We start from the raw sequence: 144,179 nt of genomic DNA, 5'->3' as shown, positions 1-144,179 counted from the left end.
ACATGCTAATGGCTGAAGTCGGTAAAAGGCTCGCTGTTACGAAGGCTTTCACGTTCATAGAGCTCCATTATATGGAGACAACCTATACAGTAGTAGAAACCTCATATATGGATAGGATATGCACGCCTGGCATCGTCATGGTGATATATATGTACTCAGTTGGCTGGCATTGTCATCACGACAGGCATAGTGAACCATATACTGTATAAGAAGAATCCGAAGAGGTTTAGGGGCTGGCAGCATTTGCTACGCTCCTCGCGAGAGACTCCATTGCCTCTCGTACGAGACAGGATATTTGACCAGGGACACCCATAAGAGAAGATGTTTACGGCTCTAGCAGTGATTCTCAGCCATTTTAATTTCATGGAAGTTCTCATTTGGTTCCTTACGATCTATCGAGTATCTGGGGACCCCCTGGAACTCTCAAGGACCCCTAGGGGTCCCTGGACCCCACTTTGAGAATCAATCCACTAGAAAAGCAGGCAAAACTACTGTAATAATCACAGTTTTGACAGTAACTTGTTCTGTGTGTGTTGTTATTAACAGGCGAGGATGCTGTGTCATAGGGGATCTGTAGTAGTCAGGTTGACTCTCAGAAGAAGTTTCGGCTCTGCTGCTGCTGCTGCTCTCACCTCCAACCCGCTGACACTACTACAACCCCTCCAACCGAAACCCCTGGGCTGCGAACCTGTCGGCATCACAGCTGGATGCTGCATCAGCGCAGGGAAGATCTTCTCCAGTTTACGTCACGCAGACAAACAGAGATTCCATCTGTCCAGGCGCTTCTCCAGCAGCGGTGGTGGTGGAGGTGGAGGTGGAGGCGGAGGTGTGGGAGTGGGAGCCGGAGGCTGGTACGAGAGTTTAGCAGCCTCCACCCCTGTCCAGCTGACGGAGGAGTTGTTGTTTGGTGTTCAGCAGGCCAGCGGTCTGCCCTGGTGGCTCAGCATTGTCTGCTCCACCATGGCTCTCCGTAGCACCATCACCCTGCCGCTAGCAGCTTACCAAATGATCATCATCGCCAAGGTGTGTGCTCCAAAAAAATACATTTTGTAGTGCTGCACAAGAATTGAGATCACGATTCTCATGTTTTCCATGAAAATATGTATTGTCTTTAGTCTGTAGTTGCTGAGTGAACATAACTACATTCAAAATGTTGCACTGCACCTGGAGCCTTAAACCTCTCTTAAAGTCTCTTGTAGCAAAGAAGAGTAACTCAAATGAATTGGACAGCCAACTAGTGCTGCACTATTGGTGTCTGAATCTAGATCTCAATCTTTTTAGATTAATTGTGCAGCACTAATTACGTCAATATTGTCGCATTTTCCTCTAAACGTCCTCAGTCAAGCAACTATTGTAATGTATGGCAATATTTAATTTGACGTTGCTTGCTGAAATCAGACTTGTGAATAACAAGATAAAGGCGAAGCAGTCGGTCTGAGAGGTGATTTTGTATTTTACAATGAGTTGAAATGAAAATGGCATTATCAGAATGTCAATTTAAAAATGTTCATAGTGTGCATTAAATATACCGGTATTCATGTGTGTGAGAACTTGTATTACTCACAGAGGCATAATATACAATATTACAGTCATATTATTTCCAAGTGCAGTGAAATAATTAAGGCTTAGACGCTTAGGTAAGCAACCTGAACATTGTGAATCACTATAGTGTAGTGTAGATACTGGACACACCATGCAAATGTATACACAAAATTCTTTAGATCTGACCCAGCAGAATGAAACTGTCATACCAGTTTTGATCACAAGAGGGAAATGTTGTGCTTCAGAAACCTGAATACATATTATTTTTGTTTAAGACAAAATTATATGACATGCATTTTTTAAAACTCTACTCAGAAAGTACTGTTTAGTGCGGTACTGATTGTTGCATCGTTGTGAGTCTAGCCTTAACACAGTGATGTATATCGGGCATCTTTAACCACCAACACAAAATGGCACGAATAATAATTTAAATAAAAATATATTATTCAATAGTTGCATCATTACTAATACAACTACCATATATACTGTATAGGTTAACTACAGTTTGTGTTATATTATTCAGATTCCATGTGACTTGATTAGACTGATTCAATTTATACTGATTCCAATGTGGCACAGATCAGGCTGGATTTGGCTGCCAGTGTGAAATCAGTCTGAACACACAGATCTGTGACAGATCCGATCTGGTCACTTGCAAATGCTGTGTGACAGGCCAAAAGATCAGATTTGAGAAATAAGTCAGATTTGGCTGGATTTGACTGCAGTCTAAATGGGGCCTCAATAGTTCTGCTGTAATAAAAGTTTAAAATGCCTTTTAATTTATCATGGATTTATGGTTGACAGACACCTGTGCATTTTGACTGGACTCACAACAACAAACAACAAAGTGCCATGGATGTTTCTTCTCTTTGCTCGTCTTTCAACAATGACTAGGATAATCATTTGATGAAATCAACTCCTCTCATCCAGCAGTGAATAGTGATAGTAGTACTGCACATATTTGTTGTTTGTTAATTTTCTATTCAAGGCCTCAGATGTCTCAGAAAATCTTGCAGAGGAAATCAAAACAATCTTTGCTCTCTCAATAACTAATGACATTCAGGTGGAGAGGCTACAGACGGAGATAGCTGAGCTAGCGAAAAGGCTACGGTTCGAGGTGTCAATGCGAGCCAGAGAGAGAAACTGGACAGATGCAAACTGCAGGTAAATAAACTAAATTACATGAATTCTTAATACAGTATGTGTGTGATTTGGTGGGGGGGGGGGGGGTCATAGCTGCTACTTCATATGAGTACTATTATCATCAACGGGTATCAATTTAAAGGTCCGCTGACATGCCCCGAAATTAATATGGGTGGTACAGCACATCACGTGGTCTGACTGAAAACAGTTTGAAACAGTTTGAAACGGGGCTACGGCGCTAGCAACAAGTGGCTATAGGTCAGGCTAGCGTTTTTGACGGTACATTTAGCGTCATATTGGCTATAAATGTAATTGAAAAAAAATATTTTTTCGCCAGAAATGCTTAGTTTGAATGCAATTGAGGTTGGCGTGGGGTTTTTTAGGGGAACTGCAGCACAAGCGCAAATTTTGGACTGGAGTCCCATGTTCCCCCGGTCGCCAACACCCCTGTCTGCCCGCTCTGAGACCTCTCAGCCCCGCAGCGCGACAGTCGCGACTACGGACGGTCTGCTGTTGTCTGGCCGCTGTGAGAGCAGCGCGACTACTGTTCTTTTCCCCTCTCAGCCGCAGGCTGACATGTACACCCTCGCTCTCACTCTGTAATACCGTAGTTAGTTACCACAACATTGTTCAAGTGAACTATAGTGTGTTTATGTTTGTATTCATTGTAATAATAAATATCGCTATGCCGAGGCATAGTCTTGCGGACGAGATCATGAGCCTCTACGGGGGACTGGGCATGTGTGTACACACACAGCATAGCAACTTATGCTACTATTTTGGTGTCACATTTAGCTTGAATACTGGGTGAAAGTCTCATTCAAAAAATTAATTTTTCGCAACATTGTTCAGGTGAACTGTGTGTTTATGCTTGTTCATTGTAATAATCAATATCGCTATGATTATTTTATTTATCGCCGCGTCGCTCCGCATGACAACATACAGTCTAGCCCGTCTCAGATGCAGGCTGCACACACACGGACGGACGGACGGATGTATAGTCTCTGGTCAGGTCCCCGCATTGAACTGGGCATGTGTGTACGCACACACACACACACACACACACACACGCAATGGCACGGAATCTGCCTCGGGCGTCTGTAGCTCTCTTCCCCGCTGTCATGCACTATAGCCGTGTGTGCCCAGTTCAATGCGGGGACCTGACCAGAGACTATACGTCCGTCCGTCCGTGTGTGTGCAGCCTGCATCTGAGACGGGCTAGACTGTATGTTGTCATGCGGAGCGACGCGGCGATAAATAAAATAATCATAGCGATATTGATTATTACAATGAACAAGCATAAACACACAGTTCACCTGAACAATGTTGCGAAAAATTAATTTTTTGAATGAGACTTTCACCCAGTATTCAAGCTAAATGTGACACCAAAATAGTAGCATAAGTTGCTATGCTACCACGGCCACCAAGCCCGGCGAGCCCGCATAGAAGTCGTTGGGGAAAGCTTTCGCCACTCTGACGTCAGAATCATGATAGCATTGTTTGATAGCAGTTATTAGCTCCCGAGGGGCGTGTCAGTTCTCCTTTAAGAAGAATCTGTCAAGACAACTGTCACCCGTTTAAAGCATCCATGTTAATCTGGGTTCAAGTTCCTCTCTGGATCAGTGTCTCTCTGGCTCTACGGAAATACTAGTCTAAATACTGGTAAATACACACTCAAAGCACTCTTAGTATTACCGATGCAAGATCACAACAGTGCCAGAATAGAGACAACAGTTATGCAGAAGTAGATGGACGCCTGGATTGAGAGAGATAGTGTGATGTAAAATTTCTATTATGGTCATCTTTTGCTGTGTTCAATTTGCTTATGCAGACGGAAGCCTTTATTTAGTTTGTTCTTTCTTATCCTGTGGCCACAGCATTCCATTCTGTTCCATTGTGGCTCTGCAGCCATGGTTACGATTAAGAATATGCCTCATATGGTTGGAGAAGGATGTTGCGCTTCAACAATGGGATTCTCAGTGTCTCAGTGACACTTGGTGGTGAACAAGCACTATTTCCGTGCTCGGACACAGCCAGGGACACAGCCACACACAGCTGTCTATAGGAGTGGTTGCACCACTCAAAAATATGGAAGAGGTAGCACATCTGACATCTCAGGTCAAGGAGGACAAAATGATCACATTTCACTAGAAAAACGCATGCTTTGGCACCATGGAGCCTTCTTCAGAGCTCTGGGGATGGATCTGTGCCCAAGTGAAATCTGAATATTTTGTTCTCCTTGACCTTAGATTTGAGATGTGCTACATTTTTGTAATAAGCCATATGTGGCGTTACGTTATTATGCTGGTGAAACCAGATGTTTGTGAAGAAAATAAATGTGAAGCCTCTCTATAAACAACTTGAACTTCCCAATGTACGTGTCTACTGAGACGCTCTTCCGAGACACATAGGCAATGATTTTAGGGACATTGCACACACTTGACTACACAGCTGCTTCCAATTCATCACCATCCAGCCGGTTTGGAAGTGTGGGTCAAGTTGTGTCATTGGATGTACTGTAAAATGTGCTACTCATGGTTTTATGATGTGGGTCCCCTCTCTAGTACCTTTGATTGGGAAGGTGCCAAGCAGAGGAGGAGGTAGCTCTGGTCCATAGCTCTAATGTGTTTCATTTATAGCTATGTTACTCTCAACTTCCGCCGCTCGCATGAACGCAGACCAGCCTCTCCTCTTTAGCGTAAATAAAAATAACGTTTTTGCTACTCACCAAAACAAAGGCGAGTTGTGTCATTAGAAAGCCTACTTTCCTTAGTGGACACCAGAAAGGGATTTTTTCACCGGAGGAAAAATATTCTCTATGAGGCAATTCTCTGGGCAATATTGGTAGAGGGCAGCGGAGTAACTAAAAGTATTTTTTTCCCGGTGGAAACAAAATCCCCTTTTGGCCAAAAAGTACAGTTTATACGTGTGGTGGGGGGCTCAGAGTGCGTCCACTAAGGAAAGTAGGCTTTCTAATGACACAACTCGCCTTTGTTTTGGTGAGTAGCAAAAAAACGTTATTTTTATGCCTGGTGTTAGCTTATGGTGAGTTAATTGAATTGCCAGTTGCAGTGTTCTGTGTTTTGGGTGTGTCTCACTCCCTATAAAAGGGAGCCTGGCTGCAGGTGATGAGAGTCAGTAAGACTTGGGTTGACGCATAGTAACATATAAATTCCATTAAATGGTATGGGGGTCCGTGGACCAATTCATGTCAAATTAGCCCTAACAGTAACCTCACAAAAACAAGTAATCCGTGGTTGTTGGGAAAACATCAGAGGGGTTTGTAGTATTGTACCCATGGAATTATAGACTACAGATTCAAAGCCTCAATGACTAGTCCATTAGACCAGTGGTTCCCAAAGTGGGGTCCGGGGACCCCCAGGGGTACCTGAGGGAGTTCCAGGGGGGACCCATCTATTTTGTTCATGTTCATAAAGTGCTAAAGTGTTTAAAGCAGTGGTTCCCAAACTTTTTCATGTCAAGGACCCCCAAATTGACACTACTTAGTAGGGGTGCAACGGTTCAGTTAGACCACGGTTCGGTTCGAACCTCGGTATGGGGGCCACGGTTTCGGTTCGGTTTCGGTACAGTAAAAAAAAATACCCCCTTGTGAAGTGATCCCCAGGAACGCGCCCTACTGTACCCTCTACTGTACTGTACTGGCACACACGAAATCATCATATATACAGTTAATAATGTGCGTGTGTGTTAGGTTGTGCACAGGTAATGAAAAACAACCACGCTGTTTTCATGCTCATACCCAGCCAGCCAGCCAGGCAGTGGCTTGCACCACTCAAAAAAGTTTATTTATAGCATTTTCTTTTCTTCTCTTTTTTTAGCATATATTATTTTATTAGGCATTTCTGCCTTTTCATTATTTTAAAGGGGGAAAAAAACCTTATATTGCTATTTTAATGTGCCTCATCATTATTTTTAAGGGGAAATAAATGCACCTATGCGCTCACACGGGGCACATGCAGGAAAGAGGAGAGGAGAGTGTCTCCTGGGAGGGGAGTCATTCACAGTGAATGCGTCGTGTCTCAGAAAAATAGCCTACAAAAGTTTACAATAAGTCTACATGAGGATTTAAGGATATTATGCTTATATTATTAGAAGAAGGGCTTCTATCTACAGTCATGGATTGGACATGGGAGTATTTTGTTGGTACTTTTCTGACGGAATGAATGTCCTGCTGCGGGTTGTTTTTGCTCTCACTCTCCCTCTTAATTAGCACTCAAACAGCGAGTGCAGATGCAGAATCAGATCTGAACAAACTTACAACGACCGTGCTTAGAAGCCTGTTGGCGCGAGGTTACTCCGCTGTGTGTGTCTCTGTGTATGACGATCAATAATTATTCCAAGAACGACGTTTAAAGACGAGTGCTGGATTCTCCTCATCATGCCGTCTCTCTCTGTGTGTGTGTGTGTGTGTGTGTAGGGGGTGGGCCGACAGAGTGCTACACTTCTGTGACCGAAAGAGTGCTAGACTTCTTAGTAGGACGGTGTGTGACCGATAGAGTGCTAGACTTCTAAGTAGGCCAGTGTGTGACCGAGAAATACATTCTTCGCAGCTGTAATAAATTAATTAATGCAAACCGAAATAGCGCGGTTCATTAGAGCGCATTGAACCGTGTATGTGGAACCGAACGGTTCGGTTTTCGGTTGAAAACCGTTGCACCCCTACTACTTAGCCTGTGGACCCCCATTTGAAAAGATATGCCAGGGACCCCCATAAGAGAAGACGTACACATTTAGACGTCTACATTTAGACGTACACATTTAGCGTCTACATTTAGACGTCTACATTTAGACTAGGGGTGCAACGGTTCAGTTAGACCACGGTTCGGTTCGAACCTCGGTATGGGGGCCACGGTTTCGGTTCGGTTTCGGTACAGTAAAAAAAAATACCCCCTTGTGAAGTGATCCCCAGGAACGCGCCCTACTGTACCCTCTACTGTACTGTACTGTACTAGTGTCACTGTACTGGCACACACGAAATCATCATATATACAGTTAATAATGTGCGTGTGTGTTAGGTTGTGCACAGGTGGTGAAAAACAACCACGCTGTTTTCATGCTCATACCCAGCCAGCCAGCCAGGCAGTGGCTTGCACCACTCAAAAAAGTTTATTTATAGCATTTTCTTTTCTTCTCTTTTTTTAGCATATATTATTTTATTAGGCATTTCTGCCTTTTCATTATTTTAAAGGGGGAAAAAAACCTTATATTGCTATTTTAATGTGCCTCATCATTATTTTTAAGGGGAAATAAATGCACCTATGCGCTCACACGGGGCATTAAGCACATGCAGGAAAGAGGAGAGGAGAGTGTCTCCTGGGAGGGGAGTCATTCACAGTGAATGCGTCGTGTCTCAGAAAAATAGCCTACAAAAGTTTACAATAAGTCTACATGAGGATTTAAGGATATTATGCTTATATTATTAGAAGAAGGGCTTCTATCTACAGTCATGGATTGGACATGGGAGTATTTTGTTGGTACTTTTCTGACGGAATGAATGTCCTGCTGCGGGTTGTTTTTGCTCTCACCCTCTTAATTAGCACTCAAACAGCGAGTGCAGATGCAGAATCAGATCTGAACAAACTTACAACGACCGTGCTTAGAAGCCTGTTGGCGCGAGGTTACTCCGCTGTGTGTGTCTCTGTGTATGACGATCAATAATTATTCCAAGAACGACGTTTAAAGACGAGTGCTGGATTCTCCTCATCATGCCGTCTCTCTCTCTCTGTGTGTGTGTGTGTGTGTGTGTGTAGGGGGTGGGCCGACAGAGTGCTACACTTCTGTGACCGAAAGAGTGCTAGACTTCTTAGTAGGACGGTGTGTGACCGATAGAGTGCTAGACTTCTAAGTAGGCCAGTGTGTGACCGAGAAATACATTCTTCGCAGCTGTAATAAATTAATTAATGCAAACCGAAATAGCGCGGTTCATTAGAGCGCATTGAACCGTGTATGTGGAACCGAACGGTTCGGTTTTCGGTTGAAAACCGTTGCACCCCTAATTTAGACGTCTACATTTAGACGTCTGTATACATTTAGACGTCTACATTTAAACCGTATACATTTATTTGTTATCCGTGTTGCTAAAGCCCATATCGTACGGCATACTATGGCACGCCGTTTTTCATCATTTTTGAGGATTTGAAAAAAATGAAAAAATCGATGGTTATAGCCCATGTTTTTTGAAATTTTGAAAAAAAAAGTTAGCCTCGTTTCTCATCATTTTGGACCGTGGGCTATAGCCCATATCGTGCGGCATACTATGGCACGCCGTTTTTCATCATGTTTGAGGATTTGAAAAAAATAAAAAAATAAAAAAAACAATGGGTTATAGCCCATGTTTTTTGAAATTTTGAAAAAAAAAGTTAGCCTAGTTTCTCATCATTTTGGACCGTGGGCTATAGCCCATATCGTACGGCATACTATAGCGCGCCGTTTTTCATCATTTTTGATGATTTGACAAAAATGAAAAAATGAAAAAAAAACGATGGGTTATAGCCCATGTTTTTTGAAATTTTGAAAAAAAAAGTTAGCCTCGTTTCTCATCATTTTGGACCATGGGCTATAGCCCATATCGTACGGCATACTATAGCGCGCCGTTTTTCATCATTTTTGATGATTTGACAAAAATGAAAAAATGAAAAAAACGATGGGTTATAGCCCATGTTTTTTGAAATTTTGAAAAAAAAAGTTAGCCTCGTTTCTCATCATTTTGGACCGTGGGCTATAGCCCATATCGTACGGCATACTATAGCGCGCCGTTTTTCATCATTTTTGAGGATTTGAAAAAAATGACGAAATGACAAAAACGATGGGTTATAGCCCATGTTTTTTGAAATTTTGAAAAAAAAAGTTAGCCTCGTTTCTCATCATTTTGGACCGTGGGCTATAGCCCATATCGTACGGCATACTATAGCGCGCAGTTTTTCATCATTTTTGATGATTTGACAAAAATGAAAAAATGAAAAAAACGATGGGTTATAGCCCATGTTTTTTTAAATTTTGAAAAAAAAAGTTAGCCTCGTTTCTCATCATTTTGGACCATGGGCTATAGCCCATATCGTACGGCATACTATAGCGCGCAGTTTTTCATCATTTTTGATGATTTGACAAAAATGAAAAAAACGATGGGTTATAGCCCATGTTTTTTGAAATTTTGAAAAAAAAAAGTTAGCCTCGTTTCTCATCATTTTGGACCGTGGGCTATAGCCCATATCGTACGGCATACTATAGCGCGCAGTTTTTCATCATTTTTGATGATTTGACAAAAATGAAAAAAACGATGGGTTATAGCCCATGTTTTTTGAAATTTTGAAAAAAAAAGTTAGCCTCGTTTCTCATCATTTTGGACCGTGGGCTATAGCCCATATCGTACGGCATACTATAGCGCGCAGTTTTTCATCATTTTTGATGATTTGACAAAAATGAAAAAAACGATGGGTTATAGCCCATGTTTTTTGAAATTTTGAAAAAAAAAGTTAGCCTCGTTTCTCATCATTTTGGACCATGGGCTATAGCCTATATCGTACGGCATACTATAGCGCGCCGTTTTTCATCATTTTTGATGATTTCACAAAAATGAAAAAAAAAAAAAAACGATGGGTTATAGCCCATGTTTTTTGAAATTTTGAAAAAAAAAGTTAGCCTCGTTTCTCATCATTTTGGACCATGGGCTATAGCCCATATCGTACGGCATACTATAGCGCGCCGTTTTTCATCATTTTTGAGGATTTGAAAAAAATGACGAAATGACAAAAACGATGGGTTATAGCCCATGTTTTTTGAAATTTTGAAAAAAAAAGTTAGCCTCGTTTCTCATCATTTGGGACCATGGGCTATAGCCCATATCGTACGGCATACTATAGCGCGCCGTTTTTCATCATTTTTGAGGATTTGAAAAAAATGACGAAATGACAAAAACGATGGGTTATAGCCCATGTTTTTTGAAATTTTGAAAAAAAAAGTTAGCCTCGTTTCTCATCATTTGGGACCATGGGCTATAGCCCATATCGTACGGCATACTATAGCGCGCCGTTTTTCATCATTTTTGAGGATTTGAAAAAAATGACGAAATGACAAAAACGATGGGTTATAGCCCATGTTTTTTGAAATTTTGAAAAAAAAAGTTAGCCTCGTTTCTCATCATTTTGGACCATGGGCTATAGCCCATATCGTACGGCATACTATAGCGCACCGTTTTTCATCATTTTTGAGGATTTGAAAAAAATGACGAAATGACAAAAACGATGGGTTATAGCCCATGTTTTTTGAAATTTTGAAAAAAAAAGTTAGCCTCGTTTCTCATCATTTTGGACCATGGGCTATAGCCCATATCGTACGGCATACTATAGCGCGCCGTTTTTCATCATTTTTGAGGATTTGAAAAAAATGACGAAATGACAAAAACGATGGGTTATAGCCCATGTTTTTTGAAATTTTGAAAAAAAAAGTTAGCCTCGTTTCTCATCATTTTGGACCATGGGCTATAGCCCATATCGTACGGCATACTATAGCGCGCCGTTTTTCATCATTTTTGAGGATTTGAAAAAAATGACGAAATGACAAAAACGATGGGTTATAGCCCATGTTTTTTGAAATTTTGAAAAAAAAAGTTAGCCTCGTTTCTCATCATTTGGGACCATGGGCTATAGCCCATATCGTACGGCATACTATAGCGCGCCGTTTTTCATCATTTTTGAGGATTTGAAAAAAATGACGAAATGACAAAAACGATGGGTTATAGCCCATGTTTTTTGAAATTTTGAAAAAAAAAGTTAGCCTCGTTTCTCATCATTTTGGACCATGGGCTATAGCCCATATCGTACGGCATACTATAGCGCACCGTTTTTCATCATTTTTGAGGATTTGAAAAAAATGACGAAATGACAAAAACGATGGGTTATAGCCCATGTTTTTTGAAATTTTGAAAAAAAAAGTTAGCCTCGTTTCTCATCATTTTGGACCGTGGGCTATAGCCCATATCGTACGGCATACTATAGCGCGCCGTTTTTCATCATTTTTGAGGATTTGAAAAAAATGACGAAATGACAAAAACGATGGGTTATAGCCCATGTTTTTTGAAATTTTGAAAAAAAAAGTTAGCCTCGTTTCTCATCATTTTGGATCGTGGGCTATAGCCCATATCGTACGGCATACTATAGCGCGCAGTTTTTCATCATTTTTGATGATTTGACAAAAATGAAAAAAACGATGAGTTATAGCCCATGTTTTTTGAAATTTTGAAAAAAAAAAGTTAGCCTCGTTTCTCATCATTTTGGACCGTGGGCTATAGCCCATATCGTACGGCATACTATAGCGCGCAGTTTTTCATCATTTTTGATGATTTGACAAAAATGAAAAAATAAAAAAAACGATGGGTTATAGCCCATGTTTTTTGAAATTTTGAAAAAAAAAGTTAGCCTCGTTTCTCATCATTTTGGACCATGGGCTATAGCCCATATCGTACGGCATACTATAGCGCGCCGTTTTTCATCATTTTTGAGGATTTGAAAAAAATGACGAAATGACAAAAACGATGGGTTATAGCCCATGTTTTTTGAAATTTTGAAAAAAAAAGTTAGCCTCGTTTCTCATCATTTTGGACCGTGGGCTATAGCCCATATCGTACGGCATACTATAGCGCGCAGTTTTTCATCATTTTTGATGATTTGACAAAAATGAAAAAATGAAAAAAACGATGGGTTATAGCCCATGTTTTTTGAAATTTTGAAAAAAAAGTTAGCCTCGTTTCTCATCATTTTGGACCATGGGCTATAGCCTATATCGTACGGCATACTATAGCGCGCCGTTTTTCATCATTTTTGATGATTTCACAAAAATGAATAAATAAAAAAAACGATGGCTTATAGCCCATGTTTTTTGAAATTTTGAAAAAAAAAGTTAGCCTCTTTTCTCATCATTTTGGACCATGGGCTATAGCCCATATCGTACGGCATACTATAGCGCGCCGTTTTTCATCATTTTTGAGGATTTGAAAAAAATGACGAAATGACAAAAACGATGGGTTATAGCCCATGTTTTTTGAAATTTTGAAAAAAAAAGTTAGCCTCGTTTCTCATCATTTTGGACCGTGGGCTATAGCCCATATCGTACGGCATACTATAGCGCGCAGTTTTTCATCATTTTTGATGATTTGACAAAAATGAAAAAATGAAAAAAACGATGGGTTATAGCCCATGTTTTTTGAAATTTTGAAAAAAAAAGTTAGCCTCGTTTCTCATCATTTTGGACCGTGGGCTATAGCCCATATCGTACGGCATACTATAGCGCGCCGTTTTTCATCATTTTTGAGGATTTGAAAAAAATGACGAAATGACAAAAACGATGGGTTATAGCCCATGTTTTTTGAAATTTTGAAAAAAAAAGTTAGCCTCGTTTCTCATCATTTTGGACCATGGGCTATAGCCCATATCGTACGGCATACTATAGCGCAGTGATACTCAACGTCCGGCCCGCGGGCCACATCAGGCCCGCGGGACCATTATGACTGGCCCACCAATAAAAATCTAAAAAAAAAAAAAAAAAAGAAAAAGATCTGGAAAATTAAATAAAAATAAATAAATCTGAATGAAGTTATCTTTAATTTAGGCCTGTCAAAGTTAACGCGTTATTAACTAGTTAATTTACAATCCTCTTAAGTCTTAACGGCACTATTTTTTTTTGACGCGCGATTAACGCACTGTGAAGTTTGACAGAATGGTTGAGAATGTGAATGCAGGCAGTCAGTGAGCCCCGCCTCTCTCCCCCCCTCTCTCTCTCTCTCTCTGTCTCTCTCTCTCTCTCTCTCTCTCCCGTCAGCCTGTGCGCACTGAGGGAGTTGAGCTGTGAGCAGAGCAGTGCACTCGTCAGTCGTCAGCTAGGCTGAATGCCTCCTTTGGACTCGTTATTAATTAATTTGCTCCACAATGTGTTAGATCAGAATTGGGCAAAAGCAAAACTCTGGCCGTTTTGGTTGATAAATATAGCAGTCAGTTGTAAAAGCCTGATGCTACACAGACCATGCTAATGCTTAACAAGCTAATGTTGACTGTCAACATTAGCTTTAGCATTAGCATGGTCTGTGTGGCAAACTGACATAGCATGACTGCGTGCGTGCTTGCAGGAGAGAGAGAGAGGCAGGGAAGGGGGCCACTCGTCTGGAAGTGTGTGTGTGTGTGTGTGTGTGTGTGTGTGTGTGTGTGTGTGTGTGTGAGAGATACTGTGTGTGTGTTGAGTTGAGTTTATGATTTCGTTTCTCTCTTCCATGGCATTTGCAATAAAGCAAGCATTCTCCCATATTGATAAGAGTATTTGAAAACTTGAAAAGCAGTGGTGCGGGGACCACCAGTGGTCCCTGAGTGGGTTCCAGGTGGCCCCCAGCTAAATGATGAGAGTTGGTAACCAAATGAACCCTTGTAAATCTTTAACTCTTGAGTGTAAAATGAAGAGACAGGCAGTGCCTGTCTATGAGTAGCTGTCTGCCTGCCTGGCAGACAGTAAGACAGCTACTCATAGACAGGCACTGCCTGTCTATGAGTAGCTGTCTGCCTGCCTGCCTGTCCAATTCTCCATGAGTAGCTGTCTGTCTGCCTGGCAGACAGTAAGACAGCTACTCATTGACAGACAGACAAATAACTACTCATGGACAGACAGACAGACAGGCAGGCAGGCAAAGAGCTACTCATGTTATGTTATTATGTTATCACAGCTACTCATGTTATGTGCAATAATTTGTGCAGTTATGGAAACAGCTCTTTGTGTTTATGCAAGAAAATGTAACACATTTATTTATTTACATATTGTGTGCATGCACACAATATGTGTGCACGCGTGTGCACGCGAAAATAAAGCAATTGAAAGAGAGAAGTTATCAAGTATCATTAATGTCGTAATTTTATCTACTGGCCCCTGGCCCCTTGCCATTTTTGTAATGCGGCCCACCGGTAAATCTACTTGAGTATCCCTGCTATAGCGCACCGTTTTTCATCATTTTTGAGGATTTGAAAAAAATGACGAAATGACAAAAACGATGGGTTATAGCCCATGTTTTTTGAAATTTTGAAAAAAAAAGTTAGCCTCGTTTCTCATCATTTTGGACCGTGGGCTATAGCCCATATCGTACGGCATACTATAGCGCGCCGTTTTTCATCATTTTTGAGGATTTGAAAAAAATGACGAAATGACAAAAACGATGGGTTATAGCCCATGTTTTTTGAAATTTTGAAAAAAAAAGTTAGCCTCGTTTCTCATCATTTTGGATCGTGGGCTATAGCCCATATCGTACGGCATACTATAGCGCGCAGTTTTTCATCATTTTTGATGATTTGACAAAAATGAAAAAAACGATGAGTTATAGCCCATGTTTTTTGAAATTTTGAAAAAAAAAAGTTAGCCTCGTTTCTCATCATTTTGGACCGTGGGCTATAGCCCATATCGTACGGCATACTATAGCGCGCCGTTTTTCATCATTTTTGAGGATTTGACAAAAATGAAAAAATGAAAAAAACGATGGGTTATAGCCCATGTTTTTTGAAATTTGGAAAAAAAAAGTTAGCCTCGTTTCTCATCATTTTGGACCGTGGGCTATAGCCCATATCGTACGGCATACTATGGCACGCCGTTTTTCATCATTTTTGAGGATTAAAAAAAAACAAAAAACGATGGGTTATAGCCCATGTTTTTTGAAAAAAAAAAAAAAAGTTAGCCTCGTTTCTCATCATTTTGGACCATGGGCTATAGCCCATATCGTACGGCATACCATAGCGCGCCGTTTTTCATCATTTTTGAGGATTTGAAAAAAATGACGAAATGACAAAAACGATGGGTTATAGCCCATGTTTTTTTTAATTTTGAAAAAAAAGTTATCCTCGTTTCTCATCATTTTGGACCATGGGCTATAGCCCATATCGTACGGCATACTATAGCGCGCCGTTTTTCATCATTTTTGAGGATTTGAAAAAAATGACGAAATGACAAAAACGATGGGTTATAGCCCATGTTTTTTGAAATTTTGAAAAAAAAGTTATCCTCGTTTCTCATCATTTTGGACCGTGGGCTATAGCCCATATCGTACGTCATACTATAGAGCGCTGTTTTTCATCATTTTTGAGGATTTGAAAAAAATGACGAAATGACAAAAACGATGGGTTATAGCCCATGTTTTTTGAAATTTTGAAAAAAAAAGTTAGCCTCGTTTCTCATCATTTTGGACCGTGGGCTATAGCCCATATCGTACGGCATACTATAGCGCGCCGTTTTTCATCATTTTTGAGGATTTGAAAAAAATGACGAAATGACAAAAACGATGGGTTATAGCCCATGTTTTTTGAAATTTTGAAAAAAAAAGTTAGCCTCGTTTCTCATCATTTTGGACCGTGGGCTATAGCCCATATCGTACGGCATACTATAGCGCGCAGTTTTTCATCATTTTTGATGATTTGACAAAAATGAAAAAATGAAAAAAACGATGGGTTATAGCCCATGTTTTTTGAAAAAAAAAAAAAAGTTAGCCTCGTTTCTCATCATTTTGGACCATGGGCTATAGCCCATATCGTACGGCATACTATAGCGCGCCGTTTTTCATCATTTTTGAGGATTTGAAAAAAATTACGAAATGACAAAAACGATGGGTTATAGCCCATGTTTTTTTAAATTTTGAAAAAAAAGTTATCCTCGTTTCTCATCATTTTGGACCATGGGCTATAGCCCATATCGTACGGCATACTATAGCGCGCCGTTTTTCATCATTTTTGAGGATTTGAAAAAAATGACGAAATGACAAAAACGATGGGTTATAGCCCATGTTTTTTGAAATTTGGAAAAAAAAAGTTAGCCTCGTTTCTCATCATTTTGGACCGTGGGCTATAGCCCATATCGTACAGCATACTATGGCACGCAGTTTTTCATCATTTTTGAGGATTAAAAAAAAACAAAAAACGATGGGTTATAGCCCATGTTTTTTGAAAAAAAAAAAAAAAGTTAGCCTCGTTTCTCATCATTTTGGACCATGGGCTATAGCCCATATCGTACGGCATACTATAGCGCGCCGTTTTTCATCATTTTTGAGGATTTGAAAAAAATGACGAAATGACAAAAACGATGGGTTATAGCCCATGTTTTTTTAAATTTTGAAAAAAAAGGTTATCCTCGTTTCTCATCATTTTGGACCATGGGCTATAGCCCATATCGTACGGCATACTATAGCGCGCCGTTTTTCATCATTTTTGAGGATTTGAAAAAAATGACGAAATGACAAAAACGATGGGTTATAGCCCATGTTTTTTGAAATTTTGAAAAAAAAAGTTAGCCTCGTTTCTCATCATTTTGGACCGTGGGCTATAGCCCATATCGTACGGCATACTATAGCGCGCCGTTTTTCATCATTTTTGAGGATTTGAAAAAAATGACGAAATGACAAAAACGATGGGTTATAGCCCATGTTTTTTGAAATTTTGAAAAAAAAAGTTAGCCTCGTTTCTCATCATTTTGGATCGTGGGCTATAGCCCATATCGTACGGCATACTATAGCGCGCAGTTTTTCATCATTTTTGATGATTTGACAAAAATGAAAAAAACGATGAGTTATAGCCCATGTTTTTTGAAATTTTGAAAAAAAAAAGTTAGCCTCGTTTCTCATCATTTTGGACCGTGGGCTATAGCCCATATCGTACGGCATACTATAGCGCGCAGTTTTTCATCATTTTTGATGATTTGACAAAAATGAAAAAATGAAAAAAACGATGGGTTATAGCCCATGTTTTTTGAAATTTTGAAAAAAAAAGTTAGCCTCGTTTCTCATCATTTTGGACCATGGTGTTACAAAACCAGATGTCTAGGGGTAAAAGGTAATGTAAGATAGGTAGGAGAAACGGAAACCAAGGCCTTAATGCAAGTATTTATTCAGTAGTATAGTGAATAAATATAATAATTAACAATAGTACAAAATAAATGGCTCTTCAACTTCAAATTAATACAAACCGGATCACAAAACAAAACTAAAGTTATTCCTTTCCGAAGGGAAAACTTATCTAAACAAACAAAGGTTCAACTTCACAAATTAAAGAACAAAACGAAAACAGTTGGCGACAGTAGTACGACGGATGGGGGAAAGACCTTAGAAGTGTTTCCCCAGCGCTGGGCTGGGCATGAATGGGCTATGTAGTGAGAGAGCCGCGGCCGCTAGCTCGCTCACGTGACCGTCAGCCAATCAGGGAGGTTGATCAGACCTCCATGGTCATGGCCAACAGGGTTACCCCAGACACACAGCTGATGACAATCAGTCTGTCTGAAGACCCATTAGTATACTCTGCATGGGAGGAGAGTTAGTCTAATACAGGTTCATAACAACTGCTGCACAGATATAGATATATATATATATATTAGAAGACATCTAGGCCTAAGATAATCCACATACATATATATATACTATAACAATATACCACCATATAAATATATATATACTATTAGCAATAAACATATATATATATTTATAATCCAAAATAACACTCATAAATCATAACACTCATAATTAATCATAACCACACACGACCATAGTCGTGACACATGGGCTATAGCCCATATCGTACGGCATACTATAGCGCGCCGTTTTTCATCATTTTTGAGGATTTGAAAAAAATGACGAAATGACAAAAACGATGGGTTATAGCCCATGTTTTTTGAAATTTTGAAAAAAAAAGTTAGCCTCGTTTCTCATCATTTTGGACCGTGGGCTATAGCCCATATCGTACGGCATACTATAGCGCGCCGTTTTTCATCATTTTTGATGATTTCACAAAAATGAATAAATAAAAAAAACGATGGCTTATAGCCCATGTTTTTTGAAATTTTGAAAAAAAAAGTTAGCCTCGTTTCTCATCATTTTGGACCATGGGCTATAGCCCATATCGTACGGCATACTATAGCGCGCCGTTTTTCATCATTTTTGAGGATTTGAAAAAAATGACGAAATGACAAAAACGATGGGTTATAGCCCATGTTTTTTTTAATTTTGAAAAAAAAAGTTAGCCTCGTTTCTCATCATTTTGGACCGTGGGCTATAGCCCATATCGTACGGCATACTATAGCGCGCAGTTTTTCATCATTTTTGAGGATTTGAAAAAAATGACGAAATGACAAAAACGATGGGTTATAGCCCATGTTTTTTGAAATTTGGAAAAAAAGTTAGCCTCGTTTCTCATCATTTTGGACCGTGGGCTATAGCCCATATCGTACGGCATACTATGGCACGCCGTTTTTCATCATTTTTGAGGATTAAGAAAAAACAAAAAACGATGGGTTATAGCCCATGTTTTTTGAAAAAAAAAAAAAAAAGTTATCCTCGTTTCTCATCATTTTGGACCATGGGCTATAGCCCATATCGTACGGCATACTATAGCGCGCCGTTTTTCATCATTTTTGAGGATTTGAAAAAAATGACGAAATGACAAAAACGATGGGTTATAGCCCATGTTTTTTGAAATTTTGAAAAAAAAGTTATCCTCGTTTCTCATCATTTTGGACCGTGGGCTATAGCCCATATCGTACGTCATACTATAGAGCGCTGTTTTTCATCATTTTTGAGGATTTGAAAAAAATGACGAAATGACAAAAACGATGGGTTATAGCCCATGTTTTTTGAAATTTTGAAAAAAAAAGTTAGCCTCGTTTCTCATCATTTTGGACCGTGGGCTATAGCCCATATCGTACGGCATACTATAGCGCGCCGTTTTTCATCATTTTTGAGGATTTGAAAAAAATGACGAAATGACAAAAACGATGGGTTATAGCCCATGTTTTTTGAAATTTTGAAAAAAAAGTTATCCTCGTTTCTCATCATTTTGGACCGTGGGCTATAGCCCATATCGTACGTCATACTATAGCGCGCTGTTTTTCATCATTTTTGAGGATTTGAAAAAAATGACGAAATGACAAAAACGATGGGTTATAGCCCATGTTTTTTGAAATTTTGAAAAAAAAAGTTAGCCTCGTTTCTCATCATTTTGGACCGTGGGCTATAGCCCATATCGTACGGCATACTATAGCGCGCAGTTTTTCATCATTTTTGATGATTTGACAAAAATGAAAAAATGAAAAAAACGATGGGTTATAGCCCATGTTTTTTGGAAAAAAAAAAAAAGTTAGCCTCGTTTCTCATCATTTTGGACCATGGGCTATAGCCCATATCGTACGGCATACTATAGCGCGCCGTTTTTCATCATTTTTGAGGATTTGAAAAAAATGACGAAATGACAAAAACGATGGGTTATAGCCCATGTTTCTTTAAATTTTGAAAAAAAAGTTATCCTCGTTTCTCATCATTTTGGACCATGGGCTATAGCCCATATCGTACGGCATACTATAGCGCGCCGTTTTTCATCATTTTTGAGGATTTGAAAAAAATGACGAAATGACAAAAACGATGGGTTATAGCCCATGTTTTTTGAAATTTGGAAAAAAAAAGTTAGCCTCGTTTCTCATCATTTTGGACCGTGGGCTATAGCCCATATCGTACGGCATACTATGGCACGCCGTTTTTCATCATTTTTGAGGATTAAAAAAAAACTAAAAACGATGGGTTATAGCCCATGTTTTTTGAGAAAAAAAAAAAAAAGTTAGCCTCGTTTCTCATCATTTTGGACCATGGGCTATAGCCCATATCGTACGGCATACCATAGCGCGCCGTTTTTCATCATTTTTGAGGATTTGAAAAAAATGACGAAATGACAAAAACGATGGGTTATAGCCCATGTTTTTTTTAATTTTGAAAAAAAAGTTATCCTCGTTTCTCATCATTTTGGACCATGGGCTATAGCCCATATCGTACGGCATACTATAGCGCGCCGTTTTTCATCATTTTTGAGGATTTGAAAAAAATGACGAAATGACAAAAACGATGGGTTATAGCCCATGTTTTTTGAAATTTTGAAAAAAAAGTTATCCTCGTTTCTCATCATTTTGGACCGTGGGCTATAGCCCATATCGTACGTCATACTATAGAGCGCTGTTTTTCATCATTTTTGAGGATTTGAAAAAAATGACGAAATGACAAAAACGATGGGTTATAGCCCATGTTTTTTGAAATTTTGAAAAAAAAAGTTAGCATCGTTTCTCATCATTTTGGACCGTGGGCTATAGCCCATATCGTACGGCATACTATAGCGCGCCGTTTTTCATCATTTTTGAGGATTTGAAAAAAATGACGAAATGACAAAAACGATGGGTTATAGCCCATGTTTTTTGATATTTTGAAAAAAAAGTTATCCTCGTTTCTCATCATTTTGGACCGTGGGCTATAGCCCATATCGTACGTCATACTATAGCGCGCTGTTTTTCATCATTTTTGAGGATTTGAAAAAAATGACGAAATGACAAAAACGATGGGTTATAGCCCATGTTTTTTTAAATTTTGAAAAAAAAAGTTAGCCTCGTTTCTCATCATTTTGGACCGTGGGCTATAGCCCATATCGTACGGCATACTATAGCGCGCAGTTTTTCATCATTTTTGATGATTTGACAAAAATGAAAAAATGAAAAAAACGATGGGTTATAGCCCATGTTTTTTGAAAAAAAAAAAAAAGTTAGCCTCGTTTCTCATCATTTTGGACCATGGGCTATAGCCCATATCGTACGGCATACTATAGCGCGCCGTTTTTCATCATTTTTGAGGATTTGAAAAAAATGACGAAATGACAAAAACGATGGGTTATAGCCCATGTTTTTTTAAATTTTGAAAAAAAAGTTATCCTCGTTTCTCATCATTTTGGACCATGGGCTATAGCCCATATCGTACGGCATACTATAGCGCGCCGTTTTTCATCATTTTTGAGGATTTGAAAAAAATGACGAAATGACAAAAACGATGGGTTATAGCCCATGTTTTTTGAAATTTGGAAAAAAAAAGTTAGCCTCGTTTCTCATCATTTTGGACCGTGGGCTATAGCCCATATCGTACGGCATACTATGGCACGCCGTTTTTCATCATTTTTGAGGATTTAAAAAAAACAAAAAACGATGGGTTATAGCCCATGTTTTTTGAAAAAAAAAAAAAAAGTTAGCCTCGTTTCTCATCATTTTGGACCATGGGCTATAGCCCATATCGTACGGCATACCATAGCGCGCCGTTTTTCATCATTTTTGAGGATTTGAAAAAAATGACGAAATGACAAAAACGATGGGTTATAGCCCATGTTTTTTTTAATTTTGAAAAAAAAGTTATCCTCGTTTCTCATCATTTTGGACCATGGGCTATAGCCCATATCGTACGGCATACTATAGCGCGCCGTTTTTCATCATTTTTGAGGATTTGAAAAAAATGACGAAATGACAAAAACGATGGGTTATAGCCCATGTTTTTTGAAATTTTGAAAAAAAAGTTATCCTCGTTTCTCATCATTTTGGACCGTGGGCTATAGCCCATATCGTACGTCATACTATAGAGCGCTGTTTTTCATCATTTTTGAGGATTTGAAAAAAATGACGAAATGACAAAAACGATGGGTTATAGCCCATGTTTTTTGAAATTTTGAAAAAAAAAGTTAGCCTCGTTTCTCATCATTTTGGACCGTGGGCTATAGCCCATATCGTACGGCATACTATAGCGCGCCGTTTTTCATCATTTTTGAGGATTTGAAAAAAATGACGAAATGACAAAAACGATGGGTTATAGCCCATGTTTTTTGAAATTTTGAAAAAAAAAGTTAGCCTCGTTTCTCATCATTTTGGACCGTGGGCTATAGCCCATATCGTACGGCATACTATAGCGCGCAGTTTTTCATCATTTTTGATGATTTGACAAAAATGAAAAAATGAAAAAAACGATGGGTTATAGCCCATGTTTTTTGAAAAAAAAAAAAAAGTTAGCCTCGTTTCTCATCATTTTGGACCATGGGCTATAGCCCATATCGTACGGCATACTATAGCGCGCCGTTTTTCATCATTTTTGAGGATTTGAAAAAAATGACGAAATGACAAAAACGATGGGTTATAGCCCATGTTTTTTTAAATTTTGAAAAAAAAGTTATCCTCGTTTCTCATCATTTTGGACCATGGGCTATAGCCCATATCGTACGGCATACTATAGCGCGCCGTTTTTCATCATTTTTGAGGATTTGAAAAAAATGACGAAATGACAAAAACGATGGGTTATAGCCCATGTTTTTTGAAATTTGGAAAAAAAAAGTTAGCCTCGTTTCTCATCATTTTGGACCGTGGGCTATAGCCCATATCGTACACTCGTACAGCATACTATGGCACGCAGTTTTTCATCATTTTTGAGGATTAAAAAAAAACAAAAAACGATGGGTTATAGCCCATGTTTTTTGAAAAAAAAAAAAAAAGTTAGCCTCGTTTCTCATCATTTTGGACCATGGGCTATAGCCCATATCGTACGGCATACTATAGCGCGCCGTTTTTCATCATTTTTGAGGATTTGAAAAAAATGACGAAATGACAAAAACGATGGGTTATAGCCCATGTTTTTTTAAATTTTGAAAAAAAAGGTTATCCTCGTTTCTCATCATTTTGGACCATGGGCTATAGCCCATATCGTACGGCATACTATAGCGCGCCGTTTTTCATCATTTTTGAGGATTTGAAAAAAATGACGAAATGACAAAAACGATGGGTTATAGCCCATGTTTTTTGAAATTTTGAAAAAAAAGTTATCCTCGTTTCTCATCATTTTGGACCGTGGGCTATAGCCCATATCGTACGTCATACTATAGCGCGCCGTTTTTCATCATTTTTGAGGATTTGAAAAAAATGACGAAATGACAAACGATGGGTTATAGCCCATGTTTTTTGAAATTTGGAAAAAAAAGGTTAGCCTCGTTTCTCATCATTTTGGACCGTGGGCTATAGCCCATATCGTACGGCATACTATGGCACGCCGTTTTTCATCATTTTTGAGGATAAAAAAAAAAAAAAAAAAACGATGGGTTATAGCCTATGTTTTTTTTAATAAAAAAAAAAAAGTTAGCCTCGTTTCTCATCATTTTGGACCATGGGCTATAGCTCATATCGTACGGCATACTATAGCGCGCCGTTTTTCATCATTTTTGAGGATTTGAAAAAAATGACGAAATGAAAAAAACGATGGGTTATAGCCCATGTTTTTTAAAATTTTGAAAAAAAAGTTATCCTCGTTTCTCATCATTTTGGACCATGGGCTATAGCCCATACCGTACGTCATACTATAGCGCGTCGTTTTTCATCATTTTTGAGGATTTGAAAAAATTACGAAATGACAAAAACGATGGGTTATATCCCATGTTTTTTGAAATTTGGAAAAAAAAAGTTAGCCTCGTTTCTCATCATTTTGGACCGTGGGCTATAGCCCATATCGTACGGCATACTATAGCGCGCCGTTTTTCATCATTTTTGAGGATTTGAAAAAAATGACGAAATGACAAAAACGATGGGTTATAGCCCATGTTTTTTTAAATTTTGAAAAAAAAGTTATCCTCGTTTCTCATCATTTTGGACCATGGGCTATAGCCCATATCGTACGTCATACTATAGCGCGCCGTTTTTCATCACTTTTGAGGATTTGAAAAAAATGACGAATTGACAAAAACGATGGGTTATAGCCCATGTTTTTTGAAATTTGGAAAAAAAAAGTTAGCCTCGTTTCTCATCATTTTGGACCGTGGGCTATAGCCCATATCGTACGGCATACTATAGCGCGCCGTTTTTCATCATTTTTGAGGATTTGAAAAAAATGACGAAATGACAAAAACGATGGGTTATAGCCCATGTTTTTTAAAATTTTGAAAAAAAAGTTATCCTCGTTTCTCATCATTTTGGACCATGGGCTATAGCCCATATCGTACGTCATACTATAGCGCGCCGTTTTTCATCATTTTTGAGGATTTGAAAAAAATGACGAAATGACAAAAACGATGGGTTATAGCCCATGTTTTTTGAAATTTGGAAAAAAAAAAGTTAGCCTCGTTTCTCATCATTTTGGACCGTGGGCTATAGCCCATATCGTAGGCCATACTATAGCGCGCCGTTTTTCATCATTTTTGAGGATTTGAAAAAAATGACGAAATGACAAAAACGATGGGTTATAGCCCATGTTTTTTTTAATTTTGAAAAAAAAGTTATCCTCGTTTCTCATCATTTTGGACCATGGGCTATAGCCCATATCGTACGTCATACTATAGCGCGCCGTTTTTCATCATTTTTGAGGATTTGAAAAAAATGACGAAATGACAAAAACGATGGGTTATAGCCCATGTTTTTTGAAATTTGGAAAAAAAAAGTTAGCCTCGTTTCTCATCATTTTGGACCGTGGGCTATAGCCCATATCGTACGGCATACTATAGTGCGCCGTTTTTCATCATTTTTGAGGATTTGAAAAAAATGACGAAATGACAAAAACGATGGGTTATAGCCCATGTTTTTTTTAATTTTGAAAAAAAAGTTATCCTCGTTTCTCATCATTTTGGACCATGGGCTATAGCCCATATCGTACGTCATACTATAGCGCGCCGTTTTTCATCATTTTTGAGGATTTGAAAAAAATGACGAAATGACAAAAACGATGGGTTATAGCCCATGTTTTTTGAAATTTGGAAAAAAAATGTTAGCCTCGTTTCTCATCATTTTGGATCGTGGGCTATAGCCCATATCGTACGTCATACTATAGCGCGCCGTTTTTCATCATTTTTGAGGATTTGAAAAAAATGACGAAATGACAAAAACGATGGGTTATATCCCATGTTTTTTGAAATTTGGAAAAAAAAAGTTAGCCTCGTTTCTCATCATTTTGGACCGTGGGCTATAGCCCATATCGCACGGCATACTATGGCACGCAGTTTTTCATCATTTTTGAGGATTAAAAAAAATGACGAAATGACAAAAACGATGGGTTATAGCCCATGTTTTTTTTAATTTTGAAAAAAAAGTTAGCCTCGTTTCTCATCATTTTGGACCATGGGCTATAGCCCATATCGTACGTCATACTATAGCGCGCCGTTTTTCATCATTTTTGAGGATTTGAAAAAAATGACGAAATGACAAAAACGATGGGTTATAGCCCATGTTTTTTGAAATTTGGAAAAAAAAAGTTAGCCTCATTTCTCATCATTTTGGACCGTGGGCTATAGCCCATATCGTACGTCATACTATAGCGCGCCGTTTTTCATCATTTTTGAGGATTTGAATAAAATGACGAAATGACAAAAACGATGGGTTATAGCCCATGTTTTTTGAAATTTGGAAAAAAAAAGTTAGCCTCGTTTCTCATCATTTTGGACCGTGGGCTATAGCCCATATCGTACGGCATACTATGGCACGCCGTTTTTCATCATTTTTGACGATTAAAAAAAAAAAAAAAAAAAAAACGATGGGTTATAGCCCATGTATAAAAAAAAATAAATAAAAAAAAAGTTAGCCTCGTTTCTCATCATTTTGGACAGTGGGCTATAGCCCATATCGTACGTCATACTATAGCGCGCCGTTTTTTAACATTTTTGAGGATTTGAAAAAAATGACGAAATGACAAAAACGATGGGTTATAGCCCATGTTTTTTGAAATTTTGAAAAAAAAGTTATCCTCGTTTCTCATCATTTTGGACCATGGGCTATAGCCCATATCGTACGTCATACTATAGCGCGCCGTTTTTCATCATTTTTGAGGATTTGAAAAAAATGACGAAATGACAAAAACGATGGGTTATAGCCCATGTTTTTTGAAATTTGGAAAAAAAAAGTTAGCCTCGTTTCTCATCATTTTGGACCGTGGGCTATAGCCCATATCGTACGTCATACTATAGCGCGCCGTTTTTCATCATTTTTGAGGATTTGAAAAAAATGACGAAATGACAAAAACGATGGGTTATAGCCCATGTTTTTTGAAATTTTGAAAAAAAAGTTATCCTCGTTTCTCATCATTTTGGACCATGGGCTATAGCCCATATCGTACGTCATACTATAGCGCGCCGTTTTTCATCATTTTTGAGGATTTGAAAAAAATGACGAAATGACAAAAACGATGGGTTATAGCCCATGTTTTTTGAAATTTGGAAAAAAAAAGTTAGCCTCGTTTCTCATCATTTTGGACCGTGGGCTATAGCCCATATCGTACGTCATACTATAGCGCGCCGTTTTTCATCATTTTTGAGGATTTGAAAAAAATGACGAAATGACAAAAACGATGGGTTATAGCCCATGTTTTTTGAAATTTGGAAAAAAAAAGTTAGCCTCGTTTCTCATCATTTTGGACCGTGGGCTATAGCCCATATCGTACGGCATACTATGGCACGCTGTTTTTCATCATTTTTGAGGATTAAAAAAAATGACGAAATGACAAAAACGATGGGTTATAGCCCATGTTTTTTTAAATTTTGAAAAAAAAGTTATCCTCGTTTCGCATCATTTTGGACCATGGGCTATAGCCCATATCGTACGTCATACTATAGCGCGCCGTTTTTCATCATTTTTGAGGATTTGAAAAAAATGACGAAATGACAAAAACGATGGGTTATAGCCCATGTTTTTTGAAATTTGGAAAAAAAAAGTTAGCCTCGTTTCTCATCATTTTGGACCGTGGGCTATAGCCCATATCGTACGTCATACTATAGCGCGCCGTTTTTCATCATTTTTGAGGATTTGAAAAAAATGACGAAATGACAAAAACGATGGGTTATAGCCCATGTTTTTTGAAATTTGGAAAAAAAAAGTTAGCCTCGTTTCTCATCATTTTGGACCGTGGGCTATAGCCCATATCGTACGGCATACTATGGCACGCTGTTTTTCATCATTTTTGAGGATTAAAAAAAATGACGAAATGACAAAAACGATGGGTTATAGCCCATGTTTTTTTTAATTTTGAAAAAAAAAGTTATCCTCGTTTCGCATCATTTTGGACCATGGGCTATAGCCCATATCGTACGTCATACTATAGCGCGCCGTTTTTCATCATTTTTGAGGATTTGAAAAAAATGACGAAATGACAAAAACGATGGGTTATAGCCCATGTTTTTTGAAATTTGGAAAAAAAAAGTTAGCCTCGTTTCTCATCATTTTGGACCGTGGGCTATAGCCCATATCGTACGTCATACTATAGCGCGCCGTTTTTCATCATTTTTGAGGATTTGAAAAAAATGACGAAATGACAAAAACGATGGGTTATAGCCCATGTTTTTTGAAATTTGGAAAAAAAAAGTTAGCCTCATTTCTCATCATTTTGGACCGTGGGCTATAGCCCATATCGTACGTCATACTATAGCGCGCGGTTTTTCATCATTTTTGAGGATTTGAAAAAAATGACGAAATGACAAAAACGATGGGTTATAGCCCATGTTTTTTGAAATTTGGAAAAAAAAAGTTAGCCTCGTTTCTCATCATTTTGGACCGTGGGCTATAGCCCATATCGTACGGCATACTATGGCACGCCGTTTTTCATCATTTTTGAGGATTAAAAAAAAAAAAAAAAAAAAAACGATGGGTTATAGCCCATGTTTTTTGAAATTTGGAAAAAAAAAGTTAGCCTCGTTTCTCATCATTTTGGACCGTGGGCTATAGCCCATATCGTACGTCATACTATAGCGCGCCGTTTTTCATCATTTTTGAGGATTTGAAAAAAATGACGAAATGACAAAAACGATGGGTTATAGCCCATGTTTTTTGAAATTTGGGGAAAAAAAGTTAGCCTCGTTTCTCATCATTTTGGACCGTGGGCTATAGCCCATATCGTACGGCATACTATGGCACGCTGTTTTTCATCATTTTTGAGGATTAAAAAAAATGACGAAATGACAAAAACGATGGGTTATAGCCCATGTTTTTTTAAATTTTGAAAAAAAAGTTATCCTCGTTTCGCATCATTTTGGACCATGGGCTATAGCCCATATCGTACGTCATACTATAGCGCGCCGTTTTTCATCATTTTTGAGGATTTGAAAAAAATGACGAAATGAAAAAAACGATGGGTTATAGCCCATGTTTTTTGAAATTTGGAAAAAAAAAGTTAGCCTCGTTTCTCATCATTTTGGACCGTGGGCTATAGCCCATATCGTACGTCATACTATAGCGCGCCGTTTTTCATCATTTTTGAGGATTTGAAAAAAATGACGAAATGACAAAAACGATGGGTTATAGCCCATGTTTTTTGAAATTTGGAAAAAGAAAGTTAGCCTCGTTTCTCATCATTTTGGACCGTGGGCTATAGCCCATATCGTACGGCATACTATGGCACGCTGTTTTTCATCATTTTTGAGGATTAAAAAAAATGACGAAATGACAAAAACGATGGGTTATAGCCCATGTTTTTTTAAATTTTGAAAAAAAAGTTATCCTCGTTTCGCATCATTTTGGACCATGGGCTATAGCCCATATCGTACGTCATACTATAGCGCGCCGTTTTTCATCATTTTTGAGGATTTGAAAAAAATGACGAAATGACAAAAACGATGGGTTATAGCCCATGTTTTTTGAAATTTGGAAAAAAAAAGTTAGCCTCGTTTCTCATCATTTTGGACCGTGGGCTATAGCCCATATCGTACGTCATACTATAGCGCGCCGTTTTTCATCATTTTTGAGGATTTGAAAAAAATGACGAAATGACAAAAACGATGGGTTATAGCCCATGTTTTTTGAAATTTGGAAAAAAAAAGTTAGCCTCGTTTCTCATCATTTTGGACCGTGGGCTATAGCCCATATCGTACGGCATACTATGGCACGCCGTTTTTCATCATTTTTGAGGATTAAAAAAAAAAAAAAAAAAAAAACGATGGGTTATAGCCCATGTATAAAAATAAAAAAAAGTTAGCCTCGTTTCTCATCATTTTGGACCATGGGCTATAGCCCATATCGTACGTCATACTATAGCGCGCCGTTTTTCATCATTTTTGAGGATTTGAAAAAAATGACGAAATGACAAAAACGATGGGTTATAGCCCATGTTTTTTGAAATTTGGAAAAAAAAAGTTAGCCTCATTTCTCATCATTTTGGACCGTGGGCTATAGCCCATATCGTACGTCATACTATAGCGCGCCGTTTTTCATCATTTTTGAGGATTTGAATAAAATGACGAAATGACAAAAACGATGGGTTATAGCCCATGTTTTTTGAAATTTGGAAAAAAAAAGTTAGCCTCGTTTCTCATCATTTTGGACCGTGGGCTATAGCCCATATCGTACGGCATACTATGGCACGCCGTTTTTCATCATTTTTGACGATTAAAAAAAAAAAAAAAAAAAAAACGATGGGTTATAGCCCATGTATAAAAAAAAATAAATAAAAAAAAAGTTAGCCTCGTTTCTCATCATTTTGGACAGTGGGCTATAGCCCATATCGTACGTCATACTATAGCGCGCCGTTTTTTAACATTTTTGAGGATTTGAAAAAAATGACGAAATGACAAAAACGATGGGTTATAGCCCATGTTTTTTGAAATTTTGAAAAAAAAGTTATCCTCGTTTCTCATCATTTTGGACCATGGGCTATAGCCCATATCGTACGTCATACTATAGCGCGCCGTTTTTCATCATTTTTGAGGATTTGAAAAAAATGACGAAATGACAAAAACGATGGGTTATAGCCCATGTTTTTTGAAATTTGGAAAAAAAAAGTTAGCCTCGTTTCTCATCATTTTGGACCGTGGGCTATAGCCCATATCGTACGTCATACTATAGCGCGCCGTTTTTCATCATTTTTGAGGATTTGAAAAAAATGACGAAATGACAAAAACGATGGGTTATAGCCCATGTTTTTTGAAATTTTGAAAAAAAAGTTATCCTCGTTTCTCATCATTTTGGACCATGGGCTATAGCCCATATCGTACGTCATACTATAGCGCGCCGTTTTTCATCATTTTTGAGGATTTGAAAAAAATGACGAAATGACAAAAACGATGGGTTATAGCCCATGTTTTTTGAAATTTGGAAAAAAAAAGTTAGCCTCGTTTCTCATCATTTTGGACCGTGGGCTATAGCCCATATCGTACGTCATACTATAGCGCGCCGTTTTTCATCATTTTTGAGGATTTGAAAAAAATGACGAAATGACAAAAACGATGGGTTATAGCCCATGTTTTTTGAAATTTGGAAAAAAAAAGTTAGCCTCGTTTCTCATCATTTTGGACCGTGGGCTATAGCCCATATCGTACGGCATACTATGGCACGCTGTTTTTCATCATTTTTGAGGATTAAAAAAAATGACGAAATGACAAAAACGATGGGTTATAGCCCATGTTTTTTTAAATTTTGAAAAAAAAGTTATCCTCGTTTCGCATCATTTTGGACCATGGGCTATAGCCCATATCGTACGTCATACTATAGCGCGCCGTTTTTCATCATTTTTGAGGATTTGAAAAAAATGACGAAATGACAAAAACGATGGGTTATAGCCCATGTTTTTTGAAATTTGGAAAAAAAAAGTTAGCCTCGTTTCTCATCATTTTGGACCGTGGGCTATAGCCCATATCGTACGTCATACTATAGCGCGCCGTTTTTCATCATTTTTGAGGATTTGAAAAAAATGACGAAATGACAAAAACGATGGGTTATAGCCCATGTTTTTTGAAATTTGGAAAAAAAAAGTTAGCCTCGTTTCTCATCATTTTGGACCGTGGGCTATAGCCCATATCGTACGGCATACTATGGCACGCTGTTTTTCATCATTTTTGAGGATTAAAAAAAATGACGAAATGACAAAAACGATGGGTTATAGCCCATGTTTTTTTTAATTTTGAAAAAAAAAGTTATCCTCGTTTCGCATCATTTTGGACCATGGGCTATAGCCCATATCGTACGTCATACTATAGCGCGCCGTTTTTCATCATTTTTGAGGATTTGAAAAAAATGACGAAATGACAAAAACGATGGGTTATAGCCCATGTTTTTTGAAATTTGGAAAAAAAAAGTTAGCCTCGTTTCTCATCATTTTGGACCGTGGGCTATAGCCCATATCGTACGTCATACTATAGCGCGCCGTTTTTCATCATTTTTGAGGATTTGAAAAAAATGACGAAATGACAAAAACGATGGGTTATAGCCCATGTTTTTTGAAATTTGGAAAAAAAAAGTTAGCCTCATTTCTCATCATTTTGGACCGTGGGCTATAGCCCATATCGTACGTCATACTATAGCGCGCGGTTTTTCATCATTTTTGAGGATTTGAAAAAAATGACGAAATGACAAAAACGATGGGTTATAGCCCATGTTTTTTGAAATTTGGAAAAAAAAAGTTAGCCTCGTTTCTCATCATTTTGGACCGTGGGCTATAGCCCATATCGTACGGCATACTATGGCACGCCGTTTTTCATCATTTTTGAGGATTAAAAAAAAAAAAAAAAAAAAAACGATGGGTTATAGCCCATGTTTTTTGAAATTTGGAAAAAAAAAGTTAGCCTCGTTTCTCATCATTTTGGACCGTGGGCTATAGCCCATATCGTACGTCATACTATAGCGCGCCGTTTTTCATCATTTTTGAGGATTTGAAAAAAATGACGAAATGACAAAAACGATGGGTTATAGCCCATGTTTTTTGAAATTTGGGGAAAAAAAGTTAGCCTCGTTTCTCATCATTTTGGACCGTGGGCTATAGCCCATATCGTACGGCATACTATGGCACGCTGTTTTTCATCATTTTTGAGGATTAAAAAAAATGACGAAATGACAAAAACGATGGGTTATAGCCCATGTTTTTTTAAATTTTGAAAAAAAAGTTATCCTCGTTTCGCATCATTTTGGACCATGGGCTATAGCCCATATCGTACGTCATACTATAGCGCGCCGTTTTTCATCATTTTTGAGGATTTGAAAAAAATGACGAAATGAAAAAAACGATGGGTTATAGCCCATGTTTTTTGAAATTTGGAAAAAAAAAGTTAGCCTCGTTTCTCATCATTTTGGACCGTGGGCTATAGCCCATATCGTACGTCATACTATAGCGCGCCGTTTTTCATCATTTTTGAGGATTTGAAAAAAATGACGAAATGACAAAAACGATGGGTTATAGCCCATGTTTTTTGAAATTTGGAAAAAGAAAGTTAGCCTCGTTTCTCATCATTTTGGACCGTGGGCTATAGCCCATATCGTACGGCATACTATGGCACGCTGTTTTTCATCATTTTTGAGGATTAAAAAAAATGACGAAATGACAAAAACGATGGGTTATAGCCCATGTTTTTTTAAATTTTGAAAAAAAAGTTATCCTCGTTTCGCATCATTTTGGACCATGGGCTATAGCCCATATCGTACGTCATACTATAGCGCGCCGTTTTTCATCATTTTTGAGGATTTGAAAAAAATGACGAAATGACAAAAACGATGGGTTATAGCCCATGTTTTTTGAAATTTGGAAAAAAAAAGTTAGCCTCGTTTCTCATCATTTTGGACCGTGGGCTATAGCCCATATCGTACGTCATACTATAGCGCGCCGTTTTTCATCATTTTTGAGGATTTGAAAAAAATGACGAAATGACAAAAACGATGGGTTATAGCCCATGTTTTTTGAAATTTGGAAAAAAAAAGTTAGCCTCGTTTCTCATCATTTTGGACCGTGGGCTATAGCCCATATCGTACGGCATACTATGGCACGCCGTTTTTCATCATTTTTGAGGATTAAAAAAAAAAAAAAAAAAAAAACGATGGGTTATAGCCCATGTATAAAAATAAAAAAAAGTTAGCCTCGTTTCTCATCATTTTGGACCGTGGGCTATAGCCCATATCGTACGTCATACTATAGCGCGCCGTTTTTCATCATTTTTGAGGATTTGAAAAAAATGACGAAATGACAAAAACGATGGGTTATAGCCCATGTTTTTTGAAATTTGGAAAAAAAAAGTTAGCCTCGTTTCTCATCATTTTGGACCGTGGGCTATAGCCCATATCGTACGGCATACTATGGCACGCCGTTTTTCATCATTTTTGAGGATTTGAAAAAAAAACAAAACGATGGGTTATAGCCCATGTTTTTTTAAATTAAAAAAAAAAAGTTAGCCTCGTTTCTCATCATTTTGGACCATGGGCTATAGCCCATATCGTACGGCATACTATAGCGCGCCGTTTTTCATCATTTTTGAGGATTTGAAAAAAATGACGAAATGACAAAAACGATGGGTTATAGCCCATGTTTTTTGAAATTTGGAAAAAAAAAGTTAGCCTCGTTTCTCATCATTTTGGACCGTGGGCTATAGCCCATATCGTACGGCATACTATGGCACGCCGTTTTTCATCATTTTTGAGGATTAAAAAAAAAAAAAAAAAAAAAACGATGGGTTATAGCCCATGTATAAAAATAAAAAAAAGTTAGCCTCGTTTCTCATCATTTTGGACCGTGGGCTATAGCCCATATCGTACGTCATACTATAGCGCGCCGTTTTTCATCATTTTTGAGGATTTGAAAAAAATGACGAAATGACAAAAACGATGGGTTATAGCCCATGTTTTTTGAAATTTGGAAAAAAAAAGTTAGCCTCGTTTCTCATCATTTTGGACCGTGGGCTATAGCCCATATCGTACGGCATACTATGGCACGCCGTTTTTCATCATTTTTGAGGATTTGAAAAAAAAACAAAACGATGGGTTATAGCCCATGTTTTTTTAAATTAAAAAAAAAAAGTTAGCCTCGTTTCTCATCATTTTGGACCATGGGCTATAGCCCATATCGTACGGCATACTATAGCGCGCCGTTTTTCATCATTTTTGAGGATTTGAAAAAAATGACGAAATGACAAAAACGATGGGTTATAGCCCATGTTTTTTGAAATTTGGAAAAAAAAAGTTAGCCTCGTTTCTCATCATTTTGGACCGTGGGCTATAGCCCATATCGTACGGCATACTATGGCACGCCGTTTTTCATCATTTTTGAGGATTTAAAAAAAAAAAAAAACGATGGGTTATAGCCCATGTTTTTTTAAATTAAAAAAAAAAAGTTAGCCTCGTTTCTCATCATTTTGGACCATGGGCTATAGCCCATATCGTACGGCATACTATAGCGCGCCGTTTTTCATCATTTTTGAGGATTTGAAAAAAATGACGAAATGACAAAAACGATGGGTTATAGCCCATGTTTTTTGAAATTTGGAAAAAAAAAGTTAGCCTCGTTTCTCATCATTTTGGACCGTGGGCTATAGCCCATATCGTACGGCATACTATGGCACGCTGTTTTTCATCATTTTTGAGGATTAAAAAAAATGACGAAATGACAAAAACGATGGGTTATAGCCCATGTTTTTTTAAATTTTGAAAAAAAAGTTATCCTCGTTTCGCATCATTTTGGACCATGGGCTATAGCCCATATCGTACGTCATACTATAGCGCGCCGTTTTTCATCATTTTTGAGGATTTGAAAAAAATGACGAAATGACAAAAACGATGGGTTATAGCCCATGTTTTTTGAAATTTGGAAAAAAAAAGTTAGCCTCGTTTCTCATCATTTTGGACCGTGGGCTATAGCCCATATCGTACGTCATACTATAGCGCGCCGTTTTTCATCATTTTTGAGGATTTGAAAAAAATGACGAAATGACAAAAACGATGGGTTATAGCCCATGTTTTTTGAAATTTGGAAAAAAAAAGTTAGCCTCGTTTCTCATCATTTTGGACCGTGGGCTATAGCCCATATCGTACGGCATACTATGGCACGCTGTTTTTCATCATTTTTGAGGATTAAAAAAAATGACGAAATGACAAAAACGATGGGTTATAGCCCATGTTTTTTTAAATTTTGAAAAAAAAGTTATCCTCGTTTCGCATCATTTTGGACCATGGGCTATAGCCCATATCGTACGTCATACTATAGCGCGCCGTTTTTCATCATTTTTGAGGATTTGAAAAAAATGACGAAATGACAAAAACGATGGGTTATAGCCCATGTTTTTTGAAATTTGGAAAAAAAAAGTTAGCCTCGTTTCTCATCATTTTGGACCGTGGGCTATAGCCCATATCGTACGTCATACTATAGCGCGCCGTTTTTCATCATTTTTGAGGATTTGAAAAAAATGACGAAATGACAAAAACGATGGGTTATAGCCCATGTTTTTTGAAATTTGGAAAAAAAAAGTTAGCCTCGTTTCTCATCATTTTGGACCGTGGGCTATAGCCCATATCGTACGGCATACTATGGCACGCTGTTTTTCATCATTTTTGAGGATTAAAAAAAATGACGAAATGACAAAAACGATGGGTTATAGCCCATGTTTTTTGAAATTTGGAAAAAAAAAGTTAGCCTCGTTTCTCATCATTTTGGACCGTGGGCTATAGCCCATATCGTACGTCATACTATAGCGCACCGTTTTTCATCATTTTTGAGGATTTGAAAAAAATGACGAAATGACAAAAACGATGGGTTATAGCCCATGTTTTTTGAAATTTGGAAAAAAAAAGTTAGCCTCGTTTCTCATCATTTTGGACCGTGGGCTAAAGCCCATATCGTACGGCATACTATGGCACGCCGTTTTTCATCATTTTTGAGGATAAAAAAAAAAAAAAAAAAAAAAACGATGGGTTATAGCCCATGTATAAAAATAAAAAAAAGTTAGCCTCGTTTCTCATCATTTTGGACCGTGGGCTATAGCCCATATCGTACGTCATACTATAGCGCGCCGTTTTTCATCATTTTTGAGGATTTGAAAAAAATGACGAAATGACAAAAACGATGGGTTATAGCCCATGTTTTTTGAAATTTGGAAAAAAAAAGTTAGCCTCGTTTCTCATCATTTTGGACCGTGGGCTATAGCCCATATCGTACGGCATACTATGGCACGCCGTTTTTCATCATTTTTGAGGATTTGAAAAAAAAAAAAAACGATGGGTTATAGCCCATGTTTTTTTAAATTAAAAAAAAAAAGTTAGCCTCGTTTCTCATCATTTTGGACCATGGGCTATAGCCCATATCGTACGGCATACTATAGCGCGCCGTTTTTCATCATTTTTGAGGATTTGAAAAAAATGACGAAATGACAAAAACGATGGGTTATAGCCCATGTTTTTTGAAATTTTGAAAAAAAAAAGTTAGCCTCGTTTCTCATCATTTTGGACCGTGGGCTATAGCCCATATCGTACGGCATACTATGGCACGCCGGTTTTCATCATTTTTGAGGATTTGAAAAAAATGACAAAATGACAAAAACGATGGGTTATAGCCCATGTTTTTTTAAATTTTGAAAAAAAAGTTATCCTCGTTTCTCATCATTTTGGTCCATGGGCTATAGCCCATATCTAACGGCATACTATAGCGCGCCGTTTTTCATCATTTTTGAGGATTTGAAAAAAATGACGAAATGACAAAAACGATGGGTTATAGCCCATGTTTTTTTTAATTTGGAAAAAAAAAAGTTATCCTCGTTTCTCATCATTTTGGACCATGGGCTCCTGGTTATTTTCGGAGGTTTTCTTTTTCTTCTTTTCCCCATGTTGAAAGTGATCTATGAAAAATGATCTCCATGTAACCATGGGGATGCGTGGTATGAGAGAGAGACGGTGGCGCGGCTTCCATGACAACTTCAAGGCAAACTCGAACTTAATTGGAAATATTGTCCAGGTAATAATAATCCCATTCTTTCTGGCACAAACGTTAAACGCAGTTTGTCACTCTGTTTGACAGTTTTCCCTGGACCCTTATTAGATCTTGAGAGCATACAATGAAACCAAATGGACCTGTGAGGGGCTGAGGGCCCATTTGGTTTCATATACGCTTTCAAGAATTACATTATTGCTATTGTTAAACATCTGCATTTACAAGAAGTCTCCACACTCTCCACAAAAGTCTCCCACTGTACCTTCGCCAGGCAGCCTCTGTAGACCTTCTTAAAGCACAGCTCAAGAAAAGACCCACTTCTACACTCTTGCTTTTACATTTTTTGTTGTTCATGTCCTCACTGTATTGCATTACCATTACTGCTATTATTTTTAATGTTTTATTCCTTGCTTTTCTTTTATTTCTTTCTCCATTAATGCTCTGTACAGCATTTCATGTCATACTTTACTTTACATGTCATAAATACTTTGAATAGGAGAGACGGAGTTTAATTGCCAGTCAAAGCAAAGACTGGATGATCATGGCACGTCTTCGCAGGACATGCTTGTGTGAGGGTGGAAATGTAGATGTTTTGGTTTTGTTTTAATATGTGATTTTCGTGATTTGCTGTGTTTTATAATTTTACATGCTGTAGAGTGAGATTATTGCAGAGTGATTTTACTTTCTTTATTTTTTTGCTTAATATTGTATTTCTGTTGATTTGCATGATTTTATTTTTCCACTGACTGGCTAAGTGGCTAGTATACACTATAAGGCCAAATTCCAATACCCCAAATCTCGGCCACTCCCTCACTCACACTCCAGCATGGCGGTGTTACAGTGAAATTGGTGACCTTCCCAGATATGTGACCATTTTATGGACTTCACACAACTTACATGGAGGTAATATACGTGGCCTAAAGCTAAATACCGCTAAATTGAACCTATGCTACCATGGACCATGGGCTATAGCACGGCATACTATAGCATAGAAATGTAAAATTTACATTTCAACGAAAGGACCTGTAAATGACAACACAAAAACTAAGGCACTGGTGTCGTACTTCTGGTTTACCGGAACGGGGTGCAACTCCCTGCAGTGCCCTGCTCAATTTGTTGTATTTACATGGTTCATTGGTCTCAGAGGTCATCGCTATAGTCTTCATCATTGAGTGTTGCGGAGGATTGCGGAGAGTTGCGGAGCAAATTGCGGAAATTCTGGAAAGCGTAGTTGCGGAAAGCGTAATTGCGGAAAGCGTAATTGCGGAAATTGCGGAAAGCGTAATTGCGGAAATTGCGGAAAGCGTAATTGCGGAAAGCGCAATTTCGGAAAGCGTAATTGCGGAAATTGCGGAAAGCCTAATTGCGGAAAGCGTAATTGCGGAAATTGCGGAAAGCGTAATTGCGGAAATTGCGGAAAGCGTAATTGCGGAAATTGCGGAAAGCGTAATTGCGGAAATTGCGGAAAGCGTAATTGCGGAAATTCTGCTATTTCCGCAATTTCCGCAATTTCGGAAAGCGTAATTGCGGAAATTGCGAAAATTGCGGAAAGCGTAATTGCGGAAATTGCGGAAAGCGTAATTGCGGAAATTGCGGAAAGCGTAATTGCGGAAATTGCGGAAAGCGTAATTGCGGAAAGCGTAATTGCGGAAATTGCGGAAAGCGTAATTGCGGATTGTGGTAATTCCATTTTCCGCAACACTACTGGTATAATTGTGGAATTTTACTGTATGTCATTTATAATTTTAGGGCATTATGACCGTTTCAGAAATCAACACAACACAAATGTAAACAGATGCACATGTAACTTTCTTTCAGTATTTATTACACAATATAGTACAGTCCTGATCAATAACAATTTAAAAAGCTGATTTGTGAATAAATAAATCTGTTACATGGATACAGTGTGGACAAAATAGTTAGAGATGGAAGTGGCATTAAGTGTCATTAGCTAATGGAAAGCACAAAAATGACAGTTTACATATTTACACGTAAGTGTAAACAAGTCATTTTCATGAGCATCAACAATGTTACATGACAGAAACGGACAGGTGCAAAGCAAAGAGCGTAGAATGAGTGAGAAGGCTTCAATCCCATTACATCACAATGTACTACTGTAGAACATAAAGAGTTAGGGCACTGGTGCTTTACCAAACAATACTGTGAAACTAACTTTGGTATAAAAACTAAATTAGGCCAACAGTGTGACATACTATAGCATTGAATTCAAAGGGTTTATTTACCTACAATTGACTGTACAACGCCAAAGAGCAGAAATTCTACCAGGGTAAAAGAGGGGGGGAAAAAGAGTCACTACTGGTATTGGTATATTATTGGATGGTAAGTAACTAAAGTTCTGCTAAAATGTGGATGAAATGTAATACTAGAACTTTGAATTGCACAACAATGTGTGCCATTTGCCTTTGTAGGGCATTGTATTCCATTGGTCACACTATTGTTGCGCCTGATTTATACTTTGTTGTGTAAACACAATGTGCAATAAATCGGGCTTTAGACTGCTTACTAATGGGCAAAGTACAAGTGAAGTCGAACTGCAAGGAATAAACCACTAATAAGGTCAGAAATGAGATCAACAGACGACAGCGCCAGCACTTCATCTACTGATCCTCAGTCCTGTCTCACAGCCCCCCACTCGTTAGTCACACAGTGGCCAAACGGACATCGAAATGAGTTAAACCAGAAATTGTCAGTTGACACGTGGGCAGAAGCTCGAGCTTTGTGGCTATAAGAATTAAACAGTCATACTGGGAGTGTACGGTAACTCAGAGGAGGTGGTTGTGCAAAACACTGTATTCACAAATATATATATTTAAAAGGAACAAAATGGCCATGTGTGTAAAGCCTGACTCTTCATTACACTACATTACAGTTGTTAAATGCCATCAGGTAAGTCTAGGCTATATAATCCACACTGCCCAAACAGTTAAAGCTTAAAACTGAATAAAAGAAAGTACAAAATTAGGATATGCCGTAATAACAATAAGCAGGGGTTTACACAAAACAAGGCAAAACGGAAAAAAGTATTGAATCAATGACCCCAAATAGTTGTGAAATGTCAATGGAACGGGCCTGCGTAGAAATTCCTACAGCCTTGTAGGAAATGCCCTTCTATTCACTACAAGGCAAGAAATCACAGTATGAAAAATGTAGGACATGGATTAAGGGCCATCCACACCGAGCACTATAACTATAATGATAACTATAACCATGAGTCCCCATATAATTGAGTTATAGTGCTCAGTGTGAATGGCCCTAAACGGTGGTGGTGACCACTGTTGAATCATATTTAGTTCGGTATCCAGGAGATGGGATAGTTTCCTCAGCCAAGGTGTGGCGTTAGAATATCATATCATTTAGAGCATAATTTAATTTATGTGAAAGTGACATAAATTAGGTTTAACCAGATGAAATTAGGCTTAATCCAAATATACATCTTTCATATTTAGTTCAATCAAGCATTACCATGACAGCCTTATATTAGAAAAGTAAAGACAAGAAAGACATATGAATCAAAAGAGAAAAATGCATGCTTATCCATTGGCTGTAGAATTGGTGACCTCTCAGCACGGTCAGTCATTTTTGAGTGGTGCAACCACTCCAAGGAACAGCAATGTCCGTGTTAACCTATGTGTGTGGCTATGAGTACCAGTAGGGGCAAAAGTGGCACTGTTGTGCCAGAAACACAGAGAGAGAGAGAGAGAGATAGTGTTGCCTAGTGCTAATTACAGAGAGAGAGAGAGAGAGAGAGAGAGAGAGGCAGGGGAGTTGCACCACTCAGTTCACACAGGTGTGATTTTTTTTCTATATTAACAGGAGGTGGTTATATGTTATACTGGCTAATGAGAGGTAGTGCCTGTAACAGAATGGGAATTCTTAAGGACTGGCCACCATTTAGACTACCTCCCTCCAAAGCTAATTTGATTCCCTCCCAAAATAAACACTGAGTTAGTCTATTCTAATACTCTAGTATAAGGGCTGGGTGTTTTGTTCTTCTGAGAATGACGTTTCTTATAATTACACACATAACCGGACTCATATCAAAGGCTTTTTCCTCCCATTGTCATTAATTCTGGTCCGCAGCGTGTTGGCGACGCAAGAGAACGAGCACGCTGAGATAAAGATACATCAAAACATAAAACTGTCATCACATAGTGACAAGATGAGCGACGTTGTATCCATTTTATATACCGGTTTAAAAAGGATATCATATGTCCCAAAATGGCTGAAAGGCCAGTGTAGCAGTCTGCACATGTATAGTATAGCTCTATATTGTCCAATAGGAACATTGTGTCGGATAAAGCCAAGAGAACAGAGGGGCAGGTTCACAGCTCCCCATGAAATAGAGGTTGAAGCAACGTTTGAAGGATTGATGCATGTGATGACATGGGAAGGCATGACAAGGTGCTTTGCCCCGCCCCTATCACACGCACACCGCGGAAAAGGTTACTGGGCATCTCTCAGACCGAATGTTGGGCGAGCTCATGGTCACTGGAGGAGCTGGTCTGCCTCTCCACCCCTCGCTGGGCCTTACAGGCGGCTATCTTAACTTGATAGCCACCCTTCTTCTCAAAGTATTCCACCAGGTCCGGCTCGGTCAGCAGCGAGGCCAGCACCTGCTCGAAGGTTATTGACCAGTCGCCGTCCATCACGCTTCCCCGCCTCTGCTCGCCAGAGCCAATCAGCACCGTGTCGTCGGTGAGGTCTTCGCACTGCAGCGAGCCGGCGCTCACCATGGAGTAGGAGGAGACGGACGTGTCGTCCTCCTTGGCCTCCTCGTCCGATGTCTGCTGGGGCGAGGTCTCCAGCTGAGCTTCTGCCAGAGCCTTACAGACCTGAGACTGTCCCGGCGCTCCTTCCCCGGTCCAGCCCTCTTTTTCAGGCTCGGCGTCAGGCGGGAGCGGGGCCGGAGCCGGGGCTTGGGTGGGAGCCTGAGGGTTGGTGTCCGTTTTCTTGGAACCGTTGTTGGTAAACTTCTTGCCAACCTCTCCGATGCGGAGTAGCAGGCTGGCTACGGTGGCGATGGCATGGTACAACTCCTGCTCCAGGGGGTCTTGACTGAACATGTTGTACAGAGTTTTGCACAACTCGATGAACTGCTCCTGGAAAAAGTGACCAATTAAATAGTTTATTTTATTGTATTTATTAAAATATATACATATATATACAAATATATTATTTGACCAAAAGAAAAATCCACAAATCCACTCCACTGACACCGATGGAGAAATGCCACTAAAAATCCGAAAAACACACTGTGTGCAGGGACATTAAGGCCTCATTTAGGTTAGGTCGTACGACTAAAACCCCGGTCACACATCTGTCAGATGCATCAGCAACAACGTTCATTCCATTATATATACAAACAATCGGGGAACATCCCCTCCTGTGTTGTAGGCGCTGAAGCGTGTGAAGTCTGACGCGTGTGTGACTGGGGGCCAACCGATAGGTCAGAAGCACTGTGTACGTTGACTCGACAATAACAAATATCCAAAATCCCAGACAATATCTAATCTCAAATCACGGTAGAGATAATTTATTGATATATCACCCTGCTGACTGGAGGAAATATAGAACATGCAAGTGGTTTGTGAGTTTGTTCCGCCATTCGCAGCCACATACAGTTAAAAGTCTGCCTGTAGAACTTTACACAGTAAAAAGCCTCATCCTTTTGAAAACTCAGTATTGAATGAATACTGAATGTTTTTGAAAAAAAAAGTTAGCCTTGTTTCTCATCATTTTGGACGGTGGGCTATAGCCCATATCGTACGGCATACCATAGCGCGCAGTTTTTCATCATTTTTGAAGATTTGAAAAAAATGACGAAATGACAAAAACGATGGGTTATAGCCCATGTTTTTTGAAATTTTGAAAAAAAAAGTTAGCCTTGTTTCTCATCATTTTGGACGGTGGGCTATAGCCCATATCGTACGGCATACTATAGCGCGCAGTTTTTCATCATTTTTGAAGATTTTAAAAAAATGACGAAATGACAAAAACGATGGGTTATAGCCCATGTTTTTTGAAATTTTGAAAAAAAAAGTTAGCCTTGTTTCTCATCATTTTGGACGGTGGGCTATAGCCCATATCGTACAGCATACTATAGTGCGCAGTTTTTCATCATTTTTGAAGATTTGAAAAAAATGACGAAATGACAAAAACGATGGGTTATAGCCCATGTTTTTTGAAATTTTGAAAAAAAAAGTTAGCCTTGTTTCTCATCATTTTGGACGGTGGGCTATAGCCCATATCGTACGGCATACTATAGCGCGCAGTTTTTCATCATTTTTGAAGATTTAAAAAAAAATGACGAAATGACAAAAACGATGGGTTATAGCCCATCTTTTTTGAAATTTTGAAAAAAAAAGTTAGCCTTGTTTCTCATCATTTTGGACGGTGGGCTATAGCCCATATCGTACGGCATACTATAGCGCGCAGTTTTTCATCATTTTTGAAGATTTGAAAAAAATGACGAAATGACAAAAACGATGGGTTATAGCCCATGTTTTTTGAAATTTTGAAGAAAAAAAGTTAGCCTTGTTTCTCATCATTTTGGACGGTGGGATATAGCCCATATCGTACAGCATACTATAGCGTGCAGTTTTTCATCATTTTTGAAGATTTGAAAAAAATGACGAAATGACAAAAACGATGGGTTATAGCCCATGTTTTTTGAAATTTTGAAAAAAAAAGTTAGCCTTGTTTCTCATCATTTTGGACGGTGGGCTATAGCCCATATCGTACGGCATACTATAGCGCACAGTTTTTCATCATTTTTGAAGATTTGAAAAAAATGACGAAATGACAAAAACGATGGGTTATAGCCCATGTTTTTTGAAATTTTGAAAAAAAAAGTTAGCCTTGTTTCTCATCATTTTGGACGGTGGGCTATAGCCCATATCGTACGGCATACTATAGCGCGCAGTTTTTCATCATTTTTGAAGATTTGAAAAAAATGACGAAATGACAAAAACGATGGGTTATAGCCCATGTTTTTTGAAATTTTGAAAAAAAAGTTAGCCTTGTTTCTCATCATTTTGGACGGTGGGCTATAGCCCATATCGTACGGCATACTATAGCGCGCAGTTTTTCATCATTTTTGAAGATTTGAAAAAAATGACAAAAACGATGGGTTATAGCCCATGTTTTTTGAAATTTTGAAAAAAAAAGTTAGCCTTGTTTCTCATCATTTTGGACGGTGGGCTATAGCCCATATCGTAAGGCATACTATAGCGCGCAGTTTTTCATCATTTTTGAAGATTTGAAAAAAATGACGAAATGACAAAAACGATGGGTTATAGCCCATGTTTTTTAAAATTTTGAAAAAAAAAGTTAGCCTTGTTTCTCATCATTTTGGACGGTGGGCTATAGCCCATATCGTACGGCATACTATAGCGCGCAGTTTTTCATCATTTTTGAAGATTTGAAAAAAATGACGAAATGACAAAAACGATGGGTTATAGCCCATGTTTTTTGAAATTTTGAAAAAAAAAGTTAGCCTTGTTTCTCATCTTTTTGGACGGTGGGCTATAGCCCATATCGTACGGCATACTATAGCGCGCAGTTTTTCATCATTTTTGAAGATTTGAAAAAAATCACGAAATGACTAAAACGATGGGTTATAGCCCATGTTTTTTGAAAATTTGAAAAAAAAAGTTTGCCTTGTTTCTCATCATTTTGGACGGTGGGCTATAGGCCATATCGTACGGCATACTATAGCGCGCAGTTTTTCATCATTTTTGAAGATTTGAAAAAAATGACGAAATGACAAAAACGATGGGTTATAGCCCATGTTTTTTGAAATTTTGAAAAAAAAAGTTAGCCTTGTTTCTCATCATTTTGGACGGTGGGCTATAGCCCATATCGTACGGCATACTATAGCGCACAGTTTTTCATCATTTTTGAAGATTTGAAAAAAATGACGAAATGACAAAAACGATGGGTTATAGCCCATGTTTTTTGAAATTTTGAAAAAAAAAGTTAGCCTTGTTTCTCATAATTTTGGACGGTGGGCTATAGCCCATATTGTACGGCATACTATAGCGCGCAGTTTTTCATCATTTTTGAAGATTTGAAAAAAATTACGAAATGACAAAAACGATGGGTTAAAGCCCATGTTTTTTGAAATTTTGAAAAAAAAAGTTTGCCTTGTTTCTCATCATTTTGGACGGTGGGCTATAGCCCATATCGTACGGCATACTATAGCGCGCAGTTTTTCATCATTTTTGAAGATTTGAAAAAAATGACGAAATGACAAAAACGATGGGTTATAGCCCATGTTTTTTGAAATTTTGAAAAAAAAAGTTAGCCTTGTTTCTCATCCATTTGGACGGTGGGCTATAGCCCATATCGTACGGCATACTATAGCGCGCATTTTTTCATCATTTTTGAAGATTTGAAAAAAATGACGAAATGACAAAAACGATGGGTTATAGCCCATGTTTTTTGAAATTTTGAAAAAAAAAGTTAGCCTTGTTTCTCATCATTTTGGACGGTGGGCTATAGCCCATATCGTACGGCATACTATAGCGCGCAGTTTTTCATCATTTTTGAAGATTTGAAAAAAATGACGAAATGACAAAAACGATGGGTTATAGCCCATGTTTTTTGAAATTTTGAAAAAAAGAGTTAGCCTTGTTTCTCATCATTTTGGACGGTGGGCTATAGCCCATATCGTACGGCATACTATAGCGCGCAGTTTTTCATCATTTTTGAAGATTTGAAAAAAATGACGAAATGACAAAAACGATGGGTTATAGCCCATGTTTTTTGAAATTTTGAAAAAAAAAGTTAGCCTTGTTTCTCATCATTTTGGACGGTGGGCTATAGCCCATATCGTACGGCATACTATAGCGCACAGTTTTTCATCATTTTTGAAGATTTGAAAAAAATGACGAAATGACAAAAACGATGGGTTATAGCCCATGTTTTTTGAAATTTTGAAAAAAAAGGTTAGCCTTGTTTCTCATCATTTTGGACGGTGGGCTATAGCCCATATCGTACGGCATACTATAGCGCGCAGTTTTTCATCATTTTTGAAGATTTGAAAAAAATGACGAAATGACAAAAACGATGGGTTATAGCCCATGTTTTTTGAAATTTTGAAAAAAAAAGTTAGCCTTGTTTCTCATCATTTTGGACGGTGGGCTATAGCCCATATCGTACGGCATACTATAGCGCGCAGTTTTTCATCATTTTTGAAGATTTGAAAAAAATGACGAAATGACAAAAACGATGGGTTATAGCCCATGTTTTTTGAAATTTTGAAAAAAAAGTTAGCCTTGTTTCTCATCATTTTGGACGGTGGGCTATAGCCCATATCGTACGGCATACTATAGCGCGCAGTTTTTCATCATTTTTGAAGATTTGAAAAAAATGACGAAATGACAAAAACGATGGGTTATAGCCCATGTTTTTTGAAATTTTGAAAAAAAAAGTTAGCCTTGTTTCTCATCATTTTGGACGGTGGGCTATAGCCCATATCGTAAGGCATACTATAGCGCGCAGTTTTTCATCATTTTTGAAGATTTGAAAAAAATGACGAAATGACAAAAACGATGGGTTATAGCCCATGTTTTTTTTAATTTTGAAAAAAAAAGTTAGCCTTGTTTCTCATCATTTTGGACGGTGGGCTATAGCCCATATCGTACGGCATACTATAGCGCGCAGTTTTTCATCATTTTTGAAGATTTGAAAAAAATGACGAAATGACAAAAACGATGGGTTATAGCCCATGTTTTTTGAAATTTTGAAAAAAAAAGTTAGCCTTGTTTCTCATCTTTTTGGACGGTGGGCTATAGCCCATATCGTACGGCATACTATAGCGCGCAGTTTTTCATAATTTTTGAAGATTTGAAAAAAATCACGAAATGACTAAAACGATGGGTTATAGCCCATGTTTTTTGAAATTTTGAAAAAAAAAGTTTGCCTTGTTTCTCATCATTTTGGACGGTGGGCTATAGACCATATCGTACGGCATACTATAGCGCGCAGTTTTTCATCATTTTTGAAGATTTGAAAAAAATCACGAAATGACTAAAACGATGGGTTATAGCCCATGTTTTTTGAAATTTTGAAAAAAAAAGTTTGCCTTGTTTCTCATCATTTTGGACGGTGGGCTATAGCCCATATCGTACGGCATACTATAGCGCGCAGTTTTTCATCATTTTTGAAGATTTGAAAAAAATGACGAAATGACAAAAACGATGGGTTATAGCCCATGTTTTTTGAAATTTTGCAAAAAAAAGTTAGCCTCGTTTCTCATCATTTTGGACCGTGGGCTATAGCCCATATCGTACGGCATACTATAGCGCGCAGTTTTTCATCATTTTTGAAGATTTGAAAAAAATGACGAAATGACAAAAACGATGGGTTATAGCCCATGTTTTTTGAAATTTTGAAAAAAAAAGTTAGCCTTGTTTCTCATCATTTTGGACGGTGGGCTATAGCCCATATCGTACGGCATACTATAGCGCGCAGTTTTTCATCATTTTTGAAGATTTGAAAAAAATGACAAAATGACAAAAACGATGGGTTATAGCCCATGTTTTTTGAAATTTTGAAAAAAAAAGTTAGCCTTGTTTCTCATCATTTTGGACGGTGGGCTATAGCCCATATCGTACGGCATACTATAGCGCGCAGTTTTTCATCATTTTTGAAGATTTGAAAAAATGACGAAATGACAAAAACGATGGGTTATAGCCCATGTTTTTTGAAATTTTGAAAAAAAAAGTTAGCCTTGTTTCTCATCATTTTGGACGGTGGGCTATAGCCCATATCGTATGGCATACTATAGCGCGCAGTTTTTCATCATTTTTGAAGATTTGAAAAAAATGACGAAATGACAAAAACGATGGGTTATAGCCCATGTTTTTTGAAATTTTGAAAAAAAAAGTTAGCCTTGTTTCTCATCATTTTGGACGGTGGGCTATAGCCCATATCGTACGGCATACTATAGCGCGCAGTTTTTCATCATTTTTGAAGATTTGAAAAAAATGACGAAATGACAAAAACGATGGGTTATAGCCCATGTTTTTTGAAATTTTGAAAAAAAAAGTTAGCCTTGTTTCTCATCATTTTGGACGGTGGGCTATAGCCCATATCGTACGGCATACTATAGCGCGCAGTTTTTCATCTATTTTGAAGATTTGAAAAAAATGACGAAATGACAAACGATGGGTTATTATAGCCCATGTTTTTTGAAATTTTGAAAAAAAAAGTTAGCCTTGTTTCTCATCATTTTGGACGGTGGGCTATAGCCCATATCGTACGGCATACTATCGCGCGCAGTTTTTCATCATTTTTGAAGATTTGAAAAAAATGACGAAATGACAAAAACGATGGGTTATAGCCCATGTTTTTTGAAATTTTGAAAAAAAAAGTTAGCCTTGTTTCTCATCATTTTGGACGGTGGGCTATAGCCCATATCGTACGGCATACTATAGCGCGCAGTTTTTCATCATTTTTGAAGATTTGAAAAAAATGACGAAATGACAAAAACGATGGGTTATAGCCCATGTTTTTTGAAATTTTGAAAAAAAAAGTTAGCCTTGTTTCTCATCATTTTGGACGGTGGGCTATAGCCCATATCGTACGGCATACTATAGCGCGCAGTTTTTCATCATTTTTGAAGATTTGAAAAAAATGACGAAATGACAAAAACGATGGGTTATAGCCCATGTTTTTTGAAATTTTGAAAAAAAAAGTTAGCCTTGTTTCTCATCATTTTGGACGGTGGGCTATAGCCCATATCGTACGGCATACTATAGCGCGCAGTTTTTCATCATTTTTGAAGATTTGAAAAAAATGACGAAATGACAAAAACGATGGGTTATAGCCCATGTTTTTTGAAATTTTGAAAAAAAAAGTTAGCCTTGTTTCTCATCATTTTGGACGGTGGGCTATAGCCCATATCGTACGGCATACTATAGCGCGCAGTTTTTCATCATTTTTGAAGATTTGAAAAAAATGACGAAATGACAAAAACGATGGGTTATAGCCCATGTTTTTTGAAATTTTGAAAAAAAAAGTTAGCCTTGTTTCTCATCATTTTGGACGGTGGGCTATAGCCCATATCGTACGGCATACTATAGCGCGCAGTTTTTCATCTATTTTGAAGATTTGAAAAAAATGACGAAATGACAAACGATGGGTTATTATAGCCCATGTTTTTTGAAATTTTGAAAAAAAAAGTTAGCCTTGTTTCTCATTATTTTGGACGGTGGGCTATAGCCCATATCGTACGGCATACTATCGCGCGCAGTTTTTCATCATTTTTGAAGATTTGAAAAAAATGACGAAATGACAAAAACGATGGGTTATAGCCCATGTTTTTTGAAATTTTGAAAAAAAAAGTTAGCCTTGTTTCTCATCATTTTGGACGGTGGGCTATAGCCCATATCGTACGGCATACTATAGCGCGCAGTTTTTCATCATTTTTGAAGATTTGAAAAAAATGACGAAATGACAAAAACGATGGGTTATAGCCCATGTTTTTTGAAATTTTGAAAAAAAAAGTTAGCCTTGTTTCTCATCATTTTGGACGGTGGGCTATAGCCCATATCGTACGGCATACTATAGCGCGCAGTTTTTCATCATTTTTGAAGATTTGAAAAAAATGACGAAATGACAAAAACGATGGGTTATAGCCCATGTTTTTTGAAATTTTGAAAAAAAAAGTTAGCCTTGTTTCTCATCATTTTGGACGGTGGGCTATAGCCCATATCGTACGGCATACTATAGCGCGCAGTTTTTCATCATTTTTGAAGATTTGAAAAAAATGACGAAATGACAAAAACGATGGGTTATAGCCCATGTTTTTTGAAATTTTGAAAAAAAAAGTTAGCCTTGTTTCTCATCATTTTGGACGGTGGGCTATAGCCCATATCGTACGGCATACTATAGCGCGCAGTTTTTCATCATTTTTGAAGATTTGAAAAAAATCACGAAATGACTAAAACGATGGGTTATAGCCCATGTTTTTTGAAATTTTGAAAAAAAAAGTTTGCCTTGTTTCTCATCATTTTGGACGGTGGGCTATAGACCATATCGTACGGCATACTATAGCGCGCAGTTTTTCATCATTTTTGAAGATTTGAAAAAAATCACGAAATGACTAAAACGATGGGTTATAGCCCATGTTTTTTGAAATTTTGAAAAAAAAAGTTTGCCTTGTTTCTCATCATTTTGGACGGTGGGCTATAGCCCATATCGTACGGCATACTATAGCGCGCAGTTTTTCATCATTTTTGAAGATTTGAAAAAAATGACGAAATGACAAAAACGATGGGTTATAGCCCATGTTTTTTGAAATTTTGCAAAAAAAAGTTAGCCTCGTTTCTCATCATTTTGGACCGTGGGCTATAGCCCATATCGTACGGCATACTATAGCGCGCAGTTTTTCATCATTTTTGAAGATTTGAAAAAAATGACGAAATGACAAAAACGATGGGTTATAGCCCATGTTTTTTGAAATTTTGAAAAAAAAAGTTAGCCTTGTTTCTCATCATTTTGGACGGTGGGCTATAGCCCATATCGTACGGCATACTATAGCGCGCAGTTTTTCATCATTTTTGAAGATTTGAAAAAAATGACAAAATGACAAAAACGATGGGTTATAGCCCATGTTTTTTGAAATTTTGAAAAAAAAAGTTAGCCTTGTTTCTCATCATTTTGGACGGTGGGCTATAGCCCATATCGTACGGCATACTATAGCGCGCAGTTTTTCATCATTTTTGAAGATTTGAAAAAATGACGAAATGACAAAAACGATGGGTTATAGCCCATGTTTTTTGAAATTTTGAAAAAAAAAGTTAGCCTTGTTTCTCATCATTTTGGACGGTGGGCTATAGCCCATATCGTATGGCATACTATAGCGCGCAGTTTTTCATCATTTTTGAAGATTTGAAAAAAATGACGAAATGACAAAAACGATGGGTTATAGCCCATGTTTTTTGAAATTTTGAAAAAAAAAGTTAGCCTTGTTTCTCATCATTTTGGACGGTGGGCTATAGCCCATATCGTACGGCATACTATAGCGCGCAGTTTTTCATCATTTTTGAAGATTTGAAAAAAATGACGAAATGACAAAAACGATGGGTTATAGCCCATGTTTTTTGAAATTTTGAAAAAAAAAGTTAGCCTTGTTTCTCATCATTTTGGACGGTGGGCTATAGCCCATATCGTACGGCATACTATAGCGCGCAGTTTTTCATCTATTTTGAAGATTTGAAAAAAATGACGAAATGACAAACGATGGGTTATTATAGCCCATGTTTTTTGAAATTTTGAAAAAAAAAGTTAGCCTTGTTTCTCATCATTTTGGACGGTGGGCTATAGCCCATATCGTACGGCATACTATCGCGCGCAGTTTTTCATCATTTTTGAAGATTTGAAAAAAATGACGAAATGACAAAAACGATGGGTTATAGCCCATGTTTTTTGAAATTTTGAAAAAAAAAGTTAGCCTTGTTTCTCATCATTTTGGACGGTGGGCTATAGCCCATATCGTACGGCATACTATAGCGCGCAGTTTTTCATCATTTTTGAAGATTTGAAAAAAATGACGAAATGACAAAAACGATGGGTTATAGCCCATGTTTTTTGAAATTTTGAAAAAAAAAGTTAGCCTTGTTTCTCATCATTTTGGACGGTGGGCTATAGCCCATATCGTACGGCATACTATAGCGCGCAGTTTTTCATCATTTTTGAAGATTTGAAAAAAATGACGAAATGACAAAAACGATGGGTTATAGCCCATGTTTTTTGAAATTTTGAAAAAAAAAGTTAGCCTTGTTTCTCATCATTTTGGACGGTGGGCTATAGCCCATATCGTACGGCATACTATAGCGCGCAGTTTTTCATCATTTTTGAAGATTTGAAAAAAATGACGAAATGACAAAAACGATGGGTTATAGCCCATGTTTTTTGAAATTTTGAAAAAAAAAGTTAGCCTTGTTTCTCATCATTTTGGACGGTGGGCTATAGCCCATATCGTACGGCATACTATAGCGCGCAGTTTTTCATCATTTTTGAAGATTTGAAAAAAATGACGAAATGACAAAAACGATGGGTTATAGCCCATGTTTTTTGAAATTTTGAAAAAAAAAGTTAGCCTTGTTTCTCATCATTTTGGACGGTGGGCTATAGCCCATATCGTACGGCATACTATAGCGCGCAGTTTTTCATCTATTTTGAAGATTTGAAAAAAATGACGAAATGACAAACGATGGGTTATTATAGCCCATGTTTTTTGAAATTTTGAAAAAAAAAGTTAGCCTTGTTTCTCATTATTTTGGACGGTGGGCTATAGCCCATATCGTACGGCATACTATCGCGCGCAGTTTTTCATCATTTTTGAAGATTTGAAAAAAATGACGAAATGACAAAAACGATGGGTTATAGCCCATGTTTTTTGAAATTTTGAAAAAAAAAGTTAGCCTTGTTTCTCATCATTTTGGACGGTGGGCTATAGCCCATATCGTACGGCATACTATAGCGCGCAGTTTTTCATCATTTTTGAAGATTTGAAAAAAATGACGAAATGACAAAAACGATGGGTTATAGCCCATGTTTTTTGAAATTTTGAAAAAAAAAGTTAGCCTTGTTTCTCATCATTTTGGACGGTGGGCTATAGCCCATATCGTACGGCATACTATAGCGCGCAGTTTTTCATCATTTTTGAAGATTTGAAAAAAATGACGAAATGACAAAAACGATGGGTTATAGCCCATGTTTTTTGAAATTTTGAAAAAAAAAGTTAGCCTTGTTTCTCATCATTTTGGACGGTGGGCTATAGCCCATATCGTACGGCATACTATAGCGCGCAGTTTTTCATCATTTTTGAAGATTTGAAAAAAATGACGAAATGACAAAAACGATGGGTTATAGCCCATGTTTTTTGAAATTTTGAAAAAAAAAGTTAGCCTTGTTTCTCATCATTTTGGACGGTGGGCTATAGCCCATATCGTACGGCATACTATAGCGCGCAGTTTTTCATCATTTTTGAAGATTTGAAAAAAATGACGAAATGACAAAAACGATGGGTTATAGCCCATGTTTTTTGAAATTTTGAAAAAAAAAGTTAGCCTTGTTTCTCATCATTTTGGACGGTGGGCTATAGCCCATATCGTACGGCATACTATAGCGCGCAGTTTTTCATCATTTTTGAAGATTTGAAAAAAATGAAGTGAGGGGCGCTCTTATCATCATACATCACATTCCGTGCTCAGCCAATCAAATCATCACAAATGTCATTCCGGCCAATCACTTCTGCCCTCACTTTTATCCTCAATTTGTACTATCAAATCATCACTATGGGGTGAAAGACTAAAACCCAATCATCAGCTGTTTGTGTTCACACAAACACTCAAAGCTGGGCATAGGATTGGGCTAGCGCCCCTCAATTTTATATATATATATATATATATATATATATATATATATTAGATTCTTATAATTTGTGCCTATAATGACACGCCTGGAATACACCCGTTTGATAGTGGTTGAGTGTCCTTTGTACCATACAGTCTATGTTTGTACCTGGTTCATCCTGGGAATGTCTTTGATGCTTTCCTTCCTGGGTTCGTTCTCCTTGGCCCACATCCTTAGATAGTACTTGTAGTCTTTCACCTTTTCTTCTGAAAGCCACACATGCATAGTAGGGTTGTGGTGGAAATAGTACTTTTTCACTTAAGTAAAAGTATCAATACTGCAATGTAGAACTACTACATTTCAAGTACAAGTCCAGTCAAGTACAAAAGTATTGGCATCACAAAGTACCACAAGTAGAAAGTACACACTAGTCACTAATACTACTACTATGCAGAATGTCCCATTTCATGTTTTCAAATGTATGAAAATAGATCTACAAGCATTGTATATCTGCGATCACACATTGTGAGCTTGTAGATCGGTCATTTTCAAATGCCCAAAATGTAAAGTAACTAAAGTTGTCAAATAAATGTAGTGGAGTAAAAGTACAATATTTCTCTGAAATGTAGTGGAGTAGAAGTGAAAGTACTGTAAATTGTACATACTCAAGTAAAGTACAAATACCTCACAATTTTACTTAAGTACAGTACTTAAGTAAAAGTACTTTCCACCACTGGTTGTAACTTGGAAGAAGCTGGTTTTGAGCTTCTCTGCATGACAACCATACACTGGACACTCAGGCGCAATGTTAAATTCATCCACCAGAGTGCGCAATTTGCCAATAAATCCTTTGCTATAGCTTCTACTGAAATGTATTGCAGTGGCCACCATATTGTGGCGCCACAGATAGAAAACCCATTATTATTTTCCCATAGAGATTTCTGAAAACATTATTATGATTCACCAGGAGCCTTGGTTCCAAACTTAATATAAAATATAATTTTTTGAGGCATGACATTTTGTAGCATCAGCCTCAGGTATTAATGGGTTTAGACTATACAATATGTAAGCTGAGAAACATGGTTTTACCCTTCTTGTCTTCGCCTTCTCCATTGTCATCACCAGCATCTTTGTCCTCCTCTCCTGCAAATAAAAGAGATCACCATCATCACCATCATCATCATGAAAAACATCACAGCAGATTATTGTAGGTGAGAAAAAGATTCTCTTCAAGTCAGAGAGGAATACTAACTACATTATGAAGTATGACCCGTGTATTAAATATAATTGTGGCATATGAAATAACAGCTTTAGTGTATGAAGTATGACTAATATGGGGGTTTATAAACAAGTGAATCGAGGAGATATTGTAGTGCATGTACGTTTAACTATTGTATAGCGGCTGGATTTAATCATCCATTCCCTTAAGAGTGTCTGTCGCTGCTACTTCATGGAGTACTTCAAAAGTCTGCAGGATAAATATGAAAGCCTCAGAGTTTCTGAATAGAGGCGTGACATGAAACAGAGACGGGGAAGGTCCAGATCACACAGCAGGAAATAAGGTATGAAACAAGAGGTGTGTTCACTTCACTGCACTGCAACCAGTGTCGTACCACAATGCATCAGAGAGGAAATGAGAGGGTGACTTCAAAGAATAATTTGATCAAGCTCTTTCAGTGCTCCGTGTGTAGGATATTAGCCAAGGAAGTCTCGGCAGGAAGGTAAACAATAATAATTGCCATGGTTATTTAACTCAGTTGTAGCCCTTTCAGCATCTGAGGGTTACTGCCAATGCCCAATTCAAATGTTGCTTAAACAGAGTTGCTAACCTAAGCCCGCCCGTCCTTCACACAGAGAGCACTATATATGCTGACCAAAAGCATCTCTGTGTCACAAAGACACAAACCTGAGGTCACTTCCTGCTGTGCCAGGAAGTCCAAATCAGACAGGAAGGGAGATTCTGGAGTTGCAGGAGAAATGGAACAGAAACAAAGTATGGACAGAGAGAGAGAGAAAAAGAGAGAGAGAACATTTATGCAGTGCGAGTGTGAAAGGGATTACAGGATGGGCAGATGAGACATGGTTCTGTTATTAAGAAGACTCCATTAAGACCTGGAATGCATCTGTGTCACCTTAGCTTTTAACCACTTTAACCATTATTTTAAACTTTAGCTATTGAAAAATTGCAGATATACAAGCTCATAGGGCGGCAGAAAGTGCTGTGCTTACAAGCTTGTAGATCTGCTATTTTAGAAATTTTGGGAACATTTGTGCAAATCTTTGCTTCTCTGGGGGGTCCCTAGAACAAAACATTTTGAGATATTCAGTCCTTGATATTAAAAAGGTTGAGAACCACTGACAGAGAAAAAGTTTTTTAGAAAACATTTGTGACCAGGTCTAGCAAAATGGTCCTCAACTCGCCTATAAGGGAGAAAAACGCTAAATAAACTTGTTTTTTTCCTTTACTTTTTTTTATAAATCGGGTCCTCAGGTCTTAACGGGTTAAGAAGGATGACTCCAGGAGATTTGTCATGCACAGAAAACATGCCAAGAAATAAGAGAACTTCAGGTGGAAAGCAATCAGGTCAGGCAAGTGACATCCATTCCATAACGGGATACAACTGGCCTCTCAGACATGTAAGATTATCTATCTAACATGATGAAAGGAAAAGTAGCTGGACCTTTGTTGTCAATTAAGATCAAGGCATCTAGGATTTGGAGTGATCATCCACCAGGAGAATTTAGGATGGAAGAATCTGTCATCTCTTCTCAAAAAGATATATATATATATATAGTGTATTCCCATTACACTTGTCTAACTGTCACCGATACATGTCTGGCATTTCATTGTATAAACCTTTATATAGGTCTTATTATCTTGATGACAAAACATAGCAATGTGACTAAAATGCATACTTGTGTACCTGGGTGAGGCTTAAGGTCAGAACTGTGTCAAATGGTTGCTTCAAACTAGTGCTCCACGAGTTCAATTATAATCCTGTTTTTTTTTTAGCTTGACTCACAATGTTTAATCACAACTATTAGACAGCAGGCAACCACGATTGGACAAAACATCTAAAAGTACCAAATATTATTTTGCCCAAACGCGTTTCACAATGTGTCACAAAACAATGTGCCGTTATTGAGACAACAGTGCATGTGTTACGTATGTGTGTGTGTGTGTGTGTGTGTGTGTGTGTATACCCTGTGGAGTGTCATCAGTAAAGAACTGTGCTGCCTCCAGAGCAGACTCCGCTTCCTCGGGACATAATGCTGAAAGATAAAGGCAAGCTCTGTTAATCCATACATTCATAAACAAACACATGGCCAGCAGTTAAAGCAGCCTGGAGTCACATCATATCCATGACTCTGTCTATAAGTAGCCTTGCCGAGCCATGAGGCCCATAGGGCAGGAGCCTATCTCCCGTTTCTGTAGCGTGAGGCAGCTTGATGTACAAGTACACCCCCTGGACATGACGCTAGTATGTCGCAGGTACTTACCCCCAATCCAACCGTTGATGCTGAGTGTCAAGCAGGGAGGCACTGGGTCCCATTTTTAGAGTCTTTGGTATGACCTGGCCAGGTATTGAACCCCGACCTCCCAGTCTCAGGGCGGACACTGTCTCTAACCACAAGGCCACTGAGCTAGTAGACTCTGTCTATAAATCACCAAAAATGGCCTCTATGTCCAGTTTGTATCTATCGATATACACTTAATTTGGCCAAATAGAGATAGTGATCTTTAAAATTACTCCAATGTACATACGGTATGTAAACTAAATTCGTTCCTTTTTTTTTTTGCTTCACCGGGAATTTGCTGGTGCACATAGTTTGTGCCATTTTCTTTCATGGTTGGAGGTCTATTTCATGATACAATTTAGGCATTTAGCAGACGCTCTTAATCCAGATCGACTTGAATTAAGCAAGAACAAAAAAGCATATACATCACATACATAAAAAGTAGTTTTCATGAAACATGCATAAGCTAAGAACGTAACAGTGGAATCTCTATGTGATGAATGAAACTACCGGTATACATAAACATAAACTATACATATATTATACTATATGTATATACCGGTACTATAAAGTGCTACGACTACATACAATGCAATTCTAGTGCTGTCTACATCAGTGGTTCCCAACACTTTGGGAACCACTGATGTAGACAGCACTAGAATGCGGGACCCCCAGGGGTACCTGAGGGAGTTCCAGGGGGGACCCATCTATTTTGTTCATGTTCATAAAGTGCTAAAGTGTTTAAAGCAGTGGTTCCCAAACTTTCTCATGTCAAGGACCCCCAAATTGACACTACTTAGCCCGTGGACCCCCATTTGAAAAGATATGCCAGGGACCCCCATAAGAGAAGACGTCTACATTTAGACGTCTACATTTAGACGTCTACATTTTGTTCATGTTCATAAAGTGCTAAAGTGTTTAAAGCTAAATGTAGACGTCTACATTTAGACGTCTACATTTTGTTCATGTTCATAAAGTGCTAAAGTGTTTAAAGCTAAATGTAGACGTCTACATTTAGACGTCTACATTTTGTTCATGTTCATAAAGTGCTAAAGTGTTTAAAGCTAAATGTAGACGTCTACATTTAGACGTCTACATTTAGACGTCTACATTTTGTTCATGTTCATAAAGTGCTAAAGTACTAAAGCACCATGCCAAAGCTTTTTCCTGCAGGAAACACTGCTTGTGGTTGTAAATATATTGTTATCCGTGTTGCGAGGATGAGAGGGTACCTGGAAAAATATCTACCCCAAATGGGGTACCTGGTCCAAAAAAGTTTGGGAACCCCTGGTCTACATCACATGCTATAAGTAAAAAAAATGCTATCCAAGTCTACAAAAAGTGCTATCTAAGGGGCTAGGGTAAGTGCTACGGGCCATGATGGAGTATGAAAAGGTGGGTTTTCAGACTATGGCGGAAGATTGGGAGTAAGGCTGCAGTTCTGATTGTAATGGGAAGTGTATTCCATAGTTTTGGAGCCAGAAGGGAGAAGAGTTTGGGACGAGTGGGCGTTGTCTCTGCGTTTTTAGTGAGGGTACTTCCAGCTTCCCTGCATTGGCTGATCTGAGTGCATGGGAGGGTTTGTAGGATTCGATCATACTTGCAAGATATGGGGGAGCCATACCTTTGGTTGCTTTGAATGCCAGCATCAGAGTTTTGTATTCTGTGTGGGCAGCGACCGGGAGCCAGTGGAGGGAGCCATGTGAGAATTTTGGCTGGTTGAAGACCAAGCGAGCTGCGGCTTTTGGATCAGTTGGAGAAGTGCACATGCCAGTAGGCCAGTAAGGAGGGAGTTACAATAGTCAAGTTTTGACAAGACTGTTGTCTGGATTAGGAGCTGGGCTGACTCCTGGGTGAGGAACGGTCTAATTCGTCGTATTTTATGTGAACCTACAGGATCGAGTGACAGCTGTGATGTGTGTTTTGAACGAGAGCTGACTGTCCAGGACAACACCAAGGTTTCTGGCTGTTGGGACAGACGTTACCAGGCGTTGTCTACGAAAATAGTTAGCTCCCGCATAGGGCAGGACTTAGCTGGGATGATGTCATGCACATACAGTAGCAGCATGAGCTGTGCCTGGTCTACTTTTGAGGGGACAGTAGATAGAGATAACCTTATGTTGCTATTTTATAAGCAAATGTATTTTCTTAACGAATACTTACATTGAAACGATTTAGTGTCTATATTATTTAGACAGATGCTTGGTTTATACAGCACTACATTGGATTCTTGACATTATTTAGTTGACCGCTTACCCTGATGCTGTAAAACTAGCATTCATGCTGCTTTGGTCGTTCTGGATAAAAGTGTCTGCTAAATGGCCAAATTGTAATTGCACAAGCAGTGGTTACATTCTGCACAGAATGTACTAGATATATTTTTTTCTTCAAGACTCCAGTTTTACACACACTGTACATTCACACACTAAAACCGCTTACTCATTTCCTATGCGTTTGCTGATATTTCCTGGGCTGTTGCTGTGTTCATTCTAACAACCCAGCCAGAGATAAGGCAACTGACAGAGATGAAATCAAATGTATGTGGACAGACCAGAGTACATGTAAAATACTACTGTATGGAAGGTGTGGTCAGGACACTAACTTAAGCAAACTATCTATTAAAGTATTACTGTGTTACCTCTTAAAATGGTCAAACATTTGGCGGATGCCTGACAACAGAGGTTTAATTAAACACACACACACACACACACACACACACACACACACACACACACACACACACACACACACACACACACACACACACACACACACACACACACACACACACACACACACACACACACACACACACACACACACACACACACACACACACACACACACACACACACACACACACACTTCTCAGAGCCTACCTGGTGGTAAGTGAAGCTTGTACAACAGTTTTAGTTTCTCCGTCATATCCCCATGGTACATCCCACCTGCAGGGGGGACAATGGAGAACTGAAATTCATCATAACATCAAAATGTACTCAAAATCTACTATTGTTGACTCTTGGGATGAGTATTGTAGTATTAATTTATTTCCCTTCCTTTTCAACTACTGCTAAGTTGCCTTTGACAAATTCCCCCAACTCTGTCAGCACCACATTAATGTTGCAGATTACTGGCCAATAGTGGAAGAGCAGATATTATTCAGGCAGCTTCCAGTTTCGAAATGCATTTAATCCAACTGACAACCAAACCCTGCAAACGGAGAGTATACACATGCATCACTTTTACACCGGGACACGCCGGTGAGCAGCAGGAGCATTGGATATCCATGGCCCTGCGTGCCACCCGTTTCTAAATTGCACATAATGCAGGAGGCAGCAGGAAGTTATGTTAATGAAAAGGCACGCTTCCAAACTCTGCGACACTAAATCACCTGCACAGACTTTCTTGACAGAAAGTAGCTCATAACAACTATATGGTGGATTATTATGAAACAAAAACATTGCAGACACACTGGATAATTTAAGTTTCCCATACAGCTGCAATGCTGGTGAGGTATAATGTTGTTTAATACAATCAAATAGGACTTTTCTGTTTGGATGTATGGACTGTCAAGGCCAGAAAGTAGTTTTTTGCCACTGAGTAAGTGTTCCTGCATAACCGGGTATGATGAAGTCACATGCATGGCCTCTATATAACAATGTGTTCATTTTCAACTAGCCTGGTAAACTTAATGTCCCAATCATTCAGCAAACACAGCTGGGCTGTTTATTAATCATTCCCTCAACAGTTCTTCTTGTACTCTATTCATTTTGATTCACAGTTTAGGGCTGAGCCATCACCAGTCAACGATCATAATAGGTAACATTTTGTAATTCATTAATTACAAAATGCAATAACTTATAGATTACTGGTTTACAGATCGATGCTGAACAAAAGAGAATCAGTTGGCTTAATTTATACTTTGTCACTCATAGTAATTAATTATGACCGTACGTATTAACTCGCGATTCTTAACCCTATCCTAGAGCACCACTCTTCAACTCACTCAGCCCGGTGACAAACTCCTTGAAGTTGATGAGCCCGTCTTTGTTCTTGTCCAGCAGGCGGAAGAGACGTGCAGCCAGGGTGACGGTGTGAACGCCACACTCCCAGGGACCCAGGGCCCCAAAGAGCTGAGAGAACTGGCCCAGGTCAATGCGGTACTGTTCCAGGTACGGCAGGCTGGGGTCGTGGCGCTCTGCGGCCGTGGAACTGGCCCCCCAGTAGCAGCTTCTGATGTGTTTGGCCTGCAGGAACAGGAGAAAAGGCACATTAATGATAAGTCTCATAAACCTTAGGCTAAGTCTTGGCATTACAAAAATATTCACACATTTACAGACCATATACTTATAATGCATGCATTATTGGTTTATTTCTCAAAATAAGACTGTCCAGTACCATTTGTATTTCTCCTATAAATTACCCCTTAATTGCCAGAGATTAAACTTGGCTCCTCTAACAAAGGTGTCATTGTAAATATGCTGGTCTTCCTCCAAAACAAGGATAAAGAGGACATACCGGTAGTTATCACAGTCATCCTGGAACAAAACGGTCCCTTTCTATTAAGTGTTCAAACTTAATTTTCTAATTTATTCTAAAACGGATGTGTCAATTACCCGGGTAGCATTATGAAAGTTTAATTAATGCCAGTGCTGATATTTATAGTCATTAATGCAAGGGAAACAAGCTTCCCTTACAAACCGACAGCAGCCACAAGTTAAAACTATAAACTTATTTGAGCATGTTTTCCCCCCCCACCTTAAAGAGACAGTAGAGATCCTCCAGTTCCTCGATACTGAAGGCAGACTCGGTCATGATGGCTCTAACCTGTGGAGAAACACAGTTATACAGTATATCCCTGAAACCTGATCATGTATAATTCATTTATTAAGAGTTTTTCCATGATGAATTGTCATAGAAATTCAAAGTACTGAAAGGTTTTGTTTCATTTCCCTTTGCTTTCTCAACCCCTCCTTTCCTAGGAAAATACCTGAGATTAACTGACTGAGGCAAAACCACAATAAGATAATTTATTACACGGCTTGGTTGAATACCTGATTCCGATTGGTCAATCACTGAATTCAGCTGTGTGTAATTTATTGATAATGGACTCTACAACAGACCGCTGTATAATCAAAGCCTCAGATGGCCAGCTTGTCACTTGTGAAATATGGAATACTTTTAAATCATTAGCGTAAGCAAACAAGACGAGGCATTTCCTATACCTCGTTTTGTTGTTACTTTTGGGTCAATTTATACATTTATTATTAAAGTTGCCGTAAGTGGGATAATGTATGATTACGTGGCGGTAGTCGTTTAAAAAGAATGCCCTTCAGGATTATTATTTTTCAACAAGACAACTTCCGCAGGGTCAATAAGGGTAAATAAGCAAGGGATACATTATCCCTTGCTTATTTCATTAATAATAATTGTGGCCAACATGCTTCATGACAATTTAACAATTAGCAATTGCAAGTGTGGTTGCCTCTTGTAATTCTCAGCTCAATAAACAGATGAACTCCTAGGTCTTCGTATCAGAAAAGCAACAATGATCGTCATCGGAATCTTGTGCCAAGAGCAAATTGCTGACGTAGGAACCCACCACACTCCTCTTTGCTGTGTCTTCCAACGACTGGATCACTTTTAACCTCTGTGTGAACCTCATTTTCTCAATGACGTCAGACCGCAGGCTGCCAAACTTCTTCTCCGTGAAAGACACAGATAAGAGGACAACATTAACAAAGTAAAATAGGAAACTGTAGGGATTCTCTTATAAAAAAAAGGTACATTGTATGCTTTGATGCTGTGACAGTAAAGTGAAGGGATGATCGTAATGAGGTTATGACGTGGCATTAGACCAAATACGAAGTCTGACCTCATAGGAGGACTTGATGAGCTCAAAGATGTCAATCTCAGGAGGCGGTTCATCGCCACTGGTCAGCAAGGCGTGCAGGTGGGGGATGGGCGTGGAAACCGTCTGCTTATTCACAACATTATCCAGATAGCTGAGAGGCAGACAGACACTCGATTAGCATGTTATTAAACGGTCACTGTAATGCCCGTCCTTCCCTAACAATGGCAAATGGCAGATGGGACTTCACAGTTTAACAGGCAGCATTACAAAAGGGAGTGTTTTCTGCTCTCCAGGGAAGGGGAATTTACTTTTACGGCTTCACCCAGCAGATGGCTGCTAAAAAGGCTCAATGAGTGCACAGGGAGGGAGCAGTAAGGGGTTAAATTCCCCGCTCCGGTCCATTCTGATACTTGGACTGGATGAGCCGAGGGTCGAACCAGTGACCTCTGATTCGCAGACTATCCCCTTGGATAGTTGGTCCACTTGGTCAAATCCACTACTTATTGTATGTCTTTAAATGTCTCAATTAATTGAATACTGTGCACAATCGACACTGTATAATCGTACCACTGTACTATTTGCAAACTATTAAAAAGTATTCAATCAAATCAAATCAAATCTACTTAACTCTGTGAGTGTACAAGTGGAACCAAATGGTTCTCCAATGATGATTACATCTTCGCTCATGACTTGACAAAAAAGTACGGTAATCAAAGCGGTGTTTTGCTTGCTCTCCGTTCTATATTCAAATAAAAGTCTCCAATCATCCAGTGCCTTCTTTATTCAGATGATGATGGGACCCCATGTGATGTTTTACCAATATCTAAGTTCCTCCACACATACCGTCCTAGGATGGTCATGGCCTCGCCCTCATCGTTGCACCCCAGCAGGGTGTCCATGTTGTCATGAAGCACGGCTAACGCCACCTGGAGATACAGGTGGGACACTTGATTGATCAGAACAATTCTACCAAATCATTTCCCTTACAATTACATCTCCAGATAGGGCATGTAAAGACCAAGTTATGAACACATTCCACAGACTGGAGCCGGGCACTCCAAAGATAGTATGTTAACTGTGTCTTTATTCACGGTCACGAGAAATGTCTGCTGCCTGTAAATATTTATGGCTCTATAGGAATGTTTACTGTGCAAAAGCTGAATCAACGGTTGATTTATTTTTAGCAGGCTTCAGGCAATTTCCTCCCGTCTATTCCATTTAGTTGAAACTTTGAAACCCAATTTATGTTTGCACTTGGAGCTGAGGGGCTACAATCATGATGTATGACATTATATACGGTTGGTACTGAGAGAAATAGAAGCTGGACTGCGGGACCCTCTTCCTGGTAGTGAATTCATATTTTTATGGCATGGCTCTTAAAGAGGGTACTAGCCAGTATTCTGTATGTCAGTAGTTTTCAACCAGTGGTCCGTGGACCACCAGTGGTCCTTTAAGCGGTCCCCAGCTAAATGATGGAAAGTTGGTAACCAACAAAAGTTGGCACCCTGTGCCTCCCTGATATCGGTTTGATTATGTAGAATAGATGGTTGGCCTAATCTAATGCATAGTAAACTGGGGCTCATTCATTGAAATGAAAAGGTTTGATAATCACTGCTTCTGTCGTGGAAATTTCACTGCTTCAACGACACAGTAAACTTGAGCTTCACCGTTCACAGAGCATGGTATGCCTCATACCATTTAGTATTCCCATTAAACCCATTTTGGGGCGGGAACACCTTTTGGTGTTTTAAGCATTATGTTATGCTTTAGCTGTTGAAAAATAGTAGATCTACAAGCTCACAGCGTGGCACAGAGTGCTTGTAGATCTGCAATTTTTTTTTAATCGTGAAAATGTGGCCCGAATGTTTGAATACCGTATATTCTTTCAGAGCGAACGTTTTTAACTCAAATCCTTGCTTCTGGGGGGGGGTCCCTAGAACAACATATTTTCAGATGGGGGTCGGTGGCCAATTACATATAATTCTGGGGGTCCTTGACATGAAAAAGGTTGAGCACCACTGCTATAGGAACATAGGAATTTCAGAAAACCGTCAGGATTTGTAGAATGGTCGCCAGGTCTAAATGGGTTAAACCGCTGACCTGGAAGATGACCTTAATGCCCTCGTAGAAGAAGCAGTCGACCAGCAGCACTGCACTGTCGAACGGCATGACGGACAGGAACAGGGTGAGGAACCAGGACAGGGAGATGGTGGAGATGACGCCCAGGTCCTGCATGTGTTCGTACAGCAAGGGGAGACACTCCCTGGTCAGCTCCTCAAACACACCCTGGTCCACCAGTGCACCTACATACACACACACACACACACACACACACATGCTGAATGTTATAACTGTCGGGCGCAAAACTGCATAAAAAGAAAGAAAATGTGTTCCAATGGACCCACTATAGTGTTTATAGTCACACGCTCTTGTTATTGGTTTTCATTGGTCAAATATTTATAAAATTCATACAGACATCTATTTAACCTGGCACCCCAAATCTTTGTCCGGCCATTATAGGTTAACATTTTCCAAAATATGTGCTGATCTACAAGCTCACAATGTGGATGTGGTGCCGTTTCGTTAGGCTTGGAGATCAGCTATTTCTGCTCCTTTTTCACAACACTGTCATACGTCAAAAGTCTAAAACAGGGAATTAATGTATTAATTCATGAAAAGAGTTTCAAAAAAGGTGAAAAGAAGCAGCTTGGACTCCGCATGCATAGAAGGAGGCACAAGGTCAGTCCACTGCCCCCCCCCCCCCCAGGTTGGCAGAGGAAGTGTAGCGCCCAGGATTACATTCGATAATTGGCACTGGGTGAAAAAACTGGGTTGCAAAATCGTGGGATAAAAATTATAATGCAACTATACAACTATGATGGATAACACTTGCCTAAAACCTTATCATAAAACCAATAATCCAGTGAGCTGGAATTTGGACAGAATTGATACAATAATGGATTATAAATTACACCTGGATCAGAGCATAATAAACTTAACTTCCTGGATCAAACAGTAAATAACAGAAACACTCCAATTCCTAGAACCTGGACAGTATAGACCTAAAAGAAACCTAAAAGCAGTAGATACAACCTTATTTATGCCAAGCTTTGAGTTTGAGCTTCACAGCCACACACTGACCTACAACCCTGGTGTTGTAGTAGTCTGGCAGCATCCTTTCACAGAGAGCCACCAGCAGCCAAAAGGCCTCCTCCTCAGTGCAGTACAACAGCAGCACAGACGTCACAATGTTCATCGCCTGGACAGAAAGGAGAGACCCAGAGAGAGGACGACACACATTCATTAATAATTATTTATATGAATTATAGTATCCGGTGTTTTCTTTGTAAAATGTCAGCAAGAGGTTTCTTTGTAATAAAAACAACTGGATGTTTTAGTTATTTTTTCGTTTCAGGGGGAGACTCGTGCCGCGTTCAATGGGCAGATGCAAAGATACAGTCTACCATTGATATCCAATGGAAGCCAGTGACATGAAGATACAATTAAGATAAGATACAGCCGACATTTGTAGCTGCTGCAAAAGATACAAAGCTACAAAAAGACAAGCCGGTTTCAACTTCAGCTACAAAGCTACAAATACACTGTGTAGCTTTGCATCTTTTGCATCTGCCCGTGTGAACGCAGCATTAGCCAGACGCAGGGCAGTGTGTTGTACCTGGCAGTAGCCGATGCCAGGGTTGCGGTGGGCATAGGCAGTGAGCACGCGGCGCAGGGCGGCGATGCCCGTCTCGTTTTGGAAGGCGCGGTGCTCGGGCATGGAGCGATGCAGGTCCCTCTCGATCTCCTCGGTGGCCAGGGAGCAGCGGCCCATGGCCTGCTCCACCAGGTCGCCGTAGTAACCCGGGTGGGTGGCCATCTCATTCTGAGCTCCTGTAGGGACGATGCATGAGGGAAACTGTGTCTCTGACTGTTGCCTGCTTTGATCATCAATCACTTCTTTAAAAAACATTCTTAGTTTTCATAGAATCCATTTTCAATATTTTGTTTTCATTGTGTAACCGTTTTTTTCCCCTTCTTTACTCAGAGGTGTTACTGGGTCACATTATAATTTATTTCATTATTATGCCAGTTTTAGTCCTGCACAAATATGGCTGACTTATTACAAAAGCCTGTAATAAATGCGCCGTTGATTTCAAAATAAATGTATTCCAAGAATAGATTAGCTCCATGTTTCCATGAAATACATGGCATTAAAAACTAAAGCTAAAATATTGCACATGGTGCAGAACACATTTCTGTATTTATTTATTTTTACTCCTAATAATGAAGGCCATGGAGCCCCAAAACAAACCGGGCATGTTGTAGTAAGCCAAAGGCTTTTCAAACATTGTGTGCGTGTGTGTGTGTGTGTGTGTGTGTGTATGTGTGTGTGTGTGTGTGTGTGTGTGTGTCAAGTGCCTTGGAATTTTCTGGGGAAACAAAAGAAGAAGCTAGACTCCATCGGACCATCCAAAGAGTATATATTTCTTGGATAATAGAAGCTAGCCGTGATTAATTCCAACCATCTTTTTTCCTACCATTTAGTTTTGTTCCATTATAAAGTATTTAAACTAATCAATGAGACCTTTCAAAAATGTACTTAAGTTAACTTTATACGTCTCTCTCTATTAACTACAATTCTCTTTTCTACAGGCCGTGTTGCAGTGACATTACACCATGCCGAGTTCATTGTTTTGTTTTCCTCAGGTTCAGCCTCACATGACTCAGTCAGGGGCCGTCAGCTGACAAGCCAGGAGGCAGAGAGAAGTAAACAAAAGAAATATGACAGCGGAAGAGGCGAGGAGGAGCGCTGCAGTGTTTTAACCCATTAAGGCCTGAGGCAGATTCTACAAATGTCTGTTTTTTCCGGAAATGTCAGTGGTTCTCAAACATTTTAATGTCAAGGACACCCAACATGATATGCATTTGGTTGCGGCGCCTCATCTCATAATTTGTTCCTGGGACCCCAAGAAGAAAAGATATGAGTTAAAAATGTTCTCTTATATATTTATATATTCAAAGATTTTCACACATTTTCAAGATTTTTCAAAAGTAGCATATCTACAAGCTCATAGTCACTCACGAAGTGATGCTGTCACGCGGACATGTTTTTTGAATGAAGCATTGTGTTGTGTGGCCTGCCCAGACATGTCATTCAGAAACAGCAGGCTTAAAAACGCTCCAGCTTTTAACCCATTCTGACCTGAGATCAGATTCATACGAGGTTTCCACGGGACACACACTGGTCTGATTAACCCATTCTGACCTGAGATCAGATTCTAAAAATGTCAGTTGTTCTTCGAATTTTTCAAAAATAGCAGACCTACAAGCTCGTATCGCGCCACTCGGTGGCGCGATATGAGCTTGTAGATCTGCTATTTTTCAATAGCTAAAGCATAACATGATGCCAACACCAAAATGGGTGCCCGGTCAGAATGGGTTAAATCATTTTAAGAGTGACATGAAGGTGAGTGTTCACACGTGATACACCTCGAGATGAAAACACTGCTCGGTTGCCACAGCAACCAGGGAATTGTGTTTGGGTCATTAGTTATGCATTTTCGCTTAACAGGATGTTTTGAGGCTTCCCCCATGGACTATTGGACATTGAAACAGGCAGGGGGACAGCAGGACAGACTGCCTGAAGACTGAAACGCAAATCAACAGCAGCAACACTAGCTCTCATATATATAGATTCCCCTTGTGTTACCACACTCAGAGAGCCTTTCTTCAGCTCTTCACAGAATAGACACTGACGCACACAAGTTCACATCTAGTGACGAACACTCCAATTCACACACACAGCGACTCAAAAGAACAAAGAGGGCTTCACTTGTCTCCTTTAAAACATTCAAGCCTTTGTCTAATCTCCACTTCCAGGCTTGATTTCAGTTCAGCTTTCAGCCTGTTGCTGTGGTTCTACAAAAAACAAACATCCTCAAAAGTCAAGGGCAGTTCATTTGTACGCCACATTTCACACACAAAGCAAAGCAATTTAAAGTGCTTTACTGTACTGTACATAAGAGGCATGCAAATGCATTTAAAGAGATATAAAGATAAACCCACACCACCAGGGAAACTCAATGAAAGTGATTGTACAACAAAAGGGACTCCAACCCACAACATTGTGCGGGTTCAAATACCAGAACTATGGTCACTTGATCAAGAAGAGTCAAGACAATATTAAACTCCATTCTAATGACAACTCTTTCTTGAGAGGAAATACTGTACAAACACCACCAGTGACTGGACTCTACCCGACTAATCTAGGATTATGGTATTCAACCACTGAAATTGGTTGTAATTTTCCTCAGAAGAATTACAGTAACTGTAATCACTTCTACATCACTATGTAATTGTAATCCCAAAAATTACGAGAGAAAACCCATGCCAGCGGGACTTTAGCCTCCTGATAAACCCCAAAAAACTGCTCAGGAATGACACAATGCAGACTCATGTCACAGTTCTTCAGTTCCTACACCTGGTGACGACCTTGGACACCAGGAAGTAAGAAGATACTGGATATTCAGAATCTACTTGACACCTTTCTCTGGTAAAGGTCAGGTTTTACACTCAGTTAAGTGAACTCTCCAAATTGTACTGTTACAAAGACAAGTTAGAAATTATAAAGGCGGGCAAAACAGGTCGATGAGCCAGACTTTAACCTGTGATGTAATGAGTGGGCCTATATCCACTGTGTTAAACACGCCGACTGACCAAGAGCACAGGGATACAATACACAGTACAATCTAGAGTGTAGAGAAGGCACTTTCTGCCCTCACCGTTGTTGATGGGCGGGTGAGCTACGACTCACCACCATCGACTGCCTTTACACACCACACACACACACACACACACACACACACACACACACACACACACACACACACACACACACACACACACACACACACACACACACACACACACACACACACACACACACACACACACACACACACACACCACAACAGACTTTCTGCCACAGATACTTATCGACACTCATTAACGCCGACATTGGGTGTATTGGCTCTGTGCGGCTGATTGCCACATATGGCCAGGTCAATGGCGTTAAAACAGACCTGGAGTGCAGGGGTGGCAGCACACTCAGGCCATACGCAAACCCATTTCTCAACCGGATTCAGTTTGTAGATTGGCTATACTAGTTTTGGTGAAAACATTTGACGTAGAGGGGAAAAAGGAGGGGACCAAGTATAGAACAATGGGGGACCCGAGTCAACTACTAGAGTTTAAATTATGAAGTCACGGATACAGAAAGGAAGCAAAACCTTAGCTAAAATTGTGCAGTCGTGGTGGACAAGGAATGTCAACAAGAGCATGCAATTCTGATGCCTTCTTTCAACCAATATATAGAGAGCAATTCTGTCACCTTCTTCCTTTTCAGGAAATGCATTACTTTTTAGTTTTTCTTTTTTTTTACCGAATATAAACACTGTGGTAGAAAGAATATAGTGCAGGTGTGGTCCCTTGAAAACCAGCTAAAAAAGGATGCTCTCAATGTGTGTCTAAATGTGTCTGATGGGAGAAGCCTCACATTCTGACTCAACACCACAAAACGTTTAGTCTGTCTTTATAGGTTTATACAACTGTAACCTCGTATCAACAGGTTTTCCCACTGCGTCTTTGGAAATCCTGGTTTCCATTTTCAGCCAATACCACACAGCCTACTCCAAAACTGTATCTGGTCCTTTACACATGCAAATGCACCTTGATGTTTTGTGAATTACGCTCGTTCCATTTGGCAACATAATACGGCAACATTAATACAATATATAATTCCTCTAACTTAGTAAGCACATGTTAAATCTTTACCATGTAAGCCCCCCCCCCTACACACACCTACAGTATAATATTGCAATTGGGCATATTCTTGTGAGGTGATTATTAGTTGTGTACAGTGATTGGCTAGTAGTAGTACCTGAGAAGAGCAGCCACAGTTCGCCCCGGAGGCTCTCTGGGATTCCGTTTAGAACCAGATCCCTGGTCTTAGATGTACGGTACATACACACACCACGGCCAAACTCAAAGAAATGGATCTTCCATGATTCCTCTTTCATCTTCTCCTTTGTCTGTGGAAGGAAATGTAAAAGTTACGAGAGGAGGAATGAGATCAAAGGTGAGAGGGGAAGGGTGACAATGATGGCGGGGAAGGAGTGACAAGTGTCGGATGGTATTAATGCACTTTAAAATCAGTAGAAATACATCCCTGCTGCAGGCATTTTAACTGCTCATGTTTAGTGATCAGAACCCCAGTCTGCAAAAACAATAAAGTCTGCACACTGGGTCATGCTCCAAAGTTCAGCATTTATTGGTTCCTCGAGTCTGCACCACTGGACGTGACGTTTCGAGTCTCTTCGGCTCTTCATACGTCTGAAGAAGAGACTCAAAAACATCACATCCAATGGTGTAAAGGAGCCGATAGATAACTTGAGCATGGACCACTGTACTGACTTTTGGTTTTTCATAAGTGGATATGCGTGCTTTGTTATTGTTAGTTTCAGAACCCCAGTCTGGTCAGCCCGTGTCATGAAATCATATATCTCAGGCTAGCCACTAATCAAAATTGTACAACTGTGTTAGCCGAAGACACGGTATGCAAGGTGAACAGTGAACACACAGATACAGGGCCGCAACAAAACCACATGAAGATGAGAAATTAATTGCTAATGTGTGCAGGTAAGATATGTGAGTGGAGCCTAGGAAAGACTCACAGCTTTGGGCCCCAGGTCCTCAGGGGCATCTTTCTGGTAGATTTTGAGGAGGCCCTGTGTCGCAGTTGGAAGGCCAGGGTGGTATTGTCGCCCCTCCTGGCAGGGGTCACGTGCTGTCAGGGGGGAAGAGGAGGTGAGGTGGGGCGGGAGAGAGGAGCTGAGGCCAGAGGAGCCCTGGGACACATTGAAAACAAAAAGCAAAAGAATATTAACTCATTGAATAGTGCAACACTTTACAAATGAAGTATATAAACACAGCCCGATCTCACCCAAACACGGTGAAATAGCACGGATTGGCAATTCCATACATGCATACATACACGCCTAGAAAACCTAGTTCAGGTGAGACCGGGTTGACACCAAGATAATATAAATGCAATTATGGATATAGATAACAATATTATCCAATATGGTGTGTAGTGTGCACTTGTGTGCAGAAGGTTTGCTAAATTACTTATCAGTTATGAGGCTAACTGGCTTGAATTCCCTTACATAGCCTAGACTAGTAGACTACATCTTAAAATGTCAATTTGAAAGCTTTTCTTCAGTCTTACTGTACGGGGGAGAATTGCTTTCCTCCTAATAATATTGAACAATGCCGACACATGATGAGCTACTGGAAGTTAACCTGCTAATCTGAGCAGCATCTGCCGAGTGCTGATGTTGCTGAGCTGTGATTGGTGTAGCAGCATCAGCTTGAGTGCCGACACTGCTGAACTGTGATTTGGGCAACAGCGTCAGCTGAGCTGCGTGGTGCACTGAATGCATCAAAAGTAATCAACAAACTATACTATAAAAGTGATCAAACATTGGCCACATTGTCAAATACGAAAGAGGCACAAATTGTGAAAGAAGCTCAATCAAACTAAATGTAATGCCTAACATTCCAAGTGCTTGTCAGGGTGGGGGGGGGGTACCCAGGTAAAATATGATTATTTTGGGGGAGACGGCTAGCCGCTTATGCGGAATATTGCAAAAACAATCTGGTCATTGAGGAGTGACTGACTCACCGAGGGGCTAACCAGAGGCAAGTGATTGCTGTCACTCCGCAGCCTGTCTGGGGTGCGTTGCAGGAAGTCGGAGATTCTCTGAACCAGGAAGTCTCTGTCTTTCAGGTTGGCGAAGAGGAAATTCATCTTGTTCTTTGTGCTGATGCTAACAGGGCAGGGCAGGACGCTGCTGCTGTCTGCCTTCTCCACTATGGACACCTAGAGGAGGGGATGGACAGAGCCGGTGGGTTACAGAAGAAGCGGAGACTGAAAGGTCTCTGGGTCGAAAAACGTTTGAAAGGTACGTCCTTTGTACCTCTCTGAGGGGTATGATGAGCTGACAGAGATCTTCCTCGCGGCTGGCGAAGCAGATGTAGTTGTTGGACACAAACAGCTGGCCTACGATGTGCATCTTGGCGAACGGCGTCCACAGGGTGCAGTCTGTGTGTCCATCCAGGCGCTCATCCGTCGTCAGGCGGAACAGAGCCCGGTAGCGCTCATTCTTAGCACGCGCATCCAAATCCCTGGAGTCAATATTATTATCCAGTTTTTATTAGTGAGAAAGTGAAGAAGAAGCCGATTTGTATTTTGTGTAAGAGATGAAAACTGGTTCTTCTCAGTGTGTCAGAGCATAATACACATTTAACCTCTTTTTAAATGTTACTTAATCATACCTCTTGAGTGTCGATACGTTCTTCAGTGTCTTGCAGGGCTTAGGCAGAGAACGGTCGACAGCAAAGCCCTCATTGTCCAGTAGTTGCCTCATGGCCATGTTAGCTAGCTGCTCCATTAGCTTGAAGGTATCATTGATGTTGAGGAACATGGAGAAGTAGTGTTCCGTGTTGCGAGTGCTGACCCGCACGCTCTCTGGGAAGAGCAGCGTTGCGTTTTTCTCCAATTGGGTCACATCTGTCCACTGAATCACCAGGGTGACTGAAAGGGGAAGGGTGGATTAAAAAAAGGGAAGCATATGAAGTTAGTTAGGCCAGATACACCATGAAAGGAGGTTAGCTATGATACAGTTGGAAAGCTGACTAATGTTGTATTTTGACATTTTATATTCTTAATTAGACTTTGAATCATGGATACATCTGGGGACTTTCAACGGTCATACAGGCCAGGGGAGACAATATTCAAAGTGAGGTGGACATACTGAAATGTAGTAGATATCCAACTGCTAGTTGGAGGCTAGTGGCTACAAGGAAACTGTGAATTAATGAGTAAATTTAAGGAAAGGCGGTAAATATTTCAATAGATTCACTCTACAAGTGCATCATTGTTCATAAGGCTAATTAGGACGGAGCCAGACGGAATTAAATTAGCAGGGGAATTTCACAGGGCGATATGCCGGATATGCCAGACATTCTACAGCACAATGGCCATCTCAACACACACTTTTAAATAATCACATGATGTGAGGTGTTTCTGCATGAGTGAGATAGAGTGTTCAAGTTCATGACCCTATCTCACTCATGCAGAAACACCTACTAGAGCATGCAAACAAACAAGCACACTCTTACCCTCTTTTCCAAGCAGGAAGGAATAGAAGCAGAGGTGGTTGATGCTGAGGTAGACCCATCCCTGGCGTGGTACACGGCCTTTCCAGTAGCTGCAGGAGTAGTAGTTGACCAGTTTCTCTTCGTCGGGCATACCAAACAGCTTACGCATCTTCAGCTCCGCCTCGCGGAACTTACTGGAGTCTTCGTCGTCCTGGGATTTTTTGCTTTTATTGTCCTCAGCAATAATTCCCTGTGTACAGTTAGGAGGAGTGCGGGGTGAGAAAAGTGATGTTGTTATATACATTATAGCATCTATTGCAACCACATCACAGACTTGCTCGCAGTACTGTGATGCTCCTGTGGTTACCCATTCCACTGTCAAACGTGGCTGTGTCTCTTCAACTGTTCTGCGACAGACAGCACCATCATTTTATGGACCATTCTCTGTTGACTTAATTGACCCTTTGATTTCAATATTAATCTATTACTACCAATATCATTTTTACCAGTAATTACTGTACATTTTGCTCTTGTATATTTCCCATTCGACACATCCTGCACAGCCGTCCGCCCAGGACGCTCATTACTCATGTTTCTTTCTTGCCTAATTGAGTATTGATTTAGACAAGGGGTGTTGCTCGTTTGCTGTCGCCTGTGTAAGCCCTTTGATACTGTAGCACAGGTTTTCTCAAACGTTTTGGCTGGGGAACCCCGGAAATGCTTTGCCCATACCTTTAGACCCACTCTAAGGGGTCGCGTCCTACAGGTTGAGAACCCCTGCTGTAACAGACTAGTTATTAAGAGCTTTACAAATATACTTTGTATAAATTGATTGGTGTGTGAGCGAGTGAACAAATGAGGATGAGGAAGTGAAAATGTAAATAATGGTAGCTTCTTGTCATACGGACACTCCAGCAATAAAGAGTCTAGGACAGTCTGATAGATGGAAATGAAATGCAGTTTACAGAACAGAAACATTTCTACTCACACCGCTGCCATGTTCTGAGAGATTTTGATTCGTTATTACATAACAATGGAATGTTTTCTGCTGCAGCGAAGCGAAGATGATGCAACGCATAACAAAAATGATCTAAAATCCCCTGGACCTTATGTTCACCGTTGCCGAATGCCATATCCTCTGCACCACCTCATAGTTTACTACCACTCATCTCAGCTGTTTGTCACATCCACATAGAATGCAAATATTATGCTGCGACAAAGCAAAGCATTTTTTCCCCAGAACAAGGTGGATATTTCACTGTGAATAAAGGCATCAACAGCAGTTACAGCACTGAACTGTATGAATGAGGGATTCATTAAAATTAATTTATTACACGGCTTGGTTGAACGCTTGATTCTGATCAAATTCAGCTGTGTGTTATTTCTGGAGCACCTGCTGCGCCCTGCTGATTTACTGCGGTTTCCAACATGACAGCCATGTAAACACACACACACACACACACACACACACACACACACAGTCATTTACAGCTAAACATTGCTCTCAAAAATGTTTTTGAAAACATTTGAGCGAGGAATAGACGATGCAGTGCCAGTGCCCGAAAATGTATTCTATTTGATCAACTGACTCCGTTGTTTTCCGACTGCGCTGCAGCTGGGCAGACGCCGGGTAGTGTGACACTTATGGAACACTTTCATTACCAAGCAAGGAAATACCTTGTTTTGTTGTGTTTTGGGTCAATTTATTAATTTATTATAGTAGCCGTGTAATAAGCAGGATAATGTATGGCTGAGTGGTCATTGTTGATATATAAATCACCTTCAGGATAAATCAGCCTGTCTGTGATTTTTCTATAAACAATGACCACACAGCCGTACATTATCCCTTACATTTATTATGCTAAATAATTGCCATTAATTTTTGTATTGTTTGTCGCCTTTAATTATTATTTCTCTGCGGTGCCGTGGGGCTCTAACATTATATACACAGAGTATACGTTGGCCTAGCAAACAACGTCCCCTAGCGACGGGATCCGTATATATACGAAACTAGCAAACATGTACGGACCTGGTAGAAAAGGAGTTAATAAGAAAAAGAAAAAACATGCAACTCACTATGGCCTTTAAGAGAAATGTGCATCAGTTAATAATGTCTACATACCGAGATCTTTCCCTTGACAAAGGTGGTGATGTCATCATCGTTGTCAAATATGGAAAGGGTCTGGAGCAGGTTGGCTTCCAACCACTCCCAGTTCTCTGTGATCTCCTTCCTGGAGGAGCCTGGAGATAGCCAACACAGACAGTTTTGGACACGCCATACACTCTACATACTAAGCACATCAAGTACAATCAACTAGCTTATTTTTTATTTATATTCGTATCCACATGGTTGGCAGCAGTGGTTCAGGGGTAGAGTGGCCGGATGGGAGCCACGAGGTTCCCAGTTCGAACCCGGTCTCTCCCAGAGTTGGTGTCAAAGTGACCTTGAGCAAGACTCTGAACCCCTAATTGCTCCCGATGTGCAGGTTGGTGCCTTGCATGGTTTCCTCTGCCGTCGGCATGTGAATGTAATGCACACACACATCTATGTAAAGCACTTTGGATAAAAGCGCTATATAAATGCACCATTTACCATTTACTTCAGGAAAGCTTTGCATACAAGAATTACACTGCCAGCCTCTCGCTGCCTGCAATGTTCCTAACAGCACTGAAATTGAAATAGGGCAACCGAATATAGAATGATCATTGATCAGATAAAAGCTGTAACCCAGGTAGTATTGCAAAGGAGCTCTACACTGACAGATTTGGCGATGTTAAGACAGGTTAACTGAATCAAACAAACAGTTGAGAAACATTTGTTGTCGAGTCTGTCGACAAATGTAAGTGGCTGTAGTATGCTGTGCTGCGGTATGCACGCAACCCCCAATGGAAATGGGAATTCGCTTTTCTACAGTATGATTGTGTAGGATAATACGTTTCTATATTCACTGAAAATAAACAGATACTGTATTATACAGAGTAGTACTGTGCCGCCTAGCATAAACTTAATGAGTGTGTGTGTGTATTGCAGCACAACGCACCACAGGCGATGGTCCAAAAGATTTGAGAGTCTCCAGTCTGGTGCAGGATCCTATAAGGAGCCACTCTGGCACTGGAGTCCAGGACCACATCTAGGGTGCCCACCAACAAGCCTGGTGGAAAAAAGTCAGAGAGTCCTTTTTTTTGACTGGTTCATAATCCCTTTGCCCCACGCGCCAATATCCTCTTACAAGCCATAAAGTTGAATGAATGGTCAGGGTCATAAAACCTTAATATAGGGTATTATAAATCATAAACTGTACAATGTTCGCACTAGTCTATGTTGGGAGACATTTCAGAATCATGGACTTGGGACAACTTAAATATGTGAGCAGTGAGCACCGTCTTATTTAAGTAGTCCACTGGGTCATGGGCAATGCACTCATCGATAAGGTCAAATGGGCATCCTATAAACCAATTTAAAGTTCAAATTAAGTCAACAAAATTCTGATCTGCTCTGTATTCAACTGACTATCCCAATTTGGGTATTCAATGTTAGAACAACAGTTTAATGTGCTACAGCTTATACAGCCATGAGTCATGGTTTTGAAAACAACAACCACCAAGGCAGAGAGAATACTGTGGTCTTAAAGGGACACTTCACCCTTTTTGCAAAAAAATATATGTTAATGACGTTTAGAAGCTTTAGATCACTTTCCTGGGGGTATTTATGTGTGTAATATGTGGTTTTAGATATTTTAGATTGTAGCAGTGAGCCTGTTGTCTCTGATGTCATGGACACTGGTCTCACTACCTTCCTGGACTACAATTCCCATAATTCTTTGGTGCACTGCTCCTCCTTGTGGATAGGGGGGAGAGCTGTCTTACTGAGACAACATGTAGTCCAGGAAGGAAGTGAGCCCAGTGTCCATGACATCAGAGACAACAGGCTCACTGCTACAATCTAAAATATCTAAAACCACATATTACACACATAAAGACCCCCAGGAAAGTGTTCTAAAGCTCCTAAACGTCATTAACATGTATTTTTTTGCAAAAAGGGTGAAGTGTCCCTTTAAGCTTAACATCAGAGCAAAATGCAATGAAAGAAAAAGAGAAATGCAGTGGCACACTACTTGCCTTATAGTAAGCAAATCTGATTTAGCTGAATGAGAGGCCTGCCTTTCATGTCAATAAAACGCATTATAGTAACAGGATGAATGGCCCTAAACTCACTGATGATGCAGGCAAGTTCCTCTAGTCTTTCAGAAATAGCTTTCGGGAGTAATTCAAGACAATCTAATCATGAGCTAGTACACAGTAAAATCCTCAGGGTTAATGGATCCATTTGTAGCTCAGAGTGTACAAATGGGACCAAATGTTATTTGTACACTCTCAAGAGTGCTGCGTGAAGGGTGCACTGCAGACAGGCTAACTTTCACTCACAGTTATCTTTTTGGTGTAATTAGGTCAGCTTTAGGTTGGGCCCCAACATATCCCACATCACCACCCAGTCCAGTGTTGTTTTGATGTCACCAGACAAACTGGCCTTTAGCCTTCCGTTCCTACCTTACCTCCTATGTTATTATCATTATCATAAGCACCCAGAGAAATACACGTTAAATAGCGATATTAGTCTTTCTTCTGAATAACTTGTTTGTTGACGAAAAAAATCCAGAAAATCGTTGACCAAACTATGATTAGCCTTCGTGCTAACTACTTTAACGTTGGGCTTACAGACGCTAGAAGAAGAAACACACGTCCCTTTTGCCTTCGACTGACTGGATGATGGTGCAGTGCAGAAATATCAACACTTTACACCAGTAATGTTGTTAATGTTAACAATCCCCCTATCAAACGTAAACATCACAGCATTTATTGGGCAGCTTGGCCCGGCCCGAATGCGAGTTCATCAGTCTATAATAATAGCTGCTGCTGCACAATTATGCTTTGATTTCGATTGTTTACAGAAGAACACTTCCAGAACCGATGCCACGACTGATCTAAAAAGCTCCGTGTATTGTACCTGTAATGCCTCCTCCTTTGCCGTGGCCTTTCCTCCGCTGGAGGATGAAGAACGGGTTCGCCCTCTCGCTCACCCACAGCGCGTTGGCGAGCAGGACCTCCTCCGGAGTTATCCACATTATTTATGGACACTTTGGGACAACCTTTACGCCGTGTGTATGGCAAACAGTGGAATGCGTCTATGTTAAAATTGTGAGACGTTATATGTCGCGAGATATGTCACGCCTGGCCGTTCTGAAACCGCTGTTGTTTTTGGGTTCATGTCGTCCACGGGTCAGTCGGTCCGTCAGCCCTGCAGCAGCATCGCATCAGCCTCTCTCACTGTTCTGTTGTGTGTTGTTGTGTCTGCTCTGCTCCTGCTGCAATTCTGTCTGTCACTTCCGCGTTTGGCCTGAAACTCCGCCCCCTTGTACTCTACGCGGCTGCGTACGTCGTTGCGTCACGCTCCGACATTTATGCTCACATGATATCACTGTCAATATTCTAGAGCAGTCTCAGCAGTGGTTTTTCATATCAAGGCCCATTATTGATTCTGCAATCTGTTTACGGACCAATGATGAGATTAAGCCTTGCAGACCCAAAACTAAAGAATCTGTCCACAATTCCATGCTGTAGTAGCCTATATTGATGTTGGGTACCATTAGGAGAGTTAACAATAACTCTTCGGTGTAAAATGAAACCAAATAGAGTTAAAGATCTATAAGGGTGCATTTAGTTACCAACTCTCCATCATTTAGCTGGGGACCACCTGGAACCCCCCTAAAGACCACTGGGGGTCCCCAGACCACTGGTTGAGAACCACTGGTCTATAATGTTTTTTATTCTAGGGGTCAGGGAGATAGGAATAGGATAGGTGATTGTTGGTTTGTTGATAAATATTAAGTAAACAGAAGACAACTTATTATAAAATAATAACTAGAAATGCACTCTGTTGAGGTGCCAACTTAGTACTGCTACTAGTAACTAATGTCTATTACAACTGCTGTTATAAATCCTTTACACCTAGAATGCCTGTGATCATTTAATTATACTTCGTACTGTATGTAACAACTAACAACAAGAGCCATTCTAGGGCTATAAATCCTTTAGACCCGTTATTGACCTTATAGGCCTACCTACCTTGAAGCGTACCTTAGTCACCATCAACAGCCAAATAAGCCAAGGGACCACCATTCTTACTGACATACGCATACATATGTTAGCTTTTACCCACCCAACATTGAAACATTATCTTAATTACATCACCATCAACAGCCAATTAGGGGTACGCATACCTTTTGGTCCAGCCGACCACAATACTTGCGCGCTCTGCTTGCGCAAGTAATAATAATATACAGTAAACAGAAGAAAACGTAATAATATACATTTGAAGATAGTTCTTAAAGCCCAAGTCCAAAAAAAAAAAGCCTATAGGCCTACACTCCCTGCTGCGTGCTGGTGTCGTCCCAGCAGTAGGATTACGTGCCGTGACAATCATAACCCTCCCCACCTGACTACCCTCTCCCAAATATGGACAACTGTGTTTGTGTAGACGCTCGACAAAGTGTTTGAATCTTGTGTATACCGGTATTTAAAGGATAAAGGATAAAGTAGGTGTATGAAAGTTTTTGAAGTTATTGAATCCTGTGTGCAGAGTTACATAATGAGATAGGCCTACCACGTTTTTAGACAACTGTTAAAAATAAAATGAAATGTTTTGTACTGAAGTCCGGTGTTTGAATCCTGTAAGGAATTAAAGATGAGTTCACATTGCATCATCAACTGCTGAACCAAAGTGTTAAAATACCTGTGTGGAGTGAACAATTCAACAATTCACAAATTTAATAGCAATGGTCATCAGTTCGAATCCTTAGAAACAGTGATGTATTAATAGCACCCTCTGCTCCTGATAGTTTATTTAGAATAGGTTAAATGTAGAGGATAAATTTCACTCAATATCCCAACAACACTGTATTTTCCCCGACTTTGGGAAAGCTCACAATTGGATATGAGATAGAATAGTCTCAAACACGTTACTGCTATGAGGTAGCCCTACTATACATACATAATGACCTGTATTCAAAAGTATGTGTAAACACCACTGTAATATGTACATCTATTAGAAATTATTGTCTATTACAAGAAAAATCACACCTGAGGGACGCTCTTATCATCCTACATAATCATACATCATCTCATTCTGGCCAATCACAATTTGTGTCCTCACCTTGGTCTTCAATGTTGGCATTCAATGTTTGTGGTAAATGGTGCATTTATATAGCAACTTTATCCAAGGCGCTTTACAGAGATTGTGCATTACATTCACCCATTCGCACACAGATACCGGTGGAAGGCACCAACCGGCACATCGGGAGCAATTAGGGGTTCAGTGTCTTGCTCAAGACTCTGAACACAAATCCTCAAAGCTGGACATACAGTAGGAGGGGCTAGCGCCCCTCAAAAATATTGTATGCATTACTAAAGTAATCAGAAAATTTCAGCCTTATTACATTGACAGCAAAATATCTCAACGAATTTTGATGAGATGAGAAGAGAACATAGATATCCGGAGTCCCCTTTTTTGCGAGACCAAGTCAAGACCGAGTAAAACGGCAGGCAAGACCAAGACGAGACCAAGACCATCAACATGTGGTCTTGTGTGAGTGGATGTTTACGTCACGCACACACACACGCACACGCGCACACACACACACACACACACACACACACACACACACACACACACACACACAGTACAAACTTAAGGAATAACATCCACAGGATAGGCAATAATGACACTTTTAATGCTGAGGCAGTACTGTATGTAACACAGTGACCCAAAACCATGACCATGACGAATGACCATCTCCGTTCACATCATTATTATCTTCACCACCATATATCAGATACAAAGACTAAAACACAAAGGGACAGCAAGAATAAAAGACTAATCCTTCCACCCAAATTGCTTGTACAATAGAGAAAGAAAAAAAAGAGAGAAAAGAAAAATGAACAGTGCTTTAATAGGCCACTTTGAGATATATCATCATGTATATAGATTGTATATATACTGTATATACTGTACTAGGTCCTCTTCAGAGGGGTCTGATTAGTACACGCTGTGGGTATTTCATAAGCTTTTGGAATACACATTACAATGTCTTTTTTTCACTACAGAGATACTATTTTTTTTTTCTAGTTTTCTTTTTTTTTGCTACAGGCGTGTAACACTTTGCAACGGAGTTCCTCGTGTTACAATTCACATATTCCACGGGGTTTGTTTCTTTGCTCCATTCTGTTTGTCTGGTGACAGGTGTGCATATAGGCCAAATTAGGGCTTTGGGTAGTTTGCCAGCCAGTCAAAAAATAAATAAAAATGAAGAAGAAGAAGAATGTCCTCTCCAAGGGCAGCATCAACAGAAGAGACAGCTGGTCCACACAGTACCACAGCACAGTCTGTGTTTCTTTGACCTGCAGCCTGTCCCGAGCCCAAAGTCTTTCTGACTGCACCAGATGAGAGCCAAAGGAAGTGAAGCCAGCTGCCAGTTTAATATGTCCGGTTCATACGTTGCTGTATGACAGCGTTGTGTGCGAAAATAGCAGATCTACAAGCTTTGAGTTTGTACATTTGTCTATTTTTGACATGCAACACCGTCATACGACTGTGTATAAATTAGGCATTAGCTCGTCATATATACATATTTGGGATGCTGAAAAGTAGGCTACAGTAGGAACACAGAATGGAGACTTCTTACGGACATTTGTGATTCGTTGATAGCTTCTGTTGAGAATGAAAGACACACTGGAATACTGCAAAGGAAGCCTTACAGTAGGTCTAACTTACACTCCGGCACACAATGGTGTTGCTCACTGAAAAGTAACCACCAACAAGCAAAATACTTGACTTTTCGGCAAGCGACACTGTCGTGCGACAAAATGTAAGTTAAGCTTAAGACGATTAACCCCCCACCAACCACCAAAACCATCTGATCCACAGTTTTGAAGATATCTCTGTTGAGAGCAAATTATGGCAAAATGAAAAAGGGACCAGGGACTGTAGATCTAACTAAGATAAATGTCCCACTCCATCTTTTGACAGGTGATATTACTTTCTGCGGTAGTAAGCAGTCTTGTAGATGGAAGTGTAGATATTCCAAAGGTTTCTCCAGGTTGTCACCCTCCAACTCCCCAACCCTCCTTCACACTACACACACACACACCTCAAACACTCCAAAGGTCCACCGAGTGTGCATAAAGGCCACCTTCAGCAGGAAGAGCAGGGTAACCATGACAATGGACCTCATGACTTGTTCTCATCGTAAAGGTCGAGCGAGGCTTGAATATCAGGGAGCTCCATCTCACACACCACACTACGGGGAGACATCGAGTTCCTATTGAAGAAATGGCCACCTGTGTAGGAGAAAAAGAGGAAGTTAACCTTAGTGTCATGAAGACCGCCGAATACTACATTAACAAATAAAATAAGAGTAAAGTTACTGTATGTAGAGTTCACACCAATTATTAATATATATTATACACACACACACACACAAACACAATGGTGAATGATATAGTTATACGTATTATAGTTACAGTGCTCAGTGTGAATGGTGCTTAAGAGACACGCTTATACTGTATATGTAGAGTAGGGCTACAGTAGAGAACTTGAACTAGACTTTAAAACGTGTTCTCGCAGCACTTCAAAGAGGCACACAGTCAAATCAAAATAGTTTACACCCAGAGTTAAAGTAACTATGAATATTTCATTGTGTATGATGAAGATGAATGTTGCCGTTAATGTAAATGTCCATGTGTTTAAGTGTACCACTGGACTCTTGGAGGAGTAGGGCAATTCCTCCCAAATAAGCAATGATCATGATCATGATCATCATAGATCTCATTACGAAGACTCCAATGTCCCCACTGTGTTATACAAATGATCGTTAACAAACAGCATTCATAATGGATGATCCAGAGTCACTAGATTTCAGTGTGTGGCGGTAGGGTGCAGAATTACACAGCCATGCTGGTGTTGATACATTGTGCCATCTAGTGGGAAAACTAACCCACTGCAGACAAATATAGTAATGCAATGTTGACCCATACAAACCCCAAAGCTTGTAGGGATATTTTTAAAACCACAAGGGGATAACATAAAACAAAACCTTTATGGATATATATTGATAGAATTGTAAAACAACATGTATTAGAAATGAAATAGTTACCAAGAACACTTTGTTCACTTTGTAATTGCATTAGGATCAACAAGAGAATAAAGAGTCAAAAACAGGTAGATTTAAAGTGATTTAATCTGTACACATAAGCCGGTTATAAAAGACTTTACAAATGCAAAACAGAAACGTATGGCACAAAGGGAAGTGTGGCTGTGTGTGGGCTTCCAGCAAAACAGATGTCCACAGAGAAAGAAAGACCAATGCCTTCACTCCAACCATTGAAGTCTGGAAAAGAGAAGGCCAGAAAGACAGATTGTTCTGTGTTACTTGCATGTCTGGTGAAGCTTACCGGTACATATAGAGACATCAAGGTTCCTGTGCACTTTTTTCTCCTTCTTATTGGTAATGTATATTATTGTCTTGAAGACAAGCTGTTGCTTAGGAGGCAGCTAATAGGGATCTGATTTAATTAATAAACCAATAAATCTGTGTTGCTGGTAATTTACACCAGTCTAACAGACAGAAAAGTAAGCAACAGACAAGCTCAAAGCTGGTCTTAAGTTAACTTTTGTTCGCATAGCACTGGTCACTGAAAATAGGACCCTGAGACTTGCGAGCAAAGATATGGAATCAAGAAATTCTCAAAAAAAACTACGTTTAATAAATGATGAATATATTGTCATAAAGTAAGTTACAAATGCATGCTTGGTATAGCTGAATGTTTCGAGGGCAGTATACTCACTCGGCACTAGTGAAGCTGGCAGTGGCTTTGATGATCATGTAGCACAGTGTTAGAGCACTGAGGAGTCCAAAGCTGGCGATAATAAACCACTCCTCTGTCAAACAAAGGAGAGGAAGCAGGGTGTCACTGCAGCCACCGAGGAAGCCAATAACAACCCGAGGAAGCCCACCAGCCAAACAAGAGGAGAGCAACAGTCTTGCTTCTGATTGGTAAGGCAGTGCGAAGAGGTGAGAAGGCGAAAGAGAGACCAAGAGGAGACAGGATTTCAGAGAATCCGTATGAAAAAAAGATCCAAAGTAGATGACTCAAGTAACAAGATGGGAAGCGAAAAAGAAGCAATGTGGAGCGTTTGAAATTCACAGCGTGGGGGCTGAAGAGAAAGGGCCTGTGAGAATAAAAAGAATACGCAAGACGCCAAAACACTTTCTCACTCACACACACACACACACACACCCACACACACGTGCGCGCGCACGCACACACAGTGGTCGTACTACTCAAGCATGTGTGTGCAGAAAGACATGCACACGTTACGCACGCACGCAATAACTTGAAAGAGAGGTATAAGTCATATAGACTTCAACATGGCAGGAGTCCAAAAAAGTCCAATGCAGATTGAAAGATTCAACAAACTAATAGTGAACATACTTAAGGGTTGAAAAAGCATAGAGATATGTTATTGCAGTGTTAAATTTCTTATCCCAAATACCTCTCTGTATTTGACTGACAGAAATGCCTTAGTCCAGGACATCTCTACTAAGTCTGCATATGGGCTGTGCTTTTTTACTTTGTCAAGGACAGCATTTAGAATTGGAATGGCGTACAGTATGCTGAAGTGAGAACAGTGCTGTAAGCACAAACTGAAGCCCAGTGTTATTATAGGATTATGACACTGCAGAGATACAGAGTGACAAGGGCTGATGTGGGTTAGTGTATATGTGCATCTACAAGGCCTTTACACATTTTTGCATGAACAGACGAAGAGGAAGGGGAGTTAAGAGAGTGATAGTCTAGGAAAATTGGCCTCAGATCCTGTGCAGCAGGGGCGTGGCCCAGTGCGTTGCGTTTCAAATGAAATGCGAATCAAAAGACAGGGGCGGGTTCCACATGGAGTGGGCGCTACATCTAAATAAGACGGAAGGGAAACAATTGCTCCTTGAGCGGTGGTGGCCTACTACAATTCAATTTGGAATTGGATTCCCTTCGGACTATTTTCATGGTATGCACAGTGCTTCAGACCGGAAAGGGGAGTGTCCGCTCAGATTCTGAGCGCAACGTACTTCCCTCACAGGGATACGTTCCTTTTTTCCAAGAAGTCTTTCTCGCCCGCCTAGTGGCGAAAAATAAAACTTCTGGGAACTCAGATTAAGAGAGTGATGGAAAGTCAAGATCGCAGGGGAACCAATGGAGATGGGGGAGTTGAGAGAGACAGAGTGTGTTTGCATGAAGGAGAGACAGATGAGAGAGTGTCAAATGTTAGCAATTTGGTACAGTAGATTTGTTTTAAACCTTGTTATTGTTGCTTTTTTGTTTATTTTGCTGACCATAACATAATAATCTCACTTCGCAGTAAAACAAAATCAGGATGAGGAAGGTAGGGATTGTTTTATGACATCAGTTACCCTACCAGTGGAAGGACATTCATTAACTGGCTAGTGACTACATTGACAGCAATTGACAGTTATTGGTTAAATTTAAGTGTTAAATTTGAGTTTTGAAACACAAGTTGCTCCTGTTGATTCCTGCTGGCTTGTTATGAGACACCTTAAGAATGCAGGGACAAACCAAAAGATCCAAATGATTCGTTAAATAATCATCAAAGAAAGAATGGACAAACAAACAGAAAATCAAACACACAAACAACCACATAAAAAAGCAATGATAGAGTATCGGGGCTTACTGGTGACAGCAATGTTGATTTCCCCAGTGCGAGGGGTCATCTCCCCATCAGAAGGGATTTGGGGGGCCCCAGAGTTCCGCAGAGGCTCTAGGCTGATGGAAGCTTCGCTGGACAGGTCCACCAGGGCTGTCCTCTGGCTGCTGGTCGTCTGACTACGTCCTATCCTGTCGATGTCGAACGCCCCATTGTCCACGCACGGCAGGTTGGGCTACACAGAACAGACAAACCACCCTGTGAGGAATTCTAATTTAGCACTGGCCAAGTAACTAATAACCGTCAATAAAACCAATAAAAGCTAACCACTCTGTTTTATTCGCTGCAACGCGCGCGCACACACACACACACACACACACACACACGCACACGCACACGCACACGCACAGAACTATCCAAGTGTCCTTGACCAAGACATTGGATCCAGACCTGCTCCCCCATGGCGAGTCACTCTGGATGGAAGTGTCAGCAAAAATGACTTCGATATGAATTGTAATGCTGGGCCACATGGCCAGCAGGTGGCAGGTTCTGCCATAGAATGGCTGACACAACAACACACAGGGTGAAATAGTTATGCAATCATTCAGACGGAAAAACAAGATGCATGTCAGAAAGAAGAACACAGAGCCATGCAAAGAACACAGAAAACACATGGTAAATGGTGCTTTGGTCTTGTACAGGAAGTCTGTGTTGTTCAGAGTGACCTAGTTCAGCTCAGTGTTATGACGTTTGTTTTTTTATCTCCGCTGCAAAATCTAGCTTGTGTGTGCTTGTGTGTGCTTGTGTGTGCTTGTGTGTGTGTGTGTGTGTGTGTGTGTGTGTGTGTGTGTGCGTGTGTGTGTGTGTGTGTGTGTGTGTGTGTGCATGCGTGTGGCATAATTAAAGCAAGGCACAATGTTACTGCACTGTCAGTGAAGAGGAGTGACTCACCATGATGCCCAGTGCTTTGAGGATGTTGAGTTTACACATGGGACAAGTGCAGTGCTCATTCAGCCAGGGGTCCACACACATCTTATGGAAGACATGTCTGTGGAAGGAGAGAGAGAGAGAGAGAGAAATAAACAAATATACAGAGAAACAAAGCCATAGCCATAGTTAAAGTCCATAAAGTATTCAATGTTAGCATTCTCCAACAAACATCAAAGGGAGCTCAGCTCCTCCTTGCCCCCTTTAAATCCTGAAACTGCACACAACGATGACTCTGTGCGATGCTGTAACGCCCTTGGCAAGGTAGCCAACGTGGGCCGGTACACAGCACAAGGCCTTCTTTGTGAATGTGAAGGTGAGATATGATAGAAGTAAAATTATTGAGGGCTCTGAAAATGTAAAAAAGAAATGCCCCAGACAGGTAAAATAAAATTCTGCTGTAGTGACAGAGAAAACCGATGCAACAAGAAGTTGTCAGAAACTGAATTATATTAACGTTGAATTACATAACTAAATACATGTCCGGTATATTTCCAGTTGCTACATCAATTTGGCATAAGTCCAACACTCGCAAATAACAAGAGTGTTTAGAGAATTTGTCAAAATGTATAGAAAAATATAGAAGTGAAAGATTATCAACAATGCATTTTGTTTAATTGTTTAAAGTTACACAGTATGATGTTATGGCTTGTTATGACTGGATTACTTTGTCTAATGCTGTCTCTTATAAAAGGTAGATTTAACGTATAAAAAGACACCAATACACTGATCCCAATGCACAAGTCTGAATGGGATATGAAATGTTGCAAGTATACTGTATACACAGAGTACTTCATAAATCATTACCTAATAGCTGAACATAATAGCTTCCCTGGTAAGTGAGTGACACAATAATAACCCATTAGTACTTAATAAAATCTCTCTAAAGCATAATACACTTAACGCAGGTAAGTGTACAATGCAAGCAACATGTATGCTTGTAATCGTTTGTGCTTACATTGCCTTTTTACACTTTTGTGAGCGCATTATATTTTATAACAGTTTCTTAAGTAGCAGACAGTATTTTTCTGTACATAAAATGTCTTCATTTTATAAATGTACTGAAATGAGATGAGAACACCATGCAGTATAGGATCATCAAGATATCTTCGGAGCACAGACAAATGAGCCTGAGCAGCCATGAAAAATGTGCTTGCTATATTGCACGAAATAAATGTCCTTAAGTGCAACTGCAGCAAAGTATGACATGCATATTTAGCTGGCAATATTGTTAAGTGGCTGGATAACGTGGTATTTCCTGGGCAGTAAGCCTCACTGACGACAAAGTGCTATTCAGACCTGGGCCCTGAGCGTTTATTGCTTTCAAGGCGTGTTTTGAAATAACGGCTATATGAATTAATAATAAGCCTGTTTACAATACAATGTCTGGGAGAGCAGGATAAGCAGAAATAGAAATAGGGTGTGGGTGGAGGGGGGTGAGAGAATTGGGAGAATCATGGTTAAACACTTGGGAGCCTGTGTGTTAACAGACAGACCGGTTTAGGAATTTAGGATATTTTAGAGGGAGACATTCATTATTAGCTCTCGGCAAGTCATTTTCAGTATAGTATGTAAAACTCACATTTGAAATTTTAGGCATGCATATCTAAGTCATAACCTGTAACCACTCGATCCATCCATATACAACTGGCACACTCAATTCTTTCATCAAAATCGGAAAGGGCACCACTTTTCCAAGAGAAAACAAAAATGGCTTTGATCCAGTAAATCATCCCATTAACAATGTCAGCAGTGGGGTGACTGTATTCTAACAGCGGGCACCAGACAGCAGCTACAGATCAGTTACAGTCTGTTAAACGAGCAAAGAACAGGAACACACAGATATCATGCTCTGTGTGCTAAACAGGATATGCTATTGTATGACCTTGACGTCCTGTACCCAGAGCTTCAGGGAGAGTGCTTAATTCTGTCAATGGTTAGATTGGTTGTGTAAAAGAGACAAGAGTGAATGAGAAATAATCGGTGGCAATGTGCCAAGGCCCGGTACCACACAGTTCTGGCACATGTTCAAATTTCTCTAATATCTGATCTGTGCCGAACTGGATTGAACTGCATTGTGCTGGTCCGGACTAAGCTGCGATAGGCCTGGGGCCAAATAAAGACTCAGACAAATTAAAAATAAATCTTCTGGCCAAGAAGGCTACCAATTTTTTTGAAGTGGATCTCAATGTCAAGGGTTTGTCTTAGATATTTACTGTAGGCACAGAGACAACCTGCATAGACTGAATCTGCAGAGAGTGATCTTATTCTCAGGTTTTTTTTAATAGCATGGCGCAGAAGAAGTCACGCAGCCGTCTAGAACAGGGTTTGTCTGTATCTCTGTCTGTCCAAAACAATTCCTGTATCTCTGTCCCTGAAAGTAGACCAAACACTGCTCAGCTCACACTGTTATGCCAATTTCCTATATGAATTGAATATGAAGGATGGTAAGGACCCTAATGGAAACAAGCCATAGGCTTTCTTGTTTTAAATCCTCTTAGCAGACCTTGTAATGTAATCGAACTGTGCTTTCCTGTGCTTTTTTTGCAAACTGTTAAGTATTCAATCAATCAATCAATGCTCATACTGCTACAGCGCTACATGCATACAGAACACCTCACAGGAGCCCACGATAGACTGTGTCTTGTTCGGTGTTGGGACTAACACGTTAGTAATATATTACGTACTGTAATGCAACTGTTTTTGTTTGTTTTTTACGCCATTTGATTAATGATTATTTATGACAACTTTACTCTTCCGAAAAGCAAGTTGCGTAGCTTTTAAAAGTGCTATAATGATAGCAAATTGCTGCTTTAGATTATTCCTATGTTTGACATACTGTAGCATGTTTCGTGCAGATGTCGTTAACCTCTATCCAACAGGTGGGCAGAACACCCTGGAGATGACTGATGTGATGACCTCAGCAGTAGGCCGGCCTTAGCCCTCCTTTTTTTAAAGGCAAGGCTAGAGACTCAGGACGCGACAGATGGCTCTCTGCTCTGTCGGACAAGGGCAGAGAAGTAAAATTGTGTCTGTGTGTGTGCAGTTCTGGTTGCACCTGAAGGTCAGTGGCAGCTATCCCATTCTGACCTGAGATCAGATTCATACGAGGTTTCCACTGGACACACACTGGTCTGATGAACCCATTCTGACCTGAGATCAGATTCTAAAAAAATGTCAGTCGTTCTTCGACTTTTCAAAAATAGCAGACCTACAAGCTCGTAGCGCGCCACTCGGTGGCGCGCTATGAGCTTGTAGATCTGCTATTTTTCAATAGATAAAGCATAACATGATGCTAACACCAAAATGGGTGCCAGGTCAGAATGGGCTATGCGTCTAAAATGAGCATGTTACTTTGCGAGGTCATGCCCTCCTCCTGTGAGAGTTCTGGCCCTCGCATGTCTGGGTCTCCAGAACCACTCTGTGTTGAGGGAGAGGGGATGTCTGCTTGGGGGCTCGTTATGATACAGTATACCCCTCTTTCCATGTCTCTCCGCAAGTACTGACTGCTACAGGTATTGTAATTTTTCAAAGCATAAAACTCAATATAAAAAGGTTGTTCGACAGGCACTGTCGGACACTGAGAGCTTTGGAAAGTGAATAAAGCCTACATAAGCTTTTTTTTTTTTTTTTTTTTGCTTTTATACCTTCATTGATAGGACAGTAGACTGACAGGAAATGGGGGGTGACATTCAACAAAGGTCGTCAGGATCGGATTTGAACCCACGACACGTTGTGAGGCTGCATCAACAGCCTAGGTGTCCAGACCGCTACCCTAGCGGTCCGGGCCTAAGACTAGCTTTCTAATATTAAGTGGACATGGTCAGTAGATAATCATGTCAAATCTTTCTTAAAGTTTAAACTCTTCTTTAATCCTAGTCTACTCTACTCTCCTTACCCCTTCTCTCAAGTTGAAACAAAAAAATGCAATAATAAAGGTGTTCAAGGTCTGTAGTAGGATTCTTAATAGGACTAGTTGTTAAATATACCTAAATATTCAGCACAACAATTGACTGGATTGGAGATGACTTCTTGGGTGGGGTGGAATTGTCAATGATCGTACAGTACTCAACAGAAAAGCCCGTTTGAGCTATAAAAATCAGGCGCTAAAAAATATATTAGAAAAAGATTAGAAAGAAAGAAGACTGCACACTCCCTGTACCTAAAGTTTCACATTTTGCCTTCGGGCTCTCCTTTCATACAGTATATCCATTAGCCGGAAACAAAGTCTTTGCAAACCTCTGCAAAGGTTCTCTGCCAACCTGATCGGCTCAGAGAGGGGTGTGTAGGCTGTAGAGAATAAAATAAAATGACCTGCACACCGTCTGCACGTACACAATAGTAACACTTTTATTTAAGCAATGTTTCGGTCACATAGACCTTCTTCAGGCATCTGAGGCATCTATATGCCTATATAACCATTAGCCAAAATCAGGCTAAAGGCATATTCATACTCCAGTTTTAGGTGATTAGGTGACTACCGAAACGGTGGTTAGTAAAAACAGAGAGATCTCTTCGGGTGAGTAGTTTATCACAGTGGCGTGATGTCATGTTGTAGTTTTCCCAAACACAGTGGTGGTCACCTTATACTGAAGTATGAATAGGCCTTAAGTCTCCCCTCCATAACTAAAGTGGATGTAATAGGCTAGCTTTCATGTGGATTTACATGAGAACAGCTGATAGGCCATAATTGGTTGGTTACTTATACTGTATACCTCTACTCTCCCATCACAGACAACCTTTTTCACATCCTTCTGCAGCCAAGAGATGTATGTTTTTGATCTTTTACCTGTATTCATGCTAATTATCTAACTTTGGGTTAACTGCTCATCCTGCTTCACTGAAGTTTGTTTATAATAGGTAGAAACTGGTCAAAAATAATGAAATACAGTTATAATCTGTGGCACATCAGTGACATTTTAACTCAAGGACATTGTTCTGGTTGCAAATCATGTCACCATTTCCAGGTTGGGGTGTGGGTGAGGGGTAGGTCTAGTTTGATAGGCTGGAAAATAATCTGTGGAGAGAGCTATTTTCACTATAGAGACCATTACTGTTGAGGAAGAAATGCATTATGGGATGCATATGGTGATTTAGAATCCGTCTCAGCCATTAACAGTGCAGAGTCAGACAATACTAGGGAATGGACGATGGGACGTTACAAGATTCCAGGAATCCTACACCGGGGACAGACTTTCTGTCAATTTATCTTCAATTATACAGCCAAATTCACGTTTATTATTAGAACGGTTGCATATCAAGTGTTTCCCCACTGTGACTCAGTGACACCACAGCGAAGAACAGCAGGAGTGGAGACAACCTGATCTCCTGCATGCTGGCTCACGTGCAGGACATGCAGGAGGAGAACAGGCCGGGTGCAGCCGAGGAGGTGACAGATGAGTGTGGACATGTCTTCAGACAGAACACGTCAAGTAGGGGAGGGACACATCAGAACAGTAGAGAGAGGCCATTCATGACAGAGAAGGAGAGGGAAGGACGGGGGTGGATAGAAGCTAGGGGAGGAGGAAGCAAAGGGAGGGGAGGACAGAGGGCGGGGATGTGGGAGGGGGAGAAGGTCGGAACGAGAGTGGATGGGTGGAGAGGTTACTAGTATGTGAGTGAAAAATAAAAATGAAATATTGTGCTTTTGGAAATGGGCACCATTTGTCTAAAGACTAATAGGGATTCAACTCAATTTCAAGATGAAAAAGTAAGAGTATTTCTGAAAAGACAAGCAGAATAGCTTAAATTATTACAACTTGCTAAAATATTTTAGGGAAGCAAAGAATGATTAATTCAGGCTAATGATTATTTGTGAAACAGGCTCCTTTCTGGGTTATTCAATGTGTAACTCATCTGAAATGTACTGTGTGACACCCTCACCCACAAGTATGCGCGCATCACCTTAGGTCAATTGTATGTCGATTATCCTTCCAAAAGTCTAACCTAAATCCTCACAACAATAAGAAACACACTTTGTTTCCTGTTCATGTACAAGCTTGTACATCTGCCATCTTTGACTAGCTAATGCTAATCAATAATGACACATATGCTTTCCCTCTACAGTATCTTGAATATCCTAAGATATTATTTTGACCCTCCCAACATCAATTCATAAATGACAAAAGTGAGTTAATACATAGCCTTACTTGCAGGGCAGGATGCGGACCACATCATTAAGCTGGTAGCCCTCAATACAGACCGCACAGTGGTTGAAGTCAGGGTCGGTCTCCTAAAACACACACACACACACACACGCCACAGGAAGAGGAAGAGACCATAAGTTGCCACATCACAGTGTCAGGATGAATGGGTGATTGAAGGCTAATATTTCTAATATTTACATTATTTTATAGCATTGTTTTAAATTAATGTATTTTTTATTGTTATGTCATTATGCTTTTATTGTTTTTTTTTGGTTAAAAACAAGGTGATCATCCAAATACCTGTAATACGAGCCTTGTCTAAGCTTGTGGTTTGTTTAGAGAACAGATGGAGATGAGAAATAGCTTTCTGAGACATCCTGTGTCTCCTTCACATCTCATCAAAGATAACAAGCTGTTACCGCAAACTGACAAGCCGCAAAGCCTGTCAAACTGTTTGTGAAAAAACTGAAAGAACAACCCTTTCGCTCTTACACTTTTAATGAAACACATACAGGGGCGGTCTTAAGGATCGGGAAGCCTGGGTTCATGAAGTCATCATTTTAATAATTAATAATTATTTCTTTCTTCAAAGCATGAACAGCATTCAGCACAGCCAAGTAGAAAAATACACAAAAGCAGCTTGATTAAACAATTTTACTTTGTCTTGAAATTACTGTAAGGTATAACTCGGAGGCAGCATTATATGCTATACAATGATGCAATCCCAACTCTCAGCGCTGCTAGTGCACTAAGTGCAGTGAGTGCACTGGGAAGTGGGAACAATTACAAACAAACACAGGTCAACGTGACATGACAGTGATTATTAGCTGCTACCAACTAGTGGTAAGTGGACGTACAGGATGAGGTCGAATAATTGACAAGGCTGATTGGAAGGCTGCGATGCAATGCAATAATATTACTACTACTACTACTACTTTTTCTACTTTTTTCCCCTTTTTTATATATATTTTATAGTCATGGGGCTCTGATAGGGCTGAAACCTTGCCCTCATTTGAAGTCATACATTATGCACTGAGCATTTTTCAGGCTATTAGATGTCTAAAATATGTCTAAAAATGGGTTATAACTAGTCTAAAAATCACACCAATGTGAAGTGAGGGACGCTAATATATTAAAGTCTAACTCATGTGCCAACACAAACATTAAATTCTCTTTATTGTTAATGGTTTGTGTTAGGGACAAGATGACGTAAATTTCCCCAAGCGCGTTTTTAAAACAAACATTAAACCTGTATATAGAAGGTTTCTTTAGAGGTCAGCTTTATATAGGCAGTCTATACGTTCAAAAAATGGTGAAAATATAGACAGTCTATAATCTCTATAGATGTTTAAATAATAGCTAATCATTGTCTAAGTTAAGCCTAGATTGCTAAAAAACTCTGAGTATTGCTCAGTGGGGGATTTTGGCTGCCCCTCTATGTTTGTCAAAAGTGGTCTAAACAAACATTAAAAGTCCATAGACTAGTGCCCCTCAAAAGAACAAAACATAATGAGTGGATAAACTTCTGTGGCCTATACTGGCAGTGTACATAAGACATTTGGAGCTGATCAGTGCAGCGGTTAGCGCGATTAGCTCCAGACATAGACAGACAGACAGAAACACTCGCCTCTGAGGAGCCACGCTGTAAAGAAAAGTCAAAGGGATTTCTGAATGGGAACATTTCTCCATGACACAGGGGGGTGTGGCTTTGACGTCAGGACTCCAGTACTCTATAACCTTTCTCCGATCCCTTCCTCGATATATCCCTGCCTTTCTATGACCTGTGCATCGACTACATTACAGAATGAAGTGCATTTGGCTCAAGATATTTTAGATGCCCGTTGTGTTCGGTGCCGAGTGGGAACTTATTGGCGTCACCAGCCTTCACTGTGGCATGCGTCACAGCGGGAGGTGGCGTGCGGCCAAGACTAGGCTGTACATCATGTCAGCAACAAGACAAGCACGCCGTGGGGGGCGCCGGGAGGGAGGGATTGATGGAGGTAAGGCAGAGGACAAGAAGAGAGAGGACAACAGTGACAGAGATAAAAAGAAGGGAGAGTGGTGGAGAGACAGAGAGAGAAAGTCAGGGAGATGAGAGTAACGGTGAGTGATAATAGTTGGCAAGGGAGACACAGAAAGAGAGAATGACTAAGACGTGGCTGAGGGCACTGTGGGTGGCCGGATGGAGAGATGCGAGGAAGCAGGACTACAGCGAGGGAGTAGTGTGAGTGATGGAGATAAAGAAAATACCGTAAGAAAGAGGCGAATAGGGAGTGCATGAGGGAGATTAAGGGACAGAGGAACAGAGCATCAAAGATAAAGCAACACCATGCAGGGCCAGGGAGTGAAAGCGGTAAGTGAGCGAGTAATTTTGGACAGACAGAAAGAAAGCAAGAAAGCAAGAAAGCAAGAAAGCAAGAAATAAAGAAAGAAAGAAAGAAAGAAAGAGGGAAAGCGGGGTGAAGGGAGAGGAGGATGCAGTGAATCAATGTTGAGTTATTTATGGATGCTGGCTATCCGTCTCTCCTGACAGAGGAGAAGCTACCTCAGAGGCAAGGACATACCAGCACGGGTCCGCTGCACTCCCATCCCCCGCCAGGGGACAGAATTAGCTGGCTCCCCATGGCGGGGGGCACGATCAATACCTCAGGACCACCCCCTGCTGCAGGACACACAACCAATCTCCACCGCACTTCCACTGCCCCCCCCCCCCCCCCCTCCCTCCCCATTCATTACACAAAGTGACATATTACACCCTGGATGACTCCCTTTAAGACCCTGAGTGAGATCAGCGCCTTGGGTTGGGCTGGACAGTGGGGGTGGCTTTGACTCAGTTTCCTGTCCCCGCTGGGTTACTGCAAATGGCTGCCTTATTAAATATGAATGCTGTTCCCTACGATACAGAGTGAGGCCGGGGATTACAGCAAGCAGAATGAGTCTAGAGTGAATATCCAGGGAATGAAATAAAAGCGAATGTGTGTAACGCACATCTGAACAAGGACAGCGTTAACCCTGCCCTCTACAGACTGAGCAGGGAGCTGAGGAGAGAACCTGAAGCGCCATGCTAGGTGTAGGTGGTAAAGGAGATTTGAAAACATCCAGCCATGTTATACAGGTCAAGACCCTAGACCTAGTATGTATTATCATGTAATGTAATATTATTACATTACAAAATGTTACGTATTTTGGCTACTGGTTTGACCAACTATGGTCACTCATTTGACTGGTGTATATATGTACCGTAGTAGCATCTGATAGGAGAACATTCATTTAGGAGCTGAACATCGACCATGTTGATCAAGATGATGTTGACATTAAAAGGCTAATGTCCTAGATGCTGGGTAGATACTGTATAGGTGACCTTGGCAGTTGGCACCGAGTGCTCAATCAATAAGTCAGCCATTTTGATTCAGCAGAACGTTACGGTACAACATACGGCTTGTGTGTCCAAATAGCCATGTACTGTATGAGTGAAGTACACAATGACGCAGCATTTGTGTAATATTGAATAACACAATGATATTCAACAAATGACAGTCACTGCAAGTTCAACAAGAGACGTGAAAATAAGAGCTGATGCAGGCAACACAGACAGAACAGCTTTCAGACTGCTTAATAATCAGCTGAAGGCACAGTACAGTACATGTACAGTAGGCCTACATTTCTAACTGAAAAGGTTGCTGAAACAAAGAGAGGGTACAGGGTAAAGCACATTGGCCATGGATTTTCATACCGTATCTGGATAGCATCTTATATATAATACAATTAACTATCCATGTCACTTTCCTGCACACTAAGCCAGGGTTGTTCTCGGTGCATTTGAACAATGTGTCTTTGAACAATAATTGTCACATGGCTCAGGTTCTCATCCATGAAGTTGGATATTTAAAGGATAAATGGATAATAACATATTGCAAGATACGGTCATAATTATTAGTCTCGATCATTTGGTAACTTTATTGCATTGCAATTTTTTTCCCAACGCCTTCAGTCACGAGTAATTTATAGACCACAATGGAAAAAAGCCCCCCTGGGCTTTTTGTGTTATCCTTTTCTGGACCGTACAACCGTTAACAAGTATTCAATCAGTCACTCAATCAATTCAAGGACTATGGGGATGTAAACTGGCATCACAATTATAGGGCTTCTAAGGCTAATTGCTGTAGATATTTTACCATCTATACTAGCTTGTACAGTATATAGTATTTCTTATTATATTCACATAAACTGTACAGTATTTATTCATAGTCCCACTCGGGGTGACAATACATCAGCCTTGTGTCATATTACACATACATTATGCCCATATTCTTGGTGATAGATTATACATTACATCGATACTCGAGTCGCGTTCACATCTATTAATAGTTCATAATGTTGCTGTATGCTAATCCTGGTCGGTCCAAGTGCAGATGGCCAAGCCAGACTTCTATTTGGCATTCTTAATCTGATTTTCTTTCCTTTTTAATGTAATTACATTGTTTTTTTGTATTGACTACTAGTATCTCTACTCTATCTGTCCTGCCTTTCATGCCTACGGCAGAATTTCCCCTAGAGTATCAATAAAAACAGTTCCATCCATCTATTCGTATGCCAATACAATGTACTACGATGATTGACACATGTAGAAACTGAAATCATACGACATGATCGCTCCTCTGATCTCCTTCTCTTCTCTCTCTCTCTCTCACCTCACTGACTCTCTCTCTCTTTCTGAGATCTAACCGCACCTTCAGCTCTGTGTGGTCAATCACTCCCAGCAGACCTCCTCTAGATGGAAGGTTTCAATTTCTGTGGCGCTCTCTCCGAGACCCATGTTTTATTCATGGCCGGAGATGCTGTGACCTTGACCAGGCTCTGCCTATGAGGGATGGACTGGTGATCAGAGCACAACCCTCGTTTTCTGTCTGCACTCGGACAACAAATAAACTAATACTCACTGGCAGTGGGTAACCAAGTACTGTACTTAAGTACAATTTTGAGGTAATTGTACTTTACAGTACTTATTTACTTCTACTCTATTACATCTCCTTTCAAAAATAAATAATGTTAATCATTTTGCAACCCTTTTTTTTTTTTACCCAGTGTCAATTATCGAATGTAATCCTGGGCGCTACACTTTCTCTGCCAACCTGGGGGGGCAGTGGACTGACCTCATGCTTCCTTCTATGCATGAGGAGTCCAAGCTACTTCTTTTCACCTGACAGGGGGGAAGTTTCCCCGGCCGGACGTAGCACGTGGAAGGAGCACGTTATTCCGACCAGTTCCTTTCCCCTCCATCAGGCGTCCCGGCTGGCCAAGGGGAGGTAGTTTAGAGACCAGGATTACTGCATGTGTTTTTTGTGAGGGTACCTACCCTAGGGGACACGGGGAGAACATGCAAACTCCACACAAACTCTCCAACCCCGCCTCGGGTATGGGCACTGATGACTCGGAGGAGAGAACACGCCCCCGGCACCAACAGCGTCCCCAGCGGGAGTCGAACCCAGGACCTTCTAGCTGTGAGGCGACAGCACTACCGACTGTGCCCCTCTATTACATCTCAGAGGCAAATGTTGTACTTTTACCTCCACCACATTTATTTAAAAACTTTAGTTACTTTGTAGATCTTCATTATTATGACAGAACATACACTAACCCCTTCAGCCCTACAGTATACACATTATGGCCATTTGAAAGCTCACAATGTGTCGCATTGCGACACATTTCTATTTTCAAAAGAGTTTTATATACAGTACTTGAAATGAGACATTCCGCACAATGAGCACTATTACTTTTGGCACTTAAAGTACACTTTGATGCCAATACTTTTGTACTTTTTTACTCAAGTACATTTTGAATCCCAGACTTTTACTTGTGGAGTGGAGTAGTTCCTACATTGTATTATTGATATTTTTACTTTAGTAAAACATTTGAGTACTTTTTTCCACCACTGCTCACTGGTGGTAGCTATAGCTGTAGTCCTATTATGTAGACCCCCTACTGAGTATATGGAATAATTTCCCCAGCGGGTATTAATAGATAATAATAAATGATCCCTGCTGGATGTTGTCCACAGTTGATCTGTTCTCGGCGCAGCCTCTGGGCTATTTCTGTAAATCAGTGGTTTTCAACCCTTTCCACATCAAGGTCCACTATTTATTCTGTATTTGAGCCACGGACCACCATTTGATGAGGTTTAGCCTCAGACCCAAAACTAAGGTATATTTTGTTGTCGGTGGATAATATTTTGAGCACAATTCCATGTATTGATGTTGGTACCATTAGGAGAGACAACAGGCAAATGTTCTACATTCTCCAATTGTTTAGACTAGTTTAGACTGAATGATGTTTAACTATTGAGAGCGTAAAATCGTAAAAAAGGGTCAACCGTAATGACTCTTACGGGTCCATTTGGTTTTACGCTTAAAGATAAGTGTTAAAGATATACTGTAAACTGTATAAGGGTCAATTTGGTTCTCCATCATTTAACTGCATGCGACTGCCTCAGTGGTCCCCGGACCACTGGTTGAAAACCACTGCTGTAAATGACACCTACCCCCGATTCCCCGTGGTATACCCGAATAATTCTATGTCCAACCGTGTGCTTTGATCAATATATGGGCCATCCGTGTCATTACAAACAGTTCCCTTTAGACATGCATGAGGTCATCTCTCCTGTGACCTCTCCCGCCCTCCAATCAATCCTCTGGTACAGTAAATGACAGCGTTTAGGATGCCATCTGTGGAAATACTTTGCGAGCCGAGCTCTCTCTCGTCTATCACATTGATGGCCTCATCTGGAGGTCTAAGTCTGCTGTGGGCCCGAAGGTGACAACCATAAATTATAAATACATCCAAATGGAAAAAAAAAATGACATCTTCCACGTGTCATTTCCATCATGGTCACACGCTGCTGGGGGAGAAAAATGACATCTTCCACATGTCATTTCCGTCATGGTCACACGCTGGGGGGGAGGGGGGCAGTGTTGATTTTAACATACAGTAAATATTTTTGTCATATTTTATTTCATTTTGAAATGTTTTTGTCAGAGTTAGTCTGGTTATAGTCGACTAAATATAAGATTTTAGTCGACTAAATCTATAGTTGATTTTGTCAACAAAAATATATTTTGGCGGGCCTCGATGGCGTCGTAATCCCTGACTTTACACTTGCTTGCATGCTGATAATAGCCGATCTACAAGCTCACAACGCACTGCAGCGTGACGTGTTGTGAGCTTGTAGATAGCTTGTAGATATAGATAGGCTATTTTCAGCAACGCACACATACATAAAAATAAAACACATATTCACAAAAAAACTGAAATAAGTCAATAATTGCAAAAAGAGTCATAAGGCAAGAGAAATAACAGCACACTAGGAATTGATGGGGAAAAAAAACTGTCTCAACATTTAGGTAGGAAAGCAGGTGCACTGTCTGGTAGAGTGTGCCATCAGAATAGAGTCAGACATTAAACGTTCAAAAGACCTACAGTATAATAAGCTTGATCAGGTCCTTAAGCTTCAGATCAGTCTGTGTGTGATCCCAAGTTGCAGGGTCAGTGCACATGAAGGCTCGTTTGCCAAGTTCAGTCGAGGTACAGTATAGGGACAGTAAATTACAGTCGCTTTCAGGTACACCGTTATAAGGCACCTACAGACTCGGTTTTTTAGATTACTGAAGATGCGCGGGGAGTGGACAAAACGGAGGGGGAGAGCACTAATAAAAATAACCTTGAACCTTGAACCTGGTGATCATGAAGGCCAACGTAGATGATGGCTAAGCTTTTTATATTAAAGAAATAAACAACAAAACAACAAAAAAACACTTTCTGAATAATTATGTCAACATGATAAAGGCATGAATGTCAATGAGTGTGATGGACATCGTCAGAAAGGTAAAATAAAGAGTTATGTGTCTTTACCTTATCCCCTTTCTTCACTGTCCTCGTTGTTAACTTCCCGATGGCTTTCTTAGCTGCATCACCAAGCCGGCGCTAAAGCAGAGAGAGAGAGATGGGAGAGAAAGAGACAATGAGAGAAAGTGAGAGATAATGGAGAGAGAGAGAGAGAGAGATAGGTGCGGACAGAGACGGTAGGTGAGTGTGAAGAACAAACCACCAAGGCCTGAATAAGCAAGAGAAACACAGAAATGTCACTTGGCACAAAGAAACCTTCGGTTGTTGTTTACGTAAACTACCGGCACGTGCACACTGTATGCGTCCTGTGCGAGTACTGCACGTCCTTGTGTCCTGACGACTGCACCCCACGACTGAAACAGGCCTGGGTGGGCAATCCGACCTGGGCGCAGATCTACACTCCTACACTTCTAGTTTTTCTTTGCACTCTATTTGCTTCACCATTTACCGTGGTGTTCGTTGACTCTGCAGGTGAGATTAGTCAAATTAATTATATTAATAATAAGCCACGTTCTGCATGTTTCAGTCAAATCTACGTACATGCTGATGCAGTTGCTGCATAGCACTGAGGCATTAGATGTTTCAGGAAATCATGAGTTAGTTAGTTGCTGTTGTTTTTGCAGGTGCCATTATTTGACGAACCAGACTGATAACTGGACCTTGAATGTACACGCAGCGACTTTGTGCCGTGTGATTTATTACATTTCCTGTACTGTACTGTACTTACATGACATTCACTAACTCATATTTGACTTCGCTGCTGGTAGTGTAGCTTTGAGCTATTCTTATAATACCGTAACACATATGTGTCAGGTGGTTGCGTTCACATGGGCAGATACAAAGATACAGTCTACCATTAATTTTCAATGGACGCCAGCCGTTTGTAGCTGCTGCAAAAACAAAGATACAAAGCTACTCAAAAGTTGAGCTAGTTTCAACTTCAGCTACAAAGACACAAATACACTGTGTAGCTCTTTGAATCTTTTGCATCTGCCAGGGTGAACGCAGCACAAGATGCAACCTAACCTCTATGACTTGAGCATCTTGTATGAGTCATTGCAACTCCGTGCAGGACATTGTAACTGCATTCAGAGGAATTGTAAGGTACTGTACCACCTTGTGAGGACACCTTCTAAAGTCAGACAGGCGTAATGAATCAATACACGAGTCGCACCACTTGTACCATTACATCAGCATTCAGCACAAATCCCACTGAATTAAATCTGCCAATCCTTGACCACAAGTCAAGGACAGTAGGTTATTGATGTTGCAAGTTCTGGCAACCCATATACTGTGTGTGCAGCAATTCCACATGCTGTTGAGGCGTTTGTGTACTTTACTATAGGCTCGCTGTGTAACCTAGTTATGAGAATGGGATAGATTGTTAGTTGGTTATATTGACCTGTCTGGTTGCCTTAGCTGTGGTATCCATTGGCTGTATACAAACACATTATAATATCATTGACTTCCATTGTCTAGTTTTGAAGCTAAATAAGGCATTTTGGGGCACAGTCATGATGAGTCATCATGGAAAAAAGCGACTAATTGAACCATTGACTGCATAGTAGAATCTGTTTGGAAAGCAGCTAAGCAGAGACTGGTGAGCAGGGAAGACCACCTATATTGTCTTACATGGATATGAAGCATGTCCACGTCTCGCAGACATAAGAACGCCAGCTGTAAACAATAAAATATTATATCGGGCATATTATTCCATAGTTTTTGTCTCGTTAATGCCTCTATTCACTTAATAATATGTTTACATGCATATGGCTAGGTTAGCATGGTGGCATTGTCTATCTATAAATTCATGAAACCTGTGTCTGTTTGTTCCAGGCATAACTCTGGCACCGTCCAACCAATCGACTTGCCGTGTGTTGCAGATGACCCGGGCATCAATTGACATCGTTCCTAGTACTAGATAAAACCTAAGCCAAAACCAAACACCCTGGTGTTACAGTACCTGCTACATTAACCCATTATAACGTGAGGCAAATTCTACAAATGTCTTCTAAATCCTAACTGAAAGAAAACCTTATGTTGCTATATCAGTGGTGTCAAGGTCCCCCCGCAATTATGTATTTGGCCACCGACCCCCATCTCAAAATATGTTGTTCCAGGAACCTCAAGAGGCAAAATATTTGAGTTAGCTCACCTACAAGCTATAGCTATAGTGTGTCACTAGGACATTAGGACGTCCACACACGTCCTATCAAATAAAACCGCCTGGTGCCTGCGAACGTGTGGACACGTCTTACGGTATTTTTTAACGATATAAAACAGGATCGCTAAAATCTATTTTTTGACAGCGGCTGTTGCTAGGCAACGCCTTGCTCAGCCCGTCCCAGACCTGTTTTGCTGCGCGCACAGCCATTCACTTACAGGCCGACAAACGTCCTTATTTAGTCTGAATCTACACTGCTTCCGCGCAGATTGATAATAACGGCAATTTTTTGTCCTAATTTCTGACTTCATCATGCATCTCACTTAGAATATTAACGCTTCTAAAGAGAGATCAGTTTTACGACGGCGATGTAGTAAAGGAAGATTTCACCTCCCGGTTTTGGGGCAAAATAAAAAGGTGGTAGTTTTCAGAGTACAATCTCCCTCGTCTGCTTTAGCGCCTTTATTGTGTTCCCGCCACCCAAACTGTTAATGAGTTAACAATCTTTTCCCTGTGTTTGCATTGGTACCTGGCTGCGGTCACGTGCACTGGTGTAGCGGATCTTCTGGATGAAGTAGAAGATGAGCCAGGCTGACGAGATGATCATCAGGACGATGAAGGAGATGGACACGAAGACCAGAGAGCCTCGGTTGTTGTTCTTGGTGGGCGCTCGTTGACCCACGACCACGTTGACCAGCACTGTGAGGTTGTGGTCCAGGTGGGCCAGGATCTCCTTCCCGTACGTTTCCGTTATCATCACAGCCACGGTGTTGCCAGTACCTGGAAGGAGAGAAATATTTGCTTCTGAGATGTAGTGGAGTACAACTTCCATGATATCTATGACCTCTGAAATTATTTCTCAGCTGGAGGAAAATGAATGGCATTTGTGACGAGGCATTTATTTGAACTTAAGGGGGAGAGACAGAGAGATAAGAGTCCTTTGTAAATCCTGCAGAGGAAATTCAAAATGTGGTTTCACCCAGTGTAGGGCTTGAATTGGAGCAGAGGGGGGATAATTCTCTGTAGCACATTATGAATGACTACAGTATAAACCCATCAAACAATTTCTCTTCCGCAAAGGTGTCAGGGACCAATGGCCTGAGTACTGTACACATTCCTCTTCTAATTTAGATCATGGGCCATCTACAGTACTGCATCTATCATCATCACCTTTATTTATACTCGGAAATACAGTTGAGGGAAAGCCCTCATTTTCAATGTAGCCGATGTTACAATACACAAATACAGTCAAAAACAATACATCAAACACAACATTATACATCAGGATAAATTACAAAGGAACTTAAATGAAGAACAACCAGTCAGTAAAAGAAATCACGGTGAAAAATGTTCCGGAGCATTCCTTTGAACTGACCGAAGGATGGCAGGGAGCTCAGTTTTAAGGAGTTTTGAAGTTCATTCCACAAAGTTGGGCCATTGGCAGAAAAAGCTGAATGTCTGAAACACTGTCGTAGCTCCTCATTGCCTGCACCAATCGTTCAGACTTTTCACATAGGCGCAACCTCACACCCCCACCCCCTAGCGACACATGCATCACACGCCACCGTTCTCGGTGTTACCCCACTGTCATGCTTCCTATGCTACAGCCGCAACACAACAATCAGTGGCCTATATAAATTTTGCGCCTGGCCCCGCTCCTACGACTGCCGACACACTGCGACGCCCCTATTTCTTCTGCTACCACTCGCCACTCAGGGAGGAGACTGGACTGTTAACATTCCACCATGGCGAACATGCACGGGTTCATTTGGTTACACTCCCAACGTTACATTACTGTGTACCCAACAACATATCTGTTGTATCATAATATATCAACCACTCGAGGGAGGGGGAACACAGCTACAGCTCCTGCATGGAAACAAGCGAGCTGGAGAGAAAGGACTTTTTTTCTTCTTCTTTTTTTAACCAATGCTGACCTGCGAGCGACCATAGTGAAGCGACTGAAGCAACTGGAAACGCATTATATATCTTCCTCTTTGAACGCATGCACCTTCAGTCCCCCCCCCCCTCAGCATCTAGCCTGGCTTTAGCCACACTGAAGTAAAATGGATATCATAGCGACAACTTTGCAGTGTTTGCACGTAACTCGATATCACTTCAAACCAAACGCGGGTGAAACAACACAGGCATTGTGGTGGGGGGTGCGTGGCACCTGAAAGCCTGGTGATGCGCGGTTACAGATGGTAGTCAAAGCCACGGACAATGTAACAATAGCCTACTGCACCACATGTGATAAAAAAATAAAAAAATATCGCCTCCCTCAATTATTTGTCTCACGACGGGTCGCGCGTGCGTTATTCAAAATCCCTATAGGGTTGCGGAAACACACACCAGTACACACACCATCCAGGGCAGTGTTGTCTGTACAGTACACACACCATCCAGGGCGCTGCTGCCATGTCAAAACCAACTCTTGGCCGTGTGCCGTGTGTGCGCGCAGAGACGTATTTATGGTCCCAGGAATACACAGTCACAGACGCCCCCCAGGGAATGCTCCGCAGACCACTTATAATATTAACTTTGTGCCCTTCCCAAGCTCATCCATTAACAATTCCCTCCCAAACAATAACGTCATCTATTATAATCTCATAAGCCACACTGTACCTAATTTGGTGATCATATATTAGAACGGGTAAGGACTAGTTAAAGACAAATGGGCGATAATGGCCAAAACTCACGATGTTTTGGCCAAATTGGCCATTATCTCTGGAACGGAAAGTCCAATCTGCTCAGTTCAAAGCTTGTTGGATGCATGACTTTGAGGACATGTTCGGGGGGGGGGGGGGCTCTAGCGGTCGCATAGTTTGCAAATGCGGCAGTTGCACCTTTATGGGAAAAAAAATAAAAACAATAGTAATTTAAGGTATGGTAGGTAGCTTTAGTCTCGGGTTAACAAATGACTGACTGACACAAGATTCTATTAATTTTGTGATAATTAATTCTTGAACTCAAGATAATGTTTCTGTTCAGTCAACATGAACACTGTGCTCCACCTGGGGCTGTATTCTAATGGGGGAGCCACACTGAGAATGTCTGACATCTATCAGCATGCTCCAAGCTGCCTGTCTCAACAGGAAATGCACCAACACCACTGTACAATAATTCAAGTTTCTCTGTGACGCAGAGAACCTCAGAAGGAGAAGCATCATGTAATCCATTGTCACGACTCAAGACATACAGGTAGCTTACACCAAAATACATACTTCCTATTTTTAGATCCATAACTGTAATTTTGCGTTGGTACTATGAACACAATATACAATGTACAATGAATATGTACAGGCATCATGTATTAATGTGATCTGAGTGAACAGATTAATGAAGTCCCGGTCGGGTTGCGTACCTAGGGCTGTGTTGCACTTTCAACCTGTTATAACGCCACCGTGAGGCTGATTTGAAATATTTGGGGTGGCAGATCTTCCTTGGACACTCCAGTGCGCACACTCAGTGTGCATGCAACGTTTCACAAAGGGTAGTGATAGTAGTACTAGTAGGGCAGGGCGGGACCTTACTGGAGGTGGAGGAGGGAGAGAGGCAGGGAGAAAGGTCAACTGGCTGGGTTCTGCTTCCTGTGTCTCATATTACTGCAGTAACACATCACTGACCCTCAAACCACTTTAGCACGGGCTGTTTTTTCTTCCTCTATATGGGTGTACAGTATGTTAGGGTGGTACCGTACGTCATCTATAATGTACACAATATGTCTACAACTGAATTTGTGTCTCTGGGTTACATACTAGTATTATGTCTAGTAGTATTAAATACCATATCCATCCGAGAGTGCCAGCATTCCTGACCTATAGGGAGCCACCGAGCCAGGTGCTATATTTTCTGTCTCTGCGTAGCGTAAGCCTTTGTGTCAGCAACAGAATAGACTCTGGGCTATACAGTACTTGTTCCTGCTATGGTTCTGATGGTGAGCTGACAAAATGATCACAAATGACACAAAGGATGGTCCTTTGCCCATCCTTTGTGTCATTCGTTTCAGTCACTCCCAAAGCAGCTGCACAACATGCCAAATAATACAGTTCAGGTTTGCCACGCTGTGTACTGTACTGTACTGTACTGTACTGTACTGTACTGTACTGTACTGTACTGTACTGTACAGTACAGACACCAAATTGTACTTGATAAGAGCCTTCATATAACAATAGCAGTCCTGGCCCATACTGGTGGAACATACTCAGTCTGAAGTTTGAATTTGACTTTCATGCCTTTCAAGTATTTTTTTTAATGGGGTTTTATGAACCCATTTTTGATTGATGATGCAGTGTTCATAAACTTCCCCAAATGACACAGCAAACCTCATTCCCAGGATATCTGGCAAAGGAGAAAGCCTCGAACAAAATCCATGGAAAGAGAGGGAGCATCAGGTGAACTAAAGGCTCATTTATAGTCTGGATTTTCGGTGGTGAGGTGACCACCGCTCCGGTGGTGAGGTGACCAGACCACCGGAGCTGAAATAACGTTGAGCGGTGGCGAGTAAAAACAGAGAGAAGGGCTGTGGCGGTGGCGGTGGTTTGCTCTTCACCGCGGCTTGTGACGTCATGTTGTAGTTAGGTGGTCACCTCACCACCGAAAGTCCAGACTATGAATAACGCTTAAGATTGCTCATGATGGTCGAGATTTGAGTTCTACACGTGTGGGCTATTGATTCATTTAAAAGGCTATTGCCTCAGACTCAGATGTGGAGATATATAAGAGATCCCAATCAAACCAAACAAAGATTGCAATAAAGCAAGAGAGAAGAATGTGGTCACTTCTAGCCATCAACAACTGCGTGGAAATGACCATATGCCAACTTTTCTGTTTCTTTTCTGTCAAAAGCTTGGTTGGTAAATGAGGGCCATTGTCTTTCTGTGTTTCTCCTCTCTCTGCCAAGGTGCAGCCATCTTGCTCATTCTCCTGCATCACAGATACTGGAGATTAATTAGTCAGTCAGACAGACAGGCTGCCCTACCAGTGTGTGTCTGAAGTTATTTTACATCATTAAAACATTAACGATAACAGCACTCCAGGCCAATAAGATGACACCTTTCTTCTAATAAAGGCTACAGTTCTTCCACAACTCCACCATGGTACATCCGGCTTTGTCGAGGGTCTATACTCCACACAATAACGCGGCCGGGGAGGGTGATAATTGTCAATGCACGTAATCCTACGGGCACCCGTCAGAAAGGAGTGTTGAGTGACAACACAGAAATGTGTGTGGGGAGGAAATGATTGGCATAACTAAATTGAGGAGAAAAACTGGTAAAGAAAATCAACAAAAAAAGCAACAAAAACACCTTGCAAAATTCCACTTAATTTATTTTTTCATTCCCAATTTAGCCATTTAGCACATGCTCTTGTCAGAGTATGTACATGTGTCAAACCCCAACAGGGTCAAGGAATTCGAGGGCTAATTGAAGGACATGCTACAGTGTATAACAAATAAGCAACAGACCTAGCATCCAGAAGAAGCTGTGTAAGGCTTGATGAAGATGATGTATTACCCTTATTCTGTTGAAAATGCATCACCTTGGTTCGAGTGTAAATTAAGCGTTAGATTATTGCCCAGCATCCCTTGGGAAGCCCAACAGGAGTTGCCCTTCAGTCCTTCAGCCCTCAGTACTCAGTACAGGGCTGACTCAGCGCATTTGCCAGCTGGGGTCACGTGAATGAGAGTGGATGACGACAACAGAGGGAGGACGACAACTCCTTGAGAATTCAAATGGACAGCGGTTACCAACCTCATCTCCACTCAAATGTCTCTCAAACATTCACAAAATGCAGCAAACATTCAGTCATGACTCAACTACAGCCACAGCCTGCAGAGCTAGTCGTCAGCCTCAGCCAAATGCTTACACACTACAGTACAGTAGTAAGTACTAACTTACAGTAATGGATTCTATATTTACAGTATAGTGGTGTTCTGTACTTACAGCAGTGGTTTTCTAGTGTAGACCAAAGGAGTGAACCAACATATATCTGAAGACTTTTGATAGCACCAGAAGGTACACAAACACTTTCGTAAAGGAAGCCACGTGTTTAGAATTGAGGCCAGAATACAGTAGATGTCATGTCACCCTTCATGCATTTACCCTGCATATTGTTCAGCATGACCATTCTGTTCTTGAAAGGCTGCAGTATACTTCATGTGGATACATTTTGCAGAGATAAGAAGGAAACAAAGAAAGGATTGCCTGCTGAAAGGTTGTTTCATCAGTTCTGCACCTCCCAGATTTTCTGAACATCACAGCAGAGGCATGTGGTTGACATTCAATCTGCTTGTGATTTATATCGCTTTTCATTTCTGCAATCTGCCAGCAAAGTTAAGTACCATGGACGGTTTTGAATGAAGGTTGTCAGATGAGTTTAGAAGGTACAGACCTCTATAATCCCTCTATGAGAGACTGCAAACACAGCCAGATGGCAATTAATCCATGGAGAGAGATAGTACACACTTCATCCACTATGTGTCTGTCACCAGAAATGGCAGAGCAGTCAAAGTGGAGCTGCATTGAGTAAAAAACAATTTTGTGCTCTGAGAACATCAGTTTCGGCAAGTCGACAAGGGGTCCAACTTTGTTTACTTATGCAGCAATCTTAAGTAACAGAACCAGATTTATAAGCTACAGTATGCGTGGAAACACTGTCCTCTCTGTTATGAATAAGACAATCAGACCACTCCTTTTAGTGCCAACTATTACGCTTACAGGAATGGAGGTGAGGTACAAGATCAGTCCACTGAGAAACATCAGGATAAAAGTTAGACTTCTACAATGCCAATATCTATAGATAAGAGTCAGAGAAAAAGAATAACCACTACTTTCATTTGAAAAGCTACAAGTGTACAGGATGGGCTGCTGTACACATCATGACAGAGATGTGCTCTTTCATATGCCTTTCTTGTTCAATTCTGGGATTATTACATTGTAGACAGAAAAAGTATACATTTTGCTATTTGTCAGTGACACATGCCCACAGCAATACCTACTGTACACACACACACACACACACGTACACACACATTGTGTATACCCGCATACGCATACATGTGCATACACGCATACATGTGCATACGTGTGCACGTGTGCGCACGCACACAGACACACACACACACACACACACACACACACACTTGTTTTTATGAGTCACTCTATTGCCCCAAGATCAATGTCAGATCAGTCAGTCAAAGCAACAGGCCAAGGCTGCAGCCAACTAGCATTAATCATTAGCTTTATGGGAGCCAGGGACAGACACTGGCTGCCAACAGACAGGAGACACACGTGAACCGTTGGCTCAGGGAGGCAAGCAGGTGTGACGCAGGCTGACTTATTAACTCTGGAACACATATGGGAGTTTGTGCGTGTGCGTGTGCGTGCGTGTGTGTGAGAGAGAGAGAGAGAGAGAGAGAGAGAGAGAGGGGAGACATCACATGTTAGCTTTTGATAGCCTGGCTTTTGTTCATATCCAACAAGGACACATACCTGTACAGTACCAGTTCATAGCATATAACATATTGTAGAAGTGTAGTATAATATAGTATTAATGGTCTTGGAGATTCTTTGTTGAATTGCGTTTTATTTCACTAAAACATCTGCATGAAGGGCTGTGACAGATAACAGTACATAAACATGTCTTGTGTCCATGTCCATGTATGTGTCCTGTCAGACACGGTGAGGTGTCGTCATAAACATAGGACTCATACTTCCATTATACCTTCTGTTGGGATAAAGTAGACCTTTTAAGCAGTTACCATTACTCATAAGAGTGTGCACCCTAGCTGTGCTCAAGCAAGGTCACAGAGGGACAGAAAGATTTCTATATAGTGTCTGAAAAAGTAGAGACACGTACGTCAGAATTCTCCAGGACAGACGACCCCTCTGGCCTGCGCTTCAAGGGGCGCCCCGATCAACGGACTGATATGATCGAATCTGATTCGTGATATAACAGGTCATATTTGCTTTCATCTATGTCTTTGCTGTTCATATGCATATCACATATCCATTCATTTTGGGATAAGTATCCCGGGCAATAAAATATGCCAGATCTTATGATTCCATGACTTATGTGTACAGCCTGTTTATTGGACTATCAGATAACTCTCTCACGGTATTAACGCATCACTTCCTACCAGACTGCATATCTCTCTGTCAGATTGTTTGCCTTCTCCCTGTCAATGATGCTGCCTGTAAGCCCGAGTTATACGTGGTTGCACATTGTGCCAGGCACTAGCTGATCTACAAGCTCACAACGGGTCCTGTCGCAGCAGGACACGTTGAGAGCTTGTAGATGTGCTATTTTTGGTGCGTCGTGACACTGGCGTGCAACTACTGTACAGCACGTTTAACTCAGGCTTTACTTTACCTGTCTCTGGCTCCCTTTCTGTTAAAGTCTGCCTTTCTGTTTAGGCGTAGGGGTGACCTTCACCTGTGTGTGGCACCACATGGCACGGAGACACGGGCAGCTCTGCGTGACTGCAGGGATTGCTGACGCACTAGCAGCAGACGCACGATGATCAACCCCTGATATCAAGCATGCGCTGTACGACAGCACACTGATTACACTCTGTGGCTTGGTGAATATTTTTTATGCCCATAGCAGATGTGGCTTGGTGAATATTTGAGACTATCTCCAAGGGATATGAAGATATAAAGCTGCAATCCAAAAGCTTTTTACATAGTTCAATTCCTTGAACGCCTTCATGTTAGTAGAATCCCCTGACCATACCCTTCTTTCTCTGACTTTATTGTCTCCACCAGGCCGAAGGCATGGGGAGAGAGTATGTTTTGTGTGTGTGATTGTGTCCATACGTCCATCTGTTTGTTACCAGCTAATCTCCGGCACCATTAACCCGGGCGATGCAACATTTTGCACAAACACTCCCTGGATGCCAACGATGAACCTGTGCCCTAAGTTTTCCAGAACGGCCTGTTATAGCACCACCAGGAGGCAGACTTTTGAAAAAAAATCGTTACATACTATCTCTATAGTCACATGTGTTCAAGCCGGATCCGTCCGATATTTCATATTTCATCCTAATTGGTCTAACACTGGCTTTAAAAATTTGCAGGATTGGCCCGTTTTGAACCAAAAGCCTCAAATCATGAACGCGGAGTGCAATTTACGTGAAATCTTTCACAGACTTTCCTACCAGGCTGAGGAATATATCCCACCCTTTTCACATTGGCCTGTCATAGCGCCACCAGGAGGCCACAACCTGACTTGCCCTGGTGGAGACCTGTGCCCAGAGGGGCATTTTATCTAGTTCCAACTAGAGCAGTGCTCGTTGGAGCCTCCACAGCGGTGCCCGTTGGGCACTGATGTCAAAGATTTTCACAAATGATCAAGTTCACCTGGGTGTTGCAAATACCTCTCTCCGAGTCTCCGCCAGTAGAGGACATAAATCGTACGGATTGCAGCTTTAAGAAATGCATTTTTAAAGTCTAAACTTTAAAGTAAAAATCACACTCCATAGACTTAGTTGGCTGCCATATGCCGTAATTTCCGAGGACCAGACGTTGGAGGGGATAGCGGCGTGCGCCATACAAAAAGAAAAAAGGCTGCACTGGAGGTAAGTGAGATTATCCCATGGCGTGGGCAGATGTTTTCATTTAATTAGAAGTGATTTATACTAGTATATAGTATGGTAGATTAAATGACTTTGTAAGATGACCCTGTTGTAAAGAAGGCAGTAGGGGGGGGGGGGGGGGGGGGTCCTTGAAGAAAGCTGGCTTTGATGGATGACAGCACAGTTTTTAAGTAGATAAGTGTTTCATCTCATCGGTCTTAAAACTGGAATGTAGTAAAAAAAATATGAGAGCCTCGAAAACACAGATTCCACACACACACACACACACACACACACACACACAAACACACACACACGTTCAATTCTTAGTTTCTGCCAGTAGATGCATGATGCAGAGTTGCAGACATGTATGCACACCAGCATACATGCTATTCTGTGCCTCAAACGTAGAATAAAGACTGCAGAATTATGTCTCACATATTTCTCTTCAGGCAGATCAATACTGTATAGCCCAGGCTCCAGGGAACCATCTTCTGCTCATGAAGGAAAATGACCTTATTAATTAGTCATGGATATTCTATATTTATAATAGTTCATCGATCTCACGCGGATAGCAACTGCCACACGTTATGACTCACGATTCCTCAGTCCACCCCCTGCATCCCGTCTTCCTTCTGTACCTTCCATGTTCATCCTCCTCCTTTCCAGTGCTCTCATTGGTTGGGTGTCTGACTCCTGCCTTGGCCAAACACAATGCTGTTGCAGCCAGCCCTCTCTGTGCATCTCATTAACACTTACTGCTTCACCCTGTCCTTTTCACCCGCTTCAAAAGTTATCAACCGATAAACACCTGTAGGTTACTTATCAAGACGATCTTCTCCGTCTACTGCATGTATACTGGGAGCCTACTGGCTGCGATTATACCGATTTTTCCTGATCCGATATTTATATTCGCAATAGTACAATATTCAAAATCACAGACAACATCCAGTCTGTGGGGCGGCGGTCGCTCAGGGGTAGAGTGGCCGGATGGTAACCGCAAGGTTGCCAGTTCAAACCCGGGCTCCCCCATTGTTAAGTGTCGAAGTGTCCTTGAGCAAGACACTGAACCCCTAATTGCTCCTGATGTGCTGGTTGGTGCCTTGCATGGTTTCCGCCAGCATCGGTGTGTGAATGGGTGAATGTAATGCACAATCTACTGTATGTAAAGCGCCTTGGATAAAGGCGCTATATAAATGCACCATTTACGTCTAATATCATGATATGGATGTTCCGGTCCGATTCCGATAATTAAAAAATTATATGACCTGCCCCGATTTCCGATCACGCGGTGATGTGTCACAGAGAGAGACTACATTTCTTTGTGTTTTTTGCTGGCTGTCTGAATACCAAAAAAGTCATTACATTTTTGACATATTATTGCTTATAGCTACTTTAAGACTGAGGTTAGGAATAGGATTAGGTCGGCTCCAGTTTACATGCAGTAGGTTGATAAGATCGTCTTAATAAGTCACCTACTGTGGATTATCGGTTGATTTTCATTTGAAATCAGCTATCCTTTTTGTGTTTTTCTCTCTCTCTCTCTCTCTCTCTCTCTCTGTCTCTCTCATCCCAAAAGTACACAGACTTCTAGACTTGAAATTCACCAAGTACGCAGGTATAAATATAATGCATAGGAACAGTTTTCGTTTAACACTGTAGCTTTCTGGTGTCGCTTTCGTCACACCAGATGTTGTTTTGTCGTCAGCCAGCCAGCAACAGCTGGCCCTTCCAGCCAATCATTCAGTAGTACACAGCAAGTGAGTCATGCACTTGATGTTCGTTGATGAATGGCGGAACAAACACAAAGGTTAATAGTTCCTAATGTTCTTAAATAACTTATTGCTTAAGAACAACAAAACAGACAAGATGATAGGATTGTGTGAGTGTGTTTAGATTGAAGAGTCCTTGATCATGACACTAAAACAACTCTGACAATGGTGTCCATTAAATGCCTGTGTGCGACTGTGCGTGTGTGTGTGTGTGTGTGCGCGCGTGTGTGCACATGCGCGCGCTCGTCTGCATGTGTGACATATCCCATTGGTATTGCAGGGTTATGTCAGGCTACCGTTTGCCGTATTGCTGTGCTCGTGTTTGGTGGCTGAGGTCCAGGTATGCATAAAATAATGTCCTTCACACAGGAATAACTCCTCTACACTACAAAGTCACACAGCTCTCCTCAACACACTGGCTTCCGTCTTCATCCGCATCTCCTACAAATGCCTCCATGTACTGCATCACAATGCATGTCCACCATCTTATAAGCAACGCACAACCATCATGGAACCATGTGGAATCTTGAACATTTCAAGAAGTTCACAAGCCGTGACTGCTAATGGGGTTTTCGTTTCAAAACAAAGGATCTCAAGATTTAAACATTTCTTGTTTTCTAAAAAACACTTTTTTGCACAAGCAATTGTCTGCCACTAGTGGCAGCATAGAGGAAGTACACAAACTCGTCTTCACAGCACAATATCTATACACACACGTCCCACTAACCGTCGTGGCCCATTCGGACCGTGTCATCCGTGGAGTTGTTGTAGATGAGGACAGCGGAGGCATTGTAGGCCGCTGCCTTTAGTATCTTCTCCTTAAAGGTGCAGTTTCCCCGCTGGAGCAGCGCCACCCAGTGGACAGTGCGCGGAGGCACGACAAAGCGAGTGTGTGGGTCACAGCCCTGTCGGTCTACCACTGGAGAAGAGAGAAAAAAAAGATTTGTTATGTTTCAGTTTACACACACACACACAGGGCCATTTATACTGTATGTATCCTGTCACAAAGCCCTCTTAAATATACATTCATCATAATCTAGCGGTATATACAGTATATTCTTTCAGAGCGAACATTTTTAACTCAAATCTTTGCTTCTGGGGGGGGGGGGGGGGGTCCCTGGAACAACATATTTTCAGATGGCCGCGATGACCCCCACAGATAATTATGGGGGTCCTTGACATGAAAAGGGTTGAGCACCACTGATATAGAAACATGAGGTTTTCAGAAAACGTTTAGGAATTAGAAGAATTCTTCTTTTTTTAGAATCGGCCTCAGGTCTAAAGGGGTTTTAAGAATAGTTTACTTAGGTTACGTTTAGGAATACCAGTCTGAGCAGTTCTGCCGTCTGTACGCCTGCGGGGGACTCGGGGTGAGTGTGTTTTGTGGCGAGCTTTCCGGTATTCAATGTAGCAGTGCAGCGCAGCGCAGTCCCTACAGCAATTTGGAAGTTGGATGACATGATGCGGGTAGAGAGTTGGATGACATGATGGTGCGTTACCTTAGCCTGGCTAATAAGCCAGACTTGTGTGGTATTTGAGTCTAGAGATGCTGTGTATAGATCTTGTTTCCCGGGGGGCGGGTTCAAACATTTTCTCTTTGACGCAATTGGTCAGAGCTACCGTCAGTCAAAGGTCTCAAGCATTGAACGTCACTGTACCAAAGCCCGCCCATATTGCATACCGTGTCCCGATTGGCCACACCAGTTCTCTGGTGTAGGAAATGGGCGTACAATTGAGCCTCTCCAGACCGTAATCCGCCGGCAGGCAATTCTTTTTTGCCAACGGCTGATTCGGTCTGGCTTAGAAGCCAGGCTAGCGTTAGCTAAGCAGGTAGAGAGGCTGTCTGGGAGTTGGATGACATGATGGTGCGTTAGCTGAGCGGGTAGCTGTCTGGGAGTTTGACGGTCATCGGTTCCCTTGGCTTGCCCAGTCTACTGTACAGTGTGTGTCTAAGTGTCCCTGAGAAAGATACCTACACTCATCTACTTAAAACCATTTAAACCACGTCTAAAAAAAGAAGTAAAACTGGATATTTTATTTTTCTCATGTCGAGGAAACCCAGCATAAACAACCACTGCTATGCGCAAGGAGCCTGTTGGTTGGTGGTCGGTCAGGGACCAATCAGAAGTCTGACAAAGCCAGATGCACCCCGAGGATTTAGGCGCGCTAGTCTCGGTGGTGGACAGGAACTTTACCCCTGCAACAACCTTTGAGGCAGAATCTCCATTTCCAAGCTAAACCTCCCTGCATGTGGAGGTTCGATGTGGCAGGAGTGTTTAACCTGTGTGTCTGAACTGCGCCTATGCCACTGTTGCCACAACAAATGAGAATGTGCACAGTCACTGCACAGTGAGGTTAGCAGATAGTCATCTAAAGAATGAAGATGGACACAAAGGCATGGGGAAGCAGAGTGGTTTGTTATTGCTTGGTGTTTACAATGGCCACAGTCCAAACCTAAGTGGTGGAAGTCAGTGTGGAACTTGTCTGTCTGCATGCACGCATGCATGTATTCCGATAGACCTGTAATAGAACTGTAACTGGTTCAGATACTGACCTACAGTAACTTATCTACAAGCACATGAGGCGTTTTGGGTGAGACGTGTTGTCACTTGTGACTGTGAGTTATACTGTAGATTTTTGGTGTTAGACATGGGCGCGGAACTAAACTACAAATCAGGCATAACTACATGCACCAATTGATACACACCTTCACACCACATTGCAAGAAGACGTCCAGTAAATGTACCACACAGCACACACTGATAACAGCAAGTCCTGACAGTTATCCCATGTTTAGAGCTCTCCATCATCTTCAAAGCACTACTCACAACAACTCCTTGTGTTCTCAGCTTAGCTCTATCACTGGTAAATAGCAACAGGCCCTCTTCTACCGTTTGTAGGCTAATTCCATTTCCTCTAAAAGTAATTTTATGCAATAAATCTTGTTACACCGTTTTCCACCATGACGTATTCTCTTCTCAGCTATTTATGTTGCTTCTGTAATCCAGTTTCCGGGTTTTTCCCAGTTGAGCTGACCAAATTCATGACTATGAACTACAGTATGAATTTATTTTTTCCATTTGTTTATTTTGATTTAAGACAGTTGAGACAGAATTAAAAACAGATTGAACATTAATTTCACAGTTCCTATAATTGCTCTGCTCTCATTATCTTTGAGGAGTGCTAGCCCCTCCTATGTCCAGCATTGAGGGTTTGTGAAAACACAAATATTGTGTTAACACAAACATTGAATGCCATTGACAATGAATGCCCATCTTTGAGTGTTTGTATATTGAAGACGAAGGTGAGGACGCAAATTGTGATTGGCCGGAAGCCCGGAATGAGATGATGCATGATATATTATGATAAGAGTGCCCCTCAGTCACTTCACATTTTTTACTTTTGTGTTATCCTTGAGCAAACAGGCTGAACAAAAAACAAAACCACCACAAATAAGCCTCAGAATTTGACAACGCAACACTGGAAAAAAGATCACAAGTGATTGGGCCTTGCAGATAACGGCCAGGACAAGCTTCTTTACCCCAAGTGAATGCTGGGAACGCTTGGTAGTGAAGAGAAAAAGAGATGGAGACTGAAGTGATGCAGACAGGACAAGGTCACAGCCATTGATTTGGTGTTGGCGGGATGGGTTGGGTTACTGTCTATTTCAGCATCCTTCATACTTTCCGTAAACACATCATAATTCTACACTATGCTACTCTGTGGTTCTATTTAGAATTACTTGGGTGTTTCAGCTTGCATCAACTGCGCTTAAACTGCACATACAGTAGAATGAGTGTGTGTGTGTGTGTGTGTGTGTGTGTGTGTGTGTGTGTGTGTGTGTGTGTGTGTGTGTGTGTGTGTGGGCATGTTTGTGTTTGTATGTGTATGATTTGTGCATAAAAGGGTGTGTTAGCAGAAAGTGGAAATCATTCAGAAAATGACAGACACTATAGGGTCAGAGATAAACGCTCAGCAGACCATCAATCATTTTACGCCCTGTGCCGAGAATCATAAATAATTAAAAAACAAGACACAGAGTCACTGGCACAATCTATATCTATATGGATAGCATGTTACTAGCAGGCCTGCAGTCTGTGAAGGAAGCTCCAATGTTGTGCTAATGTGCTAACATAAGCACAGCAGTGTGATGTGAGCTGTGGTTGACACAGTGGTGTCAGCCGAGCTGTGTGGTTCACGGTGACTGGTATGTGACTGACTGTTGAGCCTCCGCTGAGATGTGCAGTTCACTGTGACTGCATGGCCAACTGTTGTGAGGACATTTACATACAGACGATAGGTGCTCCGATCAGGCCAACTGTTGTGAGGACATTTACATATACGATAGGTGCTCCGATCAGGCCAACTGTTGTGAGGACATTTACATACAGACGATAGGTGCTCCGATCAGGTTTTTGGGACTGATCTCGATCACAGATTAGTTTTTTTTTTTCTCACGATCGGTCGATACAGATACCGATCTGTGCATAGGGGGACATTTTTAATATTTCCAAAATTATTATACGTCAAAACTGTTTCTGTGTGTGTGGAGAGGAAGGGGAGAATATCGGTCACAAAGATGCAAATCCATATTATTCATATAGATGGCAGAGCATTATTATATACCACTTATATAAAAGATCGGTTTCTCCAGATCGGGTAAATTGCAGATCACCGATTCGAGTCATTTGGAGTGAAACTTTGCCGATCGCCGATCGGATGCCGATCGATCGGACGCCGATCGATCGGACTCGGAGCACCTCCGGCTCTAATACAGACTAACCCCGGCTGGCCCCTTCTGCACCACTCTATCCCATATCATATAGCATTATATAAATGTAATAATGCGACTTTTAATTGTCCTAGGGATTGCACTGCACAAGGCACAAATGTCTGTGATCAAGTTTCCCATGTTATTACACCCCGTCCTATACTTTCACCTCTTCAACGGTCTGACTCCTACCGATTGTTGTTTTTCTGTGGCCCAATTCAGCCACTGGGCGTAATGTCCATTCAGTTTTATTTCTCAATTTGTTTTAAAACTTTGCTTCTGTTTTACGATTGTGTGCAGATAAACAAAACTATGCATCAACCACACTGCAAACCTGCAGTGACTGAGTCTCGAGGGCTAAAAAGGCTTCTCACCGTCAGATGCCTCCATCACTGGCTAATAAAAGCCAAGACCACCTATTATGTGTAGACAGACAGATGGACCGATAAGATAGATAAACAGACAGAGAGAGAAAGAGAGAGTGAGATCTTGTAACAGCTTGCAGCAGATAATTGCAGTCTATAAACAAAACCTTGGTGGAGGGTTGTGGAAGGTTTAAGGACATGAAAGCAGAGCTTGAGGATCGACTATTGCCCCAAAATAAGATCCCATTCCTGTACAACCCCCAGGTAATAAGTACAAACAAGTTCACAAACACTATATGTCGGGCAGAAAATTTGTACCAATGGATCCAATGTAGCTGTCATTTAGCCACAATGTCTGGTAATTTAATGCTTTGCATTGGTTACATTATGTAACCAATGTTTTTTCTAAAATGCATAAACTTTTTAAAAATAGTAGAAAGAAAGAAAGAAACATCAGAATCATCAAATACAAGAGGTGCCAGGCAACTATGCTACACACACACTCTCCACACACACACACACACACACACACACACACACACACACACACACACACACACACACACACACACACACACACACACACACACACACACACACACACACACACACACACACACACACACACACACACACACACACACACACACACGTCCAGGTCCCTTAACGCCTACCCCACACCCAATTAAAATGCAGGCTACATTTCTGGTCTGAACATCTATGTAGTTTATTACTGTGCTGCTTATATAATTTAGAACATTGGTTCCAAACACTGGGTCGGGAGTCGGGACCCATTTTTGGGGCCTAATTAGAGTAAATATTTGCAAAAACACACACACACACACACACACACACACACACACACACACACACACAAAAGATCACAACACGCACTGAGGTTGTAGATCAGCTATTTTCATGATGTATTTTTGTAAGTCCGGGACCCCGGGAGACGCCAAATTTATATTTTAGGTCTCGAGCGGAAAGGTTATTTATAAAACCTCTCACTGACCCCTGGCCCCCAAATACAAACATATGTCCCAATGATGCTGGCAGAGTGACCTGGTGAAGCAAGGGATGCCAATGCCTCTAGTGAAAATGAAAGAATTAAATTGTGGTGGGGTCCAACTTGTAACGTCATTAGTGTATCAACTATCTAGTGGGCCGATGACTGTCGATTTCCCTAATATGGCAAATTGATCACTAGCACAATCACAGTCCAGGCAAGTTCTGTAAATCGTCACACTACAGCAGACAGCAGTGTAGACAACTAGCTTTCAGGTAGTGATGCACCGAATATTCGTCCGCAGAAAACATTCGGCAGAAAATGGCAAAAAATTGCCATAACCATTTCTTTTGCCATAAATCAGGATATTTCGGATATTCGGTATTCGGTTTTCGGCCAACTGTTTCCTATATTCGGTTTCGGCCAAGAATTTCCCTTTCGGCGCATCCCTACTTTCAGGTGAATGTACTACAGGCTTCTGGATAGGACGTGGTTATAATGACGACATTATCATGTCCCTGTGTGATGACATCATTATGTAGAATACACAATGACGTAACTCAAACTGACCTCCGTCTGGAAGATGTCAACAGAACATCAGCAAGTCGTTAAAAACGCATAAACCGGACGTCCCTACTTTGGACAGGTCATTATAGGCGGAAATGTAAATCTTCGGCGAAAATTGGCATTCTGCATGGTCACGTTTCCATGCATGAGCTTGTAGGTGTTTTATTTTTATATTTTTGCTGAATGTTCGTCCCAGAACAGGGACGCTAGGGTTCAAGGTGTGCAAAGAAAGAAAGAAAGAAAGAAAGAAAGCTTACAAAACATAATAATATAACCTTCAATTCCTAGCCGCCATCACAGAGGCATTTACAGCATCCCAAATCTGCAGATCTGAGGTCAAAGCCCTCCTTGCATGAGGAACTTTGCTCTGAGCTGAGCCGTTTCACTGGTGATTAAATTAATTGAAAGGCAGAACCGGGCCTGGTCATTGGTCTGTTTGATGATAATGACAGCCAGAGGATGTAGTCAGAGGGAGAACTGGAAATGGCAGCATGCACGCATGAACGCACGCACACACACGCACAGGCGTATAGTTTTTCTCCATCTTGTTTTATGTTCATTTCAGCAGTCAGTCTATAGTATAGTGCATGTTCAGAGAAAGCGATAGACAGGGAGACACATCAAAACCATTGGGGACTGGATCAAATTGAATCAAAAGCTTGCAATATGACCCAGAAGAGCACAAATACATCTCTGTAATAGTCACGCAGGCAAGCAAGCACAAAAACACACGCTTGCCCACACCCACTCCAGCCTGAAAAACAAGCCATTAGAACTATAATGCACGTGTCTGAGTGTTTGTCTGTGCGGGCGTGCAGTCGTGCACATACACATTCAACCTTATAGAGAGGAAGCTGCTTCTGATTGGCTGCGTGGTTAGGCAGCATACAAGAACACAATGCTGTTATCACTCAAGAGTAGCAGGCCGAAATATCGGCCCACTGTGATTCTGAAGATTATTATTTGGCTTTATTAAAAACATTGATTCCAAGAATTTGGCCTTGATGCCTCAGCCTGTTTAATTACTAGTTTTATTACAGTGTGGGTGATAAGGGCCATTATTAGCCTTTATTTTTAAAGGGCATCTGTATCTGCGATTATGCAGCCAATGTTTTAGCTCTTTCAACTTGTTGTCCCTATTTTGTATATATATATAGACCTATAATAACATTTTTGAGGGGCACTGCCGCACTAGCCCCTCCTATGTCCAGCTTTGAGTGTTTGTGTAAACACAAACATTGAAAACAAACGTGTGTAAACACACAAACATTGAAGACAAAAGTGTGTATACACAAACATTGAAGACAAAAGTGAGGACGCAAGTTGTAATAGGCCAGAATCAGATGATGTATGATGATGATGTATGATGATAAGAGCACCCCTCATTTAAGACAAGCAAGCAGAGCGTGCAAGTAATGTTATCAGTCAGGTGCGTATGTCCCTTAGCAGCATATGATATGACGTCATATGATGGCACCAAGCAGACCGTGCAGGTATGTTTTCCTTCATGCTACGAAACGTATGTCCCATGACGTGATGAAGATATGTACCAATGTCCCTTAGCAGAAAATGATATGACGTCATATGCTGGCATGGGACATACGGAAGCAGACCATGCAGGTATGTTCTCCGTCATGCTACAGTACGAAGCGTATGTCCCAGATATGTACCAATGCCAGGGTATAATTGGTTTACGATGGTGACGTAATGATATGTTTCAGTGTCGGGTGGATTCAAGGGACATACGCATCAAACCACCCGAGTAACCACATTATACCACTAACCAACTCAGAAATTACATATACATACATATAGACATATATATAGACATATGAGCATATGACGTGATGAATATATGTACCAATGCCAGGGTATAATTGATTATCGATGGTGACGTAACGATGACATGTTTCAGTGTCGGGTGGACTAAAGGTAATGCCCCTATGTATACAATACATGTATGTAATCTGACACGACTGCCATAACAGGCATAAGTAATCATTATCATACTTCAAATTTTCATCCAAAAGCAAGGTACGTAGCAAATAGCTAAACCTAATAATTCAATATTGCAAACGTTCTTTCACAGAGAGGCTGAGATTTGAAAGTTTGTAGCGGTCTACAGTACTTGCATGCTCTGCTTGCGCACGAGTAGGCCATTCATGGCCTACTAGTGTGCAACAAGCAAGTAGGCACTCGACAGAGTGCAGTTCTATATATTTTTTATAGTTTCCCAAGATGTTCACATTTTGAATGGGGCTTAAGTGGTTCAATAAAATCAGTTCATTTGTACTTGTTGGCATGTTAATTCTATTATATTAAAGTTAAGTTACATTTAGTTTTCATATCATATATATGTGTAATAAATGTATTAATGGTATTATTTGCCATTATTTGTTTGTTAAACGTTCTCATTAGAAATCTTAAAATATAAGTCTTGTATTTTATTTTTAACAATAGATCGTTCAAAAGAACATTGGTAATTGTGATCACCATCAGACCAAAAAATGTGGCATTGGTTGGGGCTCTAACTATAAGAACACTAGGATGGGTTATTCACAAACTATAAACCCATCTGGTATCACAGGCAGGTTGAAACAAACACATGGCACGGCACATAGCTCGAGTTCATCTACAAGACTGAACATGACGCCTTCCTGCAATCAAGCTAACATCTGATGCCATCTTTTACGTGCCCGCAAGCATCAACATAGTTTTTGGTTAAACCCTCATTTGCTTATCACACACTGCAGGCTCGACTTTGACCAGGCAGGGAAACAAATTATGCTAGTGTTGAAACAGCAGTACAACCACCTCACTGGCATAATCCTCAGTGTTATTTTGTCCTTTTGTAAGTTCAGAGTGTACAAATGTCACTAAATCAAGTACCCGTAAAAGGTCAATTTGGTTACATTTGCAATCTCTGGGAGTTAAATTAACCAATTATTGAAATCTCAGGCAAACATTTGGGGAAGAAAAGCCATAAATAGCATATCTACAACAAGCTCACAATGTGTCGCAATGTGAGATGTTGGGAACTTACAGCACAGTAGATCTGCTCTTTTTTTGTGTAGAGGGGAAAAAAGGACTGGGCTAAGTACAGTTCTCTGGGAGGCCTCAGTCCATGAAGTAGATAGTGTTTAAGTGGTTAACCCTCAGATCTTTACAGTATAAAAACAACAGGTGTACAGAACATTTTGGCTATTAGTTAACTTGCCACAAAGGACTAAAGCTTTACTGTCCTGGGGGACTTTAAAACCGCAAGACTACTGAGGCTTCAATAATAAATCAGCAGTCTTAAAGGCCCTCTGGCAGACATCTTCCCCGTATGAGGTTTCACCCTTCAGCGAGTGATCAGGTATCAAAAAGAATAATGTATTGAACATCGCTAAGGTCAATGAAACAGCAGAATCCTCCGGCTGCACCTGGCTCCCGATTGACTGTGTGAGGCTGCATTGCCCTTGTTTCAGTGTACTGTGCATGCGTGCGTGCGTAAGGAGAAAGAGAGACAGACAGACAGACAGACAAACAAACGGAGACAGAAGACAGTGAGAGAGAGAGAGAGTGTGTGTGTGTGTGTGTGTGTGTGTGTGTGTGTGTGTGTGTGTGTGTGTGTGTGTGTGTGTGCATGTGTCCGGAACAGTGTCCAATATAATAATAATAACCTTGTAGGTAAGATTGGCTATGGGGCCAATGAGGTAACAGTATTGTGAGACAGGAATACTGACGACATCACTGCAGCAATCCCCAAGAACAAAGTCAAAGGGGAGTTTGCTCATATTATGTAGATGTGTAAACATGTTGTGCCGTGTGAACTGCAGTGCCGTTCCAGTGTGAGAGAGAGGACGTTGTTAATGACATTCTATGGCATCGCAACGCTTGTGAGCTTGTAGATCTGCTATTTATGATGGTGTGGCACTGGCAAGTTAACTAAGTATCTACTCTTCATGTGACCAACGTGCTCTGACTGTAGGTGCGCTACCCGTTCAAAACATACCAAAATAACGGTAGTGAGTCGCACACACCACGGTCAAAATATTCATTTCATTTTTGAACAGGGACAAACGTTTCGGCTATCCAGCCTTCATCACCAGTTAACTAAGTATAAAATAAATCAGCCTTAGTGATAGCTACAGTACTGTACAATACATACTGTAGCCGACATGCTTTGGTTTTGAACGGCATACAGATACAGATATTACAGAATGTTATGAGAGAGAGCATTGTTTTCTGTCCCACGGACAAGAGAACAGCCCACACAAGTGATGGTGATGCTATACGTTCATGAAGACATACCGGTATACATTCATGAAGACATACCGGTATACATTCATGAAGACATACCGGTATACATTCATGAAGACATACCGGTATACATTCATGAAGACATACCGGTATACATTCATGAAGACATACCGGTATACATTCATGAAGACATGCCGGTATATCAAAGTTCGTTAATACTAAAACATAATGTATGTACAGTAATTAGTGCAGCAGTGCAGAGTTGAAAAGGCCTGGCATGGGCAAACTAGTAGTAGATATTAGTCTGGAACTTTGGTGTGGAAGATATACTGTATTTCTGTATTATTATCTGTATTTTTAAGGGGCGGTTACAGATAGATTCCAACGTCACAGGAAAAGAGTCTCACTTTGAATAGTGGGCTACTGGGCTCCTCTGATTGGTCACTCGCAACTCTGGGGTGAGCGAAATGAAATTCAAACTGAGGAGTGCCAGACCATTCTCCCCAGGGATTTATATTTTTTTCCTGTGGCAGATCCGTCTGGCTTCCAGGCTACTGTAGACACAGTGTACTGTACTGGACTCTCGGTAAGTCTACAGCATGTGTCTGCCGTCTGAACCATTTGAACTCTGTGCACTACTTTAATGGCACTAATAATATGTTGTTGCACTCAAGGAGCTTTCGACTTTGATATATTCTTCATTATTTTGGGGAAAGTTTAGAAGGAAGCCTAACGAAGCCACACTGTTTATATTAGTACATTCATGACATACTAAATTACATTTGGAAATCATACATCCGCTTCAGAGAATCCACTCAAACCATTTGTTGACACTTCAAGACAACAAGGATAAAGGACAATAGAGGACCACATAAAAAAAGTCCCCAGCACAGATGGCAACTCTCTGCTGCTACCAAATCCTAAACAGATTGCGCTATAGCTAGGAACGGGACTCGTATATTTCCCCACCTCAGTGCAGCCATCACACCATTTATGTGTTAATGTCACAGAGGGACCATGGTCTAATCCTATCCATTACCTCTCCACTCCAACCCCACCCACCTACATCCATCTGTGCTCAGTTGCTACTCTCTCACATTCACTGAAGCATTCAACGTTTGCAGAAAAGAGCAGACAACAATGGGAATAACAGTCTGCAGCACATACAGTACTAACTTCGTTGAGACAGACCACCCATTATTTTCAGCTTTATTCAGCTTTTATAGATTCAGGCAGGAATAAAGGACCTAACCTGTCCCGGCGGAATACTGTTCGGTGCCACAGTGATGTATGATGCAATTCAGGAATGGCTACGTGGTGCATGGCTGCATCAATAGTGTGCATTTACAGTTAAGAGCTAAAACAAGATATATATAATATAGTTCCCCCCCCCACCCCCCCAACCAGCGTTATGGTAGAGTAGGTGTAGTGTTACTGAGACAGATTCCAGGAATCGTAAAAGAAACGGTACTGCAATGTCGGCATATAATGTCAATATTCAGAACGTCCTTAAAACGTCTGTCACTGAACAGATTCTCCAATTATGGTACCGTGTCTGTGCATGACTGCAGCGTCCAGATGTTCTTATAGTATACACTCTCCCATGCATGTCACGGACTACACACGCATACAGTACACCTTCATCCAGTCTGTGTACAGTGTGCATACAGAACACCAGTGCTTACTCCATGTCTTGTATTTAGTGATGTCATTACCGTACTTATTTTGCGAGTCCTTTGGTAGTTGCATCCTTTGTGACCACACCTCTATGAGCTGTTTCTCTCCTTCATTCAATCTCCATGGCTTGCGAGGAGGCTCATTGACTAATATCCCCCACCAGGCCCAACAGAGCCAGGGTCATTTAACGCCATGTGTGGGCCCAGTCATCCGCCACAAATCGGCTTGCTCAAGAATCAGCCAAGAACCAAATAAGGTCTCTGATGACATCAGTTCCTTCCTGTTGGCCAGAACACTGGCTTGTTGACCTACAGTATCTCTAGCACTTTCACAGATCTCTCATCAGGCTTATGTTTGGCAGGACAGAAATGAAACATGGTAATGCACAGTGTATATAATATACACACATACATTAGTTAATTGCCATGTTTCATACGTATGCCTATGAAGAGTTGAGGGTAAGTCAGACACTAAACTACAGTATGTTTAAAAAATGTGCCCTTCACTTATATTCCCATTCATAGCACTTCACGAGCAAATGTTACAAACTGCAAGCTGACAGGGATTAAATATTTGTCTGTTTTTGCTGTGAGCAGACTATACGAATAAACTATGCTCACAGGAGTAAATAGAGCATGGTAGCGATGCTAGGACATAAGCTGTACTTTTCTTAGTGCCTGGGAGACGTATATGAAGATGATGGAGACTACTGTACTGTAGCTCCTGTTGGCTTCTGCTTTGGGGCACCTGCCAGTGAAGAGATACGCAACGTCAAGGTAAATAGACTGAGGAGCAGGAGGAGGAAAGGTATCCAAACTATCCATCCTTGCTCATCATCTTTACTGTTCACCCGAAAACCAAGCTGGAGGCTACAAGTCTGTGATGGACCGTTTGATCTCCTCCCCACATATCCACAGTCCTGAGAGACAGCTTGGTGTTCCTACGCTTGGACAGACAGACAGACAGACAGACAGACACAAGCAAAGATACAGGAAGCGCAATGCCCTCTGGAGTAATACAATATGTAAAACAGGATGTGGTGAGGTTTGTGACTTTGTGTTTCAACAGACTTTGGGTCGAAGAATTGAATATGTAGCGTGGGTGCGGGCAGCTGGCAACAGTCCCCATAGAATGGAATTGCTCATGTGAATTGTGAAATAGCAAATAGCACATACTGTACGTACACAGTCGCGCGCGCGCACACACACACACACACACACACACACACACACACACACACACACACACACACACACACACACACACACACACACACACACACACACACACACACACACACACACACACACACACACACACACACACACACACACACACACACACACACACACACACACACACACACACACACACAAAAAGGTAGTCTGTGACTTTGCATACACTGTTCGATTACAAAAGTCAAGAGGAACAGATCAATGTTCAAAATCAGCTTAGAGCCATCTAGCCCCATTGAGACCAATATTTAGATCTGGGACATAAAGGGTTAATTACAGACATTATAAGGTCTATAATTAACTAAACGTAATCCAGTAACAAGACATTATACACCAAGATACATAAAGCTTATATAATAATATCATAATAGTAGAGATTAGAACAATAGACAGAGCCCAGCGGGGCAGCAGCCCTGGTAAGACAGAAACACCCCGATCTGCCAATGCACATCGAATCTGCATGGAGGCTACTGAAATAAATACAGCAACAAGGATAACATTTAGGGGGGGGAGGGATGGGAATGGCATTTAGCAAACATTGCCAAGTTTGTTCTCTCCGTCCGAGTGCTTATCTTTAATCGCTGAACCTTTCAAATTGTATGCTAGCTGCGGCTGCTGCAAAAGACAAGACCCAAGATGAAGGCCTGCATTGTCCTTGGAATGGACTGTAACACAGTGAGTAGTCCCACTGGGGTATCAGACCTGAAAAGTACTCAGATTGTCTAACCATTTTCTATCTGTATTGTTTGTCCTATTTTTCCTGGTTTTAACGACTTCATTGTTTGTTTTATTGTTGTCTCCACTGTGTTTTCTTTTAGTATATGTATCAGTATGTGCACTGATCGAAGGTCTGACAGACGAAAAGCTCAAAATTAAACAAAACACTGCACAGATAGAACTTATTGTGCGGAAATATCTTCTATCCATGATCTTAGTGTCACTATAAGCCTCTGTGCTGTCAGTTCTTTGACCTTGACCTGACATTGCCTTCAACGAACAAAGGGGTGACCTGCTACAGCCAAAAGAGCAAGCTGGTAAACGTACTCTGCTTCATTCCCCTCCATGCTGTAACTAAACTAAGCGCTTTAAAGTGACTGTAATTGTCTGGCTTTCCAACGAAAGCTCCAACAGTCTAGGGAGGTTGATGCAATATTTATTCACGCATTAAACTATGGGGCTTTTTATACTGATTATTTACACTAAAATGACTAAGCTATACCCCCCCCCTGAGGTAAAGAGGTTTAAGAGAAAAATCTTTGAAAATTATGAACATGGTCAGTTCCTTGCAGATATGAATGTGGCCACCCACAGAGATGAATTATGTGACATATTACATACCATAAATATTCATGCTTCAACCCGTATGCTTCAACCCATTCTTCTGGCATAACCTCCTACAGTATATGACATTACAATAATTTACCACTTACAAAAGCTGTAATGCATGCCTTATCATTTTGATACAATGCAAATAATCCTCTCATTAAATATAATTTCTGCATGGACATACTGGCACCACATGTTTTTTTCTGCGTGACATTTTAGCTCATTGTGAGTATGCTGAACATGTGCCTATACTGTCTGTAAAGTGTAAACATAATTTGGTACAGCACAGTATATGATACATTATAGTCTAGCCCATTTTAGGCGGGAACCCCTTTTGTTGTTCGCATTACGTTATGCTTTAGCTATTTTTAAACCTACGAGCTTGTAGGTCTGCTATTTTTGAAAAATAGAACGACTCGCATAGAAACATGGCTTTTTCAGAAAACTGTCATTTTCAAACAGACATTTTTATAATCTGATCTCAGGTCAGAATGGGCTAGCTGCTGAACTCTAACAGTACAGCACAGCGCTTGTGCAATGGAAGTACACATTCTAGGTCAGTGTCTTGAACCCGTTACTGGTGCTGTTCTTGTTGGAGGCATTTAAGGCCACTGCTGATTTCCCACTTTGCTCGGCAAGGTTAGCTATGCTGTCAAGCTCTCCATGACGAGGTCGCAAAACTGGTCAAACTTCCACCTCAGGCAGAATGCAGTCACAATCAGTAGACCGTGGAAATTAGGCCAGTCGCAGTCGACTCAAAACAAACTGTACTGGGAGTGACACATGACTAGACTAAAACTAACTAACTATGTGAATCCATGCTCGTATATCCTATAAAGATAGGCCAGGTATACTATTGTATTATTATACTTACTGTTAAACAACAGCTTAGCTACAATTTAAAATTGAACCTTCTAATTGACCTATTAGACAATGCTTCTCAGAAAAACCTCAGATTTATGCTTTGTAGTACAAAAGTGCCGCTTGCGAAAAATAACAGATATATAAGCCAACAATGTGATTCGCAACATCACATTGGTTCTGTTGGTTCTGTTCTGTTATTTATAAAACTATGTATTGCGTATAAATGGGGCTTCAGTAGCTGTCCCAGACATGTTTTACTGTGCTGCTACAAATCTATCATTACCGCAATAGACATTCCGGTACATGTCGACAGCCATGGATTCTTGTGTGACTCACTTGTAATTTTAGACAATGAAAGGAAGGCTAATGATGAACTAACTAAAATGTGCACTCATGACTCATGCTAAATTGGCAAGTCTGGCATAATAAAAATGCACCCCATATTTGCTTATAGCACCCCCAAGATTCTCCCGTTACGAAACACTAGCGCCGTAGACCATCCAAATTCCTTTGAAAAACTATAGGCAAGCTATAGCAAGCTTTAGACATTAGGTTCCCTACACCAAGAGTGGAGTGGAAATTGTGGAATCTGTCTTTAGAGCGAAATGTCCTTCATACCTTTGAAATCTCTGACAAAGTTGTGAGAACAGATTGGAACTAGAAAAAGTTCCCTTCTGGGCACAGGTCTCCACCAGGAGGATAGGAGTGTGTGTGATGTTTGGCAAAATGTTTAGGACTAATATAAACATGTTTTTTTGTTTTTTGCAACAATTTTCTTCATTTTGTTGAGGAAATGCAGAGCCAGATCACTCATAGCATCTCTGAGGATAGAATTCTGGATGAGCAGGACATGTGCAGCATTTTGTGCAAAACGGGCTACTCCTGAAAACTTTGGAAGGCAATCTAAGCTAATCATCATCATGTGTACCGATTTGCGTGAGATTTGGATGAACGGTGCCGGAGATTAGCTGATAACGGACAGACGGAAGGACAGACGGAAGGACACACACACACACACACACACACACACACACACACACGGACGGACAGACGGAGTGAAAAACATACTCTCTCCCCATGCCTTCGGCCTGGTGGAGACAACTGAAGGGTGAAAAAATTGAAACATCAGAAAAACCAAATTATTCAGCTTTTCCTATATATGGAATGATGGCATATTGGCCATCATTCTAGAGTTCTAGACAATTGATTCAGGATTGTGACTTTAGATATAATATGAACGTGCAGTATGAGAGACGAGGTTGAAAACATTTATCATTTTCTCTCCACATTCTCAGTTTCTGTCTGATGCCACTTGCCAGATAAAGATCGGAGCATTTCAACTTACAGTAACAAAATTCACCAAACACAACTCACTCCCTGATACAAGGAAGATGATATAGTTTCTATCTGACACATTATCTCGACAATGCAACTTCCCATGTCTATCAGAGCAATTTTTAATTTAAAGGGTTTAGACTAGATCTGTGTGTGATTTGAATTGTGATCTTGAGGACCAGACTAGTGCTACATTCTACCGGGTACTTAAAATGCCTTCAGCACTCATATAGGCTACAGTTTCAACATACTATTGCTATGTGGGAAACTGTGCAGTGGTTTCCTTGATAATCAATATTACATGGAAGCAAAAGCAAGAACCAAAGCCAAAACACCCCACAAAATAAATTAGATGCACCTGGAATGTGTCCCCACCTGGAATGATCCAAGTACAACAGAGTAAGTTATACAATGTAATTACTCTTTCTTTCCCCAGAACACTGACCAGTTTAGTCAGCCTGTTCTTTCACTCAATATTCCCCCTTCCCTTCCCTTCTCTTCTCTTCCCTTCGAGTGCCAGCTAAAAAAATAAGATCCAACCGGAACAAGTATGAAAGTCAATGAATGTTTTGTACGGCTTACTTTACAGAACCCATGAGTGATTTTGATCCTGTGACAATGACAAAGAAATTAAAAGACAGAGGCGGAAAGACGTTATTCACACATAAACTGTAGCCTAACGCATGCCAACTGCTTGGCCCCGCATGATGCGAGCATACAGAGAGTAGGCCTTACTACATATTGATCTTGAAAAACGCACAGTATAGAATGAGGTTACAGACAGACATACAGCACAGAGCATGTCAAATCAATCCCAATCCCCTTCCCTCAGGGGACCCCATCCATTCCTCTCACAGTGCGTTTCTTTTCTTTACTCTTGTTCAGACCCTCCCCTCTCTCCCTCATCGTCATGGCGTTCCTACAGTAGCATGCTTACATAAACGACCCCTACCCCCACTGGCGGGGGTTGTTCAGGGCGTCTGGTGAGGCACGCCTCTGTCCGGTGTTTACTGAATCTGATTCTGAGAGGGCTAATGTATGTCATATTACCCAAACAATAAACACACACAAATGCTCTGTGCCCCATATCTTAAAACATCATGTGATGTTTGTCTTTCCCTGTATTACTTTCTCTGTTCACTGTAGAACATTTTGTACACTGTGAAAGCATTTGCAAGACACATTTTACTTGACTTGCTCTTAATGCAGCCTCCAGCCCAGTCTGTTTACTGGAGGTGATAATGGAAGCGTGTGAGACAAGGGGTTTAGGGAGAGGGAGGGCATATGTGTGAAGGTAGCCAACAAACCATACCTAAAGTCCAATTAGTAGAAATGTCACAAAAAGAAAATGCATGAACTGTAGGTCAAGTTGTGACTATTTACTTGGGTGTCACACTTCATAATTGAATGTGCAGATCATGGAATAGACAGAGACAGTAATGTTCTTCTAGTCTACATTCACTGCAAGTAGAACAGAGGATCTACAGCGACAATTCACTTGCCAGCTCCGTCAACCACAACACATAAACAGAGCAAATAAACAGGAAATACAAGTCTTAGCGAAATTGCATGAGCAAAAGCTGCTTTGACAAATGCAGTAATCTCTGTAATCTTAGTGAAATGTAGTGGGCTTTCCACAGGATTGAGGACAGGATGGTCTATCACGTGAGGAACCAGGACTCCCATGTTAAACATAAAAACATTTGATCCCTGATTCCCTATTTATGAATATGATTTCTGTGCACCATACTGTATAATAGCCTGGTGTCTCATTCATCATAGAATAACTGGAAATAACAGCACCCATTAGACACTTAATAATGATGTCACTAGCTGGAGTAAATGAGTTATAACAGACAGTCACAGTGAGGAGCTGTGTGGAATGCTTAAGAACATTCTTGGATACATATTAAGTTGCAGAACACACACGTGCGCACACACGCACACACACACACACACACACACACACACACACACACACACACACACACACACACACACACACAAAATATTGTAGGCTATATTTAAAAAAAAGTATATATATATATATATATATATATATATATATATATATATATACATACATGGGAAAGAGGGTTAAAGTAATTATCTATTTAATTGTTTGTTGTCAGTCAAGTATGGGCAACTTTAGTATGTCTGCCTACGAAGCAATTTCTCAACGCCACTCAAGAAGATATTCAAGGGCGGGTTTAAACAATCTCAAACTCATGCCATTCATTTTTATTGCGACGGTAGGTCACAGATTACTATGAAAACCTGCAAAACCTGTCAATCCTGTCTGTCCGTCGATCCATCACGCCACCATATATGATCGTCATATATGGCCTAACGGCCGTCACCATATATATGAAGATCACGACACTGACCTCATCAAACCCTGGATAGCCATACATGGAGAAGAATGGACTATCACCTAGATCTGCATATATGGAGCCGGCCAGCAACTCTACATCTGACCTTAAACCTCAAACCCTTAGATCTCCATATATGGAGCTGACCTGTTCTGACATTCCATATGTTGATCCAAGTCCCCACCCGTCCTTCCTCCCTTTTGACTGATACCCGTCTATTCAAACTCTAGAAGTTATAAGTTAATAAGTTATTAGTGCAGCCGCGCCCGGCATGCAAATTTGTGCATGCAACCTCGCCCTAAAAGCTTCTCGCCCTCAAGGCGTCTTACTGGTTATGTTATTATGTTTTACTAGAGCGGTGCCCATTATGTTGTGATGTCAGAACAGGCCAGATTCATAATATGTATATGGAGATATAGTGGTGGCTTTTGTGGTGGTTTTGGCCAACCGGAAATGCAGAGTACCCATTCCACCCATCTGTCTGTGTCCCTTTTATGCCCATATATGGACATTTGTGTATGTGTCTTTCTAGTTTCTGTGCAGGCCAGCTTATGGAGTTCTGTGATAGGCATGCCCAAATATGGAGTGTTGTGATGTCAGAACAGGCCAGCTCCATATATGGACCATGGCAGGCCGGCAGGGGCCATGTCCTTGTCCAGAGTCCGGGCAGAGGCCTTTTTGGGGCAGTTCTGGACAAACGTAGGTCCGACCGACTCGACACCGGGCACTGCACTCCCTGTGGGGGTGTGTAACCCGTGTGTTGAATTTGAAGTTACGTGGATTACACACGTAAGACAGACAGAGGCATTTATAATTATAGACATATAATAAAATATGTTATAAATTAAAGCCAGATAGATTTGAATGAGCAAATCACACATGCAGGGGGGTGTGGGGGGGCAAAGGTGGGCACTAGTACAGTACTACACATGTCGACCATTCGACTTACCTCCATGATAAGGTGCAGGTGCGACCACGATCCCTCTGGTTTCTGCTTTGGGTGAATCCTGCCCATAGGTGCCATCGTCGTAGGTCATCACTTGAATGGCGTTGCCCTTAGAGTCCAGCACGGTGGCATTCACCGTGGCGCTGACATGCTCGTCTCGGCTGATGGACTTGTCGGCACGGATGGAGAGCACACACCTGGGCAAGGCCAGTACCAACAGAACGCTGCATGTTGATGCTGCGGTCCACCTCCTGGGCATCTTTGGAATGTCTGTATGCACGTTCCCCCCACTTTACATCCAAGCTGTCAGTAGAGAAACGGCACCGTCCACACAGCGATTCCCCCCCAAAATCATAGAGAGGGCCTCTAACGGTGGGATTTATTGCAAGCCTTCCGTGCTGCGTCCCGTCGTAAAAAACATGCCGTCTTCTTCACATTGTCTTTATTTCCCCCAACATGTTGTGTCTCCTAGACGGCCTTCGAACCAACAAGAGCACATTCGTGTTATGAGAAAACTGGCCGTATGATAGTAAATAATAATAATAACACAATAAGGAGAGGTCTGAGAAGCTGTCACATAAAATATATTATTATTATTACTATTATTATTCATTATTATTATTACGCGGTATTAATAATAAACAATAACATAGCCTAAATGATAATAATACTTTGATGCGAAAATACTAAAACAAAAAACATTAGAAGAGAATTGTGGGCTAATGTAAACGAGTATTACAAGCTGTAGCCTATTATGGTTTGATTTCTGCTTTTGCGCATTAATTTGCTGCAACAGCACACTACACTATACACTATACAGTTGCATTATGTTTGTCTGCATATAGCTAAGCCAAAAATTTGATTGAAAAATGTCAATAATATTCTCACGTGAATAAATGTCAAATGTAGTCATGTTTATTTTCCCACAACACAAGTGAACAGCTGTCTGTCATCAGACTCATCATAATAGGAGTTGCTTTATCAACCCAATATCATTCCGAATCCATAGCAACCTGTATATATCTTCCACGTTTGACATTGATTGTATTCGTCTACACACATACACACATAACACTGAGCCTACCTGAATCATTTCGTCGACTCCTCGGTGTAGGTCCTGTTATATCGATATATAAATCACTTGTCCCGTCCGTATTTATTTTGATTTCTAGTGGCCTTTCTTTCTTTCAGCTCAATGCTGTACAAGCTCTGCTCTGCTCTGGACTCACTCGCGTCGCTCGCTCTTCCCTTCCGAATTGTACCGCGCAAGCGCGCAGCCACGGTCCATTTCATGGTCCCATAGCCCCGGAGGACGGTCCGTTTGTCGCGCTGTAATTGGCTGGTTGGTTGTCAGGCAACCGCTGGTGGGGTTCGGTAACGTATTATTAATTATATATATATATATATATATATATATATATATATATATATATATATATAATTAATTATATATATATAATTAATTATATATATATATATATATATATATATATATATATATATATATATATATATATATATATATATATATATATATATGTATATATAATTAATAATACGTTACCGAATATATATATATATATATATATGGCTGTGCAGTACGTGATTATGAGTTTAATATACGTTGGTGTTATACTAAAAGCAAGCAATAACCTCTTCTAAGGTCTCAAATAACATTTTATGTTGTCTGAACTTGCTCTGACAGCCTGGCTATACAATACAATTTGGGGAAAATAATTGTTCATTCCAGTCGGTTGTCTGTGTGGGCAACTGGCAAGTTGCAACCCGGGTTCCGGGTTTCAATGGTAACAACTGAGGAGGTGACTGCGGGGACTGAGTTAATTCCCTTCAACCCCACAAGGCCACATGTGGCCATGACAATATTCCCTCCACATTTCTCAGACTCGGCCATCTCTATATAGCTCCAAATTCCAATCATCAAACACATAATAAACCTCTCCATCAAGCAGGGACAGGTCCCCCAAGATTTCAAACTGGCCAAAGTAACCCCGCTGCACAAGAAAGAGAGAAAATTAGACCCCGGCAACTACCGTCCTATTTATATTCTTAGCTCCGTCTCGAAAGTGATGTAAAATGAACAGGTTGAAAGGTATCTTGACCACAAAAGAAAATGATGTACGAATTCCAATCCAAGGAAGCATACTATAGGGCCTTTAGAACTGTTGCTAATATATGTAAACAACATGACATCAGCTTGTGACTGCAACTTGTTCCTGTTCGCAGATGACATAGGGCTCAGGCACATCTTCGCGCACAGACGCGCACGTTCTCGGCTGCGCACAGCTTCAAAACCGGGTTTTTAGACAGCTGGTGGATGGAAAAGAAGCTCCACCTCCGCGGCTGACTGACGCGACGGACAGATTCCCGGAAACGCTCTCCTCCTCCGCGTCAGTCAGCCGCAGGGGGTGGAGCTTCTTTTCCATCCACCAGCTGTCTAAAAAGCCGGAATGACGTCGGGCTTCAACTTCAACTGTCCGCGGCTGTGCGCGAAAATGTGCCTGAGCCCTCAGCACTGCTGGTCTCGGACAACAAACTGCAAGTTAAAAAGGCCCTCAGCTCTGAACTCGGTAGAATCTGCACCTGGCTCACTGATAACAAACTATCTTTACACCTGGGGAAAGAGCTATGAATCAAGCAAATCTTTCCAGGGATAAAATGGCCACCAACGTAATCAAAAAAGTAAACCAAAGAATAGATTCCTATACAGGATCTCCTCACTGGTCAACAAAACACCTTGAAGACCCTAACAGGAGCCCTCGTACAAGGTTTCTTTGATTATGCTTGCAAATCTTGGTACCACAGCACCTCAAAGACCCTTAAAACAAGGCTCCAGACTTCCCAAAACAAACTACAGGCAGGCTACTACTTGGCCTCACTCCCCAAACCCACCTCACCCCTGCCTATACTTAGGCTGGAATGGCTTATACCATATAGGGTTGACGACAGAGTACAGTATCTTGCAATGGGTCTGGTCCACAAGATTCGCTACACCACCAAGATACCCATGATGTACCTGTCTAATAAATACTTCCTTAATGTCAACAAAGTCAATACCCACAACACCAGAGGGAGTTCAACAAACTATGTGCAACCCAGATTCGGCACAAACAAGGGACTAAATTCATTTTGCTATATGCCACAGAAATGAGGAACGCCCAACCAACAGTCATTAAGACGAAGAAGATGTGAATTCCTTGACTCCTTCAAAACATAGCTTTCATGTTACCACCACCACCACCACAACCCCTTTCTCCCTCACTGTATATGTTTTCTTCCCCATTTTTACCTCCTCTTATGATGATTTCCTGTTTTTGGCTATATAGATGTGTATATTTATCTCTAAATGTTCTGATGAATTGAAAATGGTGGACCCTATTGTAAACAAGTGTAATGCTTATATGGTGTCGTCACACAGTTAACAGTTTTTGTATGGAGTTGTGCTTGAAATGTGCTATAATTCTGCAAACTGTTAATAATTAGCCTAGTTCAATCAATCAATGAATCAATCTCATGTGGTGGCAATTGGCAACCAAGTAGCCACTTACTCACACTATGGTCGTCCCTCCAGGCTATGGGATGACTATACTGTAACTCAAGACACAGGAGAGAGAGAGAGGGTGGGGCGGGGGGGGCACACAGCATGGTCCCTATGATGGCAGTTGGCAGAACAAGCCGTATTCCTCCAATTTCCTCAAGCAATGGCATTATAGCACTACACAACTACTGTAGGTTTGCTTCATCCGTAAGCTCATTTGTATTGTCAGAACCTCTTGCTGTGGCCCTCAAATAGGCTACACAAGAATTATGACCCACATCTGCCCACATGTGATGCAGATGCTATTTAAACTGTGTACAGTAGTTGTGTACACTAGTTGCTATTTAAACTGTGTACACTAGAAAATAATAAATCATTTTCACATTTTGTCATATGAACAAACCTCATCTAATGGACACCAATGGACACATTTGGGCTGGATCCTTTGTATGCTATGTTTTATCTCTGAGATAGACAGATTGGATTTGTGTGTTAGAACTGAACTGGAACTACAGCATGTCCTATTGGCCTTGACATTAGAGACATTCCAAGATTTTGAGGCCAATAATAGCATAGCCTGGCATGGCCAGACTAATACCACTGCATAGATATTAGTCTGGAACTTCGGTGTGAAAGATGTATTTCCAAGGGGTCATGCAGGGCAGGTTTCAAATAGATTCCAACGTCACAGCAAAAAAGTCTCACTTTGAATAGTGGGCTCTAATTGTTCACCCACACCATGGGGTGAGGGAAATATAATTCAAACAGAGGAGTGCAATCTGTTTTCTTCTTCTTCTTTTTTATTCCCAAGCTGTTCCCTAGCAACACAATTGCACCTTAAAGATCCTGGAAGGACGCTGCATATACTCACATTTGCAGCCTACCGTAGTAGTAATCAATCAAAAGACCTATACTGAGATCTATACTGAATGTTTTACATTTCCATGACACAGACCTCTCTACATAATTGCCTAATGAGGATATAGACTAAGGTAAGTCTTATGATGTTATCTCTTATCTGTCACATCATGGTCACAGAAGTTAACTTGTTTTGATGTATTTAAAATAGCCGTTCCGATTTGTGTTTGTCCAAACCTTTTTCACCTTTAAAATTAGCACTTGCACAAGAAGGTGAGATCTCAAGAAAAGTCTACATTTTCAATGTCCCTTATACTGTTTAACTTCTTTATCATACATCTCGTTTTAACACAAATATTTCATGCTGGGTCTGGATAATTTTACTCTTATGTTTGACATAAAAGAATGGGTATTTTATTTGGTTCTTCTATTTGTCCCGGCAGAGGAGTTCCGGAGCAACGGATTGTGTGGCCTTGCTCATTCCCTGATGGACTGATCGAGGGTAGCTACTGGGACGTAAGTCAGGATTTGATCAACCCCGGCTGGGTCACCTGAGTGAGGGGTATGATGTTGGTAGACCCAAAACCATATGTCTATGCCCGAAACACCGCAATGTATGTCTGTCTGTCTGTCTGTCTGTCTGTCTGTCTGTCTGTCTGTCTGTCTGTCTGTACCAACAGGTGACAAAGTGGTGCTGTTGAGCTTCACACATGTGCACAGGTGCATGATGGGAAGCTGAGTTTAGTCCGACATGCCAATGTACTAAGCACCCCAATAGTCCGACATGCCAATAGTCCGACATGCGTAGGCCTACTAAGAGTCCGACAGCCAATAGTCCAAAAACAAATCGTCCGACAAAAAAAAACTGTGGACGAATACATGCTATTTGAAAAATGTTGTATAACATGATTGTTGATGTCAACATCAACAATCATGTTATACAACATTTTTCAAAACTCGAGTGCCTGTGGAAGTTACAAAAATGTTGACGTGACACCACATTAACGTCTCCCAGATCCACATGAGGTTGACTACCTTCTGAATAAAATTATAAAAATAACCAGGCAGATGAGATCGGGTATGTATTAATTCCCTGCGTTTGTCATATGTGAAAGCAAGCACGGCATAAGGTCCACACACACGTTGCGGATTTATAAAGTGGAATAATTAACCCATTCTGACCTGAGATCAGATTCATACGAGGTTTCCACTGGACACACACTGGTCTGATTAACCCATTCTGACCTGAGATCAGATTCTAAGAATGTCAGTCGTTCTTCGGTTTTTCAAAAATAGCAGACCTACAAGCTCGTAGCGCGCCACTCGGTGGCGCGCTATGAGCTTGTAGATCTGCTATTTTTCAATAGCTAAAGCATAACATGATGCTAACCCCAAAATGGGTTGCCGTTCAGAATGGGTTAATGAATGCGGTCGGATAACGGTCAGATTATAAATATGCACACGCGAATTCGGGTGACAAAAAAGCTCATCCACAGGTCTCTAATGGAACCATTAGGCCCTCATTAGTTGCCATGGTAAATAGACTTAGTTATTTAATAAATAATGTTGTCATGACATGATGGGAGCAGGAATTGCAGCACAGGGATATAAAATGTCGGTACATTTACGGTACATTTTATTACAGTGCCAAATCACAAGTTGTCTCAAGACAGTTTAGAGCCGGACGTTTCCCCCCTGAGAAAGCATTTTGTGACAGTAACAGTAGCAAGAGCAGAACCAGGCTTTATAGGGTTAGTGGCCATCTGCCTTGACTGTGTTGGAATGGACAACAATAATAACAGAAACAACAACACTAATTATCTGTTATTAACAACAATGTCAGCTAATAACAGTTTGCAGCCATGCATGGAAACAGAGCAAGACATGAATGGATACACTATTATAGTAACATACACTGATGGAACATGAACAAACACAGGTGGGGAGGGCTAGGAGAACAGAGGATGGAGAAGAGAAAGGAGGAGGAGATGGAGGGCCCGGGGGAGGGGTTGGGGGGGCTTGATGAGCCATCCACCAGCAGTCTAACCTACCAGCTTGTAATATTTTGCTTAATCAAAAATTACAGCCTGTGACCTCATTTATTGCAAAGTTTCCAATGTGCCTTAAGAGAGAGGGAAAATGTCACGGTTTCAGTTTGTACATCCAGTCAAGTTTATTCATGCATTTTAAGTAGCCTATACACACAATTACAATTGCCCTCCCTTGTCTCTGAATGTAAGTTATTACAAAAATACATAAACTAACGCCATTAAGAATATTAAGAAATTGAATGAATAAATATAACTAAAATGTAACATCCCTAAGCACATATAGATGGAGCCTTGAGAGTGGCATAAAAATAAAATAATGCTGGGGGTAGGCTGGGTTGAGTATTATAAAAGCTAATACTGATTGTGTAGAATGAATTAACTTGGGATAAATCACCTGAAACCTCAAATATATACAGTGGCTCATCTCTGTAAACTTTGACAATATAGCAAAAACAAAACAACATGACTCAAGTTTTCCAACATTTTGTAAGCATCTTTCACATTCAGATAGTCGAGATTAAAAAAACTTTAAAAAAAAACTCTAACCTTAAACACAAGGCCTAGCCTTGCACATCATCACATTCACAGCTTCATCCCACTAATGATGTTTATATTCTACCTATACTGCTTGACATGACTGACATCTAGTGGTTGAAACAAGTAAGGGTATGTCAAAGTCAGTTTTTAAGGTAGCTACACAAAATGTAGATATCATTTACATTTACATAGTATTTACCTAATTGTAAAAGATTATGCTACTTTGTTACAAGGAAAAGTCCTGCGTAAATCTATAAAAAATAAATAAATAAAAAGCTCATTATGCAGGATTGTTATTGGTCCATTCATTGATCATGAACCACTTAAGATCAAAATGTCCATACTTGTATTTTTATTTTTATTATTTGAAAATAGCCGATCTATACAAGCTGGAGAACTAACTCATCCAGTGTCATTTTGACTAATAATACAACTCATGGTACATCTCAAAACTGCAGACCTCTCAAAACAAAGCAATAGACTAGTATTACTATGGACCTCAATACCAGGTCTCACCTAACACCAGCTCACTTTAGCCTGGGATGGTTCAAGGTAGAGGAGAAACTTGCAATGGGCCTTGACTTCAAGATACTCCGGGGATCAGTGCTCATGTACTGTATCTGTCAGACTACAGTGCTTCACTACTGAGACACACACGGGCACAACACCAGAGGGAGCTCCACTGATCTTCTACCCGCCAAATTTGGCACAAACATGGATGAATTCTACTATTCTGCCACCAAATTTTTGAACGCCCTACCACCAGTCTTAAAACTCCCTATCTTCATTCAAAACCAACATAAAATAGCACCTGGCCACAAATCACAACAGGACCTGGAAAATATCTTTCTACTTATCTTTCAACAAAGCCATCAATGCTATTTTGTACCTTTTAGCATTGCTTGCTTACAACTGCAAAATGTTGCCCACAGTATTCATTAAATCAATCAATCAATCAATCAATGAATCAAACATTCAATCAAACGTGTTGCATTGTGACA

General features: G+C 40.7%; 3 protein-coding genes across 6 annotated transcripts; 1 reads left to right on the top strand and 2 right to left on the bottom strand.

Annotated features, from left to right (window-relative positions):
• Positions 1-804: 804 nt before the first annotated feature.
• Positions 805-4,336, top strand: LOC308322289 (cytochrome c oxidase assembly protein COX18, mitochondrial-like; the record flags this gene model as incomplete). Its single annotated transcript, XM_080773491.1, has 3 exons — positions 805-1,023; positions 2,606-2,706; positions 4,234-4,336. Coding segments are annotated over 3 exons (423 nt in total), but the record flags the coding sequence as incomplete, so codon positions are not given.
• A 34,622-nt stretch (positions 4,337-38,958) lies between these two features.
• Positions 38,959-79,484, bottom strand: tbc1d9b (TBC1 domain family member 9b). 2 transcript variants are annotated; one of them, XM_080773638.1, is made up of 23 exons: positions 79,156-79,484; positions 77,192-77,302; positions 76,273-76,391; positions 74,172-74,400; positions 73,326-73,584; positions 72,968-73,175; positions 72,673-72,870; positions 71,663-71,836; positions 70,870-71,020; positions 66,607-66,821; positions 66,072-66,189; positions 65,031-65,233; positions 63,774-63,856; positions 62,952-63,081; positions 62,679-62,777; positions 61,835-61,903; positions 61,083-61,323; positions 59,956-60,021; positions 56,762-56,830; positions 55,464-55,517; positions 54,647-54,700; positions 53,726-53,823; positions 38,959-42,288 (listed from the first exon to the last, which is right to left on the bottom strand). In XM_080773638.1, exons 1-23 carry the CDS (start codon positions 79,271-79,273, stop codon positions 41,647-41,649), a joined length of 3,708 nt encoding a protein of 1,235 aa, XP_080629764.1. In that variant the 5' UTR covers positions 79,274-79,484; the 3' UTR covers positions 38,959-41,646. The 2 variants fall into 2 exon arrangements, with proteins under 2 accessions (XP_080629764.1, XP_080629765.1); XM_080773639.1 differs by lacking the exon at positions 55,464-55,517.
• Positions 79,485-81,916: 2,432 nt separating this feature from the next.
• On the bottom strand, positions 81,917-137,410 carry rnf130 (ring finger protein 130). 3 transcript variants are annotated; one of them, XM_080774644.1, is made up of 10 exons: positions 137,261-137,410; positions 136,180-136,653; positions 116,195-116,386; positions 104,648-104,898; positions 101,961-102,032; positions 94,059-94,141; positions 87,874-87,970; positions 86,950-87,157; positions 85,050-85,143; positions 84,451-84,592 (listed from the first exon to the last, which is right to left on the bottom strand). In XM_080774644.1, exons 2-10 carry the CDS (start codon positions 136,433-136,435, stop codon positions 84,574-84,576), a joined length of 1,272 nt encoding a protein of 423 aa, XP_080630770.1. In that variant the 5' UTR covers positions 136,436-136,653; positions 137,261-137,410; the 3' UTR covers positions 84,451-84,573. The 3 variants fall into 3 exon arrangements, with proteins under 3 accessions (XP_080630771.1, XP_080630770.1, XP_080630772.1); XM_080774645.1 differs by lacking the exons at positions 84,451-84,592; positions 85,050-85,143 and adding an exon at positions 81,917-83,543; XM_080774646.1 differs by lacking the exons at positions 84,451-84,592; positions 85,050-85,143 and adding an exon at positions 86,473-86,813.
• Positions 137,411-144,179: the final 6,769 nt, after the last annotated feature.

The sequence above is a fragment of the Protomyctophum bolini genome, assembly GCF_963924005.1.
Source record: "Protomyctophum bolini genome assembly, chromosome: 10".
Classification (NCBI taxonomy): Eukaryota; Metazoa; Chordata; class Actinopteri; order Myctophiformes; family Myctophidae; genus Protomyctophum; species Protomyctophum bolini.
Note: the sequence above shows the minus strand (reverse complement) of the source record. Positions and strands in the feature narration are given on the sequence as shown.

Bases quoted from the DNA above. Each gene is read 5' to 3' on its own strand.
- tbc1d9b (XM_080773638.1), bottom strand. From the start codon at position 79,273: ATGTGGATAACTCCGGAGGAGGTCCTGCTCGCCAACGCGCTGTGGGTG. The intron at 63,857-65,030 runs GTCAGCGGTTTA...CTGTATCTCCAG, and splicing joins GCATTAAGGTCATCTTCCAG to GTGGCGTTAGCCGTGCTTCA. The intron at 62,778-62,951 runs GTCAGACTTCGT...TTCACGGAGAAG, and splicing joins TCATCAAGTCCTCCTATGAG to AAGTTTGGCAGCCTGCGGTC.
- rnf130 (XM_080774644.1), bottom strand. From the start codon at position 136,435: ATGCCCAGGAGGTGGACCGCAGCATCAACATGCAGCGTTCTGTTGGTA. The intron at 116,387-136,179 runs GTAAGTCGAATG...TCTCTTCTCCAG, and splicing joins ACCTGCACCTTATCATGGAG to TGGTAGACCGACAGGGCTGT. The intron at 104,899-116,194 runs GTTAGTGGGACG...CTCTCCTTCCAG, and splicing joins GGTCCGAATGGGCCACGACG to GTACTGGCAACACCGTGGCT.